General features: G+C 35.8%; 13 protein-coding genes across 15 annotated transcripts in view; 5 read left to right on the top strand and 8 right to left on the bottom strand.

Annotated features, from left to right (window-relative positions):
* LOC133877917 (vacuolar cation/proton exchanger 3-like) overlaps positions 1 to 729 on the top strand; it is a 5,948-nt gene extending 5,219 nt beyond the window's left edge. For all 3 annotated transcript variants that reach the window (XM_062316374.1, XM_062316372.1, XM_062316373.1), the window contains one exon: positions 158 to 729. In XM_062316374.1, the coding sequence (XP_062172358.1) occupies positions 158 to 213 (56 nt within the window). In that variant the 3' untranslated portion in view covers positions 214 to 729. The remainder of the gene's footprint in view (positions 1 to 157) is intronic.
* A 3,817-nt stretch (positions 730 to 4,546) lies between these two features.
* LOC133876930 (uncharacterized mitochondrial protein AtMg00810-like) lies at positions 4,547 to 5,323 on the top strand. The gene is made up of 2 exons (XM_062315153.1): positions 4,547 to 4,582; positions 4,682 to 5,323. Exons 1-2 carry the CDS (start codon positions 4,547 to 4,549, stop codon positions 5,321 to 5,323), a joined length of 678 nt encoding a protein of 225 aa, XP_062171137.1.
* Positions 5,324 to 8,737: 3,414 nt separating this feature from the next.
* On the top strand, positions 8,738 to 9,998 carry LOC133878208 ((S)-8-oxocitronellyl enol synthase CYC2). Its single transcript, XM_062316736.1, has one exon. It carries the CDS (start codon positions 8,761 to 8,763, stop codon positions 9,892 to 9,894), a length of 1,134 nt encoding a protein of 377 aa, XP_062172720.1. The 5' UTR covers positions 8,738 to 8,760; the 3' UTR covers positions 9,895 to 9,998.
* Positions 9,999 to 11,700: 1,702 nt separating this feature from the next.
* Positions 11,701 to 25,584, bottom strand: LOC133877590 (ABC transporter G family member 31). Its single transcript, XM_062315958.1, has 24 exons — positions 25,259 to 25,584; positions 24,648 to 24,768; positions 24,399 to 24,487; positions 23,492 to 23,576; positions 22,046 to 22,208; positions 21,877 to 21,953; positions 21,607 to 21,751; positions 20,940 to 21,241; positions 20,586 to 20,867; positions 19,545 to 19,861; positions 19,304 to 19,464; positions 19,129 to 19,232; positions 18,827 to 18,983; positions 18,608 to 18,676; positions 18,334 to 18,464; positions 17,888 to 18,220; positions 17,524 to 17,814; positions 17,335 to 17,418; positions 16,082 to 16,215; positions 15,723 to 15,950; positions 13,764 to 13,935; positions 13,590 to 13,677; positions 12,936 to 13,102; positions 11,701 to 12,153 (listed from the first exon to the last, which is right to left on the bottom strand). The coding sequence occupies exons 1-24, from the start codon at positions 25,582 to 25,584 to the stop codon at positions 11,887 to 11,889; spliced, it is 4,293 nt and encodes a 1,430-aa protein (XP_062171942.1). The 3' UTR covers positions 11,701 to 11,886.
* Positions 25,585 to 30,344: 4,760 nt separating this feature from the next.
* Positions 30,345 to 37,032, bottom strand: LOC133877840 (protein DAMAGED DNA-BINDING 2). The gene is made up of 11 exons (XM_062316269.1): positions 36,731 to 37,032; positions 36,554 to 36,644; positions 36,159 to 36,286; positions 34,564 to 34,686; positions 34,366 to 34,454; positions 34,130 to 34,250; positions 33,269 to 33,360; positions 32,312 to 32,441; positions 31,794 to 32,042; positions 31,505 to 31,701; positions 30,345 to 30,901 (listed from the first exon to the last, which is right to left on the bottom strand). The coding sequence occupies exons 1-11, from the start codon at positions 36,935 to 36,937 to the stop codon at positions 30,676 to 30,678; spliced, it is 1,653 nt and encodes a 550-aa protein (XP_062172253.1). The 5' UTR covers positions 36,938 to 37,032; the 3' UTR covers positions 30,345 to 30,675.
* A 6,454-nt stretch (positions 37,033 to 43,486) lies between these two features.
* LOC133878658 (dehydrodolichyl diphosphate synthase 2) lies at positions 43,487 to 47,348 on the top strand. Its single transcript, XM_062317232.1, has 3 exons — positions 43,487 to 44,046; positions 44,649 to 44,716; positions 46,681 to 47,348. Exons 1-3 carry the CDS (start codon positions 43,585 to 43,587, stop codon positions 47,123 to 47,125), a joined length of 975 nt encoding a protein of 324 aa, XP_062173216.1. The 5' UTR covers positions 43,487 to 43,584; the 3' UTR covers positions 47,126 to 47,348.
* Positions 47,349 to 48,997: 1,649 nt separating this feature from the next.
* On the bottom strand, positions 48,998 to 50,903 carry LOC133877105 (disease resistance protein RPV1-like). Its single transcript, XM_062315346.1, has 3 exons — positions 50,593 to 50,903; positions 49,548 to 50,451; positions 48,998 to 49,479 (listed from the first exon to the last, which is right to left on the bottom strand). Exons 1-2 carry the CDS (start codon positions 50,842 to 50,844, stop codon positions 49,681 to 49,683), a joined length of 1,023 nt encoding a protein of 340 aa, XP_062171330.1. The 5' UTR covers positions 50,845 to 50,903; the 3' UTR covers positions 48,998 to 49,479; positions 49,548 to 49,680.
* Positions 50,904 to 51,217: 314 nt separating this feature from the next.
* LOC133876929 (disease resistance protein RPV1-like) lies at positions 51,218 to 55,323 on the bottom strand. The gene is made up of 6 exons (XM_062315152.1): positions 55,174 to 55,323; positions 54,422 to 54,529; positions 54,194 to 54,280; positions 53,723 to 54,071; positions 52,815 to 53,319; positions 51,218 to 52,325 (listed from the first exon to the last, which is right to left on the bottom strand). The coding sequence occupies exons 1-6, from the start codon at positions 55,321 to 55,323 to the stop codon at positions 51,218 to 51,220; spliced, it is 2,307 nt and encodes a 768-aa protein (XP_062171136.1).
* Positions 55,324 to 74,972: 19,649 nt separating this feature from the next.
* On the top strand, positions 74,973 to 79,762 carry LOC133877106 (E3 ubiquitin-protein ligase AIRP2). The gene is made up of 5 exons (XM_062315347.1): positions 74,973 to 75,223; positions 77,104 to 77,254; positions 77,482 to 77,548; positions 77,736 to 77,970; positions 79,424 to 79,762. Exons 1-5 carry the CDS (start codon positions 75,156 to 75,158, stop codon positions 79,632 to 79,634), a joined length of 732 nt encoding a protein of 243 aa, XP_062171331.1. The 5' UTR covers positions 74,973 to 75,155; the 3' UTR covers positions 79,635 to 79,762.
* An 824-nt stretch (positions 79,763 to 80,586) lies between these two features.
* LOC133877104 (ammonium transporter 1 member 3) lies at positions 80,587 to 82,241 on the bottom strand. The gene is made up of 2 exons (XM_062315345.1): positions 81,834 to 82,241; positions 80,587 to 81,747 (listed from the first exon to the last, which is right to left on the bottom strand). Exons 1-2 carry the CDS (start codon positions 82,171 to 82,173, stop codon positions 80,693 to 80,695), a joined length of 1,395 nt encoding a protein of 464 aa, XP_062171329.1. The 5' UTR covers positions 82,174 to 82,241; the 3' UTR covers positions 80,587 to 80,692.
* Positions 82,242 to 86,296: 4,055 nt separating this feature from the next.
* Positions 86,297 to 90,812, bottom strand: LOC133877103 (non-specific phospholipase C1). Its single transcript, XM_062315344.1, has 3 exons — positions 89,576 to 90,812; positions 87,658 to 87,834; positions 86,297 to 86,794 (listed from the first exon to the last, which is right to left on the bottom strand). The coding sequence occupies exons 1-3, from the start codon at positions 90,810 to 90,812 to the stop codon at positions 86,472 to 86,474; spliced, it is 1,737 nt and encodes a 578-aa protein (XP_062171328.1). The 3' UTR covers positions 86,297 to 86,471.
* A 6,815-nt stretch (positions 90,813 to 97,627) lies between these two features.
* On the bottom strand, positions 97,628 to 106,948 carry LOC133877101 (disease resistance protein RUN1-like). Its single transcript, XM_062315341.1, has 10 exons — positions 106,649 to 106,948; positions 105,366 to 105,478; positions 105,144 to 105,269; positions 104,411 to 104,521; positions 103,938 to 104,295; positions 101,929 to 102,433; positions 100,014 to 101,109; positions 99,384 to 99,656; positions 98,383 to 99,273; positions 97,628 to 98,311 (listed from the first exon to the last, which is right to left on the bottom strand). The coding sequence occupies exons 1-10, from the start codon at positions 106,764 to 106,766 to the stop codon at positions 97,799 to 97,801; spliced, it is 4,104 nt and encodes a 1,367-aa protein (XP_062171325.1). The 5' UTR covers positions 106,767 to 106,948; the 3' UTR covers positions 97,628 to 97,798.
* Positions 106,949 to 125,894: 18,946 nt separating this feature from the next.
* Positions 125,895 to 142,782, bottom strand: part of LOC133877102 (disease resistance protein RUN1-like) — a 22,045-nt gene continuing 5,157 nt past the window's right edge. Inside the window, exons 2-10 of the mRNA XM_062315342.1 lie at positions 141,883 to 141,995; positions 141,684 to 141,782; positions 140,973 to 141,068; positions 140,508 to 140,865; positions 130,360 to 130,861; positions 128,312 to 129,404; positions 127,683 to 127,952; positions 126,672 to 127,562; positions 125,895 to 126,574 (exon numbers count right to left, since the gene is read on the bottom strand). Of these exons, the coding sequence (XP_062171326.1) occupies positions 126,071 to 126,574; positions 126,672 to 127,562; positions 127,683 to 127,952; positions 128,312 to 129,404; positions 130,360 to 130,861; positions 140,508 to 140,865; positions 140,973 to 141,068; positions 141,684 to 141,782; positions 141,883 to 141,995 (3,926 nt within the window). The 3' untranslated portion in view covers positions 125,895 to 126,070. The remainder of the gene's footprint in view (positions 126,575 to 126,671; positions 127,563 to 127,682; positions 127,953 to 128,311; positions 129,405 to 130,359; positions 130,862 to 140,507; positions 140,866 to 140,972; positions 141,069 to 141,683; positions 141,783 to 141,882; positions 141,996 to 142,782) is intronic.

The following is a 142,782-nucleotide window of genomic DNA, read 5'->3' as shown; positions in this document are numbered from 1 at the left end:
AAGGGAAGGAAAAAAATTTCCTCCAATTTAGTCTATTAAACTGACATCTATCAAATAAATTTCTTCCGATCCATTTTGAAAGAGATCGACCTTTGTTCTTATTTTAAAAAGAAAGATATTAGTATTTCTCCATTAACGTCTGCAATTTTCATGACAGATCAAACAGCCGTCAACTTAGGAGTTGAACTGTCCTCTGGAGGCTTAACCGCTTGAGCTGGCTACGTTGTTTGGGATATATATATATATATATATCCCAAACGACATGCAGGATGGTGCATCCGTAAATCTATTTCGTGAAGCACTGGAAAACTTTCATAAATTTCCTTCCCATTTCAATTACAGAGAGTTTTGGGCTAATTGAGAGAGAGGCTCAAAGCTACGGAGGGGGGGCTTCTTAAACTTGGAGATCGAAGACTACCGGAAATTGCTGTTGAAGATGTTTGTATATATAGTTCTAGCTATCTATAATATATCTGTGTCTGCAATAAGGTTTTAGTTTCAAAATTTAGGTCATAAGTGGTGGCATATGGCAAGTGCTTTTGTGTTTTTGTTTTTGTTTTTTTTTTTTGTTTTAACCTTCTTTTTGGTGACTGAATTTGCATGTGTTTAGTTTAATTAAGCTGATATGCTGCTGAAGCAATGGAAATTGCATTACATCTTGTGTCTTTGATGTACAATAAAAAAAATTTGGTGAGTGTAAGATTCCAATTTACATTTAAATAAAATTTCTGTGAGTGTTAGAAAAGCTTTATCTTAGTTTATCCATTTAGTACTTGTCATTCTTGGTGAAAAGTTGACAACTGCAACTTCGGCCTACCATAGTACCATGCAAAGGTGGGCCAGGTGGCTATCAGGCTATTATGGGAAAAAGAGAAAGAGGCAATAAATTAAAGAGAGGAAGGTTTTTTATTTTTTTATTTTTTATTTTTATAATAAAAAAATAAAAAATAGAGTAATATTAAAATTCATATCTTTATCTAATTACTATCATCCATACTGATGTGGCAATATTAATTAATTCTTAATTTTTTTTAACAAGAATTTATACAAAGACTGATTGGCACTGTCACTTGAGTAAAATACTTGTAATATGAAAGTGTGGCTTTTAACATTTTTCATTTTATTTTTTAATAATAATTATGTGACTTATATGTCTCAACAACTTTAAGAAACTACCTTAGTAGATGAATTTGTAGATGGATAATCTCTCTCTCTCTCTCTCTCTCATTTAAAAATTAATCTTTGGGTTTTGATAAGTTTAAAAATTAAGTAATGTTATTTAGTAGATTGTTATACGACTGCCATACAGCTAGGATAACGTGGTAGTGAAAATCAGCCTTTTTTTTTTTTGTTTTAACAAGTGTTGATTAAATAGTTGATTTTCACTGCAAAATTATAAAGTAGTATAACAGTCTACTAAATAATATGATATCGGCACCAATAATAATGCGACATGTATCCCTAGGCCTTGGTGCTAAATTAGGCTTTATAAGAAAGAAAAGCACATCTAGATATGGATCCATACTGGCTAGACTTCGGGTATAGCAGCCTCATATCTACCATAAAACAAGTTGCATGGGTCATAGATCTAATCTCCCGTTGTTCTACAGTAGCTTAGTGGTAAAGCGGTTGGCTATTAACAGACTAGTTGTAGGTTTAAATCCTATTTGGGGAGATTTGATTCATTCCGAATTCTTTAATTCAGAATGAAAGGGTTCGCTTTGACCATTAAGAGTAAGTAATTCGTTCCCTCTATCTTTGTTTCTATTACATTCTATCTCTTCGTATCGCATTATGTTCTGCGATATTTGGAAATCATCGTCAATACCTTAATGTAGGTCCGGGATAATCCTTTGTTCTTGAGTCTGAGGCTATTTACAACTAGCCAATTAAAAATTCTTACTAGCAAGTACATCTTTGATGCAATCATCGATTTTGAAAGATATTATTTTTGTCTTGGTGTATGAAATTGAATCTGTTTATAGAATATATGATTTGAACGTGCATATTTTCACACGTATTTTTAAAATGAATATAAGAATCACACGCTCTAAAGATAATGTCAGTTTTAAAAAAAGGGATGAAAGAAATTAAAGTTTGCCCAACAACAACTTTGTATTGGGCATTTGTACCTTTAAACATGTAATAAACCTCCATGCTATGTTTCTTTCAGTTGAAATACTATTGGCTAGACTCCTGTAGAATGAAATTTGAAGAACCCCAGGCAGATCCTTCAGTCATAAAAAGCACGACTACTCTTTGGTTGTGTTTCTTATTTTATGGACAATCTAAAAGGCCTTTTGGCCTCTCATGGGTCATGGGCCTGCAAATTGTGGCTTTCTTATCTAGGGTTTAACAAGTGGTGTACCACATAATAAGCCCCTCAAGAAGCGAGCCTTTTCAGCCCATTAATTGACCCAAGCAGGCCGGACCTAGCCTGACCAAGAAAGGCAGGCACGTAAGTATTAAAAAGAGGTCTACTATATCCTAGCTATTGCCACATGAGAACTATTGGCATCCATTTATTCTTGTAGGCTCAAGAACAAGGAGACAAGGTGGTTGACATATAGCTTCGAGAGTGAGGGCAAAGAGGGGGGGGGGGGGGGGGGGGGGGGGGTAGAGTATAGGCTTGTGACATCAATTTAGTGACTCACATAATAAGTAATATATGAATTGTCACGTTTTGAAAGGAACTTGAAGTAAAAGATGGAGTACTCCTAACAACGCTCTATATTAAAACACCATATAAATTTGAGTTAAACAATATTATATTGTTGTTGTTTCTATCCAACGTGAGACTTAATATTCACACTTGCACTCACAACGCAACATATATAAATTATAATTGTATTTGGAAAAACCTATGATAAATTATTGGGTAAACGCGCGATTTGAAATTACTCTCACTTTTTAATTTTGGAAATTAGACGTATGAGTTTTCGATTATTCTAAATAGATCCCTCCGTTAATTTACCAAGTTAACTGTAGATCATTAGTACCACGTTAGCATTTTTTTATTAAAATATTTTTTTGTTATTTTATTAAAAATTAAAACCTTAAAAAAAAAAAAAAAAAAAAAAAAAAAAAAAAAAAAAAAACCCACAGCTTTATCTTCTTCTTCAACCTCTTGAAGCCTCCCTCCAGTGGCGGATTGAGGTCCATTTGCAGACCCCATAAACCATCAACCACAACTGCATAATTCAAGCTAAAAAATTGTTCACAAGAAGAAAAGTTTTAGATACGTAGATTTTTCTCCCTTCTTCTAAATGGGATCTTCCTCACCGGCAAGTGCCCCTATTGGGATGGAACTCTCGTCAGCCAGCAAAACTTCCCAAATGCATAAACAATTACTCCAAACATCTCTTATCAACTCCGAATTAATAGAACAACACTTGGTTTCCTGTTCCTACAGCATAATAATATCCTATCTCTTCTTCGAGACCTTATCTCTTCTTCTCCTCCACTATTCTCTAAACTAGAAGCCATTTATTAGAGTTAGAAGATATTTATACTTGTATATAGTTGGACTGTTACTTATATATAGTTACTAAATTGTTATGTTAGTTTACATTCTGTTGTAACAGTTTAGGTTTAGTTAGCTCGAGTTCTCAAGCTATATATTTGTAATCTTTTCATTTTTGTATTCATACATTACAGATTACTTGAGAGATCTTTTTCCCCCCATTGTTCTCTTTGTTTTCTCTGTTCTTTCTGTCGTAATTCTGTATTTCATGAGCATATTTTTCCTTTCACTTTAAATCTTACACATTCTTCTTCTGATGGTTGTTTCACTACACATCCTTCACATAATTCTACAATTTCTTTACCTGTACCTATTCATGATTTTCCAGTTTCTTTACCCACATATTCCGCACATTTTTTACCTATACAACCTGTACAATATTCTCATTCTTCTCATTCGGATTTACCTTCTTCACTTACATCTATCTCTTCATCCCCTGCTATACCTCCCTCTCCACCTCGCAGATCCACTCGTCTTAAAACTCAACCTCGGTATCTACAGCGGTGTCACTGTCAACTAGCAACTTCTTCTTTACCATCTCTGCCTTCCTTCACAGCACCAAATTCAGGTATTCCTTATTCTTTATCTAGTTATCTTTTTTGTGATAAACTTTCTCCTACTTATAGACATTTTTGCTTTTCTATTTTTGCTCAACCTTAACCTAAATTTTAACATGAAGCTGTTAAGTTTGATCATTGGCATGATGTTATGACTGCTGAAATTTCAGCTCTAGAGGCTAATAATACTTGGATTGTTTGTGACCTTCCACCTACTAAACACCCAATTGGTTGTAAATGGGTATACAAAATTAAATATAAGGCTGATGGTAGCATAGAAAGGTATAAAGCTTGGTTAGTCACAAGGGGTCTACCCAGTGTGAGGGTTTAGACTATCATGATACATTTTCTCTTATAGTTAAAATGACTACTGTTAAGTGTCTTTTAGCTTTAGCTGCTGCCAATAATTGGGTTCTCCATCAATTGGATGTAAATAATACTTTTTTGCATGGTGATTTGAATGAAAATGCCTTCGGGTTTTGACATTAAGGGAGAGCCTAAGGTGTGTCGGCTCACCAAGTCTCTCTGTGACTTGAAGCAAACTTCGAGATAATGGTTTTCAAAATTCTCTTCTACTCTCATTGACCTTGGTTTTGTGCAGTCCAAAGCCGATTATTCCCTGTTTACTCTGCTTCAAGGTTCATCTTTCATTGCTTTGCTTGTCTATGTGGATGATGTTGCTATTGCAAGTAATGACTCTCAAGATGTTTCATCTTTTATCACTATGTTGAATGAGCGTTTTAAGTTCAAAGATTTGGGTCCTTTAAAGTACTTTCTTGGCTTGGAAATAGCTCATTCTTCTATTGGCATTTATGTTTGCCAACGAAAGTATGCTTTGGAAATATTGGAAGATTCTGGATTGTTGGCTTCCAAACCTGCTCAGTTTCCTATGGAGCAGAATTTGAAGTTGTCTGAGGATGATGACACTCTTCTCTCGAATCCTACTTCATATCGGCGTTTGATTGGTCGACTATTGTATTTGACAATCACCCAGCCTGATCTTACATATTCTGTTCAAACCCTCAATCAATTCATGGATAAACCTAGACAATCTCACCTTGATGCTGCTCATAGGGTCTTGAGATATGTCAAACATGCTCTTGCACAAGGGCTTTTCTTTCTTGCCAACACAGAGTTACAACTCAAAGCTTTTTGTGATTCTAATTTGGCCGGTTGTGTGGACACCAGGCGCTCAATTACTGGTTATTGTGTGTTCCTTGGGGACTCTCTATTGTTATGTTAGTTTACATTCTGTTGTAACAGTTTAGGCTTAGTGAGCTCGAGTACTCAAGCTATATATTTGTAATCTTTTCATTTTTGTATTCATACATTACAGATTAATCGAGAGACCTTTTTCCTCCCATTGTTCTCTTTGCTTTCTCTGTTCTTTATAAAGTTGACACCATTCGTCTTCTACCCAAGCCCCAAAAAAGAATGGTCGGACCTTCACTCCACACCCTCAATCCCACCCCAAACAAATTCCTCTGTAGCTACAACGGCAAAATCCTCCCCCGTTATCCTGACGGCAAACTCCGGTACGTTGGTGGAGAAACCCGTGTCCTCGCCATTGGCCGCTCCATTTCGTTTGCCGGTTAGTCAAATTAATTTTTTTGTTTAATTTTTTTTTTTTAGTTTGAACGTATAATTAAGAGGAAGAGAATATGTGGATTGCGAGAAATGATTCAGAGTGAGATTTGTGAATTATGGTTATGTGTGGTACAAAGCAGCAATTGAAGCTTGGAGAATTGTGTGGTGCATCTGTGAACCTTCTTTGCCAATTGCCTATGGAGGACCTTGACGCTCTGGTATCGATCACCTTCGATGAGGACCTCGCTAATCCCTCCACCATTGGAGGGAGGCTTCAAGTCCAAGAGTTTGAAGAAGAAAATAAAGTTGTGGGGTTTTTTATTTTTTATTTAGATTTTAATTTTTAATAAAATAACAAAAATATTATTTTAATAAAAAATGTTGATGCTTAGTTGGTCCGAAAGGAATGTCAAGAGTTTGATCTTTATGTTTTGGAGGGAGGCTTCAAGTCCAAGAGTTTGAAGAAGAAAATAAAGTTGTGGGGTTTTTTATTTTTTATTTAGATTTTAATTTTTAATAAAATAACAAAAATATTATTTTAATAAAAAAATGTTGATGCTTAGTTGGTCCGAAAGGAATGTCAAGAGTTTGATCTTTATGTTTTGGGATTCGGCTTGGGTGACCCACTGGCGTTGAGACGTGTGGGAAATGATTTTTTTACATCACATTACCCTACATCAATCCTACACCAAGACACACAAGGTGTAAGACTTATGCATGTGGGTCCTATATACATGGGTCCCACACCCAATGTGTCTTGGTGTAGGATTGATGTAGGGTAATATGATGTAGGAATAACACATCCCTATATTTTAATTTCGACTGAAGCCAAACTCTAATGTTTTCCATTTCTATAACTTTTATTTTATTTTATTTTTTAGTTTTTGCTACTTTCTCACTCCGCTTATTAGTTTTGTGCATAATATTAATTAAATGATTAAATTTTTAGAAATCACACTTTTATCTCTCTCTATTAATGTGTTAGTGCTAATTAACTTTTTTTTTTTAATAACAAGAACTGATTTAAATTGCCACATCAACATGATAAGATAGTAGTAAAATAAAGAAAAGTGTAATTTCTAACATTACTCATATCATAGAACTCCACCCTCCTAGTGCTCGGCCTTGGTGGGTGCCATGGCATGCTATGGCTACCTTGGTGGGCTTGGTGGCATGCCGCGGGCTGCCTTTGTGGGTGTCGTGGCATACCATGGCCGGCCTTGGTAGGTGCCCATAGGCTGTCTTGGTGGGCACCGTGGCATGCCCATAGGCACTACAAACTAAGGTTACTAGCATGTTAGGGTTGACTTGGCGGGTGTCGTGGCATGCCATGGCCTGCCTTGGGGTGTCGGGGCATGCCCATGGCCACTACAAACCGAGGTTAGTGGCATGCCATGACTTTCCTTGGTGGGTGTCGTGGCATGCCTTGGTAGTTGGTGGGTGCCTGGCTTACCACTACTTGCCTTGGTGGGCACCATGACATGCCTTGGTGTGTGCCACGGCTTGTCACTACTTGCCTTGGTGGGCGCCATGGCATGCTTTTAACAGAACTGATATAAATTGGAGTATGCATGGGCAAATTTTGGTTGATATTCATGAGATAAATGTAACCAATTTTCACTAGATAAAATGTCCATTTATCTAGTGAAAATTTGATATTTTGACCAATCATGAAATATTTTGATCAATCACACGCTAAAGAAAAGAGCATACATTTCCTGGTATCAATTTAATTTTTAATAAAATAACAAAAATATTATTTTAATAAAAAATGTTGACGTGACACTAATGATGGTCTACAGTAAACTTGGATATGGTAAATTAACGAAGGGATCCATTTAGAATAATAAAAAATTCAGGTATCTAATTTTCAAAATTAAAAAGTAAGAGACTGATTTAAATCGCGGTTTACCCACAAAAAATTTCATAGATTTTTCCCCCCCGTATAAAGCTGCAGATAATTGGGAATGAAGCAAAAGGATCGGACCATCTTCTCCCAGATGCCTCTGCCTAAAAACTATGCATGTGAGCATCATCATGGCCACGTAAGTTCAACTCATGGCTGCTTGGAGCAGAGGAAAGAGATGGACGGTTTCTCATTATATAAGAAAGATTAATATTAAATGTGTGTTTATTGATCAACTTGAATCAAGAATTGAGCTGTACTACCTATTAAGGAAATGAGGCCCTCAAACCCTGCATATATATATATATATATATATATTTTAAACATGGCTGCATCTGCAAGGCCAGCAAGGTAACGGCCAGGAGCCCAATCTGCCGGCCACTTAGCCATTCAACAAGGCTCGATGCCAGCCAAACATAAAAGGGTATTTTCAACATCAAAGGGAGCCATTAAAATAAGGATGTTGCTTCTCTTGATTACAAAGTAGCAGCTTTGAAATTCTCCCTCAAAAGAAGGGAGGTCGCATGCATCACGCATTGGACCCTTCTAGAAAGACTGTTAGAATGTCATAATCCGTCGGGGCTGGCTCTTACTGTTACGATTCAAAGTCCTAATTTGTTTGCAGATGGGAACCTTGTCAACATCTCTCATTTCCTTTCTTTTCAAAGCTTTGAAAATTTCAAGGAGTTCGAATTTTAGAACACATAATTTAGCTAAGAAGGCTGTTTTTCACCTTGTGTTTGAAAGTATTTTCAATTGGTTTCCCCTTCTCTCTTTTATACCGAATCAAGAGTGAGGGAGAAAAACCCTCTCTTATAACATTTTCCCCTTATCGAGCAGAAAAAAGAATAGATAAACAAGTTGGATTCTTTTCTAAATGCTTGCATTGCTTATATAATATTATTGACAATACACGTAACAATTGCTTTTACATAAAGAAAATTTTCAAAATTTAAATTAAAGAAAAAAAAAATCATATTTAGAATAACATATTAAAAAAAAAATTGATTCAAGAATGATTTTTAAATTAATTTTTCAATAAATTATATTAAAATTAAAAAGGCCCATTTTAATTTTTTGCCTTAGGCCTCAATTTTCATTGAGTCGACCCTGCATATAATATGTCAGTTTCCTATATATAAAGATGGCTCAAAGCTCCAAAGGAGGCAAAATATCCCATTGTGCTAATGGCAGCTGAAGATTCTGATAGAAATGAAGCTGCCACCAAGCATGTGGCAGTCATCTTTGGGGTTACTGGGCTAGTAGGCAAGGAGCTTGCCAGAAGGCTAATCTTGAAACCCAATTGGAAGGTTTATGGAATAGCTCGAAGCCCTGGGATCACACCCATAAAGAATCCCAACTTCCATTTCATTTCATGTGATTTGCTGAACCCTTTGGAAACCCAAAAAAGGCTCTCTTTGTTACAGGATTTGACCCATGTTTTCTGGATCACCTGGGCAGGCGAGTTCCCCTTGGATGGCCATGAGTGTTGTGAGCAGAACAAGAGCATGTTTTCCAATGCTTTGAATGCCATTCTCCCCACAGCCAAGGCATTAAAGCATGTCTCTCTCCAGACGGGCATGAAGCACTATATCTCATTGCAGGGTCCTTTTGACAAGAAAGTTCATTACTACAACGAAGAATTCCCAAGGGTCGGAACAAGCCAGAACTTTTACTATGTCCTAGAGGACTTGCTTCAGGAGAGGCTGGCCAGTAAGGTGGCTTGGTCGGTGCACCGGCCGGGTTTGTTACTAGGGAGTTCTAACAGGGCTGTGTATAATTTCATGGGGAGTTTATGTGTTTATGGAGCAATTTGTAAACATCTAAATCTCCCTTTCGTGTTTGGAGGGACAAGGGAGTGTTGGGAAGAGACCTACATTGATGGCTCGGATGCTCGGTTAGTGGCTGAGCAGCACATTTGGGCAGCCACCAATGATGCAACATGTTCCATTGATGGCCAAGCTTTTAATGCAATCAATGGCCGGAGTTTTACTTGGAAGGAGATCTGGCCGGCTCTTGGAACGAAGATTGGTGTAGAAGTAGTGCAGGAAGACATGTTCTTGGAGGATTTTTGGTTTTCAAAAGCCATGGCGGACAAGAAGAAGGTTTGGGAGGAGATTGTGATGAAGGAAGGACTGCTTCAGACGGAGATGGAAGATTTGGCTAATTGGGAATTCTTGGACATGTTGTTTCGTTGCCCGTTTAAACTGCTGGGGACACGAGAGAAAGTTGATGGGCTTGGTTTTACTGTGAGGTATAAGACATTGAATTCAATCTTGTATTGGATTGATTTCATGAGAGGTGAGAAACTCATTCCTTAAGAGATAGATTTGACTTCGTTTGGATTAATTTAGAGAAAACAGGATGTGAGCACCACAAACTTGTTCTCAAAGAAAATAAAAATTCTGAAGCAGCTTGTCCTTTGCATGTGATAGTTGACTGCATTCTTGCTGTTTCTTATTACAGATGTTTATTGGCTAATTAAATAAATGTAGATGCCTAGTTCCCCCTTTTTTTCCTCATCTTGTCTAGGATTAGTAGTCAGTCTAAGCTCAGTTTGTCTAGCAAAAGTGGTGGGTAGGTACCTTTAAGTTTAAGTTATATAGTTATTTAAGGAAAGGAAAGATGATATGAGATTATGAGGGGGTGTGAAATTAGTTGTCTCATTGTATGCCGGAAATCATGCAAGTGTAGGTGAGTAGGGGTGCATTTCACATCGTGTTCCTACGAGCCAAGAGCCAAAGAGCCGCTAGATTCGCAGTGTTTCCCCCGCCCTTTCCTAATTCCGATACAAACGCGCACAGTGTTATGCTGTTCCTGTTCCTATTGGCATTTCCAACTTTATCACTTGTATATGCGTGTTAATTAATTGTATTTATTAAAAAGATAATGACTGACGTGTTTAGCTCGAAAACAGCGGAATCTTCTCAATTTATGAGAGTTTGAGAAAGACCACTTATGAAGCCTACATGACCAGATAAGTAGTTAGACAGTCCAATTTTCAAAGACCCAAAAGTCGTCTACAAGTTTTTCCCAAGAAACTATTACTCAGATCTGAGGAGGTGAAGTGTTCAATTGAGATGGTGAGGTCTCCGGTGATGGTGTTCAACTATTCCATATGGTGAGGAGGGCTGCTGTTTATTCTCTCTAAAGCATTAAATTCTTATTAACTTTGGCATTTATTTTGTGTGACAGCTGGCATATTCTTGATTGTTAGATGCAATGTATGGCTAAGATTTAACAATTTAAGAATCTCAAATTTAAAAGAAATTTGAAGGATCCCGATCCCTATACATGCCATGGATCAATATCCCCTCAAATTTTTTAAACATTTGAGATTCTCAATTTATTAAATCCTAGCTATACTTGACATCTAACTTTTCACAATGTACCAACTGTCCACATGAAATAAATGCTAAAGTATTTATTAATAACATTTATTTTATGTGGACAGTTAGCATTTATTTCATGTAGACAGTTAGCATATTGTGAACCGTTAAATGTAAAGTATGGATAAATTTAACAATTTGAGAATCTCAAATGTTTAAGAAATTTTAGGGGATCCTAATCCAGCATTATATAGGCACACATGGTTTCAACTTATTATTCAGTTGAGTTCAGAGTTTCTTCCTTTGACTTTGTCTTTTCCTTTTCCTTTTACCCTTTTTTTTTTTTTTTGGTTTTTTGGGTGGAGAGGAATTGCTTCGGTTCCTCCCAATACTTAAATAAAAGCTCTTACTTCGAGGTTTTATAGTTTATCCTCTGGTATACGAATCAGGTAAAAAATTGCAGTATTACTATGCTGAATCAAGCAATCAGGCTGGCACACTCATAGAGGTGAAGATGAACAGCTAGAGATTATTATTAATTTATGTCCCAAAAACTTAGTGCACCAATGCAAACCCCTCTTAGAGGATGAACAATAGCATAACATGCAATTCAAATAAATCAAATGACTCCGAGAGATGCAAGAAGAGAAGAATAAAGATATATGAAATTCCTGCTTGGTTCACGAATCACAATATGCAGTACCCATACAGAAGAAAAAAAAAATAATGTTTCTATCTTTCTGTTTACAGTGTATGTATCCTCAAGAATTGCTGTCATTAAAGAGTTATAATGCTATCTATGTAATTTGATGAGCATGTTTCATTAGAAATTGGATGTAAAATTCAACTTCCTATAGTGACCAGAAGACAAAAAAAGGAGGAAATGTCTAGCAACTTGTAAAAGCTCTGCACCAACAGAGTTCAGTGCTGGACCAATCACTTGTGATGTTAATGCAATATACTTGGTAGACAATTAAACCTCATTCATCTTCTCTGGAAGTTGAGGACTTTGAGTGAGATAGCAAAAATGCTGAAGAAGAAGAGACAAAAACTGATAAGCACGGCTGCTGAAACTCCTACCATGCCAGGGGAATAGCCAAGACTAACTTCCAAATACTCTTTCACGGAGCCATCAAATCCAGCTCCTACCATCTTGGTTTCCACGTCACCAAGCTGAGAGGTGATAATACCCCGTAGTGTCCATGCAACTGGGCACATGTAGTAGAACCAGATCCACCATCCAGGGATGTGCTGAAGCAATTAACATATAAGATCCATAGAACTGGTTTGTGATTTTTTTTTTTTTTTTTAAAAAAATTGAAAAAGAAAGGAGGAAAGAAAAGAAGCACATGGCCTCCTGTGCATGACCTTAATAATAACTAGTAAGAACCATTTGCTATGTTTTCTATCACCTATTTCTTTTAATGAAGGTGAGATTCATCCCCTCCCTTTTCACCACTGCCAGTGGAGGGCAAAACCCAACCGTCTGACCCGATCCGACAAAAATGTCCTGAACCAAATCGACAAAATCTAGGGACAGATACCTGTTGCCTATTGGGTAGGGGTCGGCAGAGGATTCTGACTTTTGACACATTTCGGATTAAGTGTCGGTTTTCTAACCCTGACCCGACCTAACATGTATAGGGTGTTATCAACATACAAATTAAAGGTGTTACTTGAGTGCAAACCACATATTCCTCTCAAGTGGTAAATGCACAGATTTTCTACATGACAAGATAAGTCTAAAAGTTAAAATCTTAACAGATTGCATTTTAATGTCATTTAGAGAGTACCAGGTACATAAGCCAATTATACTTTCAGAATTAGGATGACGCAGAGTTTTGGTATGTTTACCTACATAAGTGGTTACAATAAATTTCAGGTGGACTTAGCAGCTTGACTGCTTGATGGATTCTTGTTCCAGTCGTGATAATTATTATTGTAAAGTGAAGCTCCAGCAGTTGATTAATTTAATTGGTCGAGTCCAAAAATCAAGCAATAATTTGTTTCAGATGTACAATATATTTACTTACAGATTTCGGGACAAGAAAACCTGAAAGGAGGTTCCATAAAGAGTAAAATGCAGAAGAAATGATAGCTGCTAGGTGCTGAGAAGATGTAAGACCGACGGCCATCATGCCGTAAAAGGTAAAGTAGGTGAACGTGAGGAACATAAACAGAAGATAGAGCAAAAATTTTCCTGCAACACAGGAGAAACATCCAGTAAAGTAACTGCATTTGCATAAACTTTATGCACATACAACAGCAGAAAACAATATACCTATTCATATTTTTTTCATTTACAAAAAGAAACACAATTCTATCCAATAGTTAATACAATATAAATATCATTTAGATGAGTGTATATTTCATAATTGAACCCACGAAAAAATCATTAGCATTTAAATGCAGAATAACCGACATCTAAGAATTTCAGTACCCTGGCTATCATTTTTTAATAATTCTGAAAGAAGTCCATGCAGTTTTGTCAAAGATGGAAAGAAGATGTTAGTTAAGCGGCTAACATACTTTAGGAAACTCTCCCAAAAATACTCCACAGGAAAAAATATATAAGTAACTAAAAGCCCTGCCGAGAAAATTAACGAAAAGATTACTACTAAAAAAAAAAACAAAGCAGGCATCAAATACATATGCTAAGAACTGACTCTAAAGACAAAGAATCTTACTAATTGTCCTTTCAAAATTAATCATGAAATAGGTGATGACGCCATATACTATTGTCTGCACAGCAATGTATGGAATCTCCACAAGACCCTGTTAAATTGCAATCGAGATATGTATCAACAATCACCACTTCAAAGAAATGTAATTTGCCAAATTTTGTGTTTAATGACTCTTACCTGGGCTGCTGCGTAAGCAATTGGAGAGTACATTCCAGCTGCTTTCTCTCGATAGAATACTGTCCTCTCAATTGAAACAATTGGTTGAACTGAAGAGGCATTGTTGACTCCAAGAAACAAGCATGCGGAATAAAGAGCTCCCATAACCACTAACAAATCTTGAGTTGAACTCCTAAACAACATATATGTGTTAAATAGTTTAATGCTTTGTAAAGACATTGCAAGAACCAAATCAAAATACAAGTAAAATCATGTTTATGTGGAATATACGCTTTTGTCTCCATAAGATGCTATGAAAAGAAGAGAGAAAAACCAACACACAATAGACAATCCTTTGAAATTTTTCGAATAGCAAAAGGTGCTACAAACCCATAATTGCAAGTAATGCTCCGTTTGTTTCGGTGTAAAATGATTTCTGAAAAATGATTTCTGCATTTTACGGTGTTGTACGGGTAAAAATAATGGTCAACAAAAATCAATTTTCGGTTTGGCCATAAAATATTCTTTAATTTTTAGAAAACAATTTACGGTTTTAAAAACCGTAAATTGTTTTTCGAAATTAAACTCTTTGTCATTGCACGCACATTTAATATCTGATTGCCGGAATCCGGCAATGGTCAGTCGTCGGAATCCAAGCGGCACGGGAATCTGGTAACATCCGGCCACCGAAATGCTGCCGGCGCCGGAATTCGGCAACATCCGGCCACCGTTGCCAGATGTCGGCAGACCAGATTCCGGCCGAAACTGGCCGGAATCTGGCCAAAATGGCCTGGATCCGGCCGGATCTGGCAAGATACGGAGGATTCCGGCTGGAATCCAGCAATTTTAGCCGGATCCGGCCAAACATGCTCGCCGGAATTCGGCGGCAGCGACCGGGCGTTGCCGGATCTCGGAGACAGTTGCATTTTCACATTTCGTAATTTTTTCGTGCGAACCAAATGTCGGAAAATATTTTCGAAAAAATTATTATTTTTTTAAATGATTTCGTTGAAAATATTTTACGACGAAACCATTTTACGTCGAAACAAACGGAGCATAAGTTAAATTATCTTTCTATTTTTCTGGTCAGGTAAGGTTTCATGTTCATATTCACCCGAAAAGGTTTCATGTTTGTTAAAATGATAAGAGTTTCTAAAACTTTTAGGTGAGGCACCAGCTGTCCCTGGTGAGGTGTCTCGCTTGCTATCAATTCATGAGTTATTGTGTTCTACTGTGTAACCACATTTCCTATATATTTGGAAGAATGTAATCAATGCTGTAGAAGATTCACCCCATTTCTCCTACATTTGTATATTCTCATCGTAGTTAACATGGTATCAATGCTGTAGAGTAGTTTGTTTTGTTTGTTTCTTCCTAATTGAGCATATGTTATATATATGCTCCAGCTTGAGGGGTAGCATTAGAATGATAGGAGTTTATATAACTTAAATACTTTTAGGTGAGGCATCAGCTGTTCCTGGTGAGGTGTCCCTACTAGCTATCAATTCATGAGTTGTATTGTGTCCACATTTCCTACATATTTGGAAGAATGGAATGAATGCTGTAGAAGATTGACTCTATTTGTCTTATATTTGCATAGGATGAATGTTAAAATGCAAGACTGTTGTTACCAAAAGTTATGAAAATGTGCAAATTCATATCCAAAAATTCGCCTTTTGAAATTGTTATAATGACTCCAAAAATACAGAGCTTAGCCTAAGGTAATATTCATGGTTTCCAACTAATTCTAGTAAGTCTGTCAGATGCATATACAGATATACTCTTAAGGAAAATACAATCCAGCCACTTAATCTCTCCTAGTAAGAAAATAACAAGAAAAAAACAAGTAAAAGGGTGAAGTAAAAAGTTCTCAAAGAAAAAAGCAGGGACTAAATCGAAACAGGAACAATGAATAATACACAATGACAAGGAAGGCAAAATTAACTTGCTTTATGAGACATGAGAACAGAAAAAATTTACCTTCTTAAACCAACATTCCAGAATACCAAACCCAATATCAATGCGCTGATTGTAGTAAAACATAACCTCATGCCATTGTATTGAGGAATTCTCCAATAAACAAGATTTTGTTTCCAAAGGCAGGCCCGAAATTGGAAGAGCTTGTCTTGTGAATATCTGGAAGAAAACTTCAATGGTTCTGAACCATCAGGTGGAATACTAAAATGCTTAATGGAAGCTTCCACGTTCCTAAAACAAAGACGTATAAAATTTCAGTTATGAATATTGTGTTAAAATGCAAGTGAGAACCAATATGGAACAAGAAAAACATGGGCAAGATCTTGGCCACAGCAGAATTACAACGTAAGATTTAAGATCACCTGAATTGCTCAGAGTTCCAGTAAATTTCTGCGAAGTCTTCACCAATTCTCTCTTCAGCAGCAGGTGTAGTCACCTCAAGCATCCAAGTCGCTGGATTGTAACCACTGGGAATTGGAGGGATTCCACTAATTCCCTGCACAGGAAAGGAAAATAGAGACAAACTTCACATAGGTAAACAACGCAGTATATGATTATTCTATCAGCCTCAGGGTTTATATTAAATCACGAAGTTCTTGAAAAGCTGTAAAGTACTTGGATTGATATCGGAAGGAAGAACTGCATTTTGAACCTAAAATATGGAGCATATTCAACATAGACTTCGGAATATTAAACTCACTGCTAGTTTGCTAAAATATATCAAAGGAATTAAGGAAATAAGCTATTCTGATATGACCCATTCTGGCACTATAAGATGCAAAACCAAATTTCTTGTGTACGTGGCCAAAAATTAACTGTGCGCGTGATTTGCAAAGATGCCAAAGGAGTACAAGAATACTTTAAAAAATATTTGTGTATTTCTAATGGTGCTTTGTGCTCATGTATAAACCATTACAAATTTACAACAAGTTCAAGCTTGGTTTAAAGGATGGAACCCAGCCTAAGTTCATGACAAGCAAAAACAACTAAAACGCATCAGTCCAAGCTCAGCCCATTAAACATTAGGCCTGATAAGCTGGCAAAACTACAAAAGAGAGTATGAAAGAGTTGACCTAGTTAGGATGAATCAAACATACTTTTTTTTACCTAGTTAGGATGAATCTAAAATTTTTTTGGAGAGTGATTTTTTGTTTTTGTTTAAAAAAGTGTTTTGATGTGACAGAAAGGTGTTTTTGAATGTTTTATGTTTTAAATTATTTGTTATTTTTTTTTGAAAGAGAAAAGAAAAAAGGAAAAGAAAAGAGCTTTAACATATAAAGCGATAGTCGGGATTAATCTAGACAGCCTAAGCCAAGCAGAAATTGTCTATAGGCCCATGGTATTTGTTCAAACTCAGATGGGCTCAACTCTACATGACTATGTGCATCCAGCATAAAAAGACTCCTGTACGTGCTTCAAATGGACAGGTCAAAAGATAGAAAGCAGATTAGCATGAGCGACTATGACACAACAGGGCCTAACATTATCCTTGCAAAACAAAAATTAAAATTATTGCATTCTGAAGTCCAGATAGTCATATTTCTAGTTTACACGATAGCTAGTGAACCTCATAAATTGAGAACTAGACATAATGGAAACAGGATGATCTTATTACCTGAAAATAGTTTATCAATATCTGTGAGTTCACACCAAGCTTCCCTCCATATATAACTTGTCCCCCTCGTTTCATAAGAAGTAGCTGTGCATTTAACCGCAAAGATCAGAACACTTCAAAAGAAACTGAGTAACACATCAAATATGGTTCTCAAAGAAGTTGTCGATTGACTGCGAAAGAAAAGTTTACCTCATCAAATGCTTCAAATATATCAATACTTGGTTGATGTATCGTGCAGACCACAGTTCTTCCAGTATCAACAGTATTACGGACAGTTCGCATTACTATTGCTGCTGCTCGTGCATCCAGTCCAGATGTAGGTTCATCCATAAATATAATGGAAGGATTTGCAACGAGCTCCACTGCTATTGTTAAACGTTTTCTCTGCTCTGTTGATAGGCCAGTTCTACCAGGCAAGCCAACCAAAGCATGCCGTAGAGTTTCAAGCTCTACTAATCTCATCACTTCTTCAACAAACTCCTGAAATGCACGATAATGATATAATGCCATAGAAACATTCCAATATGTTAAACAATCTCGTGCAGCAACTCACATGTCTTTTCTCTTTGCTGACTTCCTTTGGGAGGCGAAGAGAAGAAGAAAACCAGAGAGACTCCTCAACTGTCACTTGAGGAGAATGTATATCATTTTGCTCAACGTATCCTGATATTCTGGCAAAAGTGCGCTGCTCTTTTGGGTGACCCGATATCCTAATATCACCTTCTATGTATCCACCAGTTTTCCTACCGGCAAGCACATCCATCATCGTGGTCTTTCCAGCTCCACTTGACCCGACTAAGGCAGTAAGTACACCAGGTGAGAATACTCCACTTACATTGGACAGGAGTTGCAACTTCTTCTCTGTTATGCCTTTTACTCTCATTTCCTGAGAGCCTCAAAAATTGTTTTGCACAACATAAGAAAGTGAGCTCCCATCAAATATTTTTGGTGGACCAATAAGTAAAAGTAAAGGGAATCAAAACCAATAGACAAACACACCTTGGGCATATCTACAAAATAATTGACATTATGGAAAGTCATTGTTAGTGGTTGAAATGGAAGGATCATTCCCTTCTTTTTTCTGCCCTCTCTGGCAGATGTTGGACTTAAATCAGAACCCTGACCACCCCCTGCATAAACCGGCATATGTATATAAGAGAGATATTCCTATAATATACAGTGCTACAATCAATTCTGAGGAGCACAATCCAGCAAAAGATGCTATAAATTTATAGATTGAACGTCATTGGTAAAAATTGTGGAAATGACTGACTATCATCCAAAGCTGAACTCTCTTCTGTAGCATCAAGTGGGATTACTACTGTCTGCGCTTTCTGGAGGGCTGAAATGGAAACATAAGAGATAACATTTAAATGAGATTAAAGACATCCATACTAAGAAGCAGCAGAGAGAAAATTTCCTTTAGGCATGAGCTACTTTTACAAGCAAAAGAAATGTACACAAGTATAAAAAAAACATCATTCGAACTTACGATTAAGGAAGGCCAAGGCCAAAGTCACCATGTTGTTGAAAAGAATGGCATAAAGTAATAATGCTCCAACTCCAAGCCAATACCAATAATCTTGAGTAGGTAAGCTATGTGAATTGAGAATGTTGTATCCAACTGTATTGTTCCCGAGTGCCGATCTCTGCAAAGAGACAGTTTCCAAACCCAGTTAACTGCTTCCAGAAGTCATCCATTCAAAGATATCTTAATTTTTCTGTCATGAATATGAAATGATATGAAGCAACAGAAAACAGGCAGAAATTTATCAATTTGCCCGAAAAGCATACCTCCATCCACCTTGTGGCTGTAAATTCATTGACAGAAATTGCATTTTGCCCATAGGATAGCGGTGACAACCAAAATGCCCAAACTGCCCATGGCTTAATCATTGCTGAAAGAAGAACAACCCAATCATTAATGATAACATAACTTTCTATTATCAATAAAAGATTTTGAACCTACATTTTGGAATGATGAATCCGCCCATCAAGAATATAACCAGCAGTGCAGCTGATCCAAATGTATTCGCAAGGACCATATCTCGTGCAATAGCAGCCATCAACCGGAAAAGACCCAATGCCATTTGGTGTACAGAAAAGAGTAAAAACATGAAACGGAAAAACCTGAAACATTTGACAGAAGTAACGAGTACAGAAAAATACAAGCATAAAGAACATCATCTGCTAAAGTAAAAAAGATATACCTTCCTGCACTAGGGGCGAAACCAACAGTGTAATACACAACACAAGACCACACAACAGCTTCAATAATGGAGTAAGGAACGCGCAGAATCCAACTTGCGACAGACCATGCTGATGCAGGATGAAAGAAATTATCTCTTTGCTTGTAGAAGACGGGGAGCCGGGATATCATAAGAGGTAGCTCAGAGAATCCATTGAACATCATATGCACCAGCCCAAAAAACAGGCAAGAAAGATAAAGATCGCCATTCAGCTCATCTGTGGGGTGTAGCCTTGTTCGTAAGAACAATGTGCATGTGACTAATCCAATAAATGCAACCTTTAACATATGTATATAACAGATCATATGAGATATAAAAGAACTATGAGAAAACTTCAGAAAGAAAACTAGAATTAAAAACTACATGATTTATAGGTCCCCTAAAAGGTATACAGTATATGCATTAAAGGTTGGCTGCTTTTTTTTTTTTTTAAGCAGTTTATTCACCAAATGATTTTATAGCAAATAGATAATAAATATTGAGTTGTTTTAGAAGAAAAGTGAATTATAGGTGTCATATATTATGTAACGACCCACCCTCAATAACACAATATTGTTCGCTTTTGACTCCTCCGAACCAGATTTCTCAGGAGGTCACCCATTCTAGTACTGCTCTCGCAGAAGCACGCTTAACTGCAGAGTTCTGATAGGTTTATAACCATCACGGCTTTAAAACACGTTGTGTCATAAATGGTGCATTTATACATATAAGCACATCCTCATTCCCAGACGATGTGCGACGTCACATATTATTAAAACTGAATTTGGATCCTCTCCATTTGGATCCTCTCCATTTCTCTCCATTTAGTTATAAAGTAGGGATATAGTTGTCTTTTTACTTTCCATGAAAATGTAAAAAGACAACTATGCCCCTTCTTTATAAGTAAATGGAGAAAATTCTCTCCATTTCAGAAATGGAGAGGATCCTGCTCCAAAATAGGCACAACACATTTATTACAATTAATGAAATGTCTAAATATAGAAATGACATTGTAAAACATACCTGGCAAGTCCTAAATGTATATAGAAAACGATGCCTGCTGATTAACAGCATTTCTCGTCCAAAGCAAGCTTTAAAAAGCCCAAGTTTTGATGCAGCAAATTTCATTTTATACAAAGCCAAAGGATGGCTCTTGCATTTATCATATGGAACAGAAAGCGAGGACTCCAGAGACTTTCCAAATCTGGAACTTTTGAAGGCCTCTGCGATTTCTGGAACAGAAAGGAACACATATGGTTTTGAAGAATCAGCCCAGTACTGAGCTTGGTCCTTTCTAGATGTCACCTGGAATGAGATATGTTAGATAATCACCTAGGAAATATGCCTGAAATAATTTAATCGTCTTTAAGAAAATACCTCTTGAAGAAAATCTGCTACCCCCTTACGTGGTGGTAGTCGAAAACCTAACGTCTCAAAGAATTCTAACACTTCTGCTCGAGGGCCTTGATATACAATGTATCCTTCAGCTAATAGAACCAGATCATCAAACAGTTCAAATGTCTCAGGTGCAGGCTGAAGAAGAGCCATTAATACAGTCGCCTCCATTTGATGAACAAAGTTCCTAACACATTTTACAATTTGGTACGTGGTAGAGCTATCGAGTCCAGTAGATATTTCGTCCATAAATAGGGCTTTTCTTGGCCCAACAACCATTTCTCCTGTATAAGAAATAACACAAAACCACATATAATTTAAGATTTCAACACTCATAATTCAAATACATGAACAGGACCACTCGACAAAGTCTTCACTAGTCAAAATACAAGTTCAACAATGCACAATTTCAAAGCATGAACATAATATTGAATTACTACTTTGCACTTAAAATGGGTAAGTTTCAACGTCTATTATTCTTTGCTCTCTCAACTATGGCGACAGTATTTGAGCGACACTCCTTTTGAGGTTTGGAAACTTCCCAGTGAAACTGATGTTAAGAACAGGAGGTATTCATTTTATTACTACCATACTCTGAGAGAGAGAGAGAGAGAGAGAGAGAGAGAGAGAGAGAGAGAGAGAGAGAGACCTGTGGTAACTCTTTTTCTTTGGCCACCTGATATGCCTCTGTGCATGTCATTACCAACTACCGTCTCTGAACATACATCAAGACCAAGCACTTTCAAGACATAATCTGTTGAAACACTGTGCTTCTTACCGCCAACAGATGATGCCTGCGCAGTCAAATTTATTTCACCACTCAATCGGGATAAAGCTAAACACATGCATCATTCATCCATAAAAAACAAAATAAAAGCACGCTCATACACAGTCACAGTAGCAGGTTTAAGATGACAACCTTCATAAATGCATCAATCTCAGGACTTGGCCGTATGTTCCTTTCCTTCTCTAAACGTTCCAGATCTTTCATATAACCTATAAGCACCCTCAAAATATTCAATACTACATAATTGATACTAACAAAATGAACCACACGGGTTGTAAATAATAAATTAATGAGAACAAACCTGCGAAGCCTTCACTTGCACCTTGACATCTAGCAGCAAAATCCAAGGTTTCTCTTACAGTTAGCTCTGCAATGTGATTATCTGTTTGACTGATGTATGCAGAAGTCCTTTGAACGCAAAATTCATCAAGCTTATGGGCATTATATGTAATACTACCACTTTTCTGAAATTAAAAAAAAACGTTAGAATAGAAAGGGCAGTTATCAGCATCTAATTAATATCCTCAATGTCTTTACAAGAGGTGGTATTATATACCAGGAAAAAAAAAAATGTAACTGACAAAAATGTCCTGGATTTTCCTAGTACAAATCCAATTTCCTGAAAAAATCCATTACAATTTATTGGAGAAGAAAGCTAATGTTCTCTGATAATTTAATTAATTGTCACAAATTCTGTTAATGTAGTTAGGCTCTCTAACACAGGCTACATAACTAAATGACCAGTTTCACCATTGAAGCCACAACAAGGCTCTTTAATTGTAACCGTTTCACAATATTCCAAAGTCACAGGATCGGAGCATAACAACATTCCTACATTCTCAAGATTCAAGGCTATTCCTTTCACACCTTGTGCAAAGAGTCCATCTCCACCCAATATTGCTAAATCAGCCCACAATGCTAGAACCACATTAATCTTAGATTTCATCCCAACCCCCTACCCCCACCCTAGCCTAAAATAATTGCTGCCTAAAGAAGATAAACATTTTTTTTTTTAATTTTTAATTTTTATGATGAGGAACCCCTCTAAGCAGGCAAGGCCACTTCGTGTACTCACTCCTGTCAGGTAAACCTCAGACTGTATAAAACGCCCCCTCCACACGAATCTGGTAATACTCAGGCTTCGTTGGCGGGCTGACCTTAATTAGGAATTATTTGCACTCAAGGAGATTTGAAACCTTAGACCTCATGAAATTACCACAAAAACCAAGACCTTACCAACTGAGCCAACCCTTGGGGTTTTGTTGATAAACATAATTCATGCCTTAATAAATTACTATTCTTTTTAGAGAATATAGGCCTAGAGTGAACCAATTAAGTTTTTTAAAGTGGTTTAAATGGGATCAAATCTGACCCAAAAGACTAAGAGTCTAAAATTGTCTTCAAAACACATGTATTTTTGACGTCCCTTCATTTTCTAAACTTGAGGCCTTGTTTATGTGTAAATTTCTAAGTTTTTATGTCAAGTTAGAAGAAACAAGAAGATTTGGGGGGGAGGGGGGAATAAAAAGAAAAACAGTACACTATCTCCATTTTAAGTCTAATACTAAGTTCATTCCCAATCTTTTTTCATATGCATTACATTTATCAAAGATCTACACAAAGCAATTTAGGATGCACTAGGTTTCAAGGTCAATATGATAAGTTTGTACCAGCAAGAATAAAAGGAAACAGTGAGTATGCAATAGGAATCTGCATGCATGAGTTGCTCGTGGATATAAATGCTAACCTTTAAGTTGCTGTCAAGTTTCCCCGCGAGAGCTAAAAGCAGGGTGGATTTCCCAGAGCCTGGAGGTCCTAAGAGTAAAGTCATCCTATAAACGACAAATCAGTGTGTTTGTCAGTTCAAGCAAAACACATGAAAGTAATGAATTCCTCTGACACAGCCAAAAAAGTGTTAAGATATGTCCGATGTTAGAACGTGACACTCATTGTTTTTGAAAACTACTTTATCTACCAATTTGATTTCTCTTTTGTCTATATTTCACCAACTTCCATAAACCACGAAGAAATGAGGGATAAGTCAAAATTATTGAGCTTCTAAAACGTTTTGCATAGTTGACTACACCCACACATCATAGTTTCAATATTTTCATGTTTTACTCATCTGTTATCCGTCTCTTTTGTTAATCCATTATTAAATTTGTGGGACTACATGTAGGTTTCATGTGGTCCCACGTACTTAACGGTGGATTTACCCATTTCTTATATGGAGATTGAAAAGAGATGGACGAAAGATGTAAAACAAATATTTCTTTGAAAAGTATGCCATTGTGTCTATAATTAGAATCCAATTCGGAGTAACAGAGGAGAAGCATTTGAAAGTACTGCTTTTATTCCTCATATGAGAGCCAATTACATCCCCGTCACAAAACATTGTGAGATAAGGCTACAATTTTCTAGAGAAAAAGGTTTGGTTAGCTTTTAAAAGTGATTATAATATTTTCATGGATAAAAATGAAAAATCGAATTTAATTTGTAAACTAATAATAGTACTTTCAAAACATTAATTTTTACGTTCAATTACAGGTTACGGAGCATCGTTCTGCTAGTGGAGGATACTTTTTCTTTCTTTCCTTTCATTTCCACTTCCTACACAGCTCTTCGTAAAAAAGAAGGAAGAACTCGTGTCATACCTTCCCGGTTTCAGGACACCACTGACGTTGTTCAAGATGGTTAAAGAGTGTCTCTCTGATTGAAATATCCGTAAGCTAGTCAGGATATTCTGCACTCAGAAAAATTGGAAGAAAAAATAATATGAAAAGAAAAAAAAATTAATTAAATGCGTAAAATACGCAAATCTACCCCAAAGCCAGCGAAAACCTTTTTGTTAAATTCGTAAATAAATAAAAACGCAAATCTAGTACAGAAACATATTTCTCAACCTCAATCACGTCACGAGAAGCATTAATCAGAGTAGGCAAAGCTCTTGCACCGGTTTGAACATCGGCCACAATTTTCAAGTTCTCGTACCTTACTTCAACCTTCGGCACCTCCAATCCGACTCTATTGATAATGAAAAATTGTACACAGTTAATACAATCGGAGAAGCAAACACGAATTAGACTATTGCCGAAATATCTAATACGTACATCATAATCGAATTTTCTAGATATAATGGATCTCAGACTCTGTACGTACATGCAGCTTATGATTTTCATGGATTCAGATTCCATTTAAGAATCCATAATCTCAGATGCATTTCCATAAATTTTTCCTGAATTAAATTGAAATTAAATTTTAAAAGAATGTGAAAAGCAATTAAAAGTCATATTCTGGAATTCGGCTTTCTTGCAACTTGCAAGCGCTTAAAAATCTCACATGCATTTTCAAAATATTTCAGGAAAAACAAGAAAAACAGAACCACAGAATGAATCAAGCTCAACGAACTAAAACGCCTTCGTCATTTCTCACAACTAAACAACGAATCCGGCCGAGATTCACGGAATGAGAAAAAGAGGGGCAGAGAATCACAGTCGCCACAACCTACACATACCTATCGAGGCGTTTTTTGATCGCGGAAAGCAACGTATAGTTATCTTGTTCGTTCGTCGCCATGGCCTTCTTCACAACGAGCTCGCGGTTGAACCGGTTCAGCTTCCGGACGTCGATTGTCTCGGTCCGGACCTCCTCTCCGCCAAGCTCCGACGGTGTCCGCCTCAGCAAAGCGAAGTTCGTCCGCTTGCGCGACGGAATACTCTCGATCGCCGCCCACCGCAGTTCCTCCTCGTCCTCCGCCACGAAGTCTGCATTGGACGGCCTTCCAAAGGAATCCTCCCCTCCTCCAATCTCAAAGTACTCGCTCCCATCCGTCGCCGCCATAGCCAAAGCTTCCCTCTCTTTCTCTCTGAGAGGGGTTTAAATAATTAACAGACGAAACCTTTTTCTGCAAGCAACGTGAGAGAAGGCGAATGGGTTTAATTGTTTTGGTTCAGTTTCGCCCCCCGCGAATTTTGAAGCAAGTGGAATACCGAAATCACCCTTCTTAGTTCTCTAGAAAGCCTTGCCAGTTGCTAGGTTTGTTTTTCCTCTGAATCAAAAAAATAAAAATAAAAAAGGTTTGTTTTTCCTTTTTTGGTCACGTGGAAGCTTTGCTAGCAACTAGTTGCGCTTATGAGCGAGGGCTTGCCTGAGGTCCAGCTGGATGCACTGCCACCTATTAAGTTTCCTAAGCTAATTCTGTTATGGAAATTTAACATTTATCGTTCAATTCAATAAGATATAATGAATTAATAAAAAAGGAAAAAGCTTTTCTAATTCAGTATATTAAAGTGACACATTTCCTTAAAGCACGTGAAAATCACATACTTTAAGAACAGATGTTAATTTAAGATTTGATTTAAGTGCTGTTAAAAAAAATAAATAAAATAACGTTATATATATCATATTTTTATTTCACAATATTGATATGACAGTCTTAACCAACTATTTTAAATTTGAATTTTTTTTTAACAATAACTAATCCACTTCAGCATTGTGTTATAGTTACGGGATAGATCTCCTACGATTTTTTCAATTGTTCAAATTTAGTTTCAAGTTTTTACATGAAAAATAGAAAGAGTGAAATTAAATCTGAACGGTTGAAAATGCTACATTTGAATCTCTTGTATTTTTTTTTTACGACACCTAAATCAAATCCATTAGTTTAATAGACACGGGTAACCTAGTTCGAATAAAAAATTTGTCTATAACAAAAAATTAAAATTATTTAAAAGTAATAAATACTAAAATGACAAAATTTGAACACAATTCATGCATGAGTTACTCTACGAAACCTAGAAACTCTAAGCTGATTGAACCAAATACAATGAATTAATTGCATTCTTTCTAAGTATCAACATTATGTAAGAAATCAAGTATATAAAGAAAAGTTCTAGACCTACAAGTTACAACCGGTTCAAATCACACGCTAACACATGTCAGCAATCGAAATCGACATCGTAAAAGAGTACATTGTGAATAAATATTCCACAAATTGAATTATTGTGATGAGCATATTCAATATTCAAGCTACTTTACATGATCTTCTTTTCCTCTTTTAGGGATCTGATGTTTACGTATAACCTCCTCCTTAATGTGCATGACAAAAGGATAAATTAGGTTAAAAAAAGATTAATTAATTAGGAGCACGAAATATGGACGCGTACGTCTGTTGGTAGTTCTGATTACGAGATGTTGTTTCCATTTGTATTATAAATACAGCTTTGAAAAAGTGATTTGATTTGTTGAGATTTAATTAGTTTCCATTTTTATTTAAAGAACCTTACAGCATTCATATGAAAAATCTTCCTAAATTGTTGTGATATTACTTCTGTTTCGTGTACAAAGAAAAAGTTTTATATATATATATATATTAATTGATGGATTGTGCATTGCCAGTTGCACCTGATGGGATCGATTTGATTGCATGGGTTCCTTAAAGCTTAAGAAAATAAAATTTGAACCTAAATAATAAAATTAAAACAAGAATAAACATGTAAAAACTTGGTAGATTTTGTTTACAATTTGTATTAATGTTGAACTATTAAAGATGGTGGCTCGCTGAACGAGAAAATAACATTAGTCTCTGATCTAGTGCAAAGCCTCACGGACTAAGCGTAAGCAAAACGAGTGGAGCCCATGAAACCTATTGCAGGTTAATTTAAGTTTATTAGGGTTTTAATTGGGACATTTTATATACGTGCGTTGTACATATATCTTTATTTCTTTGTTGACATGGTAAAAAATTAGCCACTCACTCTTATGGACGTAAGTACAATGACAAATCACATAATGTAACAAGTATTCTAATTAATAAAATTTTGAAAAACTTCTTTTCGCGTAAGCAATTGTAACAAGTAATAGTCTCAATAAAATTATGTAAGCGATACATGAATTTGGATAAGAATCTAGTAATTTTTTTTTTTTTTTTTTTTTATGATTAAGTATGTGAATTGGAGTAATTTCTTTTATTTGTAAAATTTCTTTTAAAACTTTTTTATTCTGAAAATAAATCCAAACCGTCAAATGAAATATAATGTTTGAGAAAACTTTCAAGATTATGACAATTTTTTTTGCAAACTATCATTGTCTAATGATTTTATCTCTTGAATTAAATAATTTAATTAACCATAATTGAGTGCTTGATTAGAGAGTATTGACTGTCATTTTTACCATGATTGGGGCATTACCCTATCGGTCAATGTGATTTTTCATTTTTCTCTCACTTTCTTCCTTTGAAGTCTTAGGGTGCGTTTGGGATTGCGATTTCGTAGAAAGTAAGTGCGATTTTAAACTAAATCGCAGAACATAGATCGTTTGGGAACTGCGTTTTTAAAAATTGCGATTTGAAAACACAGAAAATCTGTTTTTTCAAATCGCAGATAAGATGGTGTTTTTTTGAAAATGCAGAATTTTAAAGGTAAATTCGCGATTTTAAAGGCTAAATTGCAATTTTGCCAAACGCTTAACTGCGTTTTTAAAAATCACTTTTTTCAAATCGCACATTTTAAAATCGTTATTTTAAATCGCACTTTTTGAAATCGCAAACCCAAACGGACCCTTAATATCTTGTTCATTGAATCCTTTCAATTTTGCAATTGGTAATCAATTTTTTTTATCATAATTTGGGCCTTAAATTTAATTAGAGAGTATTGACTAACATTTTTACCATAATTGAGGTATTTCTTTCTTTGCGACTCTTTTATCTTTCTGTCTCTCTCCCACTAAAGTCTCTATATTCTGCTTATTGAATTCTTTCTATCTTCCAATTGTCGTTTTTATCATAATTAGGCCTTAATCATATCAGAGAATATTGACAAATCTTTTTATCATAATTGGGGCCTTAAACATTTTTTATTTATTTTTATTTTTTAATGAAAGGGACCAAAAAGCATTACCTGTCTTTCTGTTCCTCAAATCTTTTTGAGTATCAGCATGCTATCCATGAACGTACGTACAACGGTACAAGCTCACGCCTTCCTTTTTTTCCCGTCTCATGTGGGCATGTGGCATTACCTCATGAAGCCACGATTCTCCATTTAATTTCCTACTACCGCAGGTGCTAGCTTCCGTGGTCTATCCCGACGTGGATGATCCAAACCCGTCACGCCACATCAGATTTGGTAGATGAAAGGTAGATATTTAGACAATATATATCGTTACTCTGAGCGGGGAAAAATAGAAACATTTAGCTGAAAGTAATTGACATTGATCGCTAGTCTTTACCTTAGGATTTGGATACCACCTTTATTGTGTAAACATGTGATACCAGGGTTTAAAGAGTGGGATGGGAACGTCAGATGTGACTGTGCACCACTGCTATGCACTTTCAGACGCAAGGTGGATGATATTATAGGTCTGAAAATCAGTATGGAGAAAGTCTTATTTGAGATTGGTGACCCACAATTTTGGAAGAAGTCTCTCGTTCGGGTTGCATGTAAGAGTGCGTCTGGCCCCGTAATTTCACAGGTTAAACGCACGTTTTTAAACAAAATCGTAAAAAGTGTTCCGTTTAAAAGTATATTTGAAAAAAATGGTAGTTTACACACTTGAAGAGAATGCATTTTAAAAAACAACACGCATTGACATTAACAACACTGTTTTTTTAGGGAAAACTCTAATATTTAAATTTGTGTTTGTTTCTCTCTTTTCTGAAGTTTCAGATTCAAACTTTAACAGTATTTTTACCACTTCAGCCTCCTTCTGGTGGTTGTTAATTCCAAGTGAGAGTACAGATAAGCTTATCTTAATATGTATCTCTTTAGCTTATGAAACCGCCTTGTGTGGCTCCTTGAGAGAACCGGGACATTTGTTTGACCCATTTCCTACTATTTGTAATTATTTTAGCACTGTTTTGGATTGTTTTAGGTCTATTGTTAAGGAGCCCACCCATTTATCATTTATAGAATCGTCCACTTCTTTTTCCTTTTAAATCAAGAATAGAAAATATCCTCTCATGTAACCTTTTCCCTTAGTTAATTAGGAAAAAAAAAAATTGTAGATTTTATCAAACATTTAACTGAGCTTTTAAAAATTGCTTCTTTATAACTACACTCTGAAATCACTATCTCAAGCCCCACGCATTGAAACCACTTAACCAAATAGACAAAAAGTCATCTAGACTAAGTGGTCTTGGTCGTGGTCGGGGTCGTGCTTTTTGATGAGTTGCTGCAGGCTATTCTGTTACTCTTAGCTCTTTAGTGCCTTGCTGTTTCATTTCTCTTTGAAGAGTTGCTGGCAAGCCTTTCATTCCATGCACCAATCAGATCAGTGCCAACTAAAGCCATGAGATCTGTGTATGATTACTCTTTTTTGCTAAACAGTAAAAACATTGAGCTACAAGCCACTTATTCGTACCGACATACATGACAAATGAATTTTAGTTCTTACAAACAACCCGCTAACTTCGCACCGGGTTCGTGTCAGGTTTGTGAATCGTATAAAAAATTGTTAGCCCAAATTATCTCGTTTGACTGATCAAAACATTAAATTCAGGTGACAAATTAAGTTCCATCATCATGCAGATGAAATCCATTCAGGGAGATTACCAAGCACACAAAAATACAAGAGAGAGGAGAAATTTCTCACCACAATATCAAAAGTGAAATACAACACAACTGCTGTAACAATATTACTCAAAAGGCAGCACGCACCCCCTGTTAGTATTGTACAACAAAGTAAAAGGAAGAGAATGGATCCTCCATTCCTCCTGCAGTCATCCTACCAAATGTAAAGCAAAAACCAAGAGGAGAAAATGAGACACTAAACTGCTACATACTGCTCCCAGTAAAACTTGCTTCCTGTACAGAGCTGGCGGATGGAAAGCTCAAAAAGTATCCCGGGGTGGTAGAAAATGATGAATACTTCAGCTTCGAAGTTCACTTCAGTGCCAGAAAGAAAAAAGGACTTCCCAAGTTCACATTTAGTATTAGATTAGCGTTTGACCTTATTAGAGCAGCCAGTTAATTTCCATTTAGGTTTACTGGACTTAAACTTCGAGCCCTTGGAGGTGAATTTGTCATCATCAGAATCATCGTCACTTTTATCCCCAGACTTTCGACTCCGCTTCTTCTCGGCTCTTCCACAAACAATTATCTTAGTTTCATCCTTCTGTTCCGCAGGCTCGGATTCCTCCTTCGGCCTCCAAATGAAAAGTGATCTAAAAGAATAGCATGATTAGACGACAACCAACAACAAAAGCCAACTAAAATTACATTCCACATTTTATTTTAAAGAAAAAAAAGATTAAAGAAAAAAAGAAAAAAAAAAAAAAAAAAGAAGCAACATGAATCCTCCCTCTGTTACTAAGTTTCAACTTCTCTATATTAACATGACAAAACAATAGAATTTTAAGTCATTGAGACAGTAATCCAGCTCAACAATTCGTCTTCACTATGTCAGATCCCAAAAAATAACTCGAATCAACAATAAATTAAGCAGAACTTTGCAAAAACAGCAATTACACCTGGGATTACATTAAATAAAACTGTAGACATTATCTAATTCACATGATAACTTGAAAGTGCCAATAACATACGCGTCGTATAGCTAGTATACAAACAGTGTCACCGACACCAGTAATCATTTCTTCTTTTGACAGGACAAAAGATAAGATGAAGTGCCCAACAAAGTAAGCTTAATGTTTCATCAACCAAAAAAATCAATTTTAAAAAGACTTATATTATCAACGACATAACAGAGGGACATCAAAAACGCTTTATTACTTAGTATAATTAAGTTGATGAGAGAACAGAGAGCAAACCTCGAACTGCCAGTTGCCAAAACATCATCACGTGGATGTAGCTTGTTCACGGGACTAATGGTTGTGATGTTTGGATCCATGACCTCAGCAACTAGCCGTCCCGTGCTGATGTCTATGAAATCAATGGGATGTAAGGCAGCTCCATTATAATTTTCACTAATGTAACGACCAATTACCGCGAGGGACTCTGATGGGTCCTGCAACAAAATGTATCTCAGATTTCCAATGGAAGAGAGAAGAATCAAAGAGTGTAGCAACAATACCATAAACATATGCTAAATAATATCACCTTTGGATCCCATTCAGCTTTAAAAGGAGTCAAATGTCGATTAAAATCATGACTATGCACAATTTCTCGGCTCGGGGATTCCAAATTGCCAAATATAGAATCCCATATGCGAAGACGATTGTCCTGTGATGTAGTAAGGATTTTGCTGCCTGACAGTGGAGAAAAATATGCTGAGTTAACAACCCGCTTGTGTGCAAGGTTGTACAGAGAAGAACCAGCTTCCATTCGACGCATATCCCATATACGAGCCTGAGGTGCAGAAACTATATATAAGGTCTACTACAACCAGAATAATATTTACAAGAAAATTCATATAGGATCATATATTTACAAGTTAAAATAAGAACTGAGACACTTCCACAGAATAACTCTACTTTCATCATAACAACATTTGAAAACAAAATATTTATAATAAGATGGTAGAGAAGAGCACAAAACCCACTTATGCCTTGGTACACCTAGGGAAACAAACAAAAAATAAATAGAAACTTAAAAAACTAATCATATTAAAAACTTACAAAATGATCATTTCCACAGCTCAAAAGAAGGTCCGGTTGAACAGGATTGCAGTGGAGTCCAACAACTTTGCTACCTTTCTTATGGATCAATATTGCCTCCCCAGTTTTGTTGTTAGAGCGAGTATCCACCCTAAATATGTCATAAGAGAAAAACAAACCTAACTGTGAGTAGGCCTGCTGTTTAGAGAAACATTTTATAACTAAAAAGTAGAGCAATGGCCACTGACAAAGCATGAAGTTGTTATTTTATTCACAAGGTGTCAAGGTTCTTAGCATAATGTATTTTAAATTCTCCCCACCCCATGGGTGGGGGGGCTTTTTTTCTTGAGGTTTTCCATACTACTTAGTTGATCTCATTACATGAAGAAAAGATGCATTTGCAGCAGGCAGGCTACAAGTTTTCACCTTAACATTACTTTCACTTGTTCAAAGATGCAAGAAAAGTACTCTAATAATAAGCCCAGATGTCTAAGCAATAACAATGCCAATAAAGTAAAAACTCTATATCCATGACCTGTGTGATAGGAAACCGAGAATAGGAACTATATTACCCTCACCATCATCTATCAAATAGAAAGAAAGATACTAAATAATTACTACCACCATTTGGGGTCAGTTTTATCATTAACCGAAAAGGTGGCCCACCAATTAGTTAATATAAATGACAAAAATAGAAAACATCCATCAGAAAGCTATGAAGTAACCACCAATTACTACAAATACAATATATACTTTCAGAAAACTATTTCAGTAGCAGGCAATGCAGAGGGGCAACTTCAAACAGAAATTTAACAAAGATGGCAAAAACTTGTTAAACAAAGTGCCAACTGTATGAAAAAAAAGTGTCTTTCTAGCTGGGACACTTCTCATTAACTGCTTGTATCATATATATGTACGTCTGTCTTTCTAAACATAGAACTCTTTATTTACAACAAAAAGAGTAAGAAAAGTACTTACAAGTACAGAAAACCGAAGTTATCAGCAACAAGCACAAGACCTTTCTCTGAGTTGACATCCATTCCATAGAGCATCCTCCAACTGCTTGGACCCTACAGGCAAACCATATATAATCCATGTCTGATGAAATATTTTTGAGTCAATTCATTGTACAGGAATAAAAGGTCTCACTTTCCTTTTCTCTCCTACTCCGCTCCCCATACCCTCCTCCACCCAAAAGACACCCATAGTCCCCGAAGGCCACAAGAGGGGCAGGATTCCCCATGTTACCTCTCCTTTTCCTATAACTATCTTTTTTCACTGTTGAAAATAAGCTGAAATGAAAACCTTATTGCTGCCACATAGATTTCCAAATACCATGTGATCTTTTTTTCTTTTATCACTGGACTACAAAAAAAAATAAAAAAAACTATTGCACAATGCAAAGCATTCTCAGATGCATCAGAAGGGGTATCCTTTAAACTAAAATTATTTCAGAAACTGAATCAGCATATAAATAGTTCCATACATTGAGAAAACAAACACTGAGCAGAGAGGGGATCTCACAAGATATGTACAGATCTAATTATCTTAAAACATATATACCACAAAGGAAAACGTTATTGAATACAGGGAGAAAAGAAACTGCTTTTACAGTTTAAAATTGATCAATGGAACTCTATTTCTAAAATCGTGGCACAAATAAATCAAGTCTCAAGAGGATACCTTTATCATAAACTTTAGAAAAATCAGAGTCTTTAATTGTCAGATACAATAGCTAGTTAGACAATTGAAAACAACTCCGCACACTCAAGATTTATAAGGTAACATGAAAAGTGGCACTTTTATGAACGCCAGAGAAAGAAAGGATGGAAATTTCACCTGCCACCCATCAGGATTAAGGTTCATTAGAGATAATGAAATCCCAGTCTCCAAGTCAGTGCAACTAATGGTTCCATCTGAGGATGCAGCATATATTGAATCGTCATTCATAGGTTTGAACCTGTAAGTATTTGGATACTATTTAGCCATCTAACTTTGGATATATATATATATATAGAGAGAGAGAGAGAGAGAGAGAGAGAGAGAGAGGCTATGGCCCCATAGAGATAACTAACCTCATGTTATTCACTATACAAGAGTGTACGTTTCCATAGACTATCTTTTCATGCACTTTAGCAAAATCCCAGACTCCAACTTGTCCTTTCTTTAACATCAAACCAGGAAAAAGAAGGAACAAGTGTCAATAATCCTAAAACAAGCACATTAGATAAAACTTGAACCAAGCAATGACATACAATGTGGGTAAGACTGACCTTATCTCCAGATAAAAGGATGTTATTGTTTTTCGGATGGAATTCTAAGCACGTTACCCGTCTACTATGATATCTGATAACTGCACAATTCACCCGATCTGGGATTATGAATGCTGGTTTGATCTATTGCACAGACAATGAAAAAAACAAAAAATTCATTATGGTGGAAGACACATATTACCCCTAACAATACAATGGTTAAGCTCTATGAAGACCCAGAAATCCAAAAGGGTGACAGATTTGTAACAAAATGCAGAACAAAATGACTCTGTTTCAAGTATGAAATGTACTAATATCCCAAACATAAATGGAAGATTTATAAACAGCTCAAATGCCAGAAAACAAAACAAAAAAATAGTTCAATTGTACAAAACGTTTCAAAAGTGTATAATTATGACCTATGAGATTTCATTACTAAAGAAAACTCATATAAAGGGCATTCAGTCTTTTAGACCTGATAATTGCAAACACAAAAGCCTCAACTTAACAAAGCCCAACCATGACTCCATGATTCAAGATTCATATAAAATCTATGGTAAAAATTTGAAGTTGCAACCTGAAGGAGGAATCCAATTTTCCAGCAAGAAAAAAAAAAAAAAAACACCTTCAAGAAGGTAGGCAGTGTGACAAGCCATCAGTGATGCAACTTATTTAACCTGTTTGGAAACTGAGGTCTTGAAGCCACCCTTCTTTTTGCTTCAGTTACAAATTTACCAGAGTTAATTCAAAATATTCAGTAACCCCCCGCCCAAAGAAAAAGAACATGTATTTACCAAACTGCAAACCATGTGAATTTCATTACCATTAAAACAAATGTAAAAACACGTCCCCCTAAAATATATCCTCCTCCATGGGCCACACGTGTTCAAAATCATAGACATCTAATTGACCTTTGTAACAACCTACGAAAAGAGCTAGCCACATTTGCATTATTACTTTACAATGAATAGTCAAGTTTCAATTAGAACTCCATAGAATCACTTATAAAGCTCAATCTCACCTAGACAATAACTAATGTGATACTTAGCACTCATAAGCATCTTTATATCCATCAACTCAATGTGGGCAATCCACACATCCAATGTGGGACTTTCTGGGATATTACAATCTCCCACACTCAAATCCGTGACGTCCTCATCAGTATCCATCAGCGCCACATTTTAATAGGTTACTCTGATACTATTTGTAATGACTAATGGAAAACGTTAGTCACATTTGCGTTATCACTCCAAAATGACTAATCAAGTTACAATTATAGTTTCGTAGAATCACTTACAAAGCCCAAATTCACCTAATAAGGAACCAATATGGAACTTAGCATTCACTGGCACATTTATAATCCATTCACTCAATGTGGGCAATCCACACATCCAATTTGGGACTAAATTTTTGCTGTGTTACAAACTTGATAGCTAGAGTACAGTATGTGAATTCTAACACACCTAGTGTCTCCTTATTGTGCAGCAAACCAAACTATCATACATATAAAAAGACTAAATATTACATGGCATATTCAAAACAAAACAAAACAAGAAAAAGAAAGGGGAAATCTTAGCTACCACGAAAAAGAAGCAGATAATTCAGTGAAGGCTCACCGGAAGAATGCCTGGTCTGAGCTGGCGCTCAAAGACATATTCCAATGGGTTACTGGTGTTTCTGCGGGGTGCAGGGATAACCCCATGCTCAGTAGCCACTCGATGCGGGCATGTCACTGTAGTGTGGCCTTCAATTCATAAAACCGATATGTCAAAACGCATAACCAACATCAATAATAACACCATTTCTTTCACTTTTTCGACAATGTCACAAAACCAAAATCATTACATCAGAAAGATATAAAACTAGAACTTTAAAAAGTGCATCCACAACCAAGAAATAATATATGAACTGAAAAAAACAAAATCCTAATTCCACAAAACCAATCAGCGAGGAGAGACTGCGATTTTCTGAGCATCAAATCAGAAACCCCCCAAAAAAAATTAAAACTTACCAGGCATTTTGCAGAGAAAGCATGGTTTCATAGGGCAGTCTATATACGTAGCCCCCTTGAATCCCGCTTCATGACCCGCCTTTTTGCAAACCTGAAACACAAAAAACATAGAAATCAACACGTTAACAGCAGAGAACACAAACACATATGGGCACCTGGGTACGTAAAGGCCTTTACTTTGCAAACTTTCTTGAGACTAATGGTAATGGGCGCTTTCCCTTTCTTCTTCTCATCCAAAGCTTCCTCCTTTCTCTCTCCATTTTCGCTCTCCACAACTTCCTCCTCTTCTTGGTCTTCTTCTTCTTCTTCTGACGAGCTCGGCTCAGAGTCTGAATCTCTCTCAATGACCACTTTCGGAAATTGATTTCTTGTTTGCGGGGCCATTTTAGGAAACCAACAAAGAGCGAAAGACGATATTCGGTACGAGGAATCGGAAATGGAATATGGAAGAGACCGAGAACTGGAAAATTGGGAGCGACAAGGAAACAGTAACCGACCTTTTAGCACGAGGGGCATTGGGAATTAAGTTACTGAAATGCCCCCTGGAAACAGGTTTGAGACTCGGATACTCTCAGGGTATCTCCGTCATTGTATTTTGGGCGTGGCGGGAGAAGACGTGGCTCGTTATATGCCGTTCGAGCTCTACAGAACAATCGATTTTGAGAAAAACGGTGTCGTTTCGCATGTTGACATTGTACTTTTGCATTGACCTGCATGTAACATACAAACTTGGTCCATGTGAGAGTTTTGGGTTGCATATAAGTAACTACAAACGGTGTGTTTTTCTTTTTAAATTTAGGGATAGATTTAAAATAATCTAGAGACTCTCGCAGCAAACACTTCTGGATTTTAGACTATATAAATTTATAAGATTAGTCATTTCTTCTGCTTGTCATTTGACCCATTTGTTACTTGTACGACTTATCTTTTACGCATATATTTTGTAACTTTATTATTGAATCTGTGAAACTACATGTTCGTTCCATGTGATCCCACATATTCAATGTGAAATCTGCCAATTTCTTGTATGGAGATAAACACAAGATTGGCAGATTGAAACCAAACATTTTTCTAAAAAAAATCACATAAGACGACTTTTCGCACTCATCACAGGTATTTTGAATTCCTGGTAATGCCGTTTGGACTCATTAACGCTCTCTCCACTTTTCAATCTCTAATGAATTAAATTTTCTGAGATGTTATGTATAAGTTTGTCATTGTTTTCTTTGACGGCATATTGATTTACAGCAAGTCATGGGAGGAACACATGAGTCATTTATCCATTGTTTTTGAAATCTTGCGGACTAACCAACTCTATGTCAAAAGAGACAAATGCAGCTTTGGCCAAGTGAGGGTGAATTACTTAGGCCATATTATCGACTGAGAAGGGGTGGCGGTTGACCTTGAGAAAATCAAAGCTATGCTGGAGTGGCCACGGCCCACCACACCCAAGGCACTACGCGGGTTCTTAGGCCTTACCGGCTACTATTGGAAATTTATCCAAAACTATGGCGTTATTGCTCGGTAACTGACTCAAATTCTCAAAAAAGATGCTTTCAAGTGGACCACAGAGATAGAACAAGCTCTTTTGCATCTCAAAACAACCATGACTTGGGCTCCGGTGTTAGCCCTACCAAATTTCTCTAAGACATTCGTCATAGAGTGTGACGCTTCTGGGTACAGTCTTGGAGCCGTCTTAATGCAAGACCAACGTTCTATTGCAATTTTTAGCCAGGCTTTGCAACGGCAGAACTTAAACCTGTCAGCTTATGAAAAAGAAATGTTAGCTTTGGTGGCATCTGTCCAAAAATGGTGACCATACTTATTAGGGTAACAATTTGTGGTGCGAACGGATCACCGCAGTCTCAAATACCTATGGGACCAAACCATTGTGATAGAGACTCAACAAAAATGGCTCGTCAAGCTTGTGGGGTATGACTTCATCATTGAATACAAAAAGGGGTCCAAAAACTCGACGGTGGATGCATTGTCCCGGCAGATGGAGGGCACTCTCATTGCTATTTCACAACTCATGCCCCAGTGGGTTGAACCCATTCAACATGAAGTACAAAGTGATCCCACCCTCCGAGAGCTGGTGGAGAAGATATAGGCTGATAACATGCAAGGACCATGGCACGTTCACTCGAGCGTCATCTACTTCAAGAATTGTATCTATCTCGCTTCCACCTCTACCCTCACTGCAACAACTATTGCTGAATTCCACAATGCCACCCATGAAGGTTACCACAAGAGTCTACAGCGGCTAAGATTCGTTTTCTATTGGCCAGGTATGAGTTCCCAACTCAAAGAATTTATCAAACACTGTGACACTTGCCAGTGCCACAAAACAGATGCTACCAAGCTTGTAGGATTGTTACAATCGTTGCTGATTCCGAAGCAAATTTGGTCCGACATTTTCATGGACTTCATTGATGGGCTTCCCCCGTCTTATGGGAAAACTACAATCTTTGTGGTCGTCGATAGATTCTCCAAATATAGGCATTTCATTCCTATCAAGCACTCATATATGGCACCACAAGTCGCTCAAGTCTTCTTTGAAGCAATATTTCGGCTTCATGGGATACCCACTTTCATTGTGTGTGACCGAAACCCAACCTTTCATGAGTCTTTTTTGGCGCAAGCTTTTTCGGCTCAATGGTACCAATTTCAGATTTAGCTCGGCCTACCATCCCCAAACGGATGGCCAAACGGAGGTAGTCAATCGCACCATTGAGATGTACCTACGGTGTTTCTCTAGTTCTTTTCCTAAGCAATGGGTTAAATGGCTGCCGCGGGTCAAATTATGCTACAACACCAGCTTTCACTCGCCCACCAAGCACTCACCTTTTGGGGTTGTTTATGGACGGCCTCTGCCCTCTCTCTTATCCTACATACCAGGTACCACTCAAGCTACTGTAGTTGAGGAGGCTTTGGTTGCTAGGGACACAGTGCTTCGAGATGTTCGTCGTCAATTAATGGGGGCCCAAAATCGTATGAAACAAGTATATGATAAGAATCACACCGAGAGGGAATTTTTTTTATGGGTGAATGGGTATACTTGTGATTGCATAGCTATCGCCAACAGTCCCTCAGCAAGTGGACCAACCAAAAACTAGCCCCCAGGTTTTTTGGTCCCTACCGCATTACTGCTAAAATTGGTCCAATAGCTTATTGTTTGGCTCTTCCACCATCCTCCAAAATTCATAATGTTTTTCATGTTTCGGTCCTCAAGAAATGGTTGGGAAAAGTGTACAAGATCATCTTCCCCCGGGAGAGGACAAGCCGGTGCTTCCGCAGGCCGTCCTAGATCGCCGCATACAGCAAGGAGTCCACCAACTCTTAGTTCATTGGTAGGGACATTCAGTGGCGGACGCTACTTGGGAAAGCTTATCCAACTTTCAACATCATTTCCCTACCTTTGTCCTTGAGGACAAGGACGTTTCACAGGAGGAAGGAGTGTTACGTGTGCTGCACACTAAGGAAGCTAAGAAGGAAAGTCGTGGGCTGCATGGTAAGGAAACTCGTGGGAATGAAAGTCTTGGGCTGCACAACATGGCTAAGAAGGAAAGTGGCTAATCGCGGCAAGATGATTCTTAGTAAACATAGGATATCTGCTCATAAAGCTAGAATCCTATTAGGAGAATAAAAGCAAGATTTAAGGAGAGAAATAAGGGATTGTTTCCAGTAAAAAATTAAGGAGAAAATTAAGGGATTGTTTCCCATTCGAATATTTTCCCCTTATGTAAGCATTCTATTTAAACCCAATGAGGTAATGAATAAAGCATCAGACATTACATCCTCCACTATTGCAGTTGATCTTAGGAGGTAGGGTACCTCGAATACCCATTATCCACCACCATAGGGAGGCCAATGAAGCTTTATTCCGAGGCTTTGTCTATGACCAAACCCTAAACACGTTCTCAAAAAACACAAGCACGCAACATAATCACATTCATTTTATACCAACTAACATGACGTGTTTTAAGTGACTTTTTATTTTCTTAGTCATTTTTTAAAAAAAAAAAAAAATCACTTAAAAACGCATGACGATAGTCGAATGAAAATAATAATTTAGTGCGCACAAACATACTCTTTAAACTACATGTTTGTTGGCTCCTTTATTTTTTAAAAACCTTATCTCTTCAAACTCTTAAAAAGTATTAAGCATTTTTTTGTCAAAATAATAATAATAATAAAAAGGGAAGAAAACGAAAGAAATGTAATTCTTAAAAATCCAATTTGAAGACAGAGACACTTCATTGCAATTTGCAAATAAATAAATCTTTTTTGTCATTTTATGCGTTGTTTTTTTTTTCCCCCCCTTTTATATAATATTAAGTGATGGAGTTTTGTGCTTGAAACAGAAACCTGATAAATAATCCATAAATCCAAAAAAAAAAAAAATTATGCTCCACAATTATGTGCTTCTTGCATGAACACAAATTTGATTCTGATGAAAAGGAACTGTCTTAATATCTATCTCAATTTCATCGAAGTAGCTTTCTATAATTTTTTCTCATGTAAAAAAAAAAAAAAAAAAAAAAAAACCACCACCTTTAAAACGATGATAACTCCATCACATAAACAAGTTGACACTTGAGAGCCGAGACAACAGGCCGGCGTCGATTCTGTGGAAATTTACGTACCATTTTGTGCCACGCATCCACGACTTGATCCCGAATGACGAATGTACACGGAAAGAAGACGAGTTGTGACTTGTGAGCCAATTTTGTTCACAACAATCATATTCACCCCATATCCTGGATTCAAAATCCCCTATTATTAGGATGCATGGTTGAATTTCTATGAAATTTGAACAAAATTTTGAGGTTTATATTTATTTTTTAGCAGCTTAAAATGTTAGATTCACTTGTATAAAACAAATAGGTTTTGCAAATCCTCTCTTAAATGGATCGGGATCCTTTTTAATTATTTGTCAGAATTCTCGAATCTTGATCCCTCTTAAACTATATTGTTTGTAGAAGTTAAGCAACTTAATAATAAGATCCTCATTCTAATTCATAAGAGTGTAAATTTGTATTCGCATGTCGAGACATGAATATAAGATTATAAGTCAACCATAACTTGACCCATTAAATTAAACGGGTAAGACCCGTTAACTCTAACCTCATAATTTTGTATTGGGTTCATATTGAGTTCGCATGTCTTGTAAAAAAATTGTCATGTTAAGGTATAGGTAAACGACTATATAAAGCAATGCTAACTCAACCCATTTAATTAAACAGATCAAATTCTTTGACCTTAACATATTAATTTTATATTAAATTCATATCAAATTTAAAATTGTATAAAAAATTATCAACCTTACGTTATCCCGTATCCTACACAAGAGCAAGACAAACATGTCTGCACCATGAGATGATTGAGATCGGTCCTTCCATCATATAATTGTCCCTCAACTCTATTTTTGGGCAACATATTCCCCACATGTCATTTCCAATGCTTTGAGGGCATATGTAAGCAGGTTTGTAATATCCGTTTGAAAGTGACTCACCAATTTCTGGTAGTCATCAGAGTTATTTTTTTTATTTTTTTTATTTTTTAAGTAACTCCTTTAAAGTTGGAACACAATACTTTTACTTCATATATATATTTTTTTTGTGTGGGTATTATCTGTCAAAATGTCACTCATCAATCTAAAGGGGGAGATATCTGTGCACATATGTACCACTGGCTCAGGGGTTTGAGCTATCACATGAATGATAATTAATGACAATATTTATGGCCAATAATCAATTTTGGGTCAGGTACGTATTAGGTTTTGATAAAAAATAAAATAAAAATTAGAGGATATTTTTTATTTTTTGGTTAAAAAATGTCATGATGTGATATTAACATGAAAATAATATATGTATTTTGTGTTAGAGTTATTGGTTAGTATTTTTTTTTCTTTTTTTTTTTTGTTAAAAAACAAAAATTATACAAAAAAAAAAAAAAAAAAAAAAAAAAACGTTGTCAAATAAGGCATTATTATTTAGATGATTCTCTGACAATCATCCACGAGATCCCTTACAATTCTACAGAATACAGGGGCTTACAAGTTTTAAATAATTACATACCCACAAATCACAATTTATTCAATTCAGTCCATTCAATTAAAAATAAAAAATAAAAATAAAAAATGAATGATTTAGATAGAGCCACATTAACACTCAAAGGATTGACACAAATAAAAATTCAAAAAAATGAACAAAAAATCAAAATAATATAACCATCCTCTATAGTCTTCTTTTTTTTGGTGATTAACTACCTCTAAGTAGTTATGAAGGTGACTGGCCATCTTTTAAAAGGTGAGGGGAAGTGGTCAGCCCACTCCAAGCAAATCTTTGGGTGGTCCTTCACTTTTGTTATTTATTTATTTTTTTGTTCTTTTTCTTATTTTGAATGCTTATATGACTGAAGTTAAGCCATTCATTTTGAATGAATGGTATGGATTAAAGAATTGCAAGCCCTTACAAATTTAGAGAATTGAAAGGAACCTCAATCACTATCTAAAGCTAGAAGTCTAGAACCTTCAAGGAAATTGACAGATCCCATCCAATTATTGAAGGCATCTTAAACCATCTAATCCATGTGTTAAGCTAAGAACGAATACATAAACCATTTTACGCATAACGAAGTGTTCTGTCTTTGATTGAAAATATTTGACGGTTGGTCAAAATTTTCAAGCATAATCAAATACCGAAAAATATTTTATTAAAAATAATAATCTCCAATTTGGGATCAAGAATAACAAGGACCCACCTTGACCCTTTTTTGTGATTGGCATTTGCTCGTCGGAAAAAAAAAAAAAAAAAAAAAGACTAATCTTTTGAAATGACGTCGTTTTGGTTCGTCGCTCCTCCATATGGCCGATCCACATTCGCTATAAGAAGCGCTCCAACAGTCTCCCCGCACGTTCCAATTCGAACTTCCCACTTCCCAGCTCTTTGTGGCGGCAAAAGAGAGCAGAAATAGCAGCAGAATCAGAAGCAGAAGTAGGAAGCTAAACTCTAACCTAAACCAGGATAATGCTATCCTTGCCGCTTCCTATTCCGACCAAGAACACTCTCATTCCTGGCAAACCAAAACACTCGTGCTCTCGCAGAACCAGAACCCAAACACACCCCTTCTTTCCACTCCATTCTCCTAAACCCCTCAAGCCCCTCGAACCAACCACCGTAGTAAAAGTAGCTCTCAGAGAACATGTCCAAGAGGAGGAGGAGGAAAGAAGAGACCGGAGCGCACCTGCCGGAGTGTCGGCGGAGGGAGAGCCGCTCCCGGCGGAGCTCCAGGATGATCTGATGCCGAAGCACGTGGCAGTGATCATGGACGGCAATGGGAGGTGGGCCAGCCAGAAGAGCTTGCCGGCCTCAGCCGGCCACGAGGCTGGCTCGCGGTCGCTGCGGGAGCTCGTCGAGCTCTCTTGCCATTGGGGGATTAGGGTTCTCACCGTCTTCGCCTTTTCTTACGATAATTGGATCCGGCCCAAGGTCCGTTTGCTCTAGGTTTTAACCACTTTTCTTGATTTTGAAAGTGGGTGTTTTTTTGGTATTGATTTTAGGTCCCAAAAGCGAAGAAAAAGCATTTCCGATTGAAGTTTCCCTTGTTAGTGTTAGCTTGGCACTTTGAAGAGTACTTTTTACTGCTTTTGAAAGTGGAAATCGTAGTGGCTTTCGTTAGATCACAATTTTCTTTAGGACACAAGTGGAAATCGTAGTGATTTTTCTCAGGGTAATGGACAAGTCTTTTTTACAACTTTCTGAGTCGTGTTAGACTAAACTAATCACGTGCTAACATTTGACAGAAAAGTTATAAAAGAATTATAGGCGTAGCGTTACTCTAAAATCATAATTTTCTATAGCTAAAAGGCCTTTGAGAACGGTGGTATTCTATTGCTAAGGCTTAGAATCTGGACTCCACTCCATTTATAGGTATTGGACCAGATTTTGGGCCTGCAAACATGAGGGTAATGTTAGAATAATTATTAAATGATTAAATTTAATGATTTCCGTATTTTCACGTTTTTGTGTGTTTTAATTTGTCTAGAATCTATAAGTGAATCTTTTTAATGGTTGGTTTGGTTATAGTGCAGGTGGAGGTGGATTTCTTGATGACTTTATTTGAAAGAGAGATAAAGTCACAGCTGGATAATTTTTTAAGGTAGTTGTTATGCACACTCTCTCTTTCACTTGGGGGAAATTTTCATTTCCATGGATTCGAATTTTGCCGTTTTCGCATTCATTATTATTAGATTTTAATTGCATAACGTATATATTATCTTGGGGAAAATTTGAGGTGATTCCCAAGAGATAGTTATAGTTTAAATGGTTGGTGTGGAGCGTAAGCAGCCAAAAATGAGTCAGATTTTTTATTTTAATTTGTCTTTCTGTTTCTTCTTTTAAAAAATGCAAACTTTGAATCATTTAATCAAAATATTTGTATTAATGGAGAGCTGTCTCAGATTAATCTATATGCAGTTTCTGGATTAATTAATCGGTAGACTAATTAATCAAGTTAGTATTGTGATGTGCCTTTTCAATCTAATGACTTGGTCATAGATTATCCTATCCCAGTTCTTTAGCCACTATTTAGAATTATTATCATTCTTCTACAAGTGTACGGGTATTTTAGGGTTCAAATTGTGGAAATATGAAGGATCTGATTGAGGTTTAGACAATTTCAGAGATGAGAAATGTTTCTGTCGCCTGCCTTTAGTTGAAGAGTGTCCTTGTATTGAGGTAAGTGCTTGTATAAGATGTTAGGATCAGGCCCTAGATGGAACTAGCCAACACTGAGATTTTATGTTGATTTTATCAAAGCTTTTCTTTACATCACAAGGAAAAGCGATGTACATAATATAGTTAATTACCTAGGGGTTATGTTAGATTGCGGAAGACAGGATGAGCTTTGTTTCTGCCATTTCCTCTCCATTTAAGGATGTACGTACCATCTTTTGCTTTCTTCTTCTGATGTTTCAAGTTCTGCTTGAGAGACCTCTTTTACTCACTACTCTTGTTCAGTAATGCTATTTCCATGACGGCCTATGAGTTATAACTTTCTGGAAGAATTCCCCCGCTTTTGGCAAGTACCTTGGTTGGTTTTCCCAACTCCAATCAATTATATATGATCTTAATCATATTTTTTAATGCATTTGGAAGCTTGTTTGCACTTGGGTTTAATGATAGATATAATCCATAGAATATTTGAAATTTGTTCAGAAACTGGGCAGCAATGCCCAGAGTTTTGATTGTTGTCAAATGCCAAAACGATCAATGCCAATTTTCTTTGTTAGACACATTAAAAAAAAAAAAAATGAGAGAAAGGAAAAAAGATCAGCTACATCTTTGAGAATTCTTTTCTGAAGAAAACAAAGTAATTTCATAAGGAAAAACGTCCGTAAATTTGGTTCTGAAAAAAGATCAATGTAACGATCAATTTGGTTCGACATCTGCATTTGGGTTTTATTAATGAGACATTTCATATAGAAAAACATTAGCAGTAAATGTGCGAAAAGAACTGTTTCCAGTGAGTGTAAGACTTCCAGAGTAACGTCTTTAGTTTTTTAAGATTCATTTTTCTATCTTTTCTAAGAGCTGATAAATAGGACATATTTTACTTCTTGATTCATTAGTTCTCCTTCAGAAAAAGTTAGTTTGGTTGTCAAAATTAATTTCAACGGATCTTATGTGGATCTTTTGTCATGGCAGTGTCAAATCAACCCTTGGTAAGCACCTTCCGATACAACCTTAGAAGCAGGAATTGCCAATGCCAAGTTGGACAGACTGACCTGCAATAGTCCAACAATATCTTTTTTTTAAATATCTAAATGTGGGTGTTTCTTTAGGAAAGAAAACGGATTTATTTGTTTGATCATCACATATTGGTAAAGCAAGACATGCTAGCAAGAAAACCATTGTTTCAGATCTATGGAGTGTCCAGTGTTGGATTTTATTTCTTCTTAATACCTTTAGGTCACTGTCATCTGTTACTTTGAACATCACATATAAGCAAGTAAGGCAATCAAATCCCTGGAGTCAGACCAGTGTTGGATTCACTCTTGAGGTTGTTTTCATTGATAGAGGTTTATACGGAAAACAATCAGTTTATGCTCTTTGCTTTTACAGGGAAGGTATTCGAATAAGCGTGATCGGTGATTCGTCAAAGCTTCCGAAGTCTCTACAGAAATTGATAAGTGATGCAGAGGAGACCACAAAAGCCAACTCTAGACTCCAACTCATTGTGGCGGTTAGCTACAGTGGGAAATACGACATCATACAAGCATGCAGAAGTATTGCTTCCAAAGTCAAAGATGGTGCTCTTGAACTGGAAGACATCAGTGAAAGCCTAATTGAACAGGAATTAGAAACCAACTGCACCGAGTTTCCCTACCCTGATCTACTAATACGAACCAGTGGTGAACAAAGAGTAAGCAACTTCTTATTGTGGCAGTTAGCCTACACTGAATTTTTCTTCGTACGAGAACTCTGGCCTGATTTTGGGAAAGCTGAGTTTGTAGAGGCCTTAATTTCATATCAGCAAAGACAGAGACGCTATGGTGCACGTCTGTAGGCAATTGCCAGGTACAGATATATCTTAGCTTCCATTATGCAGAAAGCTTGTACCATGAGATGAAGTCCCCATCAGATTATTTCATGATCCAGCATCGAGTCAGAGATTCAAAAATGGCTAGCTCAACAGGCACCTAATTAACATCAAGGTGCTGGATGTACATATAATAAACAAACATCATATATCACCATATATTTGGAATGATATATCTCTATTTACCAAATATGGGATAATTCCTTTTAGCAAGAACATGGGGTAATTCATCATGGTATTCATCGATGGAATATGAATCATTTCATGATTCAGATTAGATTTCACAGAATTTAACGGTGTATGTGTTGCCTATGTTGGTGAGATTATGTATACTCTTGAATACCGTGAAATCTATTATGAGTCATGAAATAGTTACTATTTATTTCACTTGAAATATAAATAATCTTATTCCGCTCATCAGCATTGCATAAAGTAGCATTGTTGTCCACAAGCCGATTGCATAAAGAAGCAGTGCTTTACTCTCCTTTTGTAAATGCAGATTGAGAGGACGATTTGCAATTAAAAGTTTGTGTAATCCTTTCAAAAAAAAAAAAGTTTGTGTAATAGTACCGGCATGTTCGTTCATCTAAAAAGGAAAAGGTAAAGGGGTTACTTGGCAATTGCAAATTAAAATGCTTCTCTTGCAGAATAATTGTACTCGGTAATGTCTTAAATCGTGCTTCACATTTGTTGGTCATTTTCTGCGAGAGCATTTAACACCAGAAGAATTAGGATCCCTATGCAAGGGCTTACCTGCCACCCCAATTATAGAAAATTTCGATCCACAACAGTGTATAACAAGGATCAGGATTCTCTGGAATTAGAGAATTCGGGTAGGGAATGAGATAGGCGAGTGCAAGTCTCGAAATGTCCGAACAGGTGAGCCATGCACCTTGATTAACCCAAAGACCTGCTCAGGCACCTTAAAACCCACACCCCTCTTATTTTTTGCCCGAATTTTTTGAATTTTGGGCAGAGAATTTTCGAAAATGTAAGTTCATATAACAATGACACCACAATCATAACATTAGCTTGTGCCTAGTTGCTTAAAGAGGGTAGTGTCTTTGATGTGGTCATTTTGTACTAATCCTTTTAAATAGGGATTGCGCAGCTATGTTTTTAAGAGAATAACAAGCGCAAATTGGACAGCAAAGAATTGGAAGACAAAAAGATTAATAATGATAATTGTACCATAATACGGTAGCTAGCAATTGATTATAGGAAAAATTGTACCATTGATTTTAGGAAAAATTGTACCATTGATTTATGTGGTTGACCTAATTTACAAATCGTTTCATGTGGTATCAAAATTAATTCAAAGATCCCTGTGGTTGGGCGCTCCGTGTGGTATCAAAATTAATTTAGAGATTCATGTGGTTAACCTAATTTACAAATCGCTCCCTGTAATCAAATTCTGTTAAAATTTTTGACAGATTCTGTTAGACGTCACGTCGGCACCAATAAGATAGCGACATGTGTTTATCTTAATAAAAAAAGTAGGATCCAAAAATAATTTTTATTGGATTCTGTTGATCTTAATAAAATAAAAAAAGATTTATTTTTTCAACCACTTAAATAAAAAAGATTACATCCAATAAAAATGGAGATAAACTCCTTATTGGAGATTGACTTCTTATTGACATCGACTCCTAAAGAGCAATAGAAACATATTACTAAGCCACTTCGGTCACCGTAGTACTACAAATAAATAAAAGAATGACTTAGATAACCAAGACCACCACGTAATATCCTTATCTCTACTACTGCAATGTATAGCCACTAAAAGACAACAACTAAAAGAGAACTCCTCCAAACTTCTTCAATGTAACGTATTCTTACATTACATTTGCCTCATCAACCAGAAGATGAATTCCACATTTCTTCACATCAAGTCCCCAAATACTGATGGACACCTCAATTTCATCTCCACTTTCCATCACCAATTCATTAAATATGAGTCCACTTTCCAGCACATATTTATTTCTTATGAGTGGCGTCAGGTACAGAAAGAAATGGTCTTCTTTATTTGGAAAGAGAAAGGAATGCTTGTGAGTATCAATTTCTGTTGGACGAAGAAAGTGGGTGTTGCCTCTGGTTTTATTTAGGATTTCCACGAGAGGAAGAATTGTCACGTGGCCAGATGCTCCTATGTCGGTTGCATAAACAGCACAAACAAGCAACCGAAGGAATTGACCCTTTGAAATTGAAGGTGCACGGAAAGATATCGAACACCCAATTCCCTGATGGCTGAACCAACTTGGAACCTCACTACCAAGGAGGCAAATGACACGAGACTCATCATCGCCCATGGTTGACGGACACTATTCAAAAAAAAAAATGTTCAGAACATAAAATGAGAGAGAGAGAGAGAAAGAGAGAGAGAAAGAACCTGGTAATGATTCCTAAAATCATATGCTAGATTGTTACAACCTTCTGAGTGAATAGAATCAAATTCCCAATTCTCCAAGCCTTGAATCTCAGTCAATTTGTGGCAATTACGAAGGTCAAAAAGTAGTCCTCTTTTATGGTTCGACGAAATTGAGTCTTTCCATTGATGTACAATCACTTGTATCCAAGAGACCTACACTTGTGAAGACTCCTGAAATTGATTGAAGATTCGTACACTCTTGCAAATGCAAATTGTACAATTTAGGAAGGCAGCCAATGCAATCAGGTAGGTTACGAAAATTGTTTCTTGATAAATCCAAAAACTGGAGTGAAGATAAATTCCCAAAATCAACAGGAAACCCATCTTCAGACAAATTGCGCCCAGAAAGATGTAGTGCTGTCAAAGAACGTAATCCAGAAACGAAAGGTGGTAGGAAACATACTGGGTTCAAGCTTTTTGGTGACATCAATGATGAGAGAAGTGACAACCAAGATTTTGAGGATTGTTCTTTACGTCCAGATAATGATGCAACCTCAAGATTCTTCAAAAGACCAAAGGAGGATGGTAGTTGCTTAATAGCAATTCCATCTGCAAGAAGCTCTGTTAAAGCCATCATACTCCCTACTTGATCCGGTAACTTGTCAACTTTTAAGCAATCAGACAAATTAAGAGTTTTGAGAGATTCTAAATTAGAAATGCTGCTTGGAAGATTCATAAGACTCTTGCATCCTTTTAAATTCAGCAAAACAAGGTTTTTCAAACATCCAATGGACTCGTGAATCTCAACCAAACTCGTGCAACCTTCAAGTACTAGTATCTCCAATTTTGGCACTTGACAAAAGTCTAGTGATTTGGTGAGACGTTTGGAATTGCTGAGATTTAGGACCTTCAACTTGTTGAGTATCTGTGAAAAAAAAGAAAAAAGAAGAAAAAAAAAAAGAGTAAATAAGGAAATGATCAGTTCTTGTTAGTTATACATTTAACATTAATAAAGAGGAAAAAATAAATAAATAAAAAATAAAAAACTTAGTAAGATTTGTTATACTTTGTTCTTCTCCCAAACTTGTTCAACATTACTATACTGCATGTCAAGAACAACAAGGTTCTCTAGATGAAAATTATGTGGAAGACATTTTAGATGGCACTTATGCCAACAAAGCCATCTTAGCTTTTTTGAGAGATGCTCATAAGATCCTTTGAGATGTACATCATTGATTTGGAGCAATCTTAAACTCTTCATATTGGTAAATGCTTCAGCTTCTATCAAGTGTACATCTTCAGATACTTTTAAGATCATACCCTCAACTTTTTCCGTTCCCTAGCAAAATAGACAGTTGGATTAGCAATGCACATACTCATCTTGTATAAAGCTAGAACAACTTTGAACTTAGAATATACCTATATGCTCTCATCATAATTTTTTTTTTTTTTTAAAAAAAAAAAAACTAAATTGATTAAGACATTATTAAAATTATTTGAAACATACTTGCATACCTTTTAAATATTGTTAAGTATCTGTTGTTGATTTAATTTAGAGAATTAATATTTGGATTTAAAATCAATATATATATATATATATATATGTGTGTGTGTGTGTGTGTGTGTGTTATTTGGATTTAAAATCAATATATATATATATATATGTGTGTGTGTGTGTGTGTGTGTGTGTGTTATGTGCCTCTTACCGTACGTTCGCGTAATACATTTAATACATCCTCGTGAAACCACAATCTACAACGCTTTCCTGGAAATTTGGGTGACTTTTTCTGAATAATTTCCCTTCCCATATCTTGAATAAGAGCATGCATTCTCAAACTATTTCTGTCATCAATTGTAACGAGGGATCTTTGAATGAGAATTTTGATACCAACATCTGGAAAGAAACCACAGCCATCAAGTACTTTGATGACATATTTTTCATCCATGCCGACAAAGAAACATGCAATATCAAGGAATATGTCCTTTGTATACTCATCTAGTGAATCAAAACTTATTTGAAGTATTTTTTGAATCGTGTCATAAGGAGTTCTTCGTAATTTTTGTAATTCACTTTTCCATTCATCAATACTTTTGTCTTTAAGAAAAGAACCCAAAACCACAAGAGCTAATGGAAGTCCTCTAGCATAAGCCATTGCTTCAATCAAAAGCTCCATGTAATCTCTTTTTGGATCGGCCATATCGAAGGCATGCCAACTGAATAGTTTAAGAGACTCCCACCAATTCAATCCACTGACTTTATATTTTTTATCTGCTCCCAATTGACTTAGCACATGTTCATCTCTAGTTGTTACAATGATTCTACTTCCCGAACCAAACCATTGCTTTTCAACTAATGCGTGTAATTGTTTCCAGTCATCCACATCATCAAGAACAACAAGAACTCTTTTTCCAAGAATTCTTTTCTCAATCAAATTTATTCCTCGATCAACATTGTTTATCTTCAAATTTTTCATTTTTAATATATCAGAAAGAAGTTGTTCTTGCAAACCAACTAAACAATTAGGCTCTTTTGAAATTTCTTTAATGTTTAAAAAACTACTTCCTTCAAATCTATAACATATTTGGTTATAGACAGCTTTTGCCAATGTTGTTTTACCAATTCCACCCATCCCGTAAATGCCTACAATGAGAACGTCACTTGTTCCAAGATTTAACAGATCTTTAACCTGATTAACACGATAATTTATTCCTACTGGATGTCTGGCAACATTCAAGCCAATGGGTTCCACTTCACAGGAAACATGTGCCACAATATTCTCAATAAAGCTTGATTCATACCTGATCATTATATCAAAAAAAAAATAAAAAACTAAAACAAGCACAATATATGAAAGAAAATTATAAGTCATCCGCATGAAAAGGATGTTGTCATCTCAGTCATTTGAGACTAATATGCCATGGCAAGAGATTAAGTTCTATGAAATTTATTAAAGAATTTTTTGAAATATGTCATGGAAACAATCTTCTCCATGAAATTTTTTTCATGCAAAGTATTGTTACAATATCATTCCTCTATGTGTGTGCCATTTTATTTAAAAGGTCATCCTAGACTTCATAATTCTAGAATAAGATTTCTCTCTTAGCTGGCATGATCTTTATATACTAGTAGAGGCATGGAACAGAACACGATCACTAATTCAACTTAAAAAGTAATTCTTTCTAATCCATTTTAGCTTAACATTAACTTCTATCAGTTTTCACATAAAATTTAAAAGAAATGAAAAGGACAAAAACATATATATATAAAAAGAGACCGTAGCACAATACCCATTTGAAACGCTCTCGAGATCCCAGCCGGAACAATTCGCAGCATCGGTAAGAGCTACTCTCCACCTCTGCACCCTCTCCATATCGCTTTGAAATCGCTTTTCATGCCTAGCAAAGGCTTCCGCAAAAGTGCCAGTCTGATTTCGGACATCCGAAGGGTCCACGTGATAAAATATGGGAAGAAGAGTGTGGCCAATGGTATTCTTACAGTCCACGATCTGCACAAGTTCATCAAGGCACCACCTAGATGAAGCATAGCCTTCGGAGAAAATCACAATGGAAATTCTTGATCCACGAATCACATCGAGTAGCTCAGTAGAGATAGTCTTTCCCCTTTGAAGCTCCTCGTCATCTCGGAAGGTACGAATTCCAACTCGCACCAAGGCGTAATAGAGGTGGTCGGTAAAGTTCCTGCGGGTGTCTTCACCTCTAAAACTTAGGAAGACCTCGTAATTCCAATGAGGTCTGGAAAAGGAGGTACTTGCTGTGGTTGGGTTTGATTGGACTGCAAAAGGAGACAAATCATGTGAGTTAAGAGGAGGGATTGAACCTGTATAACGGGCAATATCAATTATTTTTCCTTTACATTTTCTAAATCGAAAAATGAGAGAGATGTATTAATCATATATCTAAATGCAAATTGAATCATTCATTCTGTTTCTTTCTCAATTTACATTTTTTTAAAAAGAGCTTTTACTTCCACTATGGCCGAGAACCAAGCCAACTCTTCGAAAAATGCAAAACTTCCCAAAATTAACCTGCAAAATTTAGTCCCTAAATGATGTGTCACAATCACATGTAATCTTTAAGTAATCACCTTTTCTGGGCTAATCGAGCCACAACACACAAATACATATGCATATGCATACAGTACCGTCTATTTGATCTGTGAGTGTTGAATACAGTACCGTCTTTCTTTGAGTCTTTGCCGACGAAAATCTTGGGAGCATGGTTTTGGTCTTGGTCTCGCACTGGTGATTTGGCCATTGGGAATTGAGGGGGATCGTAACTTGTAAGGTCAACAACAATTCCTTTGGAAGGGTCGTTAGGGTTTATGCTTCTAATGTTTGGTGGATGAGAAGACTGGTTAATCAGATAAGAAGCATGGTAAGGTTGGTATGCTTGGGTGACACTGGAGGTTCCATCTGAAAGAGCCGTGGAAGCCATGGCAGTAATTGCACCGACAGGAAGTGGATGGTTATGCGTACCTTCATAGGATGTTATGAGTATTGACATGTCATGTAAGCATCTCTGCACCTACTTGCAAAAGAATAAAGAACATGTATCAAAATTTAATACAAGGAATAAATGAAAACCCAAGAGAATCAAAGTGAAATACTATAACCATATTCAAATTCAGTTTTGGCATTTTATTGTACCTCTTTCATAACTGGGCAACCTGGAGGCACCATGCAATTATAACTGTATCGTGGAAAAGGATTTCGTGCACCGGCCCTAACGTTCAACTATAGCAAAACGTTTGATTAAATGAGAATCATTTGATTGTTGAGCTCATAAAAAATTTATATATGAGAATTGCGTCATAAATTAAACCTAAGAGAAGCAAAGTGAAATACTATAACCATTTTTTTGGCATTTTATTGTACCTCTTTCGTAACCGGGCAATCTGGGGCCGCTTTGTAACTATAATAGTATTCGTAATCAAAATCACTTGGACAAGACCCTTCGCAACTCCATTGGCACCCATCGTTCAACTATAGCAAAACTTTTGATTAAATTAGAATCATGTGATTGTTGAGCTCATAAAGAATTTATATATGAGAATTACGTCATAAATTAAACTCACTGTTTGTACTTCACATCTGGCTATGACCACCTCAACCCAAGCTTTCCTATTGGCTTTGGAGGCAGCATTATATCTACTACCTACTTGGGCCTTAGCTGCTTCTTCTGTATCGTGTACATGTACTCCTCTTCAGTCTTTTTCAACTTACATCTTTTGTTATAAAAAATAAATAAAAATAAAATAAATAAAAAAGGTTTTACTTCAACTATGGCCGAGAATCAAGCCATAGTGGAAATGAAAGTGAAATGAAAGTATCCAGTATTTGTGGGAGCATATAGATCTTTCACTGAGAAAGTCATCAGCTAACTTAGGGTGATAAGCGATTGCGCCATCACTCCACTCCACTATGCCATATAAATTACTCAAATCAAATTGCCATTATACCCGCTCACAAACCGACATGCGCACATAAATTTTTTTTTTAAAAAAAATAAACGCATTAGAAAATATTTGAGCACTCAGTCTTGTCGAGCACAAGTCATTTAACTCTTAAAGCAACCTTTTCCGGGCTAATCGAGACATGACACACAATTACATATGCATAGACCTAACCATTTCTATTTGATCTGTGAGTGCGGTGAAAACATTACCGTCTTTGTTTGGGTCTTGGACGACGAGAACCTTGCAAACCTCGTTTTCGTCTTCGGATTCCCGCTCCCGCTTCCGCTTCGAGCTTCTTCTCGCACTGTTGGTTTGGCCCATGGCTGGTAGAAGGGTAGCTACAGAGGGATGGTGGGATAGTTTGGGAAAGAAATCACGGTTTGGGGGTTAATATCAGGGAAGAAGTGAGAAATGTGGGGATGTCAACCAATTGAACTATCTCTTTTTCAAATTTATATTAATGTGAACTCTCACGTGTGGCTTTTAAATTCAATGGGTGGATTTGTAATCTCTTTACAAAATATGTGTAATAATATAAAACCAAATATTTTTTTTCTTTTCCTGTAAAACAAAAAATCCTCCAGAGCTTGGGTTGGTGGTGATTGATTGCGTGGCAGCAACAGTAGCCGTGGTTGCGCAGTTTGTTTTTTTTTTTTTTTTTTAAAGGGAAAGTTGAACTTGCATTGATCCAATAAAACAACATTCATCCACCCTAACGGTAACGGTGTACATTCAACTTCAGTCAAAACTCATACAAATACAGACAGCGAAACACGCTACAACTGTTCTCGTCTCTTGGCCATCTCCAGCAGAGGCTTCATTTTAACCAAAAAGTCATATTTGACCATTTTTACCACTTTTCCTTCCTCCAACAGAATGGCCATTATAATTTTTTCCTTAACTTCATCAACAGTGAATAGCCACTACTGGCTATTCACTGTTCATCTGTTTCTTAATTTTTTATTAATATTTTCTCTCTCTCCTTTCTATCACTCCACCTCCACCCGCATCCCTCTCCTTCTTCGTTCACCCACTTCCCTCTCCCTCACTTCTCATCTCTGTTGGTCTCCACCGAGTCACAACCGCTGTACCCGTTGGAGCACGTCTCCCTGACTCACAGCCGGCGATTCCGCCCATAGTGGGGAAGTTGCCTTGACAGCGAAACTGCTACTATCCCTGGCCACCGGCACGACAACGATCCTCCTACCGCCTTCGCTGCAATCCACCATGTGCAACCAACGTTTAGGGGCCACGATTATTCCATCAGCATTATCTCCTTGGATAACAGATCGACTATCCTCCCCGGCTTGGCTAAAGCAAACTGCCCACTACCTGTTCGGTAGATTTACCAATTGAAGCTCTATCGTTTTAAAACCTGCCAAAATCCACACCTTCTTCTCGGCTGTGTCTCGAATGCGGGGAAGAGACCGAGTTGTCGACAAGTTCTGGGAAGGTCCACTGCAAGTTGTTTAGGTAACACCAAAGACTTAGCCGTGGGGGAACTAGACGCTGCCACCTCCTTCTCGACTGGGTTTGGAATGTGGTGATGAGACAACTTTCGACAAGTTCTTGGAAGGACCATTAAAAATTCCTTAACACTCTGATCTTGGCAAGTTCTGGGAAGGACCACCGGCGAATTCTAGCCATCCAATTGACGCAGATACCTCTTTTTTGGCCGGGGATGGGTGACGGCGAGAATGGCCACCGGCGAGAAGGGCCACCGCTGAGCTCGTGGAAAAGATGGGTTCGCCCTTTGGGGCTAGAGCTTGAGGCATGTGTGTCTGGTTGAGTCTGTTTCCGACCACAAGGAGGGTTTGTTCCAGCCTCTTCGTCGTCCAGCAGAGGATGAGGAGAAAAAAATAATAAAAAAAGAATGACAAATAATATTTAAATAAAAGTAGAGAGTAGAATAGAGAATCTGTTGGAGTGAATATAAGAAAAACAGTAGTTAAAGTAAAGAGTTGTACTTTTACAACAGCTATTATAACTTTTGCTGCTGGAGATGGCCTTAGGCATGTTCCTACTAACCTTCACACGCTACAATTGCAGGTCCGTCGGCGGAAAATGAAAGTTATTTTGACTTGTGATCTCTGCCGTAGTAGTAGAGAAAGTTAATGTGATAGCAAAAGTGGCCGAGGATCCTGGCCAAAGGAGCTGTCAAAAGACTGCTCACAATGCAAAACTAGTGCATAATTGGAACCTAAACTCTTTATTGTAAAACTAATGCTTTGTTTGTTGGAGATCTTTTTGTTTTAGTTGTTTTTACTGGAGAGTTGTATTCTGGATTGAGTTTGATTTATAAAGTTTTAATTCATAAAAAAATAAATAAAATGTTCTTGCTGGTTACAAAAAAAAAAAAAAAAAAGTGCTATTCGCTGTATCTTATTCAAAAAAATTTCATGAAAATTTTTTCCTCCAATTTCAATATTTTAATTTCCTTTCTATTTTTTCAATTACTTTTTATTTCACGTCGAAAGTCTATGAGTTTTTTGTGTGTTTTATAATCATTTATCTTACTTTTTTACTAGATTAGATTTTGAATATACACATGCTAGTTGTGTCACGTCGCACGCACGCACTGATGTGCACAACTGCTATTCTAGCTGTCAGAAATTGTAATAAACTGCTTCTATATAAAAAATGTACAATAAATGTGCAAAAATCATTCCTCTCTTAAAAGTTGTATATTTAGGAATTATATATATAGTGAATTGTAAAAAAAAATGTTGTTAGAGTTGTACAACAATCATTTCTCTTGATCTTATCCGTACTTCAAATATTAGGTGTTATGGGCCCAGGAAATTGTGATGGGCTTAATAGAAGAGGCGGTGGCTGAACCTCAGCCCCGCCTGTCGCCATGAGTCTCTTGCGTTGGAACTGCCGGGGGCTTGGGAACCCCCGGACAGTTCGTGTGCTTCACCATTTGGTGAAAGAGAAGAAACCCGATATTGTTTTCCTTATTGAAACTTTGTGTAGAAGTAGTACTATGGAGAAAGTTAGATGTAAATTGGGTTTTAAAGGGCTTTTTGTGGTTAATCCGGTTGGGAGAAGTGGGGGCTTAGCTCTATTATGGTCGGAGAATCTTTCGTTGGAAATCTTTAATTATTCTCGACAGCACATTAATGCTATCATTAGTGAAGAGGATGGAAGGCCAGACTGGAAGTTCACTGGCTTCTACGGTTTCCCCAATGCGGCTAGACGATGGGAATCATGGGAACTCTTGAGATTTCTCAAGTCCTTTCAGCCTTCTGCCTGGTTGTGTGCAGGGGATTTTAACGAAATCCTTGATCAATCGGAGAAGCAGGGGGCAGTGCTAAGGCGGAGTTCTCAGATTGATCAGTTCAGGAGGGCGCTTGAAGACTGTGAGCTGAGTGATCTTGGCTTCTCTGGACCACGATATACTTGGTGTAATAACAGGAGAGATGATAATTTTATCCTGGAAAGACTTGACAGAGCAATTGCCAATATGGAATGGTGCTCCAGATTCAATTTTGTAAGGGTACAAGTCTTAGAAGCCATTTGCTCGGACCACAATCCGATCCTTATTTTGTTTAAGGACGAACCCTATGAGATTAGGCCTTCACGCCGGGCGTTCAAGTTTGAAGCCAAATGGCAGCTGGATCCTGAATGCAATGATATCTCTAAAGCAGCTTGGGAGCAGGAGACATTGGAGTCTAACAAGCTGAAGGACGTTCAGGTCCGCCTTTCAGCCTGCCAAAGAGACCTTGCACGATGGAGTAGTGCTAAATTTGGAAAAGACGCAGAATTGCTGAAACAGAAGAGTAGGAGACTCTTGGAATTGCAAGGATCTAATAGTCTGAGCCTTATTGAGGAGATCAACCAGGTCCAAAAGGACATTGATCAGATTTTGGAAAGGGAGGATATTAAATGGAAGCAGAGGGCCAAGCAGAATTGGTATAGCAATGGAGACAGGAATACTAAATTCTTCCACGCTTGGGCAAACCATAGGAGGAAGATAAACACCATACGGTCTATCTCGGATGAACAGGGGAGAATGTGGAGGAGACGACAGGACATTGGCAGAGTCTTTGTTAATTACTTTGAGGATATTTTCTCCTCTAGTTGTGATGCCGATGCTGATCTCTCTCAATGTTTGGAAAATATGGAGCATCTTGTCTCGGATGAGATGAACTCATCCTTATTAAGGCCCTTCACAGCAGAGGAGGTGGGCTTGGTACTTTCTCAAATGCATCCGCTGAAATCTCCGGGCCCGGATGGCTTCTCTGCGGGTTTCTTTCAAAAGGCGTGGTGTTTTGTGGGGGAGAAGGTCTCAGAGGCAGTGTTGTCCTTTCTTAATGGTGGTCCTTTTGATCCTTCGATCAATGCTACCAATATATGCCTCATTCCAAAGAATCCTGCTCCGGAATCGGTTAAGGACTATCGGCCTATTAGCCTATGTAACGTGGTCTATAAACTGATTTCCAAAGTGCTTGCTAACAGAATGAAACTTGTCTTGCCGCAGATCATTTCTCCGGAGCAAAGTGCATTCATCCCGGGCCGTTTGATTACCGACAACATTATTGTAGCCTTCGAGACTCTCCATACCATGGCGACTCGTCTAAAGGGTAGGAATGGGTTCATGGCTATCAAACTCGATATGAGCAAGGCGTATGATCGGTTAGAATGGGGGTTTTTGGAGGCTGTGATGAGGAGGCTCGGTTTTGCCGAGAGATGGGTTCATTTGATCATGACATGCGTCCGTACGGTCTCCTATACGGTCCTTATTAATGGCCTACCCCATGGCCATATTGTTCCCTCCAGGGGTATACGCCAGGGAGACCCCCTTTCCCCCTTCCTTTTTATTTTGTGTGCTGAAGCCTTGAGTAGAATGCTGGACCAAGCGGCAGGGGTGGGGAAGATTTCAGGGGTTCCTATTCGTAGGGGTGGGATAAGAATCAACCATCTCCTCTTTGCCGACGATAGTATTCTATTTGGGAAAGCTAACCTAGACGAATGGAGGCAAATGAAGAATATCTTGGAAGTCTATGAGAGGGCCTCGGGTCAGAGAGTAAACTTGGAGAAGACTTCTATTTATTTCAGTAATAATACAAAGGAGGAGGAGAGGATTTCCATCTTGCAGGAAACAGGATTAATTCCTACCCAATGCTATGAATCCTATTTGGGATTACCGGCTTTTGTTGGTCGATCCAGAATTGCGACATTCAATTATATCAAAAGCCGTATTTGGAACCGGATGAATGGATGGAAGGAGAAATTCCTTTCCCATGCGGGTAAGGAGGTTCTAATTAAGGCGGTCCTTCAAGCCATCCCAACCTACACTATGAGTGTTTTCAGGCTTCCTATCTCCCTTTGCCGTGATATTAATAGGCTCTTGAGCAAATTCTGGTGGGGGCATATGGAGAAGGTTGATCGGATGGTTTGGATGGCGTGGAAAGGTCTAGGGAGGAGCAAAAATTCAGGAGGACTGGGTTTCCGGGATCTGGAGAGCTTTAATCTAGCCTTGTTGGCTAAACAAGGGTGGCGTATAATCCAGAATCCCAGTTCTCTAGCTGCTAGGGTGCTTAAGGAAAAGTATTTTCCTGAAGGATCGTTGTTTGAGGCATCCTTGGGCTACAGACCTTCCTATTTATGGCGTAGTATCTGGATGGCTAAACCCCTCTTACAGGAAGGCTTAATTTGGAAGGTAGGAGATGGCACCAAAATCAACATATGGGGAGACCGTTGGATTTTCTCTCCCCACTTAAATTCTATTCAATCTCCAATTCGAATTTTGAATAAGGATGCAAAAGTAGCTGAAATTATTGACCAGAATAGTAGATGGTGGAATATACCTCTGATTGAGCAGATTTTCCCTGCCGAGACTGTTGAGAAGATATGCAGCTTGGCCATCAGCCCAGGCATTGTGCAAGATAGGCTGATTTGGGCTTACACGGCGAATGGCATATTCACTGTCCGAAGCGCGTACCATCTGGAATTGGACAGAAAAGCCAGGCATCAGGGGTGTAGCTCTCTGGGACCTCATCAAAGCCCTATATGGAAGATTATATGGAAATTAAGGGTGCCGCGGGTTATTCATCTTTTTCTATGGAGAGCTTGCAACAATATTCTTCCTACGAAAGAAAATCTACATAGAAGGAAAATTGTTACTGACCCGCTCTGTCCCCTTTGTGGTCGAGAAGTGGAATCCGCTGCTCATACTTTGTGGATTTGTGATACGGCTCGTGCGGTATGGTCCGAAGCCCCCCGAGTTATCCAAAAGTGCGCCATTAATGATTCTGATTTTCTCCGTATTTTTTGTGAATTGTATAAGAGGCTGGAGATTGAGGATCTTGAGCTAACAGCCATTATTGCCCAGAGACTATGGCACCGAAGGAATCAATGGGTTTTTGAGAATAAATTCATGCCCCCAACTGTCTGCTGGATGGTGCAGAGGAATCGCTTAAGAATTTTAAAGAGATCCATGCCCTCCCTTCTATCTCCGGCAGCCGAGCTCCTGCTCCCAGCGATTCCTGGAACCCTCCCAGTGTGGATACCGTCAAGATCAACTGGGATGCGGCCATCGACAAACGGAAGAACTTGATGGGGGTGGGTATCATTGTCCGCAACAATCTTGGGGCTGTTCTAGCGACCCAATGTGCGGTCCAGAAATTCATCCTGGATCCGTCGGTTGCTGAGGCGATTGGTGTTAAATTGGGCGCGGAACTTGGCCGTATTCTGGGTCTCTATTCCATCTTCCTTGAGGGTGACGCGAGTGAGGTGGTTTCAGCTCTCAATCGGGAGGAGGAAGTGTTTAGTAGAATGGGAAGTATTATTGCAGAGGCCAGGAAGGTTCTTAGGGAGTTCTCTGTGTGGAAAGTGGCTTCAGTAAGGAGAGGCTGCAATAATGCTGCCCACCAACTCGCTAAGTTAGCTGTCAGTCAGAATTTAAGTCAAATTTGGATGTATTCGTATCCTTCATGTATTTCAGAGATTGTGTTGGCGGAGAGACTTTTGTCTCCTGATTAATGAGAATACAAGCACCTTTCAAAAAAAAAAACAATCATTTCTCTTTATCTTATCCGTACAACAAATATTAGGTGTGATTATATAATAAACCCTTTAGTTTATCTTTATTTTTAAATTTTTTTTAAAAAAAATTCTGTTTATCTTACAGTTTCAAATTGCGCACTCTGAACACTTGATGATGAGCTTTTGTTAACTACAAGAAATGAAAATGAAGGCCAAATAGTGTTTTAATTGTATTAAAAAAAAAAAAAGAAGAAGAAGGAATTTTCATTAAATTACGTTTATCTATTAAGATTTTTTTATGCATGGGCTAAATTAATTTGCAAACTCTAGATGGTGTGAGTTTTTATGCCCATATAGATTTCAATTGTAATTTATATAATCTTCGTTACTCCTAGACTCCAAGTTAATCTCATCAAGGGTTCAGATTGCAATACTCATAAATTTATGGGATTGATATTAATGTAATTGAGATTCTACAATTTAATTTAAAACTGTGGTTAAACTCTAAATTACTATCTAATTATGTCTAATATTATGAGTCAGCATATGTCAAAAGTTCCCATATTATGTGCATTAGCTTTTAGAGTTTGTTATGCGATTTTGCTGGCTAAAAATGTGTTTATAAACAAATTGTGGGAAGTGTCTCGTTTGGAAGTGTGTTTTTAAAAAATGGCTGTTTGAAACTCGTAGAAAAACTTATGTTTTCAAATTGAATGTAAGGAGTTCGTTTTTAAAAATGTATGATTTTAAAAGGTCAATTTACAATTTTAGGCTAAACTCAAATTTTACCAAATACTTGATTGGATTTTTAAAAATCACATATTTCAAAATATTAACTTTTCAATCGTACGTTTTAAAACCGTAAAATCAACTAGACAGTAAATTTTGTTTTTTTCACAATCTAAGTAATGGAATACTCTAAAGCTCAGCATACTCTTCATTCTATTGGTATTTAAAAACTTGCTAGCTGTGTGATTGTAGGTTCAATCTTGAATAGTGATGAACTTTGATCATTGTGAGAAGGTTAATCTATTTAAGAAATATAACATTTTATTTCAACTTAATTTATTAAATTGACATTTTTTTTAACGTATGTGATTCTGGTTAGAGTATATCAGGAGTTCAATAATTCAAGATACAATTGAAGACTATCATCTACCTACAGTTGAAAACTGTAGCTTAACTACAGTTGAAGACTATCATATAATCACAGTTGAAAACTGTGACGTAGCTACAATTGAAGTCTATTATCTACATCTAGTCACAGTTAATAACTATTACCTAATTGTAGTTGAAGTCTATTTGTATTATTTAATTTTCCTATAAATAAGAGCACTTATCCTGTGGACGTAAGCCATAGACCGAACTTTATATTTTATTTGTCATGGCATTATATTACCCTTCAATTCTTACATGATTTTTAAAATGCTAATCTTATTAAAAATATATATAAAAATCACATATTTTAAAAACATACATCAATTTAATAGAGTAAATTTTAAAAATTGTGAATTTTAAAGAATTTAAAACAAAACTTTGTCGAATCATGAAGTGAAGTTGATAATCCTTTGTGTAATGAGATCAGACAACCCTTTATGGAAAAAAGTATTTTCTATGTGCTATTACATAGGATTCAACCACTTATTGAATGTCATCATATGTAGAGTGGGCCATGGCCAACGCATTTTTTCGACAAAGACATCAGTCAAAAAAATGTCACCACCACCGCCATTCTTCTCCACTCTCCTCCTCGATCTCCACCGCCACTACTGGCAGCAGCAAAATTATCTCCCTCTTCCCCATCCCCACTCCCACGTCTGTAGGCAATTGCCAGGTACAGATATATCTTAACTTCCATAATACAGAAAGCTTGTACCACGAGATGAAGTTCCCTTCAGATTATTTCATGATCCAGCATGAAGTCAGATTCAAGAATGGCTAGCTCAACAGGCACCTAATTAACATCAAGGTGCTGGATGTACATATAATAAACAAACATTATATCTCACCCATATATTTAGAATGATATATCACTATTTGCCAAATATGGGATTATTCTTTTTAGCAAGAACATGGGGGTAATTCATCATGGTATTCATCAACGGAACATGAATCATTTTATGATCTAGATTAGATTTCACAGCATCTAACGGTGTATATGTTACTTATTTTGGTATATCATTTAAGATTTTTAAATGACGTGACACCATATACACTCTTAAATACCGTGAAATCTAATCCAAATCACAAAATAATTTCTAATTATTTTACTTGAAATAAAGAGGATCCTATTCCATTTAACGGCATTGCATAAAGCAGCAATGTTGTCCACAAGCTGATTGCATAAAGAAGCAATACTTTACTTCCTTTTGTAAATGCAGATTTAGAGGAAGATTTGCAATTAAAAGTTTTTGTGTAATGGTGCCGGCACGTTCGTTCATCTAAGATAAAATGTCAAGGGATTACTTGGCAATTGCAAATTAAAATGATAATTGAACTCCGTCATTTCTTAAATCTTTAGGTGGTTGTGATTCACATTTGTTGGTCATTTTCTGCAAGAGCATTTAGTACCAGAAGAATTAGGATCCCTTACAATTGCATTGCAATTTGGATAGCCCACATGGAAGGGGCTGTAGGACTCACCTGTTACCCCAAATATAAAAAATCTCGGTCCACAACAGAGTATAACAAATATTGGGATTCTTCGGAATCAGAGAATTCGGGTAGGGAATGAAATAAACGGGTGCAGGTTTCGAAATGTCCGAGCAGGTGAGTCCTGCACTCTAAGCAACCCAAAGATCTGCTCAGGCACAGTGGAACCCACACCTCCTCTCTCATTTTTTGTTATGAGTTTTCTAAAATTTGAGCAAATAATTTATAGGAATCTAAGTCTCAATGGCCATGTAAACGCAATCATAACAAAGAGGGTAGTATTGTTTGATGTGGTCATTTTGTACTAATCCTTTTAACCATGGATTGCACAGCTATATTTTTAAGAGGATAACAACCGCAAGTTGGACAACAAATAATTGGAAGACAATTAAGAAGAACAATAATTGTACTATTGATCATAATTTTATTTTATTTTTTTTTGAAAATATATCGATCATAATTGTGCTGCCCTTCTTGATAATTTATCTAGAGTTTATTCATTTGTAATTAAAGAACGTTAGGGCAGTTTTCATTACTTTGAAGCTCTGAACTATTTAAAGAATGTCGCCATACTCAATAATGGGTAGTGAGAGGAGCTCAAGAGGTAATTCCCTCTTTTTCAAAACAGCAAGTGCATATCATTGGCCGAAAGTGATATGAAAGAAGGATTGAGATCCCATCAAATGGGGTGTTCGAATCATTTTTTCTATGAACGATAGAGCTCATTCATAGAAATTACACCTATGTCCTTCTAGAAGGACACCAAAATAACACTAAAATGAAATCTATCATTCCTCTTTTAGCCACAAAGATAGTTTATGCACTCTAAAGATTAGGATAGGGCGGCTGAAATATCCTAATTAACGATCAAAATGATAATTCAGTTATTTCAAATGGCCACTCATGTAGGTTGTACGCTGTGCAAGCTATTCTTTCTCTTTATTGTGTTATCATGCATTTTAGAGCGTTTATTTAAAATAAACAATTCAAATTAAGGTCCATTTGGGTTTATGATTTCAAAAAGTGCGATTTAAAATAACGATTTTAAAATGTGCGATTTGAAAAAAGTGATTTTTAAAAACGCAGTTAAGCGTTTGGCAAAATAGCAATTTAGCCTTTAAAACGCGAATTTACCTTTAAAATTCTGCGTTTTCAAAAAAGCATCATCTTATCTGCGATTTGAAAAAGCAGATTTTATGCGTTTTCAAATCGCAATTTTTAAAAACGCAGTTCTCAAACGATCTTTGTTCTGCGATTTGGTTTAAAATCGCATTTATTATCTATGAAATCGCAATTTCAAACGCACCCTAAAACTATTGTATTTGGATTAACTAATCGGGCAACCTTCTTTCTGTCTTTCAACTTTATGGGTTGATTGGATGATCAAAATCCTTTATAAATATTTGTTTGAATTTTAAAAAAATTCATATGGGATTATGAGAGATCATTTACGAGATTTACATGATCAAATAAGTGGTTGGACAGTTTAATTTTTATTTGGTCATTTAAATTTTATAAATAGTCTCTTTCAACAAATTCTCTCAAATTCAGACAAATAATTGTAAATAATTTTAATCCCAATCGAATTGTGGTCCCTTACAATTGAGGATCCCGAAAAGCTACCTATTGTGAGATAAGCACTCAAATAATCCCTTAGAATTCATTTGAGTGTGCGATTTTTTTTGTATTATATTATATTATTTTGTATTATATTTAAAATTGTAAATATCGATAGAATTTATTTTTTGAAATTATATTTCGATAGTTTTAAAATTTTGAGACCAAATTATAAAAAGTTAGATAAAATATAAGTAGAGTTATAAATTCTAAAAAACAACCCATACATATTTTTAAAATATAATAATAAAAAAATTGTTGCCAAACAGTAGCTTACTAAACTTTGGCATTCATCGTACCTATGGGAGCCGTCCAACCTCCTAGGCGAAGAGGGTTGGTACGTTTGTTCCACAATCATTAGACTGTAACGTGGGGAGTAATTATTGGTGCTTAGGTTTACTCATTTGTGTTGACTTTCTTTTTTATTCCCTTGACATGGATTAGGTATTTGAAAGTCGTATATTTAGGATTTTTATATATATATATATATATATAAAGCAACATATATTTAGGATTAAAAACAAAATGAACTATATGATAAGGACAAAAAGCATGACTTTACGTTGTCTTTCATCTTATCCGGACTTAAAATATTAGGTGTGATTATATAATAAACCCTTAAGTTTATATCTTTTTTTTTTTTTTTTTTTTAAATTGAATAAGGAAAGGGTTACATAATACCAAGAACGAATTTAGGGGGCGGGGGCAGGGGCAGTATAGGCCATGGCCCCCTCAATTCTAAAAAGATAAAAAAAAAAAAAAAAAAAAAAAAAAAAAAAAAAAAAGGTAATATAGAGAAGATAAAAAATAAATAAAAGTTTAGTTTACTAGCGTCTATCAATAATTTTTTTTGGCCTCTGTCCCAACTCATAAGAGTTTCTGACTTAATCCATGCATAGGAAGATTCTTTCCACTTATGAAAGAAAGAGTGGATGATCTTAAAAACGAAATTGGGTGACTTTCCCAACAATAAACTCAACACAAATTATAACAATGCGAAAATAATTACAAAAGATAGAATATAGGTTGAACGAGTGATCCAATTCTCTCAAATAAGTTACATAAAGCGATTATAGAAGCAAAAGATGCACAAATAGAGTGAGATTTTATGCCAAGATAGATTTCAATTGTAATTTATATAATCTTCGTTACACCTTGACTCCGGCCTAGTTAATCTCATCAACGGTTCAGATTGCAATAGTTTTAAATTTATGGAATTGATATTAATGTAATTGAGATTTTACAATTAATTTAAAACTGTGGTTAAACTTTAAATTACTATCTAATTATGTCTGATATTATGAGTCAGCATATGTCGAAAGTTCCCATATTATGTGCATTAGCTTTTAGAGTCTGTTATGCGATTTTATCGTCTAAAAGTGTAATTTTGAACAAATTGTGGTAAGTGTCTTTTTTGAAAGTGTATTTTTTAAAAATGACGGTTTGAAACTGTAGAAAAATTTATATTTTTAAATCGTAAGTAAAGGAATACGTTTTTAAAAATGAACAATATATATATATATATATATATATATATATATATATATATATATATATATATATATATATATATATATAAATTACGCGATTTTGATTAGAGTATATCAAGAGTTCAAGAATTTAACCTATCCATAGTTGAAGACTGTGACATTTAAATACAGTTGAAGATTATTACTTAGTCACAGTTGAAAATTATGATCTAACTACAATTGAAGTCTATCATCTAATCACAGTTGATAACTATTATTTAGTTGTAGTTGAAGTCTATTTGTATTATCTAATTCTCATATAAATAGGAGTCTATTATATTGTAAACATTACTAGATAAATAAGAGCAAAATGTAGTAATTTGACTTTATCATGTAGATGTAGGTCATAGACCGAATAACGTAATTCTTTGTATCTTTATTTATATTCCACTTTATATTTTATTTGTCATGGCATTATATTATCCTTAAATTCTTACATGATGTATATAATTTTTTAGTCTTATTAAAAATGTATATAAGAATCACATATAGATTTTAAGAACATATATTAATTTAATAGAGTAAATTTTAAAAATTGTGAATTTAAAGAATTTAAAATAAAACTTCGTCGAATCATATGAAGTGAAGTTGATAATCCTTTGTGTAATGAGATCAGACTTATGAAAAAAAAAAAAAAAAAATCCCTTTATGGAGAAAAGTATTTTCTATGTACTATTGTTGATTGTCATCATCTGTGGAGTGGGCCAAGTGCATTATTTCGACAAAGACAAATATCCTTCTTATCAAAAAAGAAAGAGAAAATTAAGAAGGCAAAATTTTAATCCGAATTTTTTTAACTGAATATAATAAATTGGCATTTGTTCTAAAAACAAATAATTGTCATATGTATTTATTAAAATGTATACGAGAATCACATGTTCTAATAATATGTTAAATATGAACATAAAAATCACATGCTTAAATTTTTAAATGACGTGACACCATATACACTCTTAAATATTGTAAAATCTAATCCAAATTACAAAGTAATTTTTAATTATTTTACTTGAAATAAAGAGGATCCTATTCCATTTATCGGCATTGCATAAAGTGGCAATGTTGTCCACAAAGCTGATTGCATAAAGAAGCAATGCTTTACTTCCTTTTGTAAATGCAGATTTAGAGGAAGGTTGCAATTAAAAGTTTTTGTGTAATGGTGCCGGCACGTTCGTTCATCTAAGATAAAATGTAAAGGGATTACTTGGCAATTGCAAATTAAAATGATAATTGAACTCCGTCATTTCTTAAATCTTTAGGTGGTTGTGATTCACATTTGTTAGTCATTTTCTGCAAGAGCATTTAGTAACAGAAGAATTAGGATCCCTTACAATTGCATTGCAATTTGGATAGCCCACATAGAAGGGGCTGTAGGACTCACCTGTTACCCCAATTATAAAAAATCTCGGTCCACAACAGAGTATAACAAATATTGGGATTCTTTGAAATCAAAGAATTCGGGTAGGGAATGAAATAGACGGGTGCAGGTTTCGAAATGTCCAAACAGGTGAGTCCTACGCTCTGAGCAACCCAAAGATCTGCTCAGACACAGTAGAACCCACCCCTCCTCTCTCATTTTTTGTTATGAGTTTTCTAAAATTTGAGCAAATAATTTATAGGAATCTAAGTCTCAATGGCCATGTAAACGCAATCATAACAAAGAGGGTAGTGTTGTTTGATGTGGTCATTTTGTACTAATCCTTTTAACTATGGATTGCACACCTATATTTTTAAGAGGATAACAACCGCAAGTTGGACAACAAATAATTGGAAGACAATTAAGAAGAACAATAATTGTACTATTGATCATAATTTTATTTTATTTTTTTTTGAAAATATATTGATCATAATTGTGCTGCCCTTCTTGATAATTTATCTAGAGTTTATTCATTTGTAATTAAAGAACGTTAGGGCAGTTTTCATTACTTTGAAGCTCTGAACTATTTAAAGAATGTCGCCATACTCAATAATGGGTAGTGAGAGGAGCTCAAGAGGTAATTCCCTCTTTTTCAAAACAGCAAGTGCATATCATTGGCCGAAAGTGATACGAAAGAAGGATTGAGATCCCATCAAATGGGGTGTTCGAATCATTTTTTCTATGAACGATAGAGCTCATTCATATATAGAAATTACACCTATGTCCTTTTAGAAGGACACCAAAATAACACTAAAATGAAATCTATCATTCCTCTTTTAGCCACAAAGATAGTTTATGCACTCTAAAGATTAGGATAGGGCGGCTGAAATATCCTAATTAACGATCAAAATGATAATTCAGTTATTTCAAATGGCCACTCATGTAGGTTGTACGCTGTGCAAGCTATTCTTTCTCTTTATTGTGTTATCATGCATTTTAGAGCGTTTATTTAAAATAAACAATTCAAATTAAGGTTCATTTGGGTTTGTGATTTCAAAAAGTGCAATTTAAAATAACGATTTTAAAATGTGCGATTTGAAAAAAGTGATTTTTAAAAACGCAGTTAAGCGTTTGGCAAAATCGCAATTTAGCCTTTAAAACGCGAATTTACCTTTAAAATTCTGCGTTTTCAAAAAAGCATCATCTTATCTGCGACTTGAAAAAGCAGATTTTCTGCGTTTTCAAATCGCAATTTTTAAAAACGCAGTTCTCAAACGATCTATGTTCTGCGATTTGGTTTAAAATCGCACTTATTATCTACGAAATCGCAATTTCAAACGCACCCTAAAACTATTGTATTTGGATTAACTAATCGGGCAACCTTCTTTCTGTCTTTCAACTTTATGGGTTGATTGGATGATCAGAATCCTTTATAAATATTTGTTTGAATTTTAAAAAATTCATATGGGATTATGAGAGATCATTTACGAGATTTACATGATCAAATAAGTGGTTGGACAGCTTAATTTTTATTTGGTCATTTAAATTCTATAAATAGTCTCTTTCAACAAATTCTCTCAAATTCAGACAAATAATTGTAAATAATTTTAATCCCAATCGAATCGTGGTCCCTTACAATTGAGGATCCCGAAAAGCTACCTATTGTGAGATAAGCACTCAAATCCCTTAGAATTCATTTGAGTGTGCGATTTTTTTTGTATTATATTATATTATTTTGTATTATATTTAAAATTGTAAATATCGATAGAATTTATTTTTTGAAATTATATTTCGATAGTTTTAAAATTTTGAGACCAAATTATAAAAAGTTAGATAAAATATAAGTAGAGTTATAAATTCTAAAAAACAACCCATACATATTTTTAAAATATAATAAAAAAAAATTGTTGCCAAACATTAGCTTACTAAACTTTGGCATTCATCGTACCTATGGGAGCCGTCCAACTACCTAGGCCAAGAGGGTTGGTACGTTTGTTCCACAATCATTAGACTGTAACGTGGGGAGTAATTATTGATGCTTAGGTTTACTCATTTGTGTTGACTTTCTTTTTTATTCCCTTGACATGGATAGGTATTTGAAAGTCGTATATTTAGGATTTATATATATATATATAAAAAGCAACATATATTTAGGATTAATAACAAAATGAACTATATGATAAGGACAAAAAGCATGACTTTACGTTGTTTTTGATCTTATCCGGACTTAAAATATTAGGTGTGATTATATAATAAACCCTTAAGTTTATTTTTTTTTATTTTTTTTTCTTCTAATTGAATAAGGAAAGGCTTACATAATAGCAAGAACGAATTTAGGGGGCGGGGGCAGGGGCGGTATAGGCCATGGCCCCCTCAATTCTAAAAAGATAAAAAAAAAAAAAAAAAAAAAAAAAAGGTAATATAGAGAAGATAAAAAATAAATAAAAATTTAGTTTACTAGCGTCTATCAATAATTTTTTTTGGCTTCTGTCCCTACTCATAAGAGTTTCTGACTTAATCCATGCATAGGAAGATTCTTTTCACTTATGAAAGAAAGAGTGGATGATCTTAAAAACGAAATTGGGTGGCTTTCCCAACAATAAACTCAACACAAATTATAACAACGCGAAAATAATTACAAAAGATAGAATATAGGTCAAACGAGTGATCCAATCCTCTCAAATAAGCTACGTAAAGCTATTATAGAAGCAAAAGATACACAAATAGAGTGAGATTTTATGCCCAGATAGATTTCAATTGCAATTTATATAATCTTCGTTACTTCTTGACTCCGGCCTAGTTAATCTCATCAACGGTTCAGATTGCAATACTTTTAAATTTATGGAATTGATATTAATGTAATTGAGATTTTACAATTAATTTAAAACTGTGGTTAAACTTTAAATTACTATCTAATTATGTCTGATATTATGAGTCAGCATATGTCGAAAGTTCCCATATTATGTGCATTAGCTTTTAGAGTCTGTTATGCGATTTTATCGTCTAAAAGTGTAATTTTGAACAAATTGTGGTAAGTGTCTTTTTTGAAAGTGTATTTTTTAAAAATGACGGTTTGAAAATGTAGAAAAATTTATATTTTTAAATCGTAAGTAAAGGAATACGTTTTTAAAAATGAACAATATATATATATATATAAATTACGCGATTTTGATTAGAGTATATCAAGAGTTCAAGAATTTAACCTATCCATAGTTGAAGACTGTGACCTTTAAATACAGTTGAAGATTATTACTTAGTCACAGTTGAAAATTATGATCTAACTACAATTGAAGTCTATCATCTAATCACAGTTGATAACTATTATTTAGTTGTAGTTGAAGTCTATTTGTATTATCTAATTCTCATATAAATAGGAGTCTATTATATTGTAAACATTACTAGATAAATAAGAGCAAAATATAGTAATTTGACTTTATCATGTAGATGTAGGTCATAGACCGAATAACGTAATTCTTTGTATCTTTATTTATATTCCACTTTATATTTTATTTGTCATGGCATTATATTATCCTTAAATTCTTACATGATGTATATAATTTTTTAGTCTTATTAAAAATGTATATAAGAATCACATATAGATTTTAAGAACATATATTAATTTAATAGAGTAAATTTTAAAAATTGTGAATTTAAAGAATTTAAAATAAAACTTCGTCGAATCATATGAAGTGAAGTTGATAATCCTTTGTGTAATGAGATCAGACTTATGAAAAAAAAAAAAAAATCCCTTTATGGAGAAAAGTATTTTCTATGTACTATTGTTGATTGTCATCATCTGTGGAGTGGGCCAAGTGCATTATTTCGACAAAGACAAATATCCTTCTTATCAAAAAAGAAAGAGAAAATTAAGAAGGCAAAATTTTAATCCGAATTTTTTTAACTGAATATAATAAATTGGCATTTGTTCTAAAAACAAATAATTGTCATATGTATTTATTAAAATGTATACGAGAATCACATGTTCTAATAATATGTTAAATATGAACATAAAAATCACATGCTTAAATTGACTTTTGTTAAAGCATCTTTTTTTAACCGTTGAACTAATGACGGGTTTACTTGCAAAAAAGAGAAGAAAAAAAAAGTCACTAAAAATTGCAGGTCTTGTGGGACCAGAGAGCCTCCGATGCTTAAAGAGAGGGTGATGAGAGAACGTGCATATAGACGTGTACTCCTTTTTATGGGAGGTGTAGAGCTTGTTTGACAAACAATTCTCCATCTCCTTCTATTTCTTTTCACTCCTACCAAAAATAAAATAAAAAGCATTTTAACTTTTTTATACTTTTTATCTCACTTTAATTATTTTTTATTATTATTCAAATAAAAAAAAAAATCTACTACAAAACAAAACTTTTCTATAAAACATTCTCAAATTTTATATCACATCAATCACTTTTTACTACTATTCAAACAAATATTTCATAAGTTACCAAACACACCCATACTTTCTTGGATGTTTGTCACATGACGAGTTTATAGTCCTCTAATTACTTTTCATGTAGAAACCGCTTCGGTGGGTCTGAGATTATTATTTATTGTATCATCAATTTATACGACAAATTGAAGGAATTTCCATGGCCTTGTTTGGCAACTTTATTTTCACATTTTTTAAAAATAATCACCATCAAAACATTTAAACTTTTTGTACTTTTTATATCACATTAATAATTTTTTATTATTATTCAAATAAAAATTCACTACAATATAATTTTTTTTTACTTTATATTATATTTATCATTTTTTACTAATTCAAAAATTAATTCTCTACTATTCTGTTCAATTACTTGCAGAACATAATCATAAAATAAACCCAATTGAAAAAAAAAATAAAAAAAAATAATCCGTTTATAAACCTTGGTTCTAGAAGGAAAAGAAAAACAATTAAGACCTCAGCTGAACCTATGATCATTAAAGACACATTATTATAACAAAACATTCAAAAAAGATAATGCAACTTACATTCATTGGATAATGATAACGTTGTCTTTTCCCCGAATTAGCCGCCAACTTTGCAAAACCAATGGGCACCTCCAGCTGGTTTCGGCTTCTCTTTAGAGCCGTCCCAACTTGCCCCTTCCCCATTATAGATTAAGATTTTTTTTTTTTTTTTAAATAGATTTTTTTGAAAACTTTTATAATTCGATTCCTAAAATTTTGGGAAATATTTTCAATTAAATAGCTTAAATTTACCTTCTTAATATTTATTATTCTTAAAAATATGCTTTTAAAATTATATATTAAAGTGGTAAAAATCTGAATTAGTAGATTAAATTGATCTGGTGCCTTTTGCATTAAGTTGATTATTCTATCCAATTTAGTCTATTTTTCTTACCGAATTTATATAAAATACAGTTTTACTCTTTAATAAAAAAATTAAATAAAACCCAAAACAAAGAAGTAAATTTTTTTTTTTTTTTTTTTTTTTAAAGGATAACCTCCCTCGCCGTGGGAATAGGTGGGAGTGGCATCATTGATGTAGGCTGCTCTCTATTTTTATATTTTATTTTGGTTTTTGTTTTTTTAATCTAAGGGTCAGAAAAAATAAAAAGAATTAGTTGAAAAGAATCTATTGATAAAAAAAAGCGTATCACAAAGAGATTTATATCAATTTAATACATATCTAAACTTAAGGGATGGGTTTAATAATTTTAATTAATATAATATTTATTAAAATTGTAGGAGCTTAATCCATGGCGGGTCAGTGTAAATGACTTTTTTTTTGAATCAATTAAAGATATTCATGGACAAAATAGTAATTTGACAGGAGACACTGTTCTGAATTCTCGTTCCTATAAGGAATTCGGTGCTCAGAACAGAGTGAAAGTTGCGGTATAGTTCGTGTTCTGGTTTTGTTTTTCACGAGAAGGGCTTCATCGTGTTCAACGAAAACTGTGATTTTTCTCTCTTACGGGGGGGGTTTTGTTTTGCAATTTGCTCACTTTTTTTTCTGTTTGGTGGATGAGAATTGTTTTCCTGGAAAGTACCCGGCCATGGGAAAGTCATCGTTCAAGGATTCTCTGAAAGCGCTTGAAGCGGATATTCAGCACGCCAATACCCTGTACCCCTCTCTCTCTCTCTCTCTCTCTCTCTCTCTCTCTCTGAGATATGAATTTAGTGCTTTTTTAAGCTCTGTGAATTGGGTTTTTGCTTTTTTGCTTTTTTGCTCAGGTTCGTCTGTTTAAAGGTGTGAATTTGTTTTTTCTTGGGCACTGTTTGATTTGCATTTTAAAAGAAAGGTTCCTGCTTTTGAATGTCTAATTGTGCTGTAGTATTCTTGAACATGTAATGCCTGATAACATTCAGAATGTTTGTTTGAGTAGAAATTAATTAAATGTTTAACAATGATCTGAGTTTTTTTAGCTTCGCATTCAGGCTTTGTTGGTATGACAAAGCGAATTGCATATATTTCTTGTAGTGAGTTATTAGAGATGGGACCTGATAAGGAATTTCATCTGTTTGTTGACTTGTTCTGCACACAAAGAGCCCATTGTTTTATGTTACCCACTTATGGCCCCCACTCAAACTTTAATGCTTGGCCTATAGAGGCGCTGAATCAGAGTAAATCCATTAGTATAATAGTATGGTCATAATAATGATGATAATTTATTTATTTATTTTGCTTTTTAGCTTCACTTTTTGGGCGGTGACAAAATGAGCTAGACTAGGTTGCTCAACAATTTGAGGAAGTGACATCACTGACATGGGATTTTTACAAAAAGAATCAAATTTTGCTGCCTTGAGTATGACTATATGAAAACATGATAGCAGTAATTCTATTCTCTCTTTTTTTTTTCTTCAAAAAATAACAAACGAGTGCATAAACCCTTAAAAATTCGTACTTCTTGTTGTGAACTTGTGATTATAGAAAAGAGTGTCTACAATGCTATGTTTGGTATGTCTCCACTAATAAGTCAAAAAAACTACTAAAACGATCCATATGAGGTAAATGCTCCAAGTCAAAAATGTATTTGGAATGTCAATAGTCATCGAAGGAAAGACATGGCTGCTTAATGTGATTCTTCTCTTCTGAGTATTGACTGTTTTAAAAAAATTTCTACTTGCAACAAAATTCTTGCTGCTTTGTGCTTTGAAGAATTGGAATGGTATGCATGGTGGCAATGTTGTTGAGATAGTAAATCATCAATGACTTTCTGAGGCATGTGATGGCCACTCGATGACTGAAGATTTCTTTCTGCACTGGTAAACTTAGTCTTAGTCTACATTGTGGTCTTCAATATATTTCCTCCACTAGCTAGTAGAAGCAGCTGAATGTTGAAATGGCATGCGATGGAAATTGTTTTTGCAGTATGTGATTAGATTTTATAGCCATCTATAAGTATATCATCACCATATTCCTTCTTAAAAACCGCTCCTAAAGTTTGTTTATGTGTACAAACTTGGACATGTATGAGATGGTATTTGATGCTTGATGGATTGTGTTTATGTCTTTGAGCGCAAGTTAGGCTCCAAGATCTGTTGAAATATAGCCCTTAGCAATTTCTGCAAGTCTGGAAAGAGTTGTATTACAATAAGATTCTAACACTGTCCTGTTTTTATCCATGTCCTTCAGAAATTTACTTTGGGTTGTTCCTTGGGATGAATTAAGCGTGAGGCTCTCAAATAAGGAATTTGTTGATTGTTCTTTTCCTGTAGTTAAATATTCAACCCCATCTCTTTTAAACCGTATGGAACGTTTCAACTCATTTGTTAAGTAATATATTGGTAGGGGATGGGGGACTCTTTAGGATTCAACTCCTTTCTAAGGATCTCAGTTAGTTGGGGTTATGGCTTAGTTGATTGAGCTGAATAGGAGGGGAAAATATTTACACATTGTATTTTTTGAGTGTGTGCGACTTCTATATTACTTTGATGATAGGATCTTTGCTGGATATTTATTGATCCTGTGATATGCTGCCTTCTTTCCTCTTGTTATTCCAGGGCTTTAGATTTTCCAAGGGAGAATGATGGAGCACGTGTTCAGATGAGACTGTCCTACAGTCCAATAGCTCACCTTTTTCTTTTTCTTGTTCAATGGACTGATTGTCACCTTGCTGGTGCACTTGGTTTGCTTAGAATTCTTATTTATATGGTATGCTTCTCTCTGCTTTCCCTTCTCATTTCTTTTAGTTTGAACTTTCAGATATATTTGTTTACATTCTCTCTCTCTCTCTCCAACCCCCCCCCAGTCTCGTGTCTTTTTCAATTGTCCTTCTACTTATTTCTTTGATTATTTTGCTTCATATCCCCTTCAACAATGTAGTAATTTATGATAACTTACTTCCTTGTTGGGTGCGGCAATGTGATGGATTGGTGCAGACCTATGCAGATGGCAAGACCACTATGTCTGTGTATGAAAGGAAAGCAAGTATGAGAGAATTTTATGGTGAGTGAGATTCAGAGAAGGTGGAAATACTCAATTCATGCATAAATATATTAACACTGCTGTAACTTCTTCTTTTTCTTAAAAGATGTTCATCTCTCTCTCTTCCCCCCCTCCCCCCCACACCCCCCCAAAAAAAAAAGAATAAAGAAAAAAAGAAGTGCTTATGAGTTTGGCTTTCTGTCAACAGCGGTGATATTTCCTTCTTTGTTGCAACTTCATAGAGGCATCACAGATTTGGAGGATCGGAAGCAGAAAGAGGCATGTAACCGCAGATTCAAAAGAAAGGATGAGTTGGAAAGGGGGAAACTCTCTGAAGTTGACATAGAAAGAGAAGAGGAGTGCGGGATTTGCATGGAGGTGAATAGCAAGGTTGTCTTGCCAAATTGCATCCATTCTTTGTGTTTGAAGTGTTACAAGGAATGGTAAGTTGTACTTCTCAAACACATCCTGTATATCATCCGATAATTATCTACAAAAAGGACATAAAAAGCAAAGTTAAATATACCATTCTGTAGTGTCCCATTGACAATCGAAGTTTGTAGCCTTCCATTGGTATCTTTCTTGAAAACTGGACTTGTTAGAACAGTTTCATAATGCCTGATGCTGGATTAATCCACCAAAAGAGAGATGTAAGAACAAGAGCTTGCCAATGGGGGTCGGCGGGAGATAGCTCCGATGCTTAAGTCAGTAAACTGTTTAATGATGGAACGGGAATACACTAAGTCAGAGTTTTGAGCTTAAAGCCAAAAAGTCTCTTTTAACTTGTTCTTCCTTACCTTTTATAGCGCTTAGAATTTGACTGCTCCTTCCCTGTGAGCTGGCCTGATCGTGGGGTTTACCCCCTATGTTTGCCTCAGTTTCAGTCCTCTATTCCCTACACTCTAGGAAACAATTGGGCGTAGTGGGGATGATTATGGTTATGTGGCTAGGTGCACAATTTGCTCCTGTTGGAGTGGATCTCCTGTTATAGGATTGTGGAATCGGGTCCCCTGATCCGACCCAGGTTCTTGAGTTCGGTTCCCTCCTTGCCCGCTGGTTTTATGGGCCTTTGTAAATATGTTTTGTGGGCCAGGTGGCTTTGTCGGCCCAATTCGCAACTGGACTTGTTAGGCAATCTTCTCGAGAAGATATGAGTCAGAACTACAAACAGTTTTAAGTTGTTTTCAGTTTTGAAAATGTCTTCGAGAAGATATCCAGCTGTGAGAAACTGCATACCGGAGTTCACCGCACCTTTATTTCACTTTTATTCTACTATGCTGACGTTGCAGAGTCTAGTATTGGATATTTTTTTTAGAGTAATGTTACATGCTACACCCATCTTACCTTCATCTCGCTAGGTTGATGTGCCAGTGCCTATCAACCCATTGATTTATTTATTTATTCTTAATAATGGCTCTCTCTCTCTCTCTCTCTTTTTTTTTTTTTTTTTTTAAAGTGCTGATCCAAGAGTTACTATACCGTGCCACATTAGCATAGTAGAATAAAAGTGGAATAAGGTGTGGTGTGGTATATAGCATTTCTCAATAGTTCTCATGTTTTACGGGCAATATCTGTTTCAAAACGACTTTATGCAAACAGGCCCAATTTTATTTCCATCTCTTTGGATAGACATTCACACAACAGCCTACATGACCCCCAGGTAATCCTGATTGGATATGGCTATTTATCCGCACTAAGTTGGTAGGCCTTCCCCATTGTCTTGTGGATGAGATTAACATGGACAGTTACAGCCTATGAAACTGTCAAATACTTAATAGTTAGTAGGTTATAGAATCTATGTTGATGAATTGGTTTTTGATTAGGCTCATGACTTGTTTTCTGTCTTTCCTAAACATTGATTGGGATCTGATGACATATATTTGCTGCTTTCTTTAGGCGTGGGCGATCTCAGTCTTGCCCCTTTTGTCGAGATAGCCTCAAAAGAGTAATGTCTGGTGACCTTTGGATCTTCACAGATAAGTGTGATGTTATTGATTTATCATCAATATTGAGGGAGAATCATAAGAGACTGTTTATGTACGTCGATAAATTGCCTCTTGTTATGCCAGATCATGTGTTTGTTCCCTATGATTCTCATGTTAGGTAATAGTTGATGTACGGGCTTTGGAAATTGTGTATATGATATAAGCTCGGTTGTATATGTATTTCGGATTAACAGACTGGAATTTTTTTTTTTTTTTTTGGTCTATAGTTTTGTTGGCTTCAAGTTGTTCATATTGATTCTCTCTCTTTTTCTTTTTCTTTTTATTTTATTTTATTATTATTATTTTAAATAAACCAATCTCATTAAAAAGTATAAAAGAGCGCAACTCAATTACACATGAACTATATAGGATTCCTATATCTAGTTTTTAGTTGCGGCTTTACAATTTTGATCTTTATCCCCTTTGTTAAAGAATTATCTCATTTTTAATTGCATCTTTACAATTTTGATCTTTATCCTCTTTGTTAAAGAATTATCTCTGTTTTAATTGTGTCCTATATGAATAATGATAAAAATCACATTTTTATTTTACAATTATCACAAAAAAAAAAAAAAGGTGGCAATATCAAACAATCTTTGAATTAGTCATTGTTAAAATAAACTTGATTGTTCCTATACTTCATTGAACACCTTGCTTTTTATTTTTATTTTTTCATGCACTAAACTTGTACCCATCATAGCTATAAGGTGTAAAGAACTTGGATCTATTTATTTTATTTGTTTCTTTTTTAAAATGCTAATAAAGTCTATTGATATTGTTAGTCTTTTTAAAATTTGAATAAGTTTAAAATTGCCAATATATATATATATATATATTTGGAATTAGGATCCTATTCTGCTTCTCTCACATATCTTATTTTATTATTTTAACAGTCAATTTAAACAACTTATACCATGAACTTTAGATTTGCTATAGATGACTTTTCTATTATAATTTTCTGTTAAAAGCCTAAATATCAACAATAATTTTTAAATAACAGTATTACCTTTATTTATCTAAAATTACAAGCTTGCTCTGTAAAAGGTGAAAAGTAGATGGATAAGGGTAAAAAGAAACAAAGAAGAAAAAATCGTAGCATAATATATATGGAGCACAAGCCAAATCACAAGCCTATGATGAATGAATAAATATACATGTACATCATGCGGATGATTTTGGTTCAGGATCGATCATTTTGCATACGTATGTAATCTGCATAAAAGCGAGGCTGGTTTTCTTCTTGGTGGACATAGGCATAGCCTCCATGGCTAGAGATATCAAGCCCTGCAATTTCATCATCAACGGAGATTCTCAAAATACTTAGCTTGTGAAGGGCATAGAAAAGAGGCCCCATTGTCAAACTAACCCACCCCACAATCACCAAAACCTCAACCACCTGAGCTCCCAGCAAGCCCCAGCCTCCACCCATTAACAGACCATATGGCCTGACCACGCCTGACTCGCCTGAATCGAAGACTTGAATCACAAATTCCTCTTTAGCAAACAAGCCTGTAAATATCAAACCCCAAGCACCACAACCACCATGCAATTGGGTTGCCTCCAATGGGTCATCAAACTGCAGTTTTAGGGCCAAGATGTTGAGCCCAATCAAGACCCATGCAGCGAAAAACCCGCACACAATCGCAGCCCACGGCTCAACAACCGAGCAACCCGATGTGATCGCAACAAACCCACCTAGCACCCCATTGCAAACGTCCAAAGCATCCCAATGGCCCACTAGTAATCGTCGGCCGAATAAGGTTACGATTCCGGCGGTCGATCCGGCTAAGGAAGTAGTGACCGCGGTCCGGCCCACGCCAGTCCAGTTTCCTTGGTCTGTCGTGTTCGGATAGGCCACTAGAATCTTATCAAACGAGCCGGGATTGAACCCGAACCACCCAAACCACAACAAAAATGTGCCCAGCACAACAAGAGTTGCATTGTGGCCTCTCATTTGCATGGGCTTCCCAAACGCATCGAACCGGCCCACCCTCGGGCCCTCTATGAAAGAGCCCCAAAGCCCAGCAATCCCACCAACCAAATGCACCACACCACTACCAGCAAAGTCGATGGCACCTGAACCAAACAACAATTCACTGGAACTGGGACTGAGCCAACCACTAGATGACCAAACCCAGTGAGCCACAATTGGGTACACGAACCCAGTCAGGAAGAACGAGAAGATAAGGTAAGCAGTGAACTGGGTTCTTTCTGCTATTGAGCCACTGGTAATTCCTGTTAGAATAGAAATTAAATGACTAAATTCATCATTTCGTGTCAATTTAAGCTTTTGAAGTAATTAAGTGGTGGTTTAACTATACCTGCAACGGCTATGGCGAAAGCCCACTGGTAAAGAAAGAAGCTGTAGTCGTAAGAGCTATTGGGAATGTTGTAAAGCGCAAAGAAGTTGGTGCCAATGAAAGGGTTGGAATTGGAACCATCGCCAAAGGCAAAAGCAAAGCCGAAGAAGTAATAAGAGATGCTACCTACAACGGCGTCAACAACGTTGGTGAGCATTATGTTCATGGCGTTCTTTGCCCGGACAGAGCCGGCACAGAGCATGGCAAAGCCGAGCTGCATTACGAAGACGAGGTACGCCGAAAAGAGGAGGTAAATGGTGTTGATGGAGGCCGTGACACTGTCTTCCCATGAGACCTCCATGGTAGAGAGAGAGAGAGAGAGAGAGAGAAGTTTGGTTGGTGGAAAAGAGAGAGGGAAGATATAGGAGTTTTTTGATAGTTGTATGTAAATGGTAGATTGAATGGTAGTTGTATCATCACTCGTGGGGTCGCTTTGTACGAGTATGATTTTTTTTTTTTTTTTTTGAATTTATTGGGTTGTTGTTGACTAGTTGTGCATTCTACTTCAATGACTTGTGGTGAGTGGATAGCCAGTATTAGCAGCCGGTTACACACTTAAACACTTATACCCACTCAAAATTGGACCAAATTGTTAGATTATTAGCTTAAGCTTTCCAATCAGTTCAAGTTTGGTAAACTGATATTTCAGTTCGAATCTTATGTTTGTAATTCATATTTTATTTTAATTAAATATTTATTTATTGTGTCCAACTTATTTAGAAAAAGTTTTAGACTTACACGATAGGAAAAATGTTAAAATATTAATCAAATGATTAAGTTTAGTACGATTTTCTGTAAGTTTAAATTTTTGGAATAAATAATAATTTAACAAAAATTGTCTTCCAAATTAAATTGGAAGAATTACCTTTAACCCAATCTATCAAACTGACATATTAAAAATACAAGTAATTTTTAGTTGCATTTTTAATAAAACATATGGGTGTTAAAAGGTTTCATACTTTGACATATCAACTTCTGTAGAGGATACGGTACTGTTAATTAAACCAAATTGTTATAGTGTCTTGAACGTTAACAAGCAAAAAAGACCAAAAAAAAAAGAAGCCAAATAATGGTAAAGCTTGGGATCTATAAGGCCAAGGGGGAGGAATCGGAATCTCTTACACTTTGGGTGTCCGAATTGTAGTACAATTTGGAGCTCTCTGTTCAAAAAAAAAAAAAAAAAAAAATTGGAGCTCCCTGTTTGTGTGATGTCCAAATTACAATTCGGACAACCCAATTATTAGAAATTTTAATTCAAGGTGGAGAAGGGATGAGGTCTGCAATTTTTTTTTTTAGTTGGTCTCTCTTATGCACATAAATGTATATGAAAAATATATATATATATATATATATATATATATATATATTTTATGTAAAGTAATGCTAGTACTATACTAATATTTCACCACTATCTCATTATAATTTCTCTAAAAGAAATCAAGGGTAGATTGACACTGTCACGTCAACAGAGTGTTTATTATTTTAGAACTTATTTGGGATTGCATTAGGAAGCTTAAAAAGTACTTCTAGGCTTCTAGTACTTAAAAAGTTGTGCCAAACAAAAAGCTTGTCTGTTTGGTAAAAAACTCTAAAAATATTTCTTTTGACTTTTTTACTTTAAAAATGGCCAAAACGCACTTTTGAGAAAAGCTTAAAAATGAAATTCTTTCTAAAAATATCTGTTTGGCCTAACAAGCTCTGTTTTTCAATGCAATCTCAAACAAACTCTTAATAGGTAAAGACCGTTTCCATTAAATAATTGCCTAAAAAAAAAAGCTTATTTTACTACAATAATTTTTTCGAAGTCATTTTTAAGTATCGAGATTTTCAACAATTTCTTAGCAATTTAGACATCAATTATAAAAGAGTATGTATAAACCCACCTGTTTTCCTAAGCTGGTGATTGAGTAACCCAAAACTTACTACTATATATACTCTTTCGCGAAAAGTCATTTGTGTCTATTTTCTCTCTGAGCTTTTCTCTCTGCTGAAGAGAGAGAAGCTCTCGAGAACATTCTCAGAGAGAGAGAGAGGCCCTTGTTTTGGTTTGTGAAGGAGGAGGGAGGCCCGTGCCTCCCTCCTCCCTAGTGTTCTCCTCCTAGCCCTTTTAGGCTATGGAGATTTTGTTTCTCTCCTGGTTGGTCTAGGGGAGCTTTTGTTTCTCCCTGGCTTTGTTTCAGTGGAGCTAATCTTCTCCTAGTCCTTTGGGGCTATGGAGTTTTATCTTTGTTTTTCTGGCAGAAAGGCTCAACAAGAGGTATCTTTAGGGAAGATTTCTCCTTGAGTGTCTCCGGCATTCCTTCAAAGTCAAATCTGCAGTTTGTTGCCAATTTCTGTACAACAAGCATCCTTCTGCTGCGTTCCCAGGCTTCCTCCGGTCTAGTCGCCGTCATCCACGGCTGTGTCGGACCTCACTGTTCAATGTGTGGCCTGCATGCGCCAAGGAGATTTCCTCCTTGGGCCACGCGTGTGGACCATGTTCCGCTTTCCAGGTCATGACTAGTGTTGTCCGGGGTCTTCTGGTGGCTGTTTCTTGCAGGGGTGTTCCTGGGGACGACGAGTGGCCTACACGCGCCGTTTTTCGAAGACAAAAGTTCTTCCCAATGGTGGCTCTGTTGTTTGGGTGTTTCTGTATGTTTTGTATATTCTTGTCTCTGTTTCATAGTCTACCGATTGGTAGCTGCTTTAAGCTAGGCTTTTCCTAACTTTGTGAGTAGAGATTTTTTATCTCTAGTTCATATCTATAGCCTTTGAGCCCTATTTCTTGTTATTGGGCGTTATAATTGTATTTGGTGTTATTGATCTTTTACACTTCAATATTTTCGGAGTTTAAGGATGGATGAGATCCCAATGCTTGGTTTGCTGTCGTACACTGAACCAGAATCACATAGAATATTAAAAAAAAATCCCATATCTTGTTCCATACGCAACAATATTATTAATCAATGTGCAAACGAACAAGTTCTTATTTGTCAAATTTTGCACGTGCTACGCGGGATCCTAGTTTATGCACTTTAATTGATACTTGCGCATTAAGTAATTCATTTGGTGAACCTATTATACTAGTTTACTTAATGAGACGTGTTTGGTGTAATCATCTTTCACGTCTTTTTTACAAATTTATTATTAAATTTATGAAACCTCAATATAGTTGAATCGACACGAAACACTAGTTAATATCATATTTTAATCTATTAGAGTATTCTCAATAAATTATCCATATTTCCCTTTTAGTTAGAATAGCTAAGAAAAATTATAAAAAAAACATTCATTCTCATTATTTACTAAAATGCAAAATAGTAAGTTATACTATTCACAAATGTATTTTTTTTTTTGTCACTTGCTTGTGATTATAATTAACTAGTAGTTATTTTTTACTTTTTAACAAAAAAAAAAAAAAACGCACATTTACTGCTTTTTTCATATTTCGTTGATGATTTTAATCAAACTTGATCACTACAGCATAAACAGTTAAATGATTGTCATTCTTTCTATAGCAATGTGCATAATAATAGTAAATTTTAATGACAGTTAAAAAAGTTATTACGTTAGAAAAATGATCGTTTTAACGAAATGACCATTGTAAAATATGACCATAAGAAAAATGTCCGTACATATAAAAAAAAAAAAAGAACGTTTGAAAAAAAGGATAGTAAAAAAAAAAAAAATGTACTCTAAAGGAAAATAGAAGGGACCGAGGGGTTCATTTTCTCTATATGAAGCCAATGTACTACTGGTTTATTTCATCAAGCAAAATAACTTTTTTTTTTTTTCTTTTTTTTTTTTTTTTTTTTTTGTATAATTTTTCAGTTTGGAGTGATATTGGATTCATAGCTGATTCAATCCTAAAAAATGACCCATACTTCTTAAATCCTGTAATTTATTATCGTTATTTGGTTTATTGTGATAGTTTTTTGGTAATGATGGACAATAGGGTGATGATTATGTTGCTAGAGATGAGAGTTTTTTTTTTTTTTTTTTTTTTTTTGGGGTGAAGAGATGAGTTTTTAATTAAAGTGAGTAAAATATTCTAAAATTTATTATTTTAATAAAATAGAAAAGAAGTTTAGATAAACTGTTAGAGTAAAGTCTTAATAGGTAGTTAGCTAAGTTAGCAAAAATGAATTTTGATTAGCCATTTTGCATAAAAACTTACATAAACTATTGTGAGTGCTTTTATTCATAATTCATGATTTACTGAAAATATCGTACCGAGATCTCCTAAAATTCTTTGCTCGACTTTCGAGAAATTCGAGTTTCGAATCTTGAGGAGTGTGGACAGGTACGCCCTGCACCATGAGCCGTCCATGAAGCCGGGGTCCCTTCTTTTATTCTCCATCCGAATTCCTGAGCACTTCGAGATGTGGAGTTTCTTCTTTCATTTCCTGACCGGATTCCCAGAAAATAGGTTTCCATATGCTCAATAATGTTCAATATTCAAATTGATTTCTATATGCTCAATAATGTTTGACAGTATTTATAAATTATAAGGGAGAGTTTGTAGCGAAATAGATCCCTGCCATCGTCATGGAGTTGTAGAGGAACGTATATATATATATACAGGCAAATTTACAACAGGCAGCTCTGAAGACGAACCAATCAGTGGCTCTCTATGTATCGACCATCATCTCTCAACATAATTCGGCTGTTGAGGGAAGGTCTCATTGTAACAATTGCAGACTCATTAGCTCCAGCTTTAAGAGCAGCCTTTCCTGCTTCCAAGAACCTCTTGACTGCATCCTCCGCGTACCAGTTGGCTTCACCCACTGTCATGGTTTTGCCAATTTCTGGGTAGGTGATAAGTACATAGTCACCATTGAGCTGGGATGCAAGCTGGATCAGTTCAACTTGAAATTCCGAGAGACTCATATCTTCTTTCGGTCCACGTGGCCTCAGTGATGTCTTAACTTCAGGAAGGGTTACTGCATCCAAATCCCCATGACTGATTTTAAATAATCAATTGCAAGAAAGAAACTAAACTCTTTAATGATGCAACGATAAGAAAGTAAATTGCATGTAGGCTTTGGATCTAGAACTTGGGTGCGCGTGCTATTACGAACCTGAATATCAAGTCCGTAACAGGGTAATTTAGGATAGGTTCTTTGAGGGAACTTGAACCTCTTTCAAACCAAGGGTTTGAAAAATAAACTTCTCTCTTTTATCAGTTTTATTCATAAACTTGCAGTCCCGTTCAAAACGATGTTTCATACTCACAGTTCTCAAAAAAAGTTGATGCTAAAGCTATACACTCAAAAGGGTATAAGTTGCCCATGGAGGCTCGAGATTTCACAGAATGGACAGGTCCAGTGGGAATATGCAGTTGCATATGCTTCTCTTTAGGCACATCACACTGCCCTCCCGACCCACAGAAAAGGAAAGACAAAAGAAAGAGGACATGGCAATGACACAACATATCAGCATCTTGGCATAGTTAATATATATGCTCCCAACAAAAAAAAAAATGCATTTCAAAAGACTTTTTCTTTCTCCTTTCAAAATATTGCAGATATTTTAGTGGCAAACCAAACAATGGATGCGAACATGTATGGTGTTCCTGCTGGGAGAAAAAAGGGTAATCAAATCAATGGTTCTTGTCAACCAGTAACCAGCAATTGGCTGGCACCAAGAGGCAAATCCCACCATTTGTGCCACAGAATGGCCATTTTTTATGTCTTTCTTACTCTGAACTGACAACTATTTGAAAAAATGCAGTGAGAATGTGAGATTAGATACATCACTAAGAAAAGTAAAGTAATTTGTAATTATCAAGGAGACTGGTGGAAACCTGGACAATCATCACGTGGAGTGTCACGAAGGCGAAAGCACTTCTCAAAAGTACCAGCCCATGCATCCCTCTTGGTCAGGAAGTTTGATTCCAGATTGAACAGCTTCTTTACAGTAGCGGGGATAGAAGAATGTTCAAATTGCGAATATGGTGTTGGTCCATCTGGCTCATGAATCACTGCACCAAACAATCAAGAGTAAGTCCTAAGGCCAAAGGACTCAAATCCAACATGAAGTAAAAGTTGGAAAGGTCTGAGGCCAGACATCTGGTGCTGATATGTAATAGCTCTATAAAATTGATGACTCAACCTGTGCTATTTACACAAAATATACATCTTGAAAACTAGAACTCCAGTAGAATGTGAATAATATAGAAGCTGCACAAAAAAGTGGCCAAATGACACATCTGTAGGTTTCATTTGATGCGTGACTAGAAAATTGACAAAGAAGCCAATATAGAGTTCAAGCTTGGCCTAAACCTATGAAGAAATGACAGTAACCCAAAAATCCAAGCAGGGAAAAAATTTCTCCCCTTTGGATATGTGGGTGGGGCATGGGGCAATATCCCAGCCTGGAGGTTTGCATCTATTTGACTTATTGCATGGCAACAGAAGGAATCTTATTCATAGTTTGTCATTAGAAAGCACAGATTTCATTGTTGATGCCAAACAAGAAGCTTATTCACAAGTCATCATCAGAAAACACAAATTTCATATCCACTTTATTTCACAATTTTCCAATCAACTGCATCTATTTGTGAGTGTTTCTGTCCTTTGCCTCGATATGACCCGTCAAATGGCTGGGATATTGAAAAAAGTTTCTCCTCTGCCTAGGCTTTACCTAAAGGAGTGTTGCCGCAAACAGGTATATGTTAAGGGAAGTCTGAAAGTAAAATGGCTGGTTACCCAAAAAAAGGATTTTACCCAACCCCAAAGGTTACGCATATTCACATGGCTATATTCTGAAGTAGAGAAAATTCTCCTCCCTACAACAGCCCAACTCCTTAGTAAGTCACATCAATCACAGATTCTTGACCCCCTTCCCATTCAATAAGGTGCTGAAATGGTTTCTTAATTTTCTAATAATTACATACATCAATCATAACTATTCAAAGTTAAACCACTATAACATAGTATATCACAATACTTAGCTTTGAATCCTCCAAAGTAGAAGTATTGGATGCCTAGCCAACACAAGAAAGCATACACAAAGTCAATTAAGCAGCTAAAGTAACTAAAAGTAGCCTTAGCAAAGTATATGTCACAACCACCCAAGAACTAGAGAAATTCATCATGATATCACAGCACTCACCATAAGCCTATATGCAAAACCAAAAATTCCAACCACTACCACCTCCTCTTATAAACATCATCTTTGTTCTCCTCATCCAACCAAGTAAGAAAAAGTCACAATGTCAAGCAAGCCAAATTTTATCTCACAACACTACCATCACATTCTTATTTCAAACTAGTCACCTCTCATTCATTAAGTGTAGTATTAACAATAGTACAAAAGCATTAACAGTACACATCAAATTTGAAACTAACACATTCTCAATGAGAAACCGAAAACTCAACAACAAAATTTGACAACTTTAAAGTAATATGTTAGATCATGACCACTGATTTCATAGCATGTTAGATGAGTGATCCATTTCATGATCCATATTAAAGTTCAGCGATCTTAATGGTTTATATGTTGCAACGTGGTGAATATGGTGCCACATCATTAAACAATGTACGCCATCAATACAAGAAAACAAAATCTTGACCCAAAATTGGATCCTCTCCATTTCACATATCCTATTCCTTAAATCACGGGTAACTTCAAAATTTAAACTTTAATTACTAAACCGTTATTCCTAATATAAGATACCTTAGTATGTCTTTAAAATATTAGAAAAGAAATAGAAAACTCACCAGTGCCCTTGTCGACCCAGGGTGAGACCAGTATGGTGGGGACCCGAACACCCAGCCGCTCGAACCGGAAGTAAAACGGGTCGGGCCCAATGATCCCATCCGGGTTAGGCACGCCAGAGACAGGCGTGGGCACATGGTCATAGAACCCACCATGCTCATCATAAGTAATCAACAAGGCCATCTCGTTCCATTGCGGGCTGGCCCTCAGGGTCTCGTACACCTCCTTCACGAACCTCTGCCCGAGCGCCACGTCATGCGATGGGTGATCATCATTGGCCGGTGACACCTCCACGTCAAAGTACCTCTGTTCGATCACCACATAGTTGGGAAGCTTACCCAACTTCGCGTGTCGTTTAAACTTCAACGAATAGCTGTGGAACTTGACCGCGTGCTTTAGCTTTCTCAGGCTCTTGAAGAAAAGCGAGGCGGGGATGTTTTGGTAATATATACCAAAGCTGAGGTCATTTTCGTCCAGGGAGTCGAAGATGGTTTTCTGAGGAAAGCCGTGAATAAGGTCCTTGCGCACGTTGCTCGACGCGCCGTGTGACGTGGCGGAGTGCACGTAGAACCGGTTCGGCTGAGTCGACGCAGGGACCGAGGCGAACCACCGGTCGAACACAGCGAACTCGTTAGCCAACGCGGTGTAGGTCGGTACAACCTCCGGTTTGAACCCGCTCATGACGGTTTTGGACATGCCCTCGAGCATGCTCTCGGCTTGCTGAGCGAACCCGTTCATCAACGGCGGGGCCGAACTGTCGTTGGACCCGAATATCTGTTCCCGGATAGCCTGGATCGAGTGACCCGGGTCCGAATCAATGAACAGCGCGTCATCGGAGACGAATACCTCCGGTGAAGCCGGATCGGAGACGAGGATCCGGTTCGATTCTTTTCCGGTGAGGCCGTCGATGTCGGGTCGGGTCGACTTGAGCCAGCCGAGGACATGGTCGAAGGACCGGTTCTCCATGACCAGGACGACAAGGGTTTTGATGGGTCCGTTGATTTTGTGCTTCTCTTTGTGCGGCTTGAACTCTAGGGACTGAGAGGAGACTACGAGGTAGAGGAAGAGAAAGACGGTGAGGGGTGCTCGCCTCGAAGCCATCTCCGGTAGCCGGAAAAGGGTCGAGGTTGTCTCTAATGGAGGAGAACAGGTTTTTGCTTTGAACCGGGACAAGAAGAGGATAATGATTTTGTAACTTTGTATTGAACGTTTTGGGCATATGCTTAGAGAATAAGGCATTAGGAGAAAATTTATGCTTTTTTTCTATTGGGTTTTGTACGTAATATAATAATCAATAATAAGCAATTTTGTTTTCTCGTTTGTCTTTTTCAAGAGAGTTGGGACTCCTTACGGTACTAAGGTTTTTGTGGTTCAGGTGCCTACTTGTGGCTCCCCCTCCCCCTCTCCCTCTCCCTCTCCCTCTCTCCGGTATTATTCAGAAAAAAAAATAAAAATTATGGCTAGTTGCAGTTAATGATTGTCTAGATAGAAAGATCATTAAGGAAAAAAAATTAGGGATAATTATATTATTGACTTTTATGATTGGTCTAAATTACAAATTATTTTCCTGCGGTATCATAGGGGTGGGTAAATTATCTACCTACCCTCTACCGATTGCTTACCCAACCGAACTGCCATCGACCGCCTACCGACTAATTTCGATTTGGTAGTCGGTATAAAATTTTGTTTCAAAAGTCGGTTGGATAACCGAACCAAACTGTCTTTTAAGCGGTAACCGAACCGAATCGCAATTTTAATCAGTAACCGAACCAAACCACATTTTATTCCGACCAGTTAATCGAATCGACATAAAATGAAACGACGACGTTTTAGTAAGAACGAAACATTTGATTTGATTTGATTCTTTTTCTTTTTAAAAAATCAAAACGATGTTGTTTCATTACCCATGTTAACTAACTGTTAACTGATTTAACCGACTACCTATTAACCAGATTAATCGACTTAACTGATCACTTATTAACTACTTACTCGAAATAAATTCACCAAGTGCATTTCGGCAAAAGTCGGTTAACCAACAGAATTAATCGACTTAACCGCCTACTGAACTGATACCCACCCTTAGGCCGGTATCAACGCCTCCTTAATTAATGATTGTCCATATAGAAAGATCATTAAGGAAAAAAATTACCCATTTTTGACTTTTCTGGAAGGGTTTTTAAGAAAATTTATAGTTTAAGGCCTTGTTTGGCAACCCCTCCCCTCCCCTTCTATTTATTTATTTATTTTATTTTATTTTTGCACTTCTCTAAAAAAAATATAAACTTTAAAATATTCTAACTTTTTTTTTTCGCTTTTTACTTCACATTAACGATTTTTATAACTAATTAAATAAAAAAAAATTCACTACAATACAATATTTTTTTTTTCATATAAATTTTTTCTACTTTATATCACATCAATCATTTTTTACTACCACTTTAAAGAAAATTCTTTTTATACTTGAGGAGAATGAGTTGCCAAACAAGGCCTAAGTATCTAACATTAAAACATATTATTAATTATTATTTTTGGTGTTTAGCGTTTTTAAATTAGAAAATAATTATTATACAAACAGAATGTGCACATGAAATATTTAGTTAAAATTAGAAATAAAGAGTTCGAACTTAAAATCTCTACTTTGATATCATGTTAAACCACCATTAATCTTAAAAGTTTTAGTTAATAGAAAAATATAAATTTAATCATTTAATTAATACTTTTACACTCACTTTATACACACACCCATTGTAAATGGGTGTATAATATGTATACAAAGTGAGTATATGCAAATAACACAACTCTTTATAATTAGTGTAAAATCCAATTTTACTGTACGTGGGTTTGCAATTTTGTCAAAAAGCTACCTAAATTTTTAAAAATAACAATTTTATTGCTCGGGTCAAAAGGTAACGGTCATATGTAATTGGGCACATAGCCGCGCCCTCTCCTACAAATTTTGCTGAGGCTCTGCAACCAACCGCGACCTCCACCTCTCATGGAGGCTGGAGCAGTGGATCTACAACATGCTGACCATGGGAGAAGTCGAGAAGAAATGACCAGATTTTCATTTTCAATTTTTAACATAAGAGTATATTTGTAATTTACTATATTTAATTAATATATTAAATAATAATGTGACAAGCGATGCTGACATGTCAGCTATGAGATAGTGTGATGTACACCTAACACAATCTTTATAGGAGATTACGTGGAAAACTCAAAATGAGTTGTTTGTGCTTTTGTGGGGCAAAAAATTAATTTGCTTTAGGGGCACGTGATACGAAAATACTTAAAACACTCCATATAAGTTTAAAAAATGTTGGACGGCCATGACCAAGCATAATGTTGGTCTGCCTCTGGCTATTTGTCCACGTGGCAATACGATTCTTATTTTTTATCGAAGAAGTATAATGTATAAATCTTAATAAAAAGAAAAAGTATACATAATTCTCTCAAATTATCATTTTTATATATATATATATATTTTTTTTCTAATAACAAAAAAATCCTTCATAAAATTATTAAAATTAAAAATATTAATAACAAAAAGTTATACAATAAAATAAACAAAAAACAAATAAATAAAATACTGTTTTTCATTTTTTATAGTCACACGTGCATACTCAATAATCACTCTCTTACATGTGCTATGTGAGTTTGTCTACAAAAGCTTAAGGAAAATGCTACTTTTACAACCCCCACACAACACACACACAACACCCCCTCACATGAGGATGGGTCCCAATGTGTAGGGCCCACCCTCATGTGAGGGGGTGATGTGTGTGTGTTGTGTGGGTGTTGTACAACAATCAAATCCCAAAGCTTAAACGGTTAAACCTATGAGATTTGATTCCTACACTATACCATTACAATAAGTGCACAATAACCCTTCACACGAGGGTGAGCCCCAGTTTGTGGAGCCCACCCTCATGTGAGGGGTTATTGTACACTTATTGTGTTGGTATTGTAAATCTAACATTTTCCTAAGCGGTATTAATTTAAACTCAATTATACTAGCTATATTAATCACTCACACTTATACTTGTTACATCTTTTCAATGCACACTTATACATGATATCTCTACTGCATTCAACTTTTTATATATAATTGAACTAAGGAAAGGGAAGGACAAAAAAATAAAAAATAATAATAAAAAAAAAAAACTCCAAAGCACTGCCCACGAAGGTCGGAGTTGTAGAATAACCCCAAGTAGAAGTAGTCCACAAGTTGATCATATATATATCATGTGTCCATGAATTGGATGATTGACTACTAAACTACATTAGACGCAAAAATACAAGTCGATCAAGACACCGCTTATTCTTTCTTTTATTTTAAGCCATTCATTTATTCTCCATCGCTACAGCCCAAAAAAAAAAAAAAAAAAAAAAAAAAAAAGCAAAAAGTTATTTTCAAAGGGGTTTTGTTTTAAGAGAGGTTTGGGATTCAAAAGATCTTGACCCAGACAGTGACAATCAAATTACTAAAGCTGCTCAGATTTAGGGGCCAAGGAAACAATCACTATATATACAATTTGGATAACATAACGTACACACTGAATTAAAGGAAAAGATAATCATGGGTTTCAATAATAGTGTCACATTAAGCGACATAAATTTGGATCTAATAGGAAGAAATTAATGCACCAAATGGTTTCTAAAAGATTAATTTGATTCTCTTAATGGATTTTGGCTTTCTAGAAAGATTTTCAATCCTTGATATCTAGGAGGCCGGTTGAAATAAATTGCTAGTTCATCGAGGTGCCTTCAGTTAATTAGCAAAGAATTAAAGGCCGGCCTAGTGTTCAATTTGGAGACTTGTTCTTCTATCTTTGGGGCTGGGATTCTAAAATTACAAGATTATTAATTTTATCCCTTAAACAAGTACTTTTTATTATCAAAACAGGATAATAAAAAAGCAATTAGAGCATTGTTATCATAATGAAGAAAGTCCCTTGTGTTATAATTGGATTCAATTATCATCAGATTTTATGTTGGGTATGATGAATGTGTGATTCTCTTATTGTAATAGCCTTTATTTTTTTTAAAAAAATAATACTAAAAAAAAAATCATTGTAATAACTTTTGGCGTAAAGAGGTGAAAGGTTTGACGTAAACTAGACCACAGCTCAATGACCTTTTTTTTTTTTTTTTTTTTTTTTTTTTTTTTTTTTATTTCAAGGTGTGCTTAAAGAGGTGAAAGGTATCAAGAATTATACCCATACCAATGGCAGATAGTTCCATAATCATTTGTACTTCTTTATGAACCTCTGCAGTGAGTTGAAAGATGGATTAAAACAACACCAACAATCCATTTAAATAACAAAGTTGCTTAAGTGGGGAACAACCAAAACTTCTTAAAATAAGTGCATCTATATATTGTTAGAAAAAACACCTTCCGGCCTCTCTTTTACCAACATCTCCCGCTTGATCATCGTTATCTCACACAATTAGGAGTTCACCTACAAAACAGCGTCACACATGTTAGTGAGTTATGCCAATTAATACGTATGGCGTTATATATTACGTACGTCACAAGATATTTTAACTCAGTAGCGAGTATAGGAACAAAACCAAAATAAAAATTAAAATGTCACCTACTCGACTACCCACAGATGATACGGGCATCACAGGTGGGGATGATGCGTCTGGATTATTGTTTGACGCATTGCCTCCATGCACAACAAAGAAACACTACAAAAAAAAGGTGCTACCGGCCGCGTGTCTACTGTAGCGGGTACTGTAGACACGCGGCCAATTGGCCATGTGTAATAGAGACACGTGGCTGGTAGTATAAGAAAAACAAGTGACCGCGTGTATTTTTTACACGCGTCTAATTAGCTGCGTGTATTTAATACATGTGGCCAATTGTTTTTATCAAATATATATTAATAAAAACAAATTTTATTAAGGTTTTGTATATGGCCGCGTGTAACTTTTACACGTGTCCAATTGGCAGCGTGCATCAAATAAACGTGGCCAACTACTGATTCTAATTTCCCTTTTTTTTTTTTTTTTTTTTTTTTTTTTTTTTTTTTTTTTTTGCATTTCCCCGCCCAGCATCTTTTCATTTCCGCTTTTCTCTCTCTTTTTTATTTCCCCACGCCCTTTGACTTTTCTTTTCATTTCTTTTTTCTTCCTTCTTTCCCTTTTTTCTTCCCCTTTCTTCACACAGTTGCTGAGAGGGAAATAGAAGAGGGAGATTGATCGGAGATAGATCCGTGGTCGACGACGAAGCTGGAGTTCGGAGGATCACGGCCGGAGAGGTAGAGATCCAGATCCAAATCGACCGATTCTCTTGTTTTGGTTTGATGATTTCCAGCAAGTGGTTGAGTGGGCGACTGGGTTTAATGGCCGGCGAATTGGTTTTTTTTTTTTTTTTTTTTTTTTTTTTTTTTTTTCTGGTTTTATTTTCGGCGACTTGTTTTGGTGTATTGAATTTTTTCCCATTTTGGGTTTGATGGGTTCGAATCCGGCGATTGGGTGATTGCCGGTCCCGGCCTGGTCGGATGGACGCCAAAGCGGATCTCGCCGGATACACCGGTCCTTTCTCCGGATCCAATGAGATATACGTACGTATATGTATATCGTATACAATATTAGGAAGGAAAAAAAAAAAAAAAAAAAAAGAAGAAGAAGAAGAAGAAGAAGAAAAGAACAGATCGATCTGTTCTTTTCTTCTTCTTCTTTTTTTAAGCAATAATATTGATTTTGGCAACGGGTGTTAAGAATACGTAGCAAAAAAAATATATAATTTACCATTTTTTTTTATAAAAAAAAAAAAAGAAAAAAAGAAAAAGAAAAATACATTTAGCCATGTGTATAAAATACACGTGGCTAAATAGTCATGTGTATAGAATACACGTTGCTAACTGCACATTTAGTAACATCCTAATCAACCATGCAGGACCCACACGGCCAATTGCACGTGGCTAGCAATTAGCAACGCGTATGACCTCCAAACACGTGGCTAACTATATGTGGTTAAATATCAAGTTTTTGCAATGAAACTCTCCTTCCCTTCTATAAGGATGTCAATCAGCTTTCTCATATGACTTACAAGTTTAGGATCTTGGGAAGTTGATGTTGATGCCCTAGTTGTACTACAACTAGATTTGGCCGGTGTTGGCCCCCCAACCTCAATCTGTGGACAAATCCAGGATATTCACAACCCATTACTTACCCGTACACATAATTTGCAAATCACGATATTGTGCCATGTGTACAGGATCTAGATGTTGGAGGATCTTGCGACATGAGTTCCTCCGTCTTGTGACATGGCCAAACACTTGAATCTTTGAATTAATTTTGGTAGGACAGAGAGTGATTTGTAATTTAAATCAACCACATGAACTAATGATGCAAGAGTGACGGAGAGAAGCTGCTTCGTTGGAGGTAGGAAGAATTCCTGAGAGAGACAATGACGGGAGAGGCGAAATTTTTTTTGTTGCAGAGAGAGAAAGGTGAAAGAGTGAAAGGTGAGAAAACAAAGTGCCAGTTACGAACAAATAGATTGTTGTCAAGGCTTTACTAATATAATATCAAGTAAAGGCTCTTCTCATCGAGAGTAGGTTCTTTTCAGGTACAAAAATAAAATCAACATTTGATACCTCTTCTGACTTTCCGTTTTCCAACAGCAATTACACATTCCCTCGGCCTCTGATTACAGTCGAAATGCCATTGCCCCCTAGTTCTTCAATCATATCTGCACCAAATTATTCCTTTCGGAGGAAAATATGATGCGAGGACCCGATTTATTAAAACGATGTTAATTATTCACGTCGTTTCTGACTCTATAAACGACGTGAATATAACAGCTGTCTATATTCACATCGTTTCAAACTTTTTTTATTTACGTCCTTTTTTATTTAATTAAAACGACATAATAAATTCAATTCACGTCCTTTCTAGCCAAATGACGTTATATTTATAAACTTTGCGTCCTTTATAAGTAAAGGACATGAGAATGACATCGTTTAAAAATAAATGACATCAACTGTATAAATAATGTCATTTGTTTAAAATGACCACAAAAAAATTACATAAAAGGCCGGTTTTTGAGTAGTAACAATATATTATGCTATAAATAACTAAAACACTCTCACTGACTTTAATAGATAATTATGACTACCATGTAGTATCCTTATTTCTACTAAAACTAAAAGACAACAACTAAACAACTAAAACGTAAGTCATCCAAACTTGTTCTTCAATGTAACTTCTTCTTACATTACATTTGGCTCCTCAACTACTACATGAAGTCCACACTTCTTTACATAACCATAATCCCTCGGAAGTCCGAAGGACACCTGAATTTCATCTCCACTTTCCATCACCGATTCATTAAATATGAGTCCACTTTCCAGCTCATATTTATTTCTTAAGAGTGGCGTCAGGTGTAGAAAGAAATGATCTTCTTCTTTTCTTCTTGGAAAAATATAGTATTCATCATCATTGACTCGATGGTAGGAAGAGTGTCTAAACGAAACATTTTTCCAGTTGCCTCTTGTTTTATTTTTGATTGCCATGTGAGGATAGTAATGACCAATATTGAAATTACTGCCATCACCAAAAGGACAAACAAAACAAACAAGCAACCGAATGAATTGACCCTTTGAAATTGAAGGTACATGGAAGGATATCGAAGACCCAATTTCCTTGTGGCTAAACCAATTTGGAACCTCACTACCAGGGAGGCAAATGATACGAGACTCATCATCGCCCATGGTTAATGAACACTGTTAAAAAAAGAAATATGTTCACAACTCAAATGAGAGAGAGAGAGAGAGAGAGAGAGAGAGAGACGAACCTGGAGATGACTCCTAAAATCATATGCTTGATTGTAAATAGAAGCAAATTCCCAATTCTCCAAGCCTTCAATCTCAGTCAATTTGTGGCAATTAGGAAGGAAAAAAACTAGTCCTTTTTTATGGGTTGACGAAATTGAGAGCCTTTCCATTGATGTACAATCACTTGTATCCAAGACACCTATACTTGCGAAGAGTCCTGAAATTGATTGAAGAGTCGTACACTCACGCAAATGCAAATTGTACAATTTAGGAAGGCGACCGATGCAATCAGGTAGGCTAAGAAAATTATTTCTTGATAAATCTAAAAAATGTAGTGAAGATAAACTCCCAAAATCAACAGGAAACACATCTTCAGACAAATTGCGTCCAGAGAGATATAGTGTTGTCAACGAACGTAATCCAGAAATGGAAGGTGGTAGAAAACATACTGGCATCAAGCCTTTTGGTGACATCAATAATGTGAGACGTGACAACCAAGATTTTGAGGAGTGTTCTTTACGTCCAGATAATGATGCAATCTCAAGATTCTTCAAAAGACCAAAGGAGGATGGTAATTGCTTAATAGCAATTCCATCTGCAAGCAGTTCTGTTAAAGCAATCATATGCCCTATTTGATCTGGTAACTTGTCAACTTCTAAGCAGTCAGACAAATTAAGAGTTTTGAGAGATCTTAAGTTAGAAATGCTGCTTGGAAGATTCATAAGACTCTTGCATCCATTTAAATTTAGCAAAACAAGGTTTTTCAAACATCCAATGGACTCGTGAATCTCAACCAAACTTGTGCAACCTTCAAGTAATAGTGTCTCCAATTGTGGCATTTGAGAGAAGTCTGGTGATTTGGTGAGATATTTGGAATGACTAAGATTAAGGACTTTCAGCTTGTTGAGTACCTATAAAAAAAAATAGAGAATAAATAAAGAACGGAAAAGTTCTTGTTAGTTATACAATAAACATTAATAGAGATAAAGAGAGAAAAAAAGTTTTGTAAGATTTGTTATACTTTGTTCTTCTTCCAAACATGTTTGAGATTACTATACTGCATGTCAAGAATAACAAGGTTTTCTAGATGAAAATTTTGTGGTAGAAATTTCAAGGAGCACTTATGCCAACAAAGCCATCTTAGCTCTTTAGAGAGATGTTCATAGGATCCCGTGAGTTGTACAACATTGATTTGGAGCAATCTCAAATTCTTCATATTTGTAAATGTTGTAGTTTCGATCAAGCGTACATCTTCAGATACATCTAAGATGAGACCCTCAACTGTTTTCGTTCCCTAGCAAAATAGACAGTTGGATTAGCAATGCAGATCCTCCTCATGTTGGATAAAGCTAGAACAACTTTGAACTAGAATAGGCCTATATGCCATTCATAATAGTTTTCTTCTTTTTTTTTTTTAAAAAAATACTAAATTGATTCAAACATTATTAAAATCATTTGAAGTGTTGTATACCTTTTAAATATGGTTAAGTATCACTTGTTGAATTGATTTAGAAAATATTTGGATTTTAATCATTCAATTATAACTATGATGCATGATTGGCAAAAGGCATAATGCTCATATATACCTACATAAGACATATTATGTGTGTACATGCATTTGTTTATATATATAAATGCATATGTCTCTTACCGTATGGTTGCGTAATACATTACAGACATCCTCATGAAACCACAACCTACTACGTTCTCCTGGCAAATCGGGTGACTTTTCATTAATAATCTCCCTTCCCATATCTCGAATAAGACGATGCATCCTTAAAATATTTATGTCATCAATTGTCACAAGTGACCTTTGAATGAGCGTACGGATACCAACCTTTGGAAAGAAATTACAGTCATCAAATATTTTCTTGACATATTTTTTGTCCATATTGACAAAGAAACATGAAATATCAAGGAATATGGCCTTTGTATACTTATCCAGTGAATCAAAGCTTCTTCGAAGAATTTCTTGAATCTTAACATAAGGAGTTCTTTGTAATTTTTTCAATTCATTTTCCCATTCAGCAACGCTTCTATCTTTCAGAAAAGAACCCAAAAGTGCAAGAGCTAATGGAATACCTTCGGCATAAGCCACTGCTTCAATCGAAAGCTTTGAGAAATCTTCTTTTGGATTAGTCATATTGAAGGCATGCCAACTGAACAGTCGAAGAGACTCCCAATGTTTCAATTCTTTGACCTTATATTTATTATCCGCTCTCAATGGACTTAACACATGTTCATCTATGGTGGTTACAATGATTCTACTACCCGGACCAAGCCATTCCTTTTCGACGAGCAGTTGTACCTTTTCAATGTCATCCACATCATCAACAACAACAAGAACTTTTTTCCCACGAATTCTTTCCTTAATTATATTGATTCCTCTATCAACATTATCAATCTTAATCAAATTCGTTTTCAAGATATCATTAAGAAGTTTTTCTTGCAAATGAGCTAAGCCATTGGACTTTTCTGAGCTTTCTTTAAAGTTTGAAAGAAAACTACTTCCATCAAATTCAAGACGTATTTCATTATAGACAGCTTTTGCTAGGGTTGTTTTTCCAATACCACCCATTCCGTAAATGCCCACAATGCGAACGTCACTTGTTCCAAGATTTAATAAATCTTTAATATCATGAACACGAGACATTATTCCGATTGGGTGTTTGGTAACATCCAAGCGAGCTGGGTTCACTTTACATAAAATTTCTTCAACGATCTGCTCAATGAATTTTGACTCATACCTGAGAACAATAAGATAAGCCCAAAGATCTAAAATAATAATAATAGTAAAAAAAAAATTATGACTCTTCAACACCATAAGGATATTATCATCTCAATCATATAAGACTAATATGTCACGACAACAATTATGTTTAATCAAATTTAGTGATGATTATCATTTAAATATAATTCTATGTAATTTCTTCTCTTGTTAACACGCCATGATGCAATTTATTTTTTTTCTTCTAGCAAAAAAAGCCATTAATTGTTTCTCGCAAAGTATGGTTACAATATCATTCCTCTCAAGTGAGCAATATTTTATCTAAAAAACAATCCTAGACTTTATAATTCAACAATAAAGGTTTGTCTCTAGATAGCATGAACTGGATATCTAGAGTCAGTATTAATCACCATTTATCAGAAAAGGATCAGTTGTTATATAGGAAATGGTTAGTTTATATTCGAACACTCTCTCTTGCATGTGGGTTTAAATTTTTCCTTAATTAGTGACCCAACACGTAGAATATATAATTGAAATGGGAGGTAAATAATAGAGATAGAGTTCGAATTCATTACATTTGGATCTGATACTATGTTAAATCACCACTTATAATAAGAGCTTAAACTATTAAGAAATAGTTAATTTAATTATTTAATTTATATTTTAACAGTGGGCATGAAACAGAAAACCGTCAACTTGTTCAACTCAAACACTGACTTAGTTCAATCTATTTAGCTTAATGTTACTTTTTATCAATTTTTGCCTAAAATTTTGAAGCAAATATAAAGACCAAAAAAAAGAAATGCAAGAAAAAGTAGAAGAGTCCATAGCATAATACCCATTTGCATGACTCTCGAGATTCCAGCCAGAACAAATTGCAGCTTGAGTAAGAGCTTCCCTCCACCTCCGCACCATCTCCATATCGGTTTGAAACTGCTCTTCATGCATAGCAAAGGCTTCCACAAAATTTCCGGTTTGTTTTCGAACATCTGAGGGTTCCACTTGATAAAATATGGGAAGAAGAGTGTGGTCAATAGTATTCTTACACTGCACGATCTCCACAAGCTCATTAAGACACCACTTGGAAGAAGCATAGCCTCGGGAGAAAACTACAATGAAAATCTTTGATCCTCGAATCGCGTTGAGAAGTTCAGTTGAGATGTTCTTACCTCTTGGAAGTTTCTCGTCATCTCGAAAGGTGCGAATTCCGAGTCGCACTAAAGCAGAGTAAAGGTGATCAGTGAAGTTCTTACGAGTGTCTTCACCTCTAAAACTCAAGAAAACATCGTAATTGTAATGAGGTCTGGAAAATGAGGTATTTGTTGTGGATGAGTTAGATTGGACTGCAAAAAGAGACAAATCCTGTGAGAACACAGGAGGGATAGAGCCTATATAATGCATGGGGTACTATAATCAAGATTTTCCTTTTTTTTTTTTTTTTTTGTTTCCCAAATTGAAAAATGAGAAAAATTTGCTAAACATAAGACTAAATGCAAATTATTTTTATAGATCATTCATTTTGTTTCTTTTTCAACTTATATATATATATACATATAATTTTTTAAAAATAGCTTTCACTTCCATTGTGGCTGAGAACCAAACCACAGTGGAAATGAAAGATTTCTATTAGTCTCTTGAATGGGTCTCTCTCTCTCTCTCTCTCTCTCTCTCTCCATGTGAATCTAAGGACAAAGAAGACTACTATATTTGAATTTCACTAGAGTTCTCCGTTAAATTTTGTGGGGGCATCTAGATCACACCAGTGTGCCAAATAAATTACTCAATCAAGCTGCCATTATACCCGCTCACACACAAAAAAAAAAAAAAAAAAAAAAAAAAAAAAAAAAAAAAAAAAAAAAAAAACTAGAACTAAAACTAAACGCATTAGAAAATATTTGACAACTTAGTCTTGTCGAGCACAAGTAATTTATGATTTAATTGTTTTAAGTTAAGGCTATTTATTGGCCATATATGCAACCACATTTGCGTAATGCGATTACTAATTATATTAATGCGGTTATTGCGATTATTATCCTATCCGCATATCAGGTAATAGGCCTTTTGCGCATATTTTAATCTTTTGGGCTTTCTTTGAGTCTTTATGAGAGTCTGTTTTAAACGATTTTGAAAATAATTTGAGCTTATTTTTAGTGTTTTTGCATGATTATACAATAAACCATACCTCAGTCTACAACATACCAATGTTTATTGGGGTTATACTTTTAGGCTCAATGTGCCCTCCAAAGTAATTAAAGGTCACAGAAAAAAGAAAATGATTGAGAAATAAAGAAAGAAAATGAGAATGATCTATCAATCATAGAAGAAACCCAAATATTAACATGACGAATGATTTACTAATAATAATAAGTCTTTCCAACGAGCTTAAAACCCTCTAATGTTCATTCACGGTGGTGTAGTGCATATTGGATGGTTGTAGCATTGCGTGTGACGAGCACGCAAAGCAAATAAATCTGATTAAATAAGAGTAGGTCCCAAATAGTTGTTATACACAAACTAATAATCCAAAACAATTTCTATCTCATTTCGGTATTAAACACCAAAACGACATCGTTTTGGTGATTTTATTAAGTATATATAAGTTATATATTATATTTAACTTAAGTTTACTATTCGCATTTGCATATGTTTGATAATGGTATTTGCTAACCACATCTCCATATGCAAACAGTAAATAATTGCGATCAATATTCGCTCGCATGTATAGCTAGCCCTACTTTAAGTCACATTTTTTGAGCTAATTCAGCCATAACACACAAATACGTACATATGCATATGCATACACTTAACCATTTTTATTTGATTTGTGGAGTGTGGGAAAAACAATACCTTCTTTGTTAGGGTCTTCGACTACTAGAATCTTGGGAGCCTGGTTTTGGTCTTGTCCTCGCACTGGTGATTTATCCATTAGATATTGAGGTGGATCGTTAGAGTTGCTTGTAAGGTCAAGAACAATTCCTTTGGAAGGGTCCTTAGGGTCTATGCTTCTGATGTTTGGTGGATGAGAAGACGATTTTATTAGATAAGAACCATGGTAAGGTTGGTAAGGAAGCGGAAGGGATGCTTGGGTGAAACTGGATGTTTCATCTGAAACAGCGGTGTAAGCCACGGCAGTTGGAAATGGATGGATATGTGTACCATGATACCATGTTATGAGTACAGACATGTCATCACAACATCTCTGTACCTACTTGCAAAAGATTAGAAAAACATGTATCAACATTTAATACAAGGAACGAATGAAAACCCAAGAGAAGCAAAGTGAAATACTGAAATACTATAACAATAACATGTATGTGTACCTGTTTCCTAACTGGGCAACGTCGGCATCCTTGAGCCATGACCATGGGGCACCTGTAATAGTATCGTGGAAAAGGATTTCGTGCACCAACCCCATATCCCCCATCGTTCAACTATATATTGATTAAATTAGAATCATGTAATTGTTGAGCTCATAAAAAATTTAGAGAAAACTTCACTTATAATTTCTAATTTAGAGAAAACTTTACTTATAATTTCTAAATTTTAAAAAATGTCAATTCAGAGTATTTATCTTTCAATTTTTTTCAATTTTAACCATCCATTAAAATTTTCAGTTAAATATTATCAAAATTTTCAAAATACCCTTATGTTTTTTTTTTTTTTTTTTTTTTTTTTTTTTTTTTTTTAAATATATATATAAATTTTCAAAAATTCAGGCATGGGTATTTTTGCAAATTTTATTAAATTGTGACCAACACCCTAAATCATAATATTTTTTTTTTCTCCTTAAAAAAAGATGGGTTTTTTGAAAATTTTGACAAGATTTAACAGAAAATTCTAACAGAAAGGTTAAAATTGAAAGATGGATACCCTAAATTGACATTTTTTAAAGTTTATTTACATTTTTTTAAAATTGATGAAAGATCAATGGTTATAAGTGAAGTTCTCCCAAAAATCTATATAATGACAATTACTTCATAAATTAAACCCAATAAAAGCAAAGTGAAATACTATAACCATATTTAAATTCAGTTTTGGCATTTTATTGTGTACCTGTTTACTAACTGGGCTATCTGGAGCTGCTGCTTTGTAACTATAATAGTATTCGGCCGGACAAGTATCATAGGATGGTTTATATCTTCGACCCCCGGTACAATCCCAGTGGCACCCATCATTCAACTACATATAGCAATTTTTTTTATTAAATTAGAATAATGTGATTGTTGAGCTCATACAAAATTTATATATGAGAATTACGTGATAAATTAAACTCACTGTTTCTACTTCACATCTGGCAATGACCACCTCAACCCAAGCTTTCCTGTTGGCTTGGCCGGCAGCACCGTGTACATCGTGTACTTCTCTTGCTGTGGCCTCAGCTGCTTCTTCTGTATCATGTACATGTACTCCTCTTCAGTCTTTTTCAACTTACAACTTTTTTTTTTTTATTAAAAAAAAAAAGCTTTGACTTCAACTATGGCCGAGAATCAAGCAATAGTGGAAATGAAAGTGAACCAACTTTTTGAGAAGAAAATTTGTTAAGTGCTTCATTTGTCAGATCGAGCATATAGATCTTTTACTTAGAAAGTAACAGCAATCATAAATCACTCACATTGGCTTCTTTATATTTAGTTTTTCTCTATATTTTTAACAAAAACTACAAATAAGCCCATATAACATACTCTTTTAGATTTTCTCTCTAGATTTAAAGAGTAAAAAATATAATGTTATAATCTTTTTAATAATGTTTTTCGTAAACCGTGCTTCAGTAGAGAAAAATAATATTTATTTAAAGACAATAATATTCATGGTAGTTATTGTGAACAGTTAAAAAAATAGTATTTATTTAAACTTAAAAAATATTTAAAGAGTTTGTTGTTTGATAATTTAAAAAAGTGGTTAGCTAAAATATTTAAAGTAAATTTTAAAAAAATTAAGAAGAGGCATTGTGAATGATCTTAGGTTGATGACATGAAAGAGAAAGTAACAGCCATCACTCAATTTAACCGGATCCGGATCCTTTCAATTTCAAAAATAAAATAAAAATAAAATTTCAAATTATATGAATTCAGGCTTTTTTTACATCAAACAACATAAAAAATGCTACATATTAAAGATATGATAGGTTATCGAGGCAACAAAAAAAAAAATCATTCCAAAATTTTTTTTCTTTTACTTTTGAAAAAACGTTTATTCTTTAATAAACCAAAACACAACTTTTTGCCCAAAGATTTTATACGATATAAAGTGTAAGAACTTAATAAAAATATACTCAATTCTCTTTGTCAATATGTCACATTTTTAATATATAGTGTTTTTTTATGTCTTTCGACGGATAAAATGCCTAAATTCACGTAATTTAAAAATTTATAATTTTAAAGAAATGGTAGGAATCTTGAACCATGCCATCTTTGACCGCTCAATCTTGTCGAGCACAAGTCAATTAACTCTATCTTTTAAAGTTACCTTTTCCGGGCTAAACCCAGCCATAACACACAAATACGTATGCATACACCTACCCATTTGTATTTGATCTGTGAGTGCAGTGAATACATTACCGTCTTTGTTTGGGTCTTGGACGACAAGATCCTTGCAAGCCTCGTTTGGGTATTCGGATTCCGGCAGTGGAAAGCACAAAGGCAAGCATCGTCGTATGACACTGATGATTTGGTCCATGGGTGGTAGAGTGGTAGCTAGATAGAGAGGCCTAAGGATCGGGAAGAAGTGAGAAATATGGGGGTGCGAACAAAACGGGTTCAACGCTCAGTTTCTGGGTTTTGATGGCCGAGACTTGGATTACGATTTCTGGGTAACGAAAAAACAGAGATTTTGTGTTGAGAGAGAGAGAGAGAGAGAGAGAAAGAGGATGGCAATGGAGATGAATAAAGCAGCAAGGAGTGTTTTTATAAACACATTGACCATAATGCAGTAATATCGATTGGCTTTGTCTTTCGGTGGTAAGATTGATTGCGTGGCAGCAAAAGTTGCCGTCGGTTACGTAGTTTGAGTGACAGCGAAACACGCTACAACTGCTCTCGTGCACTTTCCTAATCGACGAAAAAGTGAAAGCATATTTTGACTTAGAAGTCTAGATCGAGAAACTGTTCTCTGCCGTAGAGAAAGTTAACGTGAAAGCAAAAGTGGGGGTGAAAGTTCAAAGCATTTGCGACTCTCTTTAATTCCTCTCTCTTTTTGACTAGCCTTCTCCGCGAAATTTCTTCGAGCTTTCTCTTTGACTGGGTGGGTCAACAGCTAGCGTGCAGGCTAGCTAGCTGCTTTGCCATTCTGTAATGTGTTTTCTTAATATAATTTATCCCCTTAGAATTTACATTTTATTTGCACTTTTTTCTAATTTATCATTTTTTAACCCGATTTTCTAAGCTCAAATATTACATCCATTTTCTTGAAGATTTTCCACTCATTTGAATTGTACGTACCTAGCTATATGCTCTTGTAGGAAACATATGAAATTTCATAAAACGGCAACCTAATTGTTAATGGTCTCGTCAAACTATTAATTATATTAATAATTTTTTTCAAATTATCATAAAATGTCAATTTTCTTCATAAAACCAACAAAAATATAAAATTGACCCTAAAATTTTTTCAACAAGACAAAAATGTCCTTATAAATTCTAAAAAAGCATTTTTTTATTTTATTTTAAAAACAAATTTCAAAAACCGAAAAATTAAAAAAAATTGAAGATAAACGAAAACAATTTTTTTTAAAAAAAAAAAACTAAAAACAAAAACGAAAAACAAAGATTTTTTTTAAAAAAAAAAAGAAAAAAGAAAAATAACTTAAAATTATAATAAAAAACCATTTTTTTTTATTTTTTTTAAATTTTAAATTTTTGTTTATTTTTTGTCAAGATTTAAGTGAAAATCATCAAGCTCGAATATTTGACTAAGAATCAGCTTATTAGCTGAATAAAAAAAAATAACTTTCTTTGATTTTTACCAAGAAATTCAAGATTATATACCATGCATGATCAACTAAATTTCAGCTGTGTTGTATATATGGTCGAATTTATCTTTAGTAAATTGGCGTAAAATATTATTATACACTCATAATTAGCACCATACAGAGACCTAATTCATTGCCAAAATCATAAATGCTTCTGAATTTTCTGGGAAAAAAAAAAAGAAAAAAGAAAAACCCATGGTAATGAAAAGCAAGTAAACTTTTTTCCCATGGTAATGAAAAGCAAGTAAATTCTAAAGCAGAGAGATTAAACCATCAACAAACTTGGTAGAGAATTGCAGCGTCTTGGTTCACTCCTTTGCTCCCTTGCTTAGAGCAAAGAGAGCCAAGGCCCAAGACCAAGATTTCCATTGGAAAAATTACTTCCTTCTAAGAACATCACTTTTTCATAGTGAGTCTCCTGCGACGCAACTGATGCCTAGATTCCCATTGCAGATGAAAAATATTTTCTCTGTTTTCTTTCCACTTATGGCAAAATTAACATGTAGATTGCTGAAGAAGAAGAGGCGGTGTTGAAGGAGACCAAAAAAGTGGGTCTAGCGAGAGGACGAAGAAGAAAATCGAAGAAGAAGAGGGGGTGGCGGCCGTGGTGGCGCGGCGTTGAAGAAGAAGAAAGTGGAAGAAGAAGGGGCGGGGCGGCGCGCTGTGAAGGAGAAAGAAAAGAAAACCGAAGAAGTGAAGAAGTTAGGGCAACCTAATCAGACTAATCCCATTTCCTTTTTTTTTTTTTTTAATAAAAAATATATATATATATATATATATAAAGAAAAAAAAAGTTGTAAAATAAAAGAAAATAACAAGACAAGATAAAGAGATTGTAAATGTGAAACTAGTTCTTCAGGAACTATGTACGATTTTTCTCTATAATTGTGTATTTTACAAAGTACTCAATACTCTCTTTTATATACATAGAATCATAGTGGGAGGTTAAGGAATAGGAAATGATAGGACATGAATTAAAAGGCTTCATCAATGTATTACATAAATGTTATGGAATTCTAAAAGATGACATGAATGTGTAGAATTCCAATAGATGAAACTAAATGGTCATCCACCAAATGCATGAATGCATTCATAACACTCCCCCTTGGATGACCATACACTAAGAATATGCCTCATTAAAACCTTGCCAAGAAAAACCAAGTGAGAAAAACCTGTGGCGAAGGAAAAAGAGTACATTATTCTTGTGTGTCGTCATATGCTTTAGGATTGCCTCATTAAAACCTTGCAAAGGAAAACCCAGTGGGAAAAACCTTAGCGAAGGAAAAAGAGTACAATCAGCATAATCATTTTACTCCCCCTCTTTAGCATGAATAGCTTTAATTGTTTATGATGAAAGATCCTTGAGTCGACGCATTCCAATGTTATTCACCAACTTCTTAAATGTTGCAGTTGGTAATGTTTTGGTAAATAAATCTGCTAAATTGTCACTTGATCGTATCTGCTTCACATCAATATCACTACTCTTCTGGCGCTCATGTGTATAAAAGAATTTTGGTGAAATATGTTTTGTTTAATCAACTTTAATGTATCCTCCTCTGATCTGAGTGATACAAGCAGCATTATCTTTATATAATATTGTTGGGCTATCTTTGATTGTGGATAAACCACACTTTTCTCGAATGTGTTGAATTAGTGATCTTAGCCATATGCATTCCCGACTTGCTTCATGAATTGCAATAATTTCTGAGTGATTTGAAGAAGTAGCAACAAGTGTTTGCTTGACAGATCTCCATGAAATAGCAGTACTTCCACATGTAAATAGATATCCTGTTTGAGATCTACCTTTATGCAGATCAAAAAGAAAACCCGCATCTGCATATCTAACTAAATGTGAATTTGAACCTCTTGGATAAAATAATCCCATGTCAGTTGTTCCACGAAGATAACGTAGAACATGTTTGACCCCATTCCAATGCCTTCGAGTTGGTGCAGAACTGTATCTTGCTAGTAAATTAACTGAAAATGCTATATCAGGTCGTATGCAATTTGCAAGATACATTAGTGCGCCAATTGCATTAAGATATGGTACTTTTGGACCAAGAATTTCTTCGTCATCTTCTCGAGGGTGAAAAGGGTCATTTTTCACATCAAGTGAACAAACAACCATTAGAGTGCTCAAAGGATGAGCTTTCTCCATGTAAAAGTGCTTCAGGACTTTTTCTGTATATGTTGATTGATGAACAAGAATTCCATTTTGAAAATGTTCAATCTGTAAGCCAAGACAAAATTTTGTCTTCCCAAGATCTTTTATCTCAAACTCATTTTTTAGATAAGTGGCAGTTTTTGTGAGCTCTTCTGGAGTTCCAACAAGATTTAAATCATCTACATAAACTGCAATGATAGCAAATCCAGATTCTGATTTCTTAATGAAAACGCATGGACAAATTGGATTATTCTCAAATCCTTATTTCAATAAATATTCACTAAGATGATTGTACCACATGCGTCCGGATTGCTTTAACCCGTATAAAGATCTTTGTAGCTTGATAGAATAAATACTTCGGGATTTGGAATTATATGCTTCAGGCATTTTGTATCCTTTAGGGATTTTCATGTATATATCATTATCAAGTGATCCATATAAATATGTTGTAACCACATCCATTAAACGCATATTCAAACTTTCTGTAACTACCAAGCTAATCAAAAATCTAAATGTAATTGCATCCACTACAGAGGAATATGTTTCTTCATAATCAATACCTGGTTTCTGCAGGAAACCTTGTGCAACAAGTCTTGCTTTGTATCTCACAATTTCATTTTTCTCATTACGTTTTCATACAAATACCCACTTGTATCCAACAGGCGACACACCTTCTGGTGTTTGGACTACAGGTCCAAATACTTCACATTTTGCTAGTGAGTTCAATTCTGCATGAATTGCTTCCTTCCACATTGGCCAATCATTTCTACGTCGACATTCTTCGACGGATTGTGGTTCAATATCATCATTACTTCTGGTAATGTCAAATGCAACTTTAAATGAAAATATGTTGTCGACAACAATTTTATTTCTATCCAATATTTCTCCTGTACTTATATAATTTATTGAGATCTCATTATTTTCAGGTACCTGATCCTCTTCAGGAGGTAACTCTTCAGGAGATTCCTCTTCAAGGGGTTCCTCTTCAGGGGATATCTTTCCAGAAGAATTTTGTACAGAAAGTTTGGATGGATCAATTTTCGTTGCCTGTGTTGTGGGTAAGGCCTCTTTAGGAGCGCCAATTTCATTTCCTTGTGCTTTTCTCTTCCGGGGAATCTTATCATTTGCACCAATAGGTCTTCCACGCTTCAGGCGTGCTTTAGACTCATTTGTTGCTGTATTAGTTAATTGTCCTACAGGGACTTCTATCTTTGCTGGAGTATTAGCAGCTGGAATGTGAGACTTAATTATTTTCTTGTTGTCAGTAAATGCATCCGGCAATTGATTTGCAGTACTCTGCAAATGAATGATCCTTTGAACTTCTAGTTCATACTGATTTGTACGAGGATCAAAATGAGATAACGTCGAATTATTCCAAGTGATTTCTTGTCGTGCTTCTGGCAACGACTTTTCTTTCCCTAGTGATGGAAATATATTTTCATCAAAATGACAATCTTCAAAACGTGCTTTAAAAATATCACCAGTTAAAGGTTCAAGATATCTAATAATAGATGGAGAATCAAAACCAATATAAATCCCAAGTCTACGTTGAGGTCCCATCTTAGTGCGTTGAGGTGGAGCAATTGGAACATATACAGCACAACCAAAAATGCAAAAATGAAAAATATTTGGTGGTTGACCAAATGCAAGTTGTAAAGGGGAATATTTTTGGTAAAATGTTGGTCTGATCCGAACTAATGATGCAGCATGTAATATTGCATGACCCCAAGCAGAAACAGGCAGTTTTGATTTCATAAGCAAAGGTCGAGCAATTAACTGAAGTCGTTTAATAAACGATTCAGCTAAACCATTTTGAGTATGTGTATGAGCAACAGGATGCTCAACATTAATACCGATTGACATGCAATAATCATAAAATGCTTGAGATGTAAATTCACTCGCATTATCCATCCGAATAGATTGAATTGGATAATCAGGGAATTGTGCTCGTAATCTAATTATTTGGGCAAGAAGTCTAGCAAATGCAACATTACGAGTAGAAAGTAGGCAAATATGTGACCATCTAGTTGATGCATCTATTAAAACCATAAAATATCTAAATGGCCCACATGGAGGGTGAATTGGCCCACATATATCCCCTTGAATTCTTTGTAAAAATGATGAGATTCAAGAATTACCTTAGAAGGGGATGGTTTTATTATAAGTTTACCTTGAGAACATGCAGCACAAGGATAATCACTTTGTAAAAGAATCTTCTGGTTCTTTAAGGGATGCCCATGAGAGTTCTCAATTATTCGACGCATCATAATTGTTCCCGGATGTCCAAGACGATCATGCCAAAGCATAAACATTTTTGGATTAGAGCACTTCTGGTGCATCACAACATGTGATTCAATTGTTCTTATTGTTGTATAATACAACCTGGAAGAGAAAGCAGACAGTTTTTTCAATATAAGCTTCTGGCCCGAAATTATTGAAGTAATATAAAGATATTCGTCACTACCTTCATTAGTGGTTTCAACATGATAACCTTTTAGACTAATACCTTTAAAACTGATTAAATTTCTTCTAGATTTAGAAGAATACAAAGCATCATCAATACAAAATTTTGTTCCTTTTGACAATATAATATTTGCTCTTCCAGAGCCTTCAATTAGGTTTGATGAACCTGATATTGTATTGACACTAGCTTTGTTTAATATTAAGTATTGAAAATATTTCTTATCTCTAAGAATTGTGTGCGTTGTACAACTGTCTGCTAGACACAAATCTTCACCAATCATTTTGGAATTAATCATTCCATCAGTATGACCCATACCTCCATACATAATAAAATAAATATTAAATTTCATTAATCAAAATAAAATAACAAAATAAAATTAAAATTGACAACATAATGAAAACATATATATATTACTACAAGATTACTGTGATTAACAAAATTCTCTTTTATGGATGCTTGATATAGGTCGATCAGATGTTTAGGCGTATGGCAGGTATGCGACAAATGTCTTTTCATATTACACCTGTAACAATTATCGATCTTCATAGTTCTTTGTAGGTTTATTCTGTAAACCTTTGTTTTTATATTCTTTCACCTCAGTGTGGTTCCACTTCTGGTGGAAATGAACATTTCTTTTGTAAGAATTATAAGTACGTTCCCATTGACCTCTATATATATATATATATATATATTTTCTACCACATCCACGATAATGGTTTCCTTTATTACCACAAAATGAGGTTCCATTTGCTTCAGGAAATGGTGTAGAACTCGTTGGACGAGATTGATGATTTTTCATTAATAGCTCGTTGTTTTGCTCAGCCACTAGAAGACAAGATATTAGTTCAAAATATCTTGTAAAATTACGCACTCGATATTGCTGCTGCAGGAGCACATTCGAGGCATGAAATATGGTATATATCATCATAAGTGCACAGTTTTAACTGTGAGCTGATTTTAAAGAGTGCAACTTCAGGTGCATCCAAGAATAATGAGCTTTTTGGGAGGATAACTGTCTTCTGGTACTTGTATCTCTCCTCAAATTATTCCACAAGGCCAATGGATCTTTTACTATAAGGTACTCATTTTTATTTAATTCATCATGTAGATGATGGCGAAGAAAAATTATTGTTTTAGCGCGATCCTGCTGGGATGCTTGATTTTCATTTATTGCTTTAGCATGATCCTGCTGGGATGTTTGATTTTCATTCTTAATAGTATTTCCAAGATTCATAAGATCAATATTCCTAGCATTATAAAATGATAACATTTTAGTTCATATTAATCTTACATGGATCATAAGATTCATATGTTTTAATATGATTCTTAAAACAATAAAAATTTCTAAGCATATGTTAGAATGTTAATTAACAAAATAGATAATAAGATTACTAAATCTTAAAGAGACTTACAATGATTGAAGAATATCCCACGGATAGCTTTTGGTGTTGAAGATCAAAAGAACACAACAACTGGCTAGAGCTTCGTGCTGATAACGTGTTGTAAAATCAAAGAAAATAACAAGAAAAGATAAAGAGATTGTAAATGTGAAACTAATTCTTCAGGAACTATGTACGATTCTTCTCTATAATTGTGTATTTTACAAAGTACCCAATACTCCCTTTTATATACATAGAATCATAGTGGGAGGTTAAGGAATAGGAAATGATAGGACATGAATTAAAAGGCTACACCAATGTATTACATGAATGTTATGGAATTCTAAAAGATGACATGAATGTGTAGAATTCCAATAGATGAAACTAAATGGTCATCCACCAAATGCATGAATGCATTCATAACAAAAAAGAAAAAAAAAAGAGTAATCGTGTCTAGCGGGTCACCCGCGACCCGACCCGCCGAATTGAGATAAACGGGTCAACCCGTTTAAGGTAGACCCAAACCCGCTAATTTCGTGTCGTGTTCGTGTCGAATTGTCGTGTCGTGTCAAAATTGCCGGCCCTAAATGTACTCACAAAAAACAAAAATTAATAATAATAAAAAATAAAATATGAAAAATTATAAACACATTGAGCAAGCAGGAATATCGAGTGGCTTTTGTCTTTCGAGGGTAATTAATGATTGATTGCGTGGCAGCAAAAGATGCCGTCTGTTACGTAGTTTGAGTGACAGCTAAACAAGCTACAACTGCTCTCATGCACTTTCCTACATTCCTACCACCTTCACACGCTAAAATTGGGATTGAGATTCACGGCAATTCTTGGAGTTTTTTTGACAACCTAGGCCGTTAGATCTTAGAACATACATATGACGGTTTTTTTTTTTTTTTTTTTTTTTTTTTTTTTTTTTTTTAAACTTCTTTTTTATTAAAAAAAAAATTAAATTTGAAATTTGAAAGTCAGATGAATGCTGTATAACCCCTTCCCCCTTTCATTTTCACCCAAAATCTAAAATCTCCGGAAGTCTCTCCCTCCATCTCCATCTTCCCTCTCCCCCCACTCACCGCCGACCACGAGAAGCTACGCCGACCCAAAGGCCAAGCACCGGTGACACATCAACTCCATCTCCGGCAACCACGGATTTCAATTTTTTTTTTCAAACCATGCCATCTCTCTTCCACCGTGCCACCGTGCTCCTCCATCTCCTCCCTTCTCCACCGGCAACCACTGATTTCTGGGCTTCGTTTCTAGAGGTAGATTTATGGATTAAATTTTTTGGGTTTTAGGGTCTGGGTCCGCTGCTCTCTCTCTCTCTCTCTCTCTCTCTCTCTCCTGAAATCGGGTGGCCGGCCGTTCCTCTCTCCTGGCGACAAGTGAAACCCACCAGCGCCATATCTCTCTCTCGGGCCGTTCTCTCTCTCTCTCTCTGGCCGCTCTCTCTCCATCTCTTCGGCCGGCCGTTCTTTCACCGGCGGGGTCTCACTGTCGAGGTCCGTTCTTTTACTTCATAGAGACAGCGCGATTAGAATTATGGGTCGATGAATCATTGAAGAAGAATGAGGTGGTTGTGGTGGACAATGTCACAATGCCATTGGCTTATACTTCCATGTAGGGGTGAGCATGGGGCGGGGGGGGGCGGGGATTGGCTTTTTTTGCCCCCGCCCCGCAGGCCTGCGGGTTCCCCAAAGGGAACCCGCGCCCTGCGAAAAATTCCCAGCAACCGTGCGGGGCGGGTGGGCTCGGGGTGGGGATGAACGGGGCGGGGATCCTCGGGTATGCGGGGATCCCCGCGGGGATGAACAAGTGAAGGCACAACATTTTCTTCAGAAGACTCACAACAAAATCCCCAGTAGTTGAAGAAAATCATAACAGTTGTTTATCTACTTTTTTGCCAAAGCAAGAAATATTAAGACGATAAAAGCTGAAAATGAAGCAAAGGAATGTAATTTGAGAGGCATAATGGCCACCTATAAACAAAGACAAAAAGAAATGATGTCTGTTTGCCACCCCACGTCCTCTTCCCCAGTTGAAAATAAGCTTCCAGATCTGCATCAATTTCCCACAGATTTCAAGAACTGATTGGGGCTTTCCACAATATCTCTACCACTATTGGTAGTTTTAGCAGAAGTAGCACTAAAACTACGACAATAATCAAAATTTTGAGGATGGAAAGAAACCCTAAAATGACAATAATAAGGAAAGGATGCGTACCCATTTCCTGAGGAAGAAAAGCAGAAGCCGATCCGATGTAGGAATTGCTATGCAGGGTCTGGGAAGAACATGGAAGAAAAGAAAACAAAATAGAGGGGGTGGCGCTTTACTGCTTTAGTAACATATTAGGGTTTTTTGTTTTTTGTTTTTTTCTTAATGTACATGGGGCGGGGCGGGGCGGGGCGGGGCGGGGATCCGGGCAAAAAAAAGAATTTAACCCGCGCCCCGCCCCGCACCCGCAAAAAAACCCCTAAAATCCGAGATTTTAGGGGCGGGGCATGCGGGGCGGGGCGGGTTTTCGGGTATATGCTCACCCCTACTTCCATGAATCATTATGCAGGTGTTTTTGATCCCTTACATGCAAAACAAGTAGTTTAATATAAGAAAAATGTGGGGTTGTTCTTCGACACTAAGAATTGCGGTTTGTTGAATCAATGAGGGTGTCAGGATAATTAAGGTTTTGAGCTTGCTTATACTTGTGAGTTATTAGAGATGTTCCTTACAGACTAAAGTTTTGTATTTTATAATTGTATTAATGCCTTAGTCATTATCTAATCCTTATTTTGGAGTGATTGAAGGCGTTGGAGGGAAGGGAGAACATGTTGATGTTTGATGTTGGCTGCCTGGATTTAGAAGTTAGGACTTTTGTTGTCTATGGGTGTAGCAATGTTGGTGGCCGTGATTATGAAGGTAGAAATGACAAAATTTGTCCAAATGGTAATTGTTCATCTGTTGTCTAATGGTGATACCTTGAAAAAACAAAATATGATGTTTTTGTGTATTTTTCCCTAACATCTTTGCTTGTTTCCTTTTGTCTTTAAAATTTGAAGTTTTTGATAGTTTAAGTTGTACAAAGATTGAAAGTTTGAAACTTATGCATTGCTGATGTTAACTCGATAATCTTATTTTGGGTTTTGTTTCTAGATTCCGGATAATGGTTCATGGAACTACAACTTCGTGGGTGAAACCTGCACTTAGTAAGGAGTATGGGGTAAAAGCTCGGGACACCTCGTGAATATTACCATGAGGACCACAGGCCAACTCATTTCCTGGAGTAAAGCAACTTGGTGGAGGGAGAGATGATTACTGAAGGAGATCACAAATAGGTTACATACAATGCCAAAGTGCATGTATTGATAATCTTAACTTGGAAGAACCTTTTTTGTTGTAAAAATCATGTATCTTGATATGGTTCTATATCCAAATTGTGGTTGCCAGCTTTTGTAGCGGTTGTATTTTAGTCTTTGTAGATATGATTTTACTAATTTAAGTGTATACATTCATATTGATTCTAAAGCCTTGTCCTACTCCACAATTTGAGTAACAATATGAGAATTTTGTGTCTTTGCATGCTGTAAAAAAAGATTGTGTTGCTTGTGGCAGACCCTTGTTCAAGTACCCCTCTTCATTAAATTGTTATGTATATGGATAGGAACTGCTTATATGAAATTTCTATGTTTTCTTGGGATATTTTGCAATATGTATTCTTGTTTTTAGATTGATTTTGTTCTCAATGGACTTTTTTGATGCTGACGTACTGCACATTTTGCCCTAACCATTGTTTTCGTTTTTTGTTGCTGGAGAAAGATATTTGATAATTATGCATTGAATATTTTTCATTTGTTTATGGCTTTGCAACAAAATTGGTTGTTAAAAAGGGCACCAAATGGTATAAAAAGGCAAATAACGTGCACCAACTTGGTTGTGAAACCTCGTGACCTACAATTTTATGCTCACAACCATAAAATTGGCCTCTACATTTCTTAGATATGTCTCAATTGCATATATTAACATTAAAGAGAATCATGAGCTGGTCAAAATTATAGTATATGATCATAAAAAATTATGAGTTGGTCAAAACGGCCGTATCCCGGCCAGTTTCCGGCCAGCTGGCCGGAGATTCGGCCAGAACGGCCGGATCCGGCCAGATGCCGGGGGCCGGCCGTTTTGGCCGAATCCGGGCCTGATGGCCAATGGCTGGCGTTCTAGCCGGATCCGAGCTGGGACCTGACTAGATAGCCGGAGATCCGGCCAATTTCCCGACCAGAACGGCCGGATCCGTCCAGGATCCCGGCCATCTGCGGCTCCGGCCAATCTGGCCGGAATCTAGCACTATATCTCCTGAATCCGGCGACATCTGTCGGACGTCACCGGATTCCGGGTTAATTTGTTGGATTCCGGCACCGACTCGAGCCGTAATCTGGCTTGTTGAAATTCGGCAATAGTCAACTGCTTCAACATAAAGGTCGACTACGTTGTTTAAAAGAGAGTCGACTGCATCTACCATCTACGGAAAATGATTTACGCTTTTAAAAAGTGTTAATCATTTTCTGAAATTTATTAAGCATTTTTTGTCAAACAGAAATCATTTTCCGGTTGACCATTATTTTTGCCCCTATCAAACACCGAAAAATACCGAAATCATTTTCTAGAAATCATTTTACGCAAAAACAAACGGAGCATTCAATCAAAAGATTTTCCCTTTTTCTTTTTTGGCCCATGTAAATGTTGTTCTCCAATTTCTTCTATTTATCACCATTCAGGTAAGACTTTTAACCCACAAGTAAGACTTTTAACCCACGTTGACAAGTTAGGGATCCATCCATAAGAAACAACGAGCATGCACCATATTTCTGCAAGGCATGGATAAAATCAATACAAGAAAAATTACCATAAAGATATCAATATAAGAAACACCTACCAATCAAAATCTACCATTTAAGTTCCATTTAAATGAATCAATTTTATAAAAGTTGAATCCTAAAATTCTAATCAATAAACACAACCTAAACAATAACCACATTTTCAACTTAATCAGCCCGGAAAAAGAGGTCATAACTTAAAAACCAATGTTGAATCACAAAGCCCTTTCAATCAGATTGTCACATATTTTCATATCTTTAAACAATCACTCACCAAATCCCCCACAAAAATGACATGCGGATCACAAAATTTTCGACCTTTTAATAGAAGCAAAGAAGAAACAAATTCATCATTACACCATTTTCACCAAAATTTCAAAAAATTTCATTACTCTAAAAGAATCATTCACAAAACACACCACATAAACTAAATGGCATCACCAAAACCCAAGGAGTCAACCCAAAAAACCTTCTTATTTCTTGAATAGTGTCAGAGAGTAACACTTTGAGGAGGACACCACTAAACCGTTAAACTAAAATCTCAAGTGTATGAGTTTGAGCTCAATCTTAAGTGGGACTTAATATTTTTATAATCACACTTGTATACTCAATAATTACTTCATCACGTGTTATGTGAGTTTGTTTGCACAAGCTTAAACCTATTAATTTAGGCTCAATTATATATACTATATTAATCACTTACACTTGTGATATCTTTTTATATGTGAGATTCAATCTTTTTAAACTTACACACGTATACCCAAAAAAAATATAGCATGATATCTCTACTGCATTTAACTTTTTACAAATAATTGAAAAAAAAAAAAAAAAACCTCCAAAAAATTGTCAAAATGGTTTATTTCAAGCTTACACACGTATAATCACACTTGTTGACGGTACGAATATCAATGGCAAAGGTTTATTCTAAATGGTTTATTTCAAGTGTCTCTTCAAGTCTTTCAAATACATACACATTGTTCAAAAAAATAAAAATATGCACGCACGCAGAAAGAGATCGATAGAGAGCTAGAGGATACCTGGAGATATACACTAGACCGTTGACTTTTCAAGATTATCTCTACAAGTCCTTCAATCACACGCACAGCAGAGAGAGATAGAGAGGTAGAGGAGTACCTGAACTCCTGAAGATATACACTAGTGTCATATGACTAGCTTTGTCATATTCAATTAAAAGTAAAAAATTAAAAAAAAAAAAAAAAAAAAAATCCTTATGGGCAGACACGTACGTACGATAGACTGATCACTAGAGCCTTCTCCTACTTAGTAGAAAAGAAATCTCCTTCACCTAGTCAGTAGCTTTGTCATATTCAATTAAAAGTAAAACAAAAAAACAAAAAACTTCGTAGCCATCTCCTCCTAGTGATCAGTAGCCTACTCCTTTACTAAATCAAGAAAAGAACCTCCAGAATTCACTAGAGTACCAATTTTTCCATCTCTACCTAAGTCCATCTCTTTCCAATCTGTTTCTTCCTGTAATATTTATGACTATCACGCTTCCCCTTCTCTACCCCTCCATTCTGTTTTCCTGAAATCTCTCTCAATTCTCGCTAGCTAGCTAGCCTTTCTTCTCCACAGACTTTGAATGATATCTGTAGCTTCAAATTCCACTCAACCGAGAAAGAAGACATATATAAATGAGCAAGAAACGTGAAGAATTTTGCTTACAGATTGTGTCTTCTTTGCCTACGAGACGGCTGATCAGAAGATTAATTTTGGCTTGTGATCACGGCTGATCAGGAGATAAATTTTGGCTTGTGATCAGTGTGTATTATAGTTATATATCTTCTGTTAATCCAAACAACCGCAGATAAATGATGGAAGAGGAGATAAAGATGGAAGAGGATATCAAGGGATAGTTTTTTGAAATTTTAGGAAGCTGGGCACGTTTTCTGTCGATATTCTCAGTTCTTCTAACATCATTTTATCCAAACGCTGGTAAATTGCAAAATTATACCGGCGTTTAGTAGTAAAACGTCGGCAAAACTAATAATTACCAGCGGCCAACCCAAAACGCTGCAATTCCAAACGCTGGCCAAGCCTCAATTTTTTGTAGTGAAAGGTCGAAGTTGTAGAATAACCCCAAGTCGTCCACAAGTTCATCATACATCATGTGTCCATCAATTGGATGACTGACTACCAAACGCAAAAATACAAGTCAAGACGCCACTTATTCTTTCTTTTGTTTTACGCTATTCATTTATTCTCCATCGCTACAGCCCCCCCCCCCCCCCCCCCCCCCCCCCCCCCCCTCTCCAAAAAAAAAAAAAAAAAGAAAGCAAAAAGTTATTTTCAAAGGGTTTTATTTTTGAGAGAGGATTGGCATTCAAAAGATCTTGACCCAGACAATGACAATCAAATTACTAAAGCTGCTCAGACTTAGGGGCCAAGGACACAATAACTATACCATTTGGATAAGATAAGACACTGAATTAAAGGAAAAGATAATCGTGGGTTTCAATAATAGTGTCACATAAACGCCATAAATTTGGATCTAATAGGAAGCACGCACCAAATGATTTACTAAAGGAATAATTTGATTCTCTTAATGGATTTTGGCTTTCTAGAAAGATTTCCAATCCTTGATATCTAGGAGTAGGGGTGTAAACGAGCCGATCCTGAGCGGGTATTGCCTGTTCGGGCTCGGCTCGTTTAACAAACAGTAAAGCTCGAGCTCGACACGAGCTGAAAAATCTTGTGCGAGCTCGGCTCGCGTAACAAAAACTATTGTCCGAGCTCGAGCTCGACCATTTTGGTCGATCCCGAGCTCGAGTACTCGGCTCGAGCTCGGCTCGTACAATAATTTAAATTATTGACTTTAGCAAAAAAAAAAAAATTAAACCACAAATTTTCAAAATAATGTGCACTTGCACGTATTAGAATTTTCCAATAAAAGCAAACAATAAGGCAATTGCCAATGAGTCTAGAATCTGAATTACAATTATCTATGAATCTATAATAAGTAATTAAATATGGTCAAATTGATCATTATGAATTTATGAGTCATAAATCATAATTCATAACTACCTACTAATAATACTAATATTATATGATCATACGATCTAAGTATTATCATATGATAGCATATTTAATGTATTAACATGATTTAACAACTCGTATGATCTTAAATCTTAGATCTTAGATCACGTGATGTAATGATTATTAAGTATTTAATGATAAACTCATAACATATAATAAAGTGATTGCATATTTTATATTTACATGTCATATGACACAATGTTATGTTATTATATGATTATATAGTCATATAATCTTATTATATAACATGAATAATATGATTAAGTATACAAATTGTCATTATATCATATGACTAATAATTAATTATTGATATTATTCACTTTTATTATTTTATATACCTATAACCAATTAATATATACTAACTAATAACTATTGTTATTTATTACTTAATTTATGCTTACATATAGTATATTATTTATTAATATACTATATTATAAAACTAGTTATATATATATATACGAGTCGAGCCTTAATAAACGAGTCGATCCTTATACGAGCGGGTTCACGAGCTTTAGTCGAGTCGAGTCGAGTTTATACGAGTTTGCATCGTTTAATAATCGAGTTTGATTTTCGTGTTCACGAGTAGCTCATTTAATAATCGATTCGAGCACGAGTCGAGTTTATTCGAGCCGATCTCGAGTAAGCTCACGAGTAGCTCAGCTCGTTTACACCCCTATCTAGGAGGTTGAAATAAATTGCTAGTCCATCGAGGTGTCTTCGATCAGTTAATTAGCAAAGAATTAAAGGCCTAGTGTTCAATTTGGAGACTTGTTCTTCTATCTTTGGGGCTGGGATTCTAAAATTTCAAGATTATTAATTTTATTTATTATCAAAACGGGATAATAAAAAAGCAATATGACGACTGTTATCATAATGATGCTCCCTTGTGTCATAATTTGATTCAATTATCATTAGATTTTATTACTACAAAAAAAATTGCAATTTGCCACGTGCATTTCGCCACGTGTACGGACACAGCACATGTGGCAAACAGTTTACCACGTGTGTGGCGCGTGTTAGACCCGGGATAATGATTCAATGCCACCCAAATATACAACTTTTCACCACCTTGCCTATGTGGCAAGGTGGTCCCCCACTATTTTTTGAGTTTTTTTATTTTTTAAAAATAAATTAAGGTGAGGGACCACCTTGCCACATAGACAAGGTGGTGAAAAGTTGTATATTTAGGTGGTAGTGAATCATTACTCTAGATCCAGCCGTAACTAAGGGCATGTTTGTTCAATGACAATGCAGAACAGCATCGTGCTATGCGGGTCTCACGTCACTGTTCAAGTCAGCTCATTTCACTTCTATTTGCTTCCTTCACGTGCTGTGCTGCTTTTAATAAATCCTGCAGTTTTGAATTTTCATTTCTACCTATTCTGCCCTCTGTTGAAAACCGGCACCAATGTTGCTCGTTTTGTCTGTTGTCTTCTCCGCATGCATGAGTAAGGAAATTTATAGAAAATTTCTTTGAGCGGTGGGGCATTACCGTCTTCGCCCTGTTCTTCCAACAGAACCGTCATGTCTACCAGGTACGGAGTAGATTGCATTTCTGGTCGAAATTTTCCTTGGCTGAATCAGTTGCAGGGGCTCGTGAGGAGGAGCTGGGTTGGTTTTCTAAAAAAGGAAGACTGCAAAATGTTCATATCAGCTGGGGTTTTCAACAGAGGGCAGAATAGGAAGAAATGAAAATTCAAAACTGCAGGATTTATTAAAAGCAGCGCAGCACGTGAAGGAAGCAAATAGAAGTGAAATGAGCTGACTTGAACAGTGACGTGGGACCCGCATAGCACGATGCTGTTCTGCATCGTCATTGAACAAACAAGCCCTAAATGTACATTTTGCCGCGTGTACTGTAATACACGTGGCCACTAAATGTACATTTTGCCGCGTGTACTGAAATACACGCGGCCAAGTGGCCACGTGTATTACAGTACACGCGGCTGACAGTTAGCCGGGTGTATTTAGTACACGCAGCTGATAGTTAGCCGCGTGTATTTAGTACACGCGGCTAACAGTCTGCCACGTGTACTAAATACACGTGGCCACTTGGCCGCGTGTATTTAGTACACGTGGCAATTTGTTTTTTTTTTTTTTAAAAAAAAATTAAAATATAATTTTTTTTATTTAATTTAAATTTTTATTTAATTCTTTTTTAAATTATTGATTGTATTTTTAATTTAATTCTTTTTTTTTAGAGGAAAAAAAAATTAATAACTGAAAAAGAAAAAAAATAAAAGGAAAACCACACGTGTGGTTTTCCTGAACGAGCAAGTTCAGTAGAGAGAGGAAGCGAGAGACGTCGGGAAGGCCGGAGGGAAGGTCGGCCACGCGGTGGTCGGGGAGCTAGCCGGTGGTGCAGTACTGACGGAGAGAGAGAGAGAGAGAGAGATAGAGAGAACGCGTGCAATATTTAACAATTTTTTTTTTCTTTTCAAATATTTAAATAATATATATATATATATATATATATATATATATATATATATATATATATATATATATATATATTTGAAAGTAATGGTCAGGTGGCGCGCGGGACAATTCCCGCGCGCCTACCTACACAAATTCTGGCCACGTGGCCAATTCTCTTATACATATACATATATATTTTTTATCAATAGTGTACAAAACATTAATAAAATTTGTTTTTATTAATATATATTTGATAAAAACAATTAGCCAGTTGTATTTAATACATGTGGCCACTTGGACGCATATAAAAAATACACGCGGCCATATACAAAACCTTAATAAAATTTGTTTTTATTAATATATATTTGATAAAAACAATTGGCCACGTGTATTTTTAGCCACGTGTAAATAAATACACGCGGCCACTTATTTTTCTTATACCACCAGTCACGTGTCTCCATTACAGTAGCGGTTATTGTAGACATATGGCCAGTTGCACCTTTTTTTGTAGTGTATGTTGGGTATGATGAATGTGTGATTCTCTTATTGTAATAATCTTCTTCTTTTTTTCTTTTTTTTTTCTCTTTTTTTTTTAAAATAAAAAATAAAAAATCATTACAATAACGTTTGGCGTAAAGAGGTGAAAGGTTTCAAGAATTATACCCATGCCAATGGCAGATAGTTCCATAATCATTGTACTTCTCTATGAACCTCTGCAGTGAGTTGGAAGATGGATTAAACAATACGTACAACCCATTTAAATAACAAAGTTGCTTTAGGAGGGAACAACCAAAACTTCTTAAAATAAGTGCAATTATATGTTGTTGGAAAAAACACCTTCCGATCGACCTCTCTTTTGCCAACATCTCCCGCTTGATCACCACTCTAAACACTTCCATTGGCCGGGTTGGCTGTCCAAACTGGCAGCCATTCATTTCTTTTTTTTTAAAAAAAATAATAATAATTTTTACTTATTTATATATATATATATATATATATATATATATATATATATATATATATATATATATATATATATATATATATATATATATATATATATATATATATATTTATAAATTTGATAAGTGTTGCTATCTTATTGATGCTGGTGTGGCGTCTAATAGAATTTGTCAAAGATTTTAACGAAATTTGACTTTAGAGAGCAATTTGTAAATTAGGCCAATCACAGAAATCTCTGAATTAATTTTGATACGATAGAGAGTGATTTGTAATTTAGGACAACCACATATATCAAAGATGTAATTTTTTAAAAAATGAGAGAAAAGAGAATGTTACCTTAACCGAGTATCCCTGAGAGTGACGGAAAGAAGCTACTTCGTTGGAGGTAGGCAGAATTTCTGAGAGAGATAGTGACGAGAGAGGCGAAAGAGTTTTCATTATTTGAGAGAGGGAGAGAGAGAGGTGAAAGAAGTGAAAGGTGAGAAAACAGAATGCGAGTTAAAAAAATAGGCTGTTGTCATTTTTTATTAAAACGATGTTAATTATACACGTTGTTTCTGACTGTGTAAACAACGTGAATATAACTGCTGTCTTTATTCACATTGTCTTAAGACTTTTCTACTACTAAAACTAAAAGACAACAACTAAACAAGTAAAACATAAGTCCTCCAAAGTTCTTCAATGTAACTTCTTCTTACATTACATTTGGTTCGTCAACTACTACAAGAACTCCAAACTCCACCACCATAGGTTTCATTCCCTGAAATTCGAAGAGCACCTCAATTTCATCTCCACTTTCCATCACCAATTCATTAAATATGATTCCACTTTCCAGCTCATATTTATTTCTTATGAGTGCTGTCAGGTATAGAAAGATATGATGACCTTCTCTATCTCTTCTTGGCAAAGTAAACAAGTCCGTACGATCAGTTGTTCGCCAAGGCTGAAGGGATTTCACGTTGCCTCTAGTTTTATTTCTGATTGTCAGGCTAGGCATGTAACGGAACCCCCTGATATCTCTGGTTCCATTTAAAGGACTAACAACACAAACAAACAACCGAGGGAATTGACCCTTTGAAATTGAAGGTACATGGAAGGATATAGAATCCCAAGTTGTCCTGTGGCCGAACCAATTTGGAACCTCACTACCAGGTATGCAAATGACACGAGACTCATCATCGCCAATGGTTAACGGACACTGTTCAAAACAAAAAATATGTTCAGAACATAAAATGAGAGAGAGAGAGAGAGAGAGAGAGAAAGAGAGAGAAGGGAGGGGAGGGAGGGAGAGGAACCTGGAGATGACTCTTAAAATCATATGCTTGATTTTGAATAGTAGAAATTTCCCAATTCTCCAAGCCTTGAATCTCCGTCAATTTGTGGCAATGACGAAGGTCAAAAAGTAGTCCTCTCTTGTGGTTTGACGAAATTGAGAGTCGTTCCATTGATGTACAACTAGTTGCATCCAACATACCTAAACTTGCGAAGAGTCCAGAAATTGATTTAAGAGACGTACACTCACTCAAATGCAACTCGTACAATATTGGAAGGTAACCTATGCAACCAGGTAGGTTATAAAAATTATTTCTTGATAAATCCAAAAGCTTGAGTGAAGATAAACTCCCAAAATCAACAGGAAACCCATCTTCAGACAAATTGCGTCCAGAGAGATTTAGTTTTGTCAAAGAACGTAATCCAGAAATGAAAGGTGGTAGAAAAAAAGCTGGGTTCAAGCTTTTTGGTGACATCAATGACAAGAGAGTTGACAACCAAGATTTTGAGGATGATTCTTTATGTTCAGAAAATGATGCAATCTCAAGATTCTTCAAACCACCAAAGGAGAAGGGTAATTGCCTAATAGCAGTTCCATCAGCAAGTAGCTTTGTTAAAGCAATCATATTCCCTATTTGATCCGGTAACTTGTCAATTTGTAAGCAATCAGACAAATCAAGAGTTTTGAGAGATCTTAAGTTTGAAATGCTGCTTGGAAGATTCCTAAGACTCTTGCATCCATTTAAATTCAGCAAAACAAGGTTTTTCAAACATTCAATGGACTTGTGAATCTCAACCAAACTTGTGCAACCTTCAAGTATTAGTGTCTCCAGTTGTGGCACTTGAGAGAAGTCTAGTGATTTGGTGAAATATTTGGAATAGCTGAGATTAAGGACCTTCAACTTGATGAGTATCTGTGAAAAAAGAAAAAGAAAAAGAGAATAAATAAAGAAAGGAAAAGTTCTTGTTAGTTACACATTTAAAATTAATAGAGAGAAGGAGAGAAAAAAAAAGTTTTGTAAGGTTTGTTATACTTTGTTCTTCCAAATTTGTTTGAGATTAGTATACTGCATGTCAAGAATAACAAGGTTTTCCAGATGAAAATTCTGTGGTAGAAATTCCAAGGGGCACTTATGCCAAAAAAGCCATCTTAGCTCTTTAGAGAGATGTTCATAGGATCCCGTGAGTTGTACAGCATTGATTTGGAGCAATCTCAAATTCTTCATATTTGTAAATGTTGTAGTTTCGATCAAGCGTACATCTTCAGATACTTCTAAGATGAGACCCTTAACTGTTTTCGTTCCCTAGCAAAATAGACAGTTGAATTAGCAATGAAGATCCTCCTCATCCTGTGTAAAGCTAGAACAATTTTGAACTAGAATAGGCTAATATACCCTTCATCATAATTTTTTTTTTTTTTAAAATAAAAATCACAAAATTGATTCATACATTATTAAAATCATTTGAAGCGTTGGATACCTTTTAAATATGGTTAAATATCACTTGATGACTTGATTTACAAAAGATTTGGATTTTAATCATTCAATTATAACCATGATCCATGATTAGCAAAAGGCATAATGATCATATATACCAACATAAGACATATTATGTGTGTACATGCATTTGTTTATATATATAAATGCATATGCATGACTCTTACCGTATGGTTGCGTAATACATTAAAGACATCTTCGTGAAACCACAACCTACTACGTTCTCCTGGCAAATCAGGTGACTCTTCATTAATAATCTCCCTTCCCATATCTCGAATAAGGTGATGCATCCTCAAAATATTTCTGTCATCAATTGTCACAAGTGACCTCTGAATGAGCGTACGGATACCAACCTTTGGAAACAATTTACAACCATCAAGTATTTTCTTGACATATTTTTTGTCCATATTGACAAAGAAACATGCAATATCAAGGAATATGGCCTTTGTGTACTTATCCAGTGAATCAAAGCTTCTTCGAAGAATTTTTTGAATCTTAACATTAGGAGTTCTTTCTAATTTTTTCAATTCATTTTCCCATTCAGCAACGCTTCTATCTTTCAAAAAAGAACCCAAAAGCACAAGAGCTAATGGAATACCTTCGGCATAAGCCACTACTTCATTCGAAAGCTTTGAGTAATCTCCTTTTGGATTAGTCATTTTGAAGGCATGCAAACTGAACAGTCGCTCCGACTCCCAATGATTCAATTCTCTGACCTTATATTTTTTATCCACTCTCAATGGACTTAACACATGTTCATCTCTAGTGGTTACAATCATTCTACTACCCGGACCAAGCCATTCCTTTTCGACTAACGAGTCTAGCTTTTCAAAGTCATCAACATCATCAACAACAACAAGAACTTTTTTTCCACGGATTCTTTCCTTAATTATATTGATTCCTCTATCAACATTATCAATCTTCAAATTCACTTTCATGATATCATTAAGAAGTTTTTCTTGCAAATGAGTTAAGCCATTCGACTTTTCTGAGCTTTCTTTAAAGTTTGAAAGAAAACTATTTCCTTCAAATTCAAGACATATTTCATTATAGACAGCTTTTGCTAGGGTTGTTTTACCAATACCACCCATTCCATACATGCCCACAACGCTGACGTCACTTGTTCCAAGATTTAATAAATCTTTAATATCATGAACACGAGACATTAATCCGATTGGGTGTTTGGCAACATCCAAGCGAGTTGGGTTCACTTTACACAAAATTTCTTGAACAATCTGTTCGATGAATCTTGATTCATACCTGAAAACAATAAGATAAGCCCAAAGATCTAAATAATAATAATATTAAAAAAAATTATGACTCTTCAGAACCATAAGGGTATTATCATCTCAATCACTTAAGACTAATATGTCACGACAACAATTATGTTTAATCAAATTTAGTGATAATTATCATTTAAATATATTTCTATGTAATTTTTTTCTCCTATTCACATGCCATGAAGCAGTTTTTTTTTTTTCTTCTAGCAAAAAAACCCATTAATTAATTGCTTCTCACCAAGTTTGGTTACAATATCATTCCTCTCAAGTGAACGATATTTTATCTAAAAAGCAATCCTAGACTTGATAATTCAACAAAAAAAGGTTTGTCTCTAGATAGCATGAGCTTGATATCTAGAATCGATGTTAAATCACCACTTATCCGAAAAGGATAAGTTGTTATATAGGAAATAGTTAATAACCACTTATCAATGTCAAATTCTTATTTAATTAGTGTCCTAACATGTGGAATATTTAATTAAAATAGAAGGTGAATGACAAGGGCAAAGTTCGAATCCATAACCTTTGGATCTAATGACTCGGTGATTTATTCCCCCTCACGTATGGTTTCAAATTCTCCCTTAATTAGTGACCCAACACATGAAATATTTAATTGAAATGGGAGGTGAATGATAGACAAAGTTCGAATTCATAACCTCTAGATCTGATACCATATTAAATCACCACTTATCAAAAAAACTTAAACTCTTAAGAAATAGTTAATTTAATTATTTAATTTATATTCTAATAGTGGGCACGAAACAAAAAAAAAAAAAAAAACCTTCAACTGTTTAATTCAAACACTAGTTTTGTTCAATCCATTTAGCCTAATGTTACTTTTTATCAATTTTTGCCTAAAATTTAGAAGCAAATATAAAGGCCAAAAAAGAAAAAAGAAATGCATGAAAAAAAGTACAAGAGTCATAGCATAATACCCATTTGCAAGACTCGAGAGAACCCAACCAGAACAATTTGCAGCTTTAGTAAGAGCTTCTCTCCACCTCTGCACCATCTCCATATTGGTTTGAAACCTCTCTTCATGCATAGCAAAGGCTTTTGCAAAAGTTCCGGTTTGCCATCGAACATTCGAGGGTTCCACATGATAAAATATGGGAAGAAGAGTGTGGCCTATGGTATTCTTACACTGCATAATCTCCACAAGCTCATCAAGACACCACTTGGAAGAAGCATAGCCTTGGGAGAAAACTACAATGAAAATCTTTGATCCTCGAATCGCATCGAGAAGTTTGGTTGAGATGTTCCCACCTTTTGGAAGTTCCTCGTCATCTCGAAAGGTGCGAATTCCGAGTTGCACTAAATTGGAGTAAAGGTGATCAATGAAAGTTTTACGAATGTCACCTCTAAAACTCAAGAAAACATCGTAATTACAATGAGGTCTAGAAAATGAGGTACTTGTTGTGGATGAGTTTGATTGGACTGCAAAAAGAGACAAATTCCATGAGAAATAGGAGGGGTAGAGCCTGTATAATGCATGGGTGCAATCAAGATTTCCTTTTTTCTTTTTCTAAATTGAAAAATGAGAAAGATTTGCTAATTAACATTGATATATGATTCCCTGCCAACTTTTCACACAACTAAAAACACAATTATCTTATGTAGCAGGGAGTCATAGGCTCTTTGAAAAAAAAAAAAAAAAATTACAACTATCCTATGATTTCCTGTCACATAGAATAATTTTATTTTTAGTTGTGTGAAGAGTTGGTAAGGAATCATATCTCTAAAACATAATACTAAATGCAAATTATTTTTATTGATCATTATTTTGTTTCTTTTTCATCCTATATATATATAATTTTTTAAAATAGCTTTCACTTCGGCCGAGAACCAAACCACAGTGGAAATGAAAGATTTCTATCAGTCTCTCAAATAGGCCTATTTGTTTCTCTCTCTCTCTCTCCATGTGAATCTGAGGATGAAGAAGACTCCACTATATTTGGATTTCACTAGACTTCTCTATTAAACGTTGTGGGGGGCATCTACATCACACCAATATGCCAAATAAATTACTCAATCAAACTGCCATTATACCTACTCATGCAAAAAAGAAAAAAAAAAAAAAAAAAAGAAGGACTAGACTAAAACTAAATGCATTTGAAAATATTTGACCACTCAGTCTTGTAGAGCACAAGTAATTTACGATTTAACTGTTCAAGTTAATGTTGTTTATTGATCATATCTGCAACTACATCTCCATAATGCGATTACTAACCGTATTAGTGTTGTTGTTGCAATTATTATCCTATCTGCATATCAGGTAATAAGCCTTTTGCGCATATTTTAATCTTTTAAGCTTTCTTTAGGTCTCTATTAGAGTCTGTTTTAAGCTATTTTGAAATTATTTGAACTTATTTTTTACTGTTTTTCCATTATTATACAATAAACCACACCTTAGTATGCAACATACCCAAGTTTATTGGGGTTATACTTTTAGGTTCAATGTGCCCTCCAAAGTAAGTAAAGTAGTTTAGAGGAAAAGGAAATGATTGATAAATTAAAAAATGATAATTGCATCGTTGGTCCTTAAGATTTGCTTAAATTACAAATTACTTCCAATGGTAACAAAAGTTTATAGAAGGTCCTTGTGATAAACAATAATTGTAAATCAGTCCCTAAACACATTTTCTGTGCACCAAGTTAACAGATTCCGTTAGTCAACCACGTCACATGCACCCAATAGAAAGCCAACACGTGTCCATTACAATAAAAAATATAAAATCTAGTAAAAATATAAATAAATAAAACAAAAATATTATTTTATATATATATAGAAGGTGTGGCCTTGTGCCACTCCCGACCACCCCCAATGGCCAAGGGTGGCGTACAACCTCCCCTAAAGACATTTAGGGGTTGCCGCCTGCCACCCCTAAATGTCTTTAAGGGTGGGTAAATAATATTTTTGTTTTATTTATTTATATTTTTATTAAATTTATATATATTTTTTTTTTATTATAATGAACACATGTCGGCTTCCTATTGGGTGTGGCATAGCTGACTAACAGAATGTATTAACTTGGTAGACGGAAAACATGTTCAGGAACTGATTTGTAATTATAATTTACCACAAAGACCCTCTATGAACTTTTTGTACTATAGGGAGTGATTTGTAATTTAGGCCAACTTCAGGGTGTAATATATATTATACCTATGTAGTATATATTATTCCTTTTTGGTTGTGGCCTTTATATCACATTTACGGTGTTTACTATGTTTATTATTTTAATAATAAACATATACGGTATTATAGATATTTCTATTAATTTAGATTACCGTAAATATGGAATCGGTATTATGGTTATTTCTATTTATTTAGATTACCGTAAATATGGAATCGGTTAATTGATTTTAAAATCAATTAACGATATTGTTTCCTTGATGGAAGGAAACAAATACGGTGTTTACCATTTTGAGGGTACCTGACCTAGCCTATAAATAGAGTGCCTGTGTACACCATCAGTACAGCCATCAAGCAATAGGCATAGGTTAGAAGCTCCCTCATATTTTGTTCCTAGAAGTTCTGAAGGAGTGCTTGAGCAACAATGGCCGGAGGTATGCCTAAAAACTCTTCTATGTTTTATTTCCGCTGCGCATGTTAGGTTAAAATAATTTCATGTCTAAATTATTTCTAACATGTGGTATCAGAGCCAGCCTCTGTGCTATGTTGCTTAGCATATATTTTTCTATGCGTTATCAATTTTAATCCAGTATATATTTTATTCATTATTGTTTTGTCAATACTCTGTGGAGGATTGTTATTGCTCTTGTCTATATACTGTGATGAAACGCATGGTTTTAATCTGTTATTTACTGTTCATCATTGAAAATGACTGTTTTGCCCCTGCTGGAAACCAAGCTAGAAACCCCTATGCTTGCCGTTCTGATGCCCCTACAGGAAAACCGGCGACGCCTGGGCCGCCGTTCTGGTACCACAAGCAGCGGCCGAAAGGCCGCTGCTTCTGCAGTAAAACGGCGACCCTTGGGTCGCCGTTCTGGCACCACAAGCAGTGGCCGAAAGGCCGTTGCTCCTAAAGTGAACGGGGGTCGCCGTTCTAGCACCTAAGCAGCGGCCCCTTGGCCGCTGCTTCTGGGTAAACGGCGACCCTGGGGTCGCCGTTCCGGTGCTACAAGCAGCGGCGGCCGCTGCTTCTGCAGAAAATGGCGACCCTTGGGTCGCCGTTCCAGCACCCGGGCAGCGGCCCCTTGGCCGCTGCCTCTGCGGTAAACGGCGACCCAAGGGTCGCCGTTTCAGCATTCTAAGCAGCAGCCGAAAGGCCGCTGCTTGTGCAGTGAACGGCGACCTTTGGGTCGCCGTTCCCGCTGTCCTAGACAGCAGCGGCCCTTTGGCCGCTGCTTCTTCAGTTCACGGCGACCCACAAGGGTCGCCATGGTCGTCAGGGCTGCGGCCTCTCTTGGCCGCCGCATAAGGGGCGGCAGAAAAAAAAAAAAAAAAAAAAAAAAAAAAAAAAAAAAAAAAGGGCGGCGGCAAGGCTGGTGGTGGCTAGGGTTCTAGGGTTTCAACCCAAAAGAATATGACGGGTCGGGTCGGGTTATTATTTGGGTAGGGTTTAAAACCCAACCCCACATTAAGTGGGCTGACCCGTATCCAGAACCCAACCTGACATTAAGTGGGCTGACCCGTGGGTCAGCCCAATCCAGAATTGGGCCTGTTCAATAAAAAAAAAAAAAAAAAAGGGCTGAGGCCTTATGGGGTTTAGAGCTTGGGTTCACTAAGTGTAAAGGGGCTTAAGGCTACATGATGAACCATTGGGCTATATGTTTATTGTGTCTTGTTAATGCAATTTTATTTACTTTAAGGTTTAAATTATTGTGTATTGAAATAATTTGTTTAATACATAATTGTATATTTATAAATTGGTTGATGCCTAGACCTAAGGGATAATTAGCAAAACCTAATATGTTAGTGTGGGTTTATGGCGCTATCTGAGAATGCAATGTCGGGGAAAGTTCTGGCAAGGAAAGTCTTGGGATTTAAGTGTGTCCGGTGTGACCCCCCTCACTTTCCTGGGAGCTCATCTGCTTGCACCTTGGAGAATGCTATTTACCTCATTTACGTGTTGGTTTGTCTTATTCCTAAGGTCATTTGTGGGCATCTATAAAGTCATTAGATGTTAATGAAGTCGCAATTATTATGATAATTTTGGAGAGCCACAGCGTCCAAAATTTTGAATAATAATTGCATTAAAACCATTCATATGAACTTCATATAGAAATATTAGCATCGTGTTGTAATTAATTCATAAATTTAATTACTTATCCCCACAGGGAAGGTTTTTATTTTTATGACTTAATTAGAATAAGATAACAAATTTAATATTAGAAGAAAAATTTCTCTTAGGCCCACAGGTACGGAGGATTTTGCTTACTAATATTCAAATTTGGTTTAGTCTTATTAATAAAGAGTAAATTTCATGCGTGATGCAACCTTTGCCCACAGGTAGGTTGAAATTTACTATTTAAATTAGCATTGGCTGATTTAAATTAAAGTCACTTCATAGCACTTAAGTAGTTTTGTTTTTTCCCTTGGTTCTTGCAGCTATACCTGCTGGATTATTTGATGGTACTTTTCACGTTCCGAAACTTAATGGTAATAATTTTACTGAATGGAAAGAGAACTTGCTCTTTACATTAGGGTGTTTGGAATTAGACATGGCACTCCGGACGGATGAACCACCCGCTTTAACGGATACTAGTACTGCACTAGAGATGGCTAAACATGAAAGGTGGGAGCGATCCAATCGCCTCAGCTTAATGTTTATGCAGTCTCACATTGCCAAAGGCATTAGGGGTTCTATCCCCGAATGTCCTAAGGCTAAGGATTTTTTGAAAGCCGTTGAAGCACAGTTTGTGAGTTCAACTAAAGCCATGGCCAGCACTCTAATGAAGAGACTATCAAGTCAAGCCTTCGATAGTTCCAAAGGTGTGCGTGAGCACATCATGGAAATGAGGGATATAGCAGCTCAATTAAAGTCCCTTGAGGTTGAGATTTCCGAATCCTTCTTGGTCCATTTGGTTCTCAACTCTCTTCCTCCTCAGTATGGTCCCTTCAAGATTTCATACAACACACATAAGGATAACTAGTCAATTAATGAACTTTTGACCATGTGTGTTCAAGAGGAAGAGAGATTGAAACACGAGAAACCAGAAAGTGTTCACTTGGTTGCTCGTGCTAAAGCAAAGACTAAGAAAGGCAAGGCTGCCCACCACTCCAAGAAAGGAAACAAGATGTCACTCAAAGGCAATAAGGATGCTTGTTTCTTTTGCAAGAAGGAGGGGCACATGAAGAAAGAATGCCAGAAATACATTAAATGGCTGGAAAAGAAAGGTAATCTCATCTCTTTTGTATGTCATGAATCTTTTTTTGTTGAGGCTCCTTGCAATACATGGTGGATTGATTCTGGTTCTACAATCCACATTGTGAATACATTGCAGGGATTTCTCAAAACAAGGAAGCCGATAAGAAGTGAGCAACGTGTTTACTCAGGAAATAAATTGTTCTCACTGGTCGTAGCAGTTGGGACTTACAGACTTATTTTGAAAACTGGATATGTACTAGACCTTAAGAATGTTTTTTATATTCCATCTTCTTCTAGAAATTTAATTTCTATTTCAAAACTTGATGTATTTGGATATGGGTTTTGGTTTATTAACTCAATTTTCAGTATTTTTAGAAATAATAATTTTGTTGGTGGTGGAATAAAAATTGATGGTCTATACAAACTTTCTTTAGATCCCAACTTTGAGAACAGTTATTTATCGTTGCATACTGATATTGGCATAAAGAGAAGCCTTGTGGATGAAAACTCCGCTTGGCTATGGCACAGGAGATTGGGACACATCTCCATAGAGAGAATCAAAAGATTAGTAAGTAATGGAGTTTTACAAACTCTTGACTTTACTAATTTCGGTACTTGTGTGGATTGCATAAAGGGAAAGCAAACCAACAAGACCACTAAAGGTGCCAGAAGGAGTTCTGAGATTCTAGAAATCATACACACAGACATCTGTGGACCTTTTTCTACTCCTTGCCTCAATGGTCAAAGATATTTCATATCTTTTATTGATGACCATACGAGATATATGTATCTCTACTTCCTAAATGACAAGGCTGAAGCGCTCAATGCCTTCAAAACCTATAAGGTGGAAGTGGAGAAACAAAGGGAAAAGAGAATCAAGATCGTAAGATCTGATAGAGGCGGAGAGTACTACGGTAGGTACACAGAAAAGGGACAAATGATCGGTCCATTTGCGCAATTCCTTCAAGAAGAAGGTATTGTTGCCCAATACACAATGCCTGGCACACCACAACAAAATGGTGTAGCAGAAAGAAGGAATCGCACACTTATGGACATGGTCAGAAGCATGCTTAGTAATTCTGAATTACCTTTGTTTTTGTGGAGTGAAGCCTTAAAGACTGTCGTGTATGTATTAAACCGAGTTCCATCCAAGGCTGTCCCCAAGACACCTTTTGAATTATGGAAGGGATGGAAACCAAGTTTAAATCACATACACATATGGGGTTGTCCTGCTGAAGTGAGGATTTACAATCCGAACATGAAGAAACTTGACCCAAGGACAACCAGCGGTTATTTTATTGGCTATGCAGAAAACTCAAAAGGATTCAGGTTTTACTGTCCTTCTCACAGTACTAGGATTGTTGAGTCTATAAATGCAAAGTTTCTAGAGGATGCTGAACCTAGTGGGAGTGCTCATCCACAAAGGATAGAATTAGTGGAAGCACGAGAGTTGACCAAATCTCCTCCTCACAGAGGAAGATTGATTGTATTCAGGGAAAATCAGATTGATTATCCTGAGCTACAATCAGTTCTAGAACAACCGGCTCATGAAGAACAGGGAGATCAATTTGATCCTCCTGAGCCACAACCAGTTCTAGAACAACCAACTCATACAGAACAGGTTCAGAATGAGTCTACTCTCCCATTGCAAAATACAGAGGAAGTAGAATTAAGAAAGTCCTCTAGAATAAGGAGACCAGCAATCTCTACAGATTATGTTGTATACCTCCAAGAGTCTGACTTTGATGTTGGACCTAAGGATGATCCAAGTATGTTTTCACAAGCCATGAGTGGGGATAACTCCACACTATGGTACGATGCCATGAAGGAAGAGATGGAATCCATGACTAAAAACCAAGTCTGGGATCTTGTTGACTTACCAAAGGGAGCTAAAGCCATAGGCTGCAAATGGGTTTACAAAACCAAAAGGGATGCTTCTGGTAATGTTGAACGATATAAGGCTAGACTTGTGGCCAAGGGTTTCACTCAAAAGGAAGGCATTGATTACCATGAAACCTTCTCTCCAGTATCAAAGAAGGATTCATTTAGGATAATCATGGCATTAGTAGCTCATTTTGACTTAGAGTTACACCAGATGGATGTGAAAACAGCATTCCTGAATGGGGATCTTGATGAAGAGGTTTATATGAAATAACCTGAAGGCTTTGATGATGATAGCAAGAGAGCTTGCAAGTTAAAGAAGTCTATATATGGACTAAAACAGGCCTCCCGTCAATGGTATATTAAGTTTCACAAGGTTATTACCTCATTTGGATTTACTGAGAACCTTGTTGATCAATGTATATACCTTAAGGTCAGTGGGAGTAAAGTGATATTTCTAGTCCTGTATGTAGATGATATTCTACTTGCAAGCAATGATTTAGGTTTGCTACATGAAACTAAGGAGTTACTCTCTCAAAGCTTTGAAATGAAGGATTTGGGTGAAGCCTCTTATGTCATTGGCATAGAGATTCACAGAGACAGACAACAGAAAATATTAAGACTGTCTCAGAGGGCCTACATTGAAAAGGTTTTAGAGAGATTCAAGATAAGTGACTGTAAGTCTAGTGTGGCACCTATTTCTAAAGGAGAAAGATTCAGTAAAGACCAGTGTCCCAAAAATGAGTTGGAACAACAGCAGATGAAAAGTATCCCATATGCATCTGCAGTAGGAAGCCTGATGTATGCTCAAGTCTGCACCAGACCTGATATTGCATTAGCAGTTGGAATACTGGGATGGTACCAAAGTAATCTGGGATTAGAGCATTGGAAAGCTGCCAAGAGGGTCATGAGATACTTGCAAGGAACCAAGGGTTACTGTTTGACTTTCAAACAAGCTGATAGTTTGGAGGTCTTTGGATATACAGATTCAGACTTTGCTGGATGTGTAGATAGCAGAAAGTCTACTTCAGGATATATCTTTCTTCTAGCTGGAGGAGCTATATCTTGGAAAAGCAGCAAGCAAACTATAGTTGCTACATCTACCATGGAGGCAGAGTTCATTGCATGCTATGAAGCCACTACACAGGCACTGTGGTTGAGAAACTTCATTGGTGGACTAAAGATTGTCGATTCAATAGCAAGACCCATTAAGATTCTTTGCGATAATTCTGCTGCAGTTTTCTTCTCTAAGAATAACAAAAGTGGAAGCAGAAGTAAGCACATCGACATCAAGTATCTTAGTGTTAGGGATAACATTAAGAGACGTGAGGTTTCTATTGAGCATATTAGTACAGAATCAATGGTTGCGGACCCCATGACAAAAGGTTTACCGGTAAAACAGTTTAAAGGTCATGTGGACCATATGGGACTTATTGATTCACCTTGTACTTATTTTGATCTATAGACATAAAGTTAATGTAATAAAGTTTATTGTGCACATTTGTTATTTTTATCCATGAGGATAAATAAAGTTGGACCCGAATGACTTATAGGAAGTTCATTCATAAAGCTTGATTATCCATAAGGTACTCATGTAAGGAGTCATTGTGATACATGGAAGGGACGACCTACTTTTATAATGGTTTTACCGCCATGATTCGTGTGAAACACTTCTTAACTGAGTTGGAGGATTCCATAAAAGATTGGCCAAAACTAAAGAACCTAATACTATATGGTCATGTGTTATAAAGTCCAAGTGGGAGAATGTAATATATATTATACCTATGTAGTATATATTATTCCTTTTTGGTTGTGGCCTTTATATCACATTTACGGTGTTTACTATGTTTATTATTTTAATAATAAACATATACGGTATTATAGATATTTCTATTAATTTAGATTACCGTAAATATGGAATCGGTATTATGGTTATTTCTATTTATTTAGATTACCGTAAATATGGAATCGGTTAATTGATTTTAAAATCAATTAACGATATTGTTTCCTTGATGGAAGGAAACAAATACGGTGTTTACCATTTTGAGGGTCCCTGACCTAGCCTATAAATAGAGTGCCTGTGTACACCATCAATACAGCCATCAAGCAATAGGCATAGGTTAGAAGCTCCCTCATATTTTGTTCCTAGAAGTTCTGAAGGAGTGCTTGAGCAACAATGGCCGGAGGTATGCCTAAAAACTCTTCTATGTTTTATTTCCGCTGCGCATGTTAGGTTAAAATAATTTCATGTCTAAATTATTTCTAACACAGGGACCAATAGTATAATTATCCCAATAAAGAAAGAGAAAAAGAGAATGATCTATCGATCATAGAAGAAACCCAATTATTCACACGACGGATGATATACAGATCATAATAAGTCTTTCCAACAAGCTTTTTAAAACCCTTTAATGTTCAGTCACGTTGGTGCAGTGCATGGTGGATGGTTGTAGCATTGTGTGTGACCCTCACACGAAGCAAATAAATCCGAATAAATAAGAGTAGGTCCCAAACAGTTGTTATACACAAACTAATAATCCAAACCAGTTTCTATCTCTTTTTGGTATTAAACACCAAAACGATATCGTTTTGGTGATTTTATTAAATATACACAAGGTATATATTATATATATATATACCCTAAATTTGTTATCCGCATCTGCATATACAAATAATAGTTTTTGCGAACTGCACCTGTATATGCAGATGGTAAATAGTTGCGATTAATATTCGCCCGCATGTATGGCTAGCCCTACTTTTTAAGTCACATTTTCTGAGGTAATTCAGCCATAACACACAAATACGTACATATGCATATGCATACACCTAACCATTTCTATTTTACCTATGGAGTGCGGGGAAAACAATACCTTCTTTGTTTGGGTCTTCGACGACTGGAATCTTGGGAGCTTGGTTTTGGTCTTGGTATTGCACTGGTGTTTTGTCCATATTAAATTGAGGTGAATCATCAGAGTTGCTTGTAAGGTCAAGAAAAATTCCTTTGGAAGGGTCGTCAGGGTTTATCCATCTGATGTTTGGTCGATGAGAAGACTGTTTTATCAGGTAAGAACCATGGTAAGGTTGGTAAGGAATCGGAAGGGATGAATGGGTGAAACTAGAGGTTTCATCTGAAACAGCGGTGGAAGCCATGGGAGTTGGAAGTGGGTGGTTATGTATACCATGATACCATGTTATGAGTACAGACATGTCATCCAAGCATCTCTGCACCTACTTGCAAAAGATTAAAAGAACACGTATCAAAATTTAATACAAGGAACGAATGAAAACCCAAGAGAAGCAAAGTGAAATGCTATAACAATAACATGTATGTGTACCTGTTTCCTAACTGGGCACCCTCGGGCCATGATGCACAGATATTCTTCTAGTGGAAAAGGACTTCGTGCACCAACCCCATGCCACCCATCGTTCAACTATATATCGCAAAACGTTTGATTAAAGTAGAATCATGTGATTGTTGAGCTCACAAAAAATTTAGAGAAAACTTTACTTATAATTTCTCATTTTTCTTTATTTTTGAAAGAAGGTGCATAAACTTTAAAAAGTATCAATTTAAGGTATCTATTTTTTATTTTATTTTATTTTTTTTTTAATTTCAGCCCCCAATTAGAATTTCCTGTTAAATATTATCAAAATTTCCAAAATACCTCTGTGTTTATTTTTTTAAAAAATATATATATATAAAATTTTCAAAGATTCAGGCGTGTGTATCTTTTTCGAATTCCATTAAATTCTAACACCTAAATCTTAGCAATTGTTTTTTTTTTCTTTAAAAAAAAAATAGGGGTATTTTAAAATTTTTTATAGGATTTAACAGAAAATTGAAATTGAAATTCCAAAATTGATACCCTATATTGACACTTTTTATAGTTTGTGTAACTTTTTTCAAAATTAATAAAAGATCAAGGATTATAAGTGAAATTCTCCCAAAAAGTTATATATGACAATTACTTCATAAATTAAACCCAATAGAGGCAAAGTGAAATACTATGACCATATTTAAATTCAGTTTCGGCATTTTACTGTACCTGTTCAGTAACTGGCGTATCTGGAACCGCTGCTTTGTACCTATCTCCAAAATCATAGGACCCGGATATGGAATTAATCCATTGGCACCCATCGTTCAACTATAGCAAAATTTTTTATTAAATTAGAATCATGTGATTGTTGAGCTCATCAAAAATATATATATATATGAGAATTACATGCGTCATAAATTAAACTCACCGAGGCTACTTCACATCTGGCTTTGACCACCTCAACCCAAGCTTCCCTATTGGCTCGGTCGGTAGGATTGTGTACATCGTCTATTTTTCTTGTTGTGGTCTTTGCAGCTTCTCCTATATCATGTAAATGTACTCCTCTTCAGTCTTTTTCAACTTACAATTTTTTTTATTGAAAAAAAAAAAAAAAAAAAAAAAAGCTTTAACTTCAACTATGGCCGAGAATCAAGCAATAGTGGAAATGAAAGTGAACAAACTTTTGAGAAGAAAATTTGGTAAGTACTTCATTTGTAAGAGCATCTAGATTTTTTTACTGAGAAAGTAATAGCTATCTTAAAGCACTCACAACCTCTTTATATTTAATTTTTCTTTATATTTTTAACAAAAACCACAAATAAGCTTATATATATAACATACGCTTTAGGAAATATTAAATTTAATATTTGTCAGGTTTTCTCTATAGATTTAAAGAGTAAAAAATACAATGTTATAATTTTTTTAATAATATTTTTTTGCAAACCGTGCTAAAGTAGAGAAAAATATTATTTATTTAATGACAATAGCATTCATGGTAATTATTGTGAATGATTAAAAAAAATAGTATTTATTTAAAGTATAGAAATATTTAAAGAGTTTGTTGTTTGATGGTTTAAAAAAATAACTAGCTAAAATATTTAAAGTAAATTTTTAAAATTAAATTTAGAGAAATTATGAAAAGGGATTGTGAACGATCTTAGGTTGATAATGATGAGATGAAAGAGAAAGTAACAGCCGTCACTCCACTATGCCATATTTGACCGCTCAATCTTGTCGAGCGCAAGCAATTTAACTCTTTTAAAGTTTCCTTTTCCGGGCTAAACCCAGCCATAACACACAAATACGTATGCATAGGAGTTTCGCGCTC

This window comes from Alnus glutinosa, chromosome 9 (assembly GCF_958979055.1).
Source record: "Alnus glutinosa chromosome 9, dhAlnGlut1.1, whole genome shotgun sequence".
Lineage (NCBI taxonomy): Eukaryota > Viridiplantae > Streptophyta > Magnoliopsida > Fagales > Betulaceae > Alnus > Alnus glutinosa.
This window is presented reverse-complemented; position numbering and strand designations above follow the sequence as displayed.

Excerpts from the sequence above, each read along its gene's own strand:
- LOC133876930 (XM_062315153.1), top strand. The coding sequence starts at position 4,547 with ATGCCTTCGGGTTTTGACATTAAGGGAGAGCCTAAG. Across the intron at positions 4,583-4,681 it reads ACATTAAGGGAGAGCCTAAG|TCCAAAGCCGATTATTCCCT; the intron begins GTGTGTCGGCTC and ends GGTTTTGTGCAG.
- LOC133878208 (XM_062316736.1), top strand. The coding sequence starts at position 8,761 with ATGGCAGCTGAAGATTCTGATAGAAATGAAGCTGCCACCAAGCATGTG.
- LOC133877590 (XM_062315958.1), bottom strand. The coding sequence starts at position 25,584 with ATGGCGGCGACGGATGGGAGCGAGTACTTTGAGATTGGAGGAGGGGAG. Across the intron at positions 24,769-25,258 it reads ATCAAAAAACGCCTCGATAG|AGTCGGATTGGAGGTGCCGA; the intron begins GTATGTGTAGGT and ends CATTATCAATAG. Across the intron at positions 21,752-21,876 it reads AGATTGATGCATTTATGAAG|GCATCATCTGTTGGCGGTAA; the intron begins GTTGTCATCTTA and ends TTGACTGCGCAG.
- LOC133877840 (XM_062316269.1), bottom strand. The coding sequence starts at position 36,937 with ATGGCCCCGCAAACAAGAAATCAATTTCCGAAAGTGGTCATTGAGAGA. Across the intron at positions 34,687-36,158 it reads TCAGACCAGGCATTCTTCCG|ATCAAACCAGCATTCATAAT; the intron begins GTGAGCCTTCAC and ends TCTGTGCAATAG. Across the intron at positions 34,251-34,365 it reads TGTATAGTGAATAACATGAG|GTTCAAACCTATGAATGACG; the intron begins GTTAGTTATCTC and ends AAATACTTACAG.
- LOC133878658 (XM_062317232.1), top strand. The coding sequence starts at position 43,585 with ATGCTATCCTTGCCGCTTCCTATTCCGACCAAGAACACTCTCATTCCT. Across the intron at positions 44,047-44,648 it reads ATAATTGGATCCGGCCCAAG|GTGGAGGTGGATTTCTTGAT; the intron begins GTCCGTTTGCTC and ends GTTATAGTGCAG. Across the intron at positions 44,717-46,680 it reads CAGCTGGATAATTTTTTAAG|GGAAGGTATTCGAATAAGCG; the intron begins GTAGTTGTTATG and ends TTGCTTTTACAG.
- LOC133877105 (XM_062315346.1), bottom strand. The coding sequence starts at position 50,844 with ATGATCTTAAAAGTATCTGAAGATGTACACTTGATAGAAGCTGAAGCA. Across the intron at positions 50,452-50,592 it reads AAGTTTGGGAGAAGAACAAA|ATACTCAACAAGTTGAAGGT; the intron begins GTATAACAAATC and ends TTTTTTTCACAG.
- LOC133876929 (XM_062315152.1), bottom strand. The coding sequence starts at position 55,323 with ATGGGCCAAACCAACAGTGCGAGAAGAAGCTCGAAGCGGAAGCGGGAG. Across the intron at positions 54,281-54,421 it reads ATTGCCCGGTTACGAAAGAG|TTGAACGTTAGGGCCGGTGC; the intron begins GTACAATAAAAT and ends GTTTTGCTATAG. Across the intron at positions 53,320-53,722 it reads CAAAGACTCAAAGAAAGACG|TCCAATCAAACCCAACCACA; the intron begins GTACTGTATTCA and ends CTCCTTTTGCAG.
- LOC133877106 (XM_062315347.1), top strand. The coding sequence starts at position 75,156 with ATGGGAAAGTCATCGTTCAAGGATTCTCTGAAAGCGCTTGAAGCGGAT. Across the intron at positions 77,255-77,481 it reads TTAGAATTCTTATTTATATG|ACCTATGCAGATGGCAAGAC; the intron begins GTATGCTTCTCT and ends GGATTGGTGCAG. Across the intron at positions 77,549-77,735 it reads AAGTATGAGAGAATTTTATG|CGGTGATATTTCCTTCTTTG; the intron begins GTGAGTGAGATT and ends TTCTGTCAACAG.
- LOC133877104 (XM_062315345.1), bottom strand. The coding sequence starts at position 82,173 with ATGGAGGTCTCATGGGAAGACAGTGTCACGGCCTCCATCAACACCATT. Across the intron at positions 81,748-81,833 it reads TTTCGCCATAGCCGTTGCAG|GAATTACCAGTGGCTCAATA; the intron begins GTATAGTTAAAC and ends CTATTCTAACAG.
- LOC133877103 (XM_062315344.1), bottom strand. The coding sequence starts at position 90,812 with ATGCCTTATTCTCTAAGCATATGCCCAAAACGTTCAATACAAAGTTAC. Across the intron at positions 87,835-89,575 it reads CTGGGTCGACAAGGGCACTG|TGATTCATGAGCCAGATGGA; the intron begins GTGAGTTTTCTA and ends TGTTTGGTGCAG. Across the intron at positions 86,795-87,657 it reads TCCACGTGATGATTGTCCAG|TAACCCTTCCTGAAGTTAAG; the intron begins GTTTCCACCAGT and ends ATTTGGATGCAG.
- LOC133877101 (XM_062315341.1), bottom strand. The coding sequence starts at position 106,766 with ATGGACCAAATCATCAGTGTCATACGACGATGCTTGCCTTTGTGCTTT. Across the intron at positions 102,434-103,937 it reads CGAAGACCCTAACAAAGAAG|TCCAATCTAACTCATCCACA; the intron begins GTATTGTTTTTC and ends CTCTTTTTGCAG. Across the intron at positions 98,312-98,382 it reads ATTTTAGGAGTCATCTCCAG|TGTTCATTAACCATGGGCGA; the intron begins GTTCGTCTCTCT and ends TTTTTTTAACAG.